This window comes from Heloderma suspectum, chromosome 2, assembly GCF_057233095.1.
Source record: "Heloderma suspectum isolate Gila_16-S chromosome 2, 16-S_ref, whole genome shotgun sequence".
In the NCBI taxonomy this organism is placed as follows: Eukaryota; Metazoa; Chordata; class Lepidosauria; order Squamata; family Helodermatidae; genus Heloderma; species Heloderma suspectum.
The window spans coordinates 273,737,326-273,881,504 of NC_139459.1; the positions used below are offsets into that span (position 1 = coordinate 273,737,326).

The 144,179-nt window shown below is 43.8% G+C and overlaps 1 long non-coding RNA gene across 1 annotated transcript; it reads left to right on the plus strand.

Annotated features, from left to right (window-relative positions):
* The first annotated feature begins 5,392 nt into the window (after positions 1 to 5,392).
* Positions 5,393 to 68,052, plus strand: LOC146354583 (uncharacterized). The gene is made up of 5 exons (XR_014788439.1): positions 5,393 to 5,489; positions 28,016 to 28,123; positions 54,938 to 55,371; positions 56,017 to 56,122; positions 67,729 to 68,052. It is a non-coding gene; the product is annotated as an uncharacterized LOC146354583 (long non-coding RNA).
* The last annotated feature ends 76,127 nt before the right edge of the window (positions 68,053 to 144,179 follow it).

Below are 144,179 nucleotides of genomic sequence, written 5' to 3' on the forward strand. Positions count from 1 at the left end.
ACGAAGAATCCCGTGTAGCTGTGCGTAATATGGGCAGGTCGCCGCATTGTTTCTGGACCGTGAGTTGTGGTTCACCACCTGCCTGTAGTCCTGGTGCATGTACTTTGTCTTGGACCTGCACTCTATGGCGCTACGCTGGTGGCCCCATGTGGTCATCTCTTTTGAGATTTCAAAGAAGTCCAAGTTCCTGTGACTGCTACGCAGTTGTTCTTGGATTTTCTGCTGCCCCCAAATGTCCAGCAAGTCCTCTATCTCGGGACACCTACATGACACCCCTCTTCCCTTGCTGGTGGATGCCATTTTGGTTTGGCATTGGTGAGAGAAGGCAACTGGACGGGTCTTCCCACCTGCTCTTCCCTGGGCCAAAACAGCTGCACTGACAGCCTGTCTTGATGGGGTCCACTGTAGAGGGTCCCTCAGCAGTCACTGTTTGAGGACCCTGATCCAGAAAATAGGACAACAGGGGAACTCTGAGAGGAGGGAGAGGGCTACATGGCTGCTCAATGCCAGAGCCTATCCTCCCCTCTCCATGCACCACCGCCTGAGGTGGCGCACTTGGCCGGGATGTGTGGGGGTCCTGAGCGGGGGGGGAGGACATTCCCAGGTGCCATGTGCCCTGATCTGGGCCATATCGTTTGAATCCCAAAGGGCGATTCCACGCAGGAGCATCTGAGTGCGCCCCCCCCAGCTCACCGCCATTCCTTACCCAACCATGGACACGCCTCAGCACGTGGCGCAACTGGAGACACACGCTGCGGAGAGAACAACATCCGTTGTGAAAGCAATTCGAGAGGGGGAGCATTCCCAGGGAAGTTATTCTAGGGCTCTTGGCCACCACGCTCAACACATGGGGAAAGTCTAAAAAAAAAAAGTTCCGCATTCTACCGCAGCGAAAGCAACTCCCAGCCCTGAAATCCTCAGGCAGGTGGGGGGAAGTACGCTCGAGGAAGAGAGTTTGCAGAGAAAGGGGGAGCCAGGGGTGCAAGCGGGTGTGTCATGAGGAAAGCAGCGGAGGGTTTGAGCGGGAATACACAGCGCCATTACAACGTTCACTCGGAAAGAGGCAGGGTGGGTGAATGCATGTACAGTTTGAGCGTGGGGCACAAGGGAGCAATGGCGACACTTTCAGAACCCCGATTCTTCGAAGAGTCAGAGTTATTCTCCAATGGAGAAAAAAAAAATGAGGGACAGCAGGGGGGAAGGCCGGCGGCATGTTCTGGAATGCAGACTGAGTAGGAGGAGGCCATGCTATTGGTAGGCGCGCACTCAGAAGGGGGACAGGTCGGTGAATGCACTTACAGTTCGAGTGTGGGAGAGGGAAGCTGCTGCGACACCTCCGGAACTCCGGTTCTTCGAAGATTCGAAGTTAATCTCCGATGGGGAAAAAAAAGAGGAACGGGGTGCAGGAAGGCAGTGGGTGGAATGTGGACTGGGGAGGAAGTGACACTCTCAGTACCCAGAAGATGAGAGGGTGCCGTTGAGAGCTGTGATTGGGCAGGGGGGAAATCCAAAATAAGCCATATATGGACAGGTGTGGGAAGGGCCCGAGACCACATTAGGTAACGAACGTGGGAGCAACAAAGCACATTGATGGGAGATAGTAGGATATTGGGGTGTTGGAAGTGGTACAGCGGAAGCAGAAAATCCCGATTCCGATACGAGGCGAGTGCTGCGTAGTGTGAAAGACGGGCACTGAAAGCTGTTTGGAGGTGTAAAAAAACGTGAGTGTAGATCGGCCCAGAATTATTAAGGATATGGGAGCCAGTCCCATAATGCATTCAGCCAGGCTCCTTAGTGCGTATGTTCCAGCCATTTCTTTCACAACAGTGGCTGCCAGTAATGCTCCAGAAGCTCAAGCATCCAAAGTGTAGATGAAAAGCAGTCTCAACGTTAGCTGTTACCTGAGCCTCTTCTGAAATTCTGGTAACTCCCTGTGTCCATGTCATCATAGCATGCACTTTTTCTAAAGGAAAACAAAAAGTTATTCCTTGCCCTTCAGGGCACCCAACTCTCTGAGGTGGTGGTGGGGGAACCCTAACAAAACGTTCTTTCTTTTCCTGTGGAGGTTTTTTTTTTTTTTTTGCTCCCTCCTTCCCTCTGACAGCACATTTCCTTCTGCTAAGAGAGTGATCAGTGGCTCCCTAGGGTTGCTGGAAGGAAGAAAAGGAGGGCAAGTTGGGGACATATTCACACCTGCTAATAGATGAATTGTCAAAGCAGGTCCTTGGGGAAATGGATTCCCTCATGGAAATGTAAAGAGTTAAATAATTCCGGGTGTTTCCTTGCATGAATTACAGGTTGCTGGAAAGTGGGTGGAGAAGCCTCTTGAAAAAACACATTCCACAGAGACTGTTCTGTAGCCTTAAGAAATATGTCTCTGCTAACTTCGCTCTCACCAGCCTCTGTGTGTGTGTGTGTGTGTGTGTGCACCATGCTGGCAGGTCTGTTTTTCCAAGCATCGCAGCAGCTGAATAAAGGATCTTTAGAGGGGGGAAATAACACTCCAGAAGCTGCAGTTGTAAAGCTGCTTCTCCATTGTATAGATACTCTTCCTCCTGGAAGGGAGGGTCCCCTGAGTGAAAAGTACAGCCAGGCCTTGAGTAAAAGGGCTAATACACATCAATACGTTCTCAGTGTCACTTGTGCTGTTTTCAAGTTGACAGCTAACGCTAGGACTCTGCCATGTGTCTCCTGTGTCTTGGAAGACTTGGGATGTCAGATGTACAGGACAGGCTTGGGCACCCAGGCATGAGCAGAAGGAAAGAGTGAAGGCAGAGATGACATGCTCCTGGTTGCTAGGCCAGAGTGTCATTCTCGACCTGACCTTTCAAATACAAAGCGTTGTGTCACATAGTCGGCGAAAAAGGCAATGAAAAAAACAACCAAGGAATTCAGAAAAGAAACAGAACTTTTCCCTCACTCTTTCTCTCACATACTTTTTCTCACCATGCAGTCCAACACTTCGCATTGATGTGCTTCCTGAGTAGCAATTTTTGTGCAGGTGAGAGAAGCACTTATATGCCTGCCAATTCCTGGTCTGAAGATTTAATTTGAAGTAAGTCCAGTTATGGGTTTATGGACATAATCCCAAAACATTTTTTTAAATGATAGCAGAGCTTTAGAAATTGAGAACAAGGAAGATGGTGGTTGTATACGTATGCAGAGTTCAGCTTCCTCACTAATAAATACAGGGCCGGCCCTCTCATGAAGCAGGGTGAGGTGCCCGCATCAGGTGGTAGAGCAAGAGAAGCATTGAATTGTGTTGCTCCCGCCCCCACCCCTTCCAGGAGGGCCCACTACCACCACCCCGTCTCCTCCAGCAGGTGCTCTGGAGAGCCCCACCAGCTGCTCTTCCACTGTGGCATTTGGCGCAGTGAGAGAACAACTGGCGGGGCTCTCTGAAGCAGCCACCCACCCTCAGTTTTCTGTCACCCCCCCTTCTCCTTAGGTTTGCCACTGATGCATTGGCTCTATGGAGAGCCATGTGGCTGGAAGAAATGATGTGGCAGGCAGGAAAGGGGATGATGCTGTGGTGACACATCTTTCCCATTTCAGGTGGCAAGAGAGCTTGTGCTGGGGCTGAATAAATAAATCTCAACTAGCCTACTTACATATTTGAGCTGAAGGTCCCTATATCTGAGTGCCTGAATTACCAGCATTTTTGAACCAAACCAGCGTCTCTTGCTCTGCAGGAAAGGAGTGCTTGTGCAATTAATAGCTGTTTGTCAAACAGACCTCCAATGAGTTTCATCTGGTTCAATCGTGTGATAAGGGAAGTTGTAACTGTCAAGTAACTAGTTTCTAAAAAGCAAATAATAAAGGTATAGACAGGGGTGAAAATATGGTGTAAGGCACATTGGGCAACTTCAGGGGGTCTAGGGTCCCCCTGCCCTCCCCCTGAAGGCCGCACTCCTGTCAGTGCTGTGCCACCAAAAATTGATGGCGTGATGCTGGCATAAAAAAAAAAAAAATCCGTTTGCTGCTAAATTTCAGTGTCAAACCACTATGGTGGCTTAAAGACAATACATTTAGCTTGAAAACAAACCGCTGGGTTTTTCTGCTGATGCCAAATTTCAGTAGCGGGGGCTGCACCAGACCACAGAGAGCGCACGTGGCCCACCCTTGGTGTAAAGTAACGGAGATAGATGCATGCCTGTCTAATGGTCTGGGAGGCGTGGATCCTCACGCTGTGTGTGTTATGCTGGCGATACACTGTGGGAGGATGTGGAAGGAAACTATGTGGCCACCCATAGTAGCTTTGGGACACATCAATCCTCTCTGCAGTCCTGGATATGTGGCACAACAGGCAACTGTAAATATGGTATTTGAGTCTGTATAGTCAGACTCTATATATTTGGAACACTGTGGGTCTGTTAGGCTGCCAGGTACTGGAGGAAGTGGTAGTCGTACCCTCATAGCCACACTGAACAGCTGAAAAAACTCTGCTGCCAACCTGTAAGAAGTGCCTAAAGAACAGCTAGTATTTGGACATTCCCCACAACAAATCTAAAAGCAGTCGCTCAGCTGTGTGTGTCTATGTATGCGTGGCGGGGTGGGGGGAGCATGGAAGGCTCATTGTAGATGTACTCTTCAATGTCCCATGTTAGGGTTTGGTGGAGGAATTCACCACTGTAGATGTCTGAGGCCCTTAAAAAATGGAGATTATATAATGACTAAGAGGTGCATTCTAGGGCATTTCCAGAGAGACATGCCCTTAGAATAAGACAAGATAATAAAATGGCTGCAAATGTATCTGAGGCCTAAATTATTAACGTTGATTGTGTGCCACGAGCAGGAATGTATTGACTGGAGTTCTTTGGTTTCCTAGCAGCCAGAGTGTACTGGAGAATTCAACGGACGCTGAACTCGGCGCTCCTTGGCAAAGTCAATCAGCCGAGCAAATCTCTTGTTCTAGGAACCTTGTCAAAAGAATACCACTGTCATTTCTCCAGTGACACACAGAAGGCACCTGAGTTACAAATTGGGTTTCAACATAGCCAATGTCAAGAGAGGGTAAAGGAGAACAGCAGTCCTGCATGTGTCAGTGGCCACAAGAAAGTGTTGAGCAAGTAAGGAGCCGTTATTCAAACTCAGGCTTCTTCTGTGCTCTGCCCTGACATCTAGTGGATAAAGCAAAATATGACATGAAATACCAAACAATGGATTGCTTCACTTAGTGGAGCTGCTACGAAGCTGTTTACTCCAGCAACCACCAATATAACTGTAACAGTTTCCATTGTGTTTAAAAGCTACATAAGAAATGACTGTGGAAAGCAGAATTCTGCTTGAACAAAGCCAGGTCTGTTAAGCTTCAGCTTCTCCTAGTTTGGCTGGCAGGAGAATAATCATTTAGCTCTGCATAGTTCAAAATGCATCAGAGCTTTTGAAGGTTACAGATATTGAACAATCACACAGTAAAGACTCATGGCACAATCCAGCAAAAGTTCAGCACTTTAAAGTCCTATTGATTTATGTGGCACAGCGATAAAGTGAGTATTTATTTCTCCAGTGAGATCAGTGGGTTTCAGAAGTGCTTTACATGTTCTGGATCATTCCCATAGTTTGTGCTACCATGGTAATAGACAAACCTATAGCACTCGCTTGTACTTCAATGGTGCTATTTTAGTTCTAGGAGGCAGTCTACAAATTATATTTGTATGGATAATTTGAAGATTGTTCAGTAATTTGACATTTCATTTAACACTTTTTGGGTTCAGAATAGAATATTTGCAGTCAAATGTACAGAATGTCAGTGTAAAGATAGCTGAAGTGCACACCGCATCATGTCCATGCATTTCTAAAGGATATAATTTTCAGCATTGATCTCCAAAACCATAAGGAGTAGAAAATCACTTTTTCTTTTAAATGAAAGCTTCTGAATTTAGAAATTTATTAAACATCTGTAAGCCACATAGAACTTATAGGGGTGAGTGAATTTCTTTTGGCTTGATTTAGAATCAGTGCAGTATTTACAATCTTTCTTGCTAAAAGAAAAAGCTCATCTTCCTCTCCTGGCACATCTGGGAACCGTTGGCAGGACTAGGGCCATCAGTCACTTAACTTGAACTTGAAGGGTTAATGCATACCTGAGTGAGATGGGAGGGGGTTCCTTGGAGGTGGTTCTGCCTTCTGTCTCCTCCCTCTTCTATCTTCTTCCTCCTGCAAGTGATGCTGACTATGAGGCTGACTTACCTTGAGATGTAAGTTTTTTATATCACCAGTAAAAGTCTGTTCTTAATCCACCACTCAAGTGTGTTTTGTCTACACCTGTGGCTACTCACTGGAACCTGATTCGGACTTGAGGAACAAGATAGACCTGGATGGAGGACAACAATCAGAACCAGATTGTTTCTTGCCAATGTAACAATCAAGTAATAATCTGATCCTGGTTTGCAATCCTGTTTTGCCTTTAAACCACAGTTTCCTAGTTCAGATGTCCCAGGAAACTGTAGTATAACAAACCAGAAAACATTTGTTGAAGCTGGGTGTGTGAGAGGAGGAAGTAAGTAAGGAGGGTGGAGGGGGTATTAAAGTTATTATTTGTTCCAGCTGAAGCACGCTATGGTTTATTGGAGCTGTAGTGTTATATCTGAACCACACCAATGTGGGTTTAATTGGGAGTAAGTGGTTAAGACCCCTTCATGGATCACTGCCTTGTTGTGGCGAAGGTGAAGCCATAAGCTATGCTGTGCAGGGCCACCCAAGACGGACAGGTCATGGCAGAGAGTTCTGACAAAATGTGGTCCACTGGAGAAGGAAATGGCAACCCACTCCAGGATTCTTGCCAAGAAAACCCCATAGAACGTATCACAAGGCTAAGAGAGATGACGCCGGAAGATGAGCCCCTCAGGTCAGAAGGTGTCCAATACACTACTGGGGAAGAGCAGAGGGTATTTCCAAGTAGCAGAAAGAGTGAAGTGGCTGGGCCAAAGCCGAAAGGACACTCAGCTGTGGATGTGTCTGGTGGTGAAAAGAGAGTCCGATGCTGTAAAGAACAATATTGTTTAGGAACCTGGAACGTAAGATCAATGAATCAAGGTAAGCTGGAGGTGGTCAAACATGAGAAGGCAAGATTGAACATCAACATCTTGGGAATCAGCAGACTAAAATGGACCAGCATGGGTGAATTTAATTCAGGTGACCATTATATCTACTACTGTGGGCAAGAATCCCTTAGAAGAAATGCAGTAGCACTCATAGTCAACAAAAGGGTGGGAGAAGCAGTACTGGGGTACAATCTCAAAAACGATAGAATGATCTCAGTATGAAAGGCAAACCATTCAACATCACAGTAATTCAAGTCTATGCCCCAACCACTGAGGCTGAAGAAGCCGAGGTTGATGGGTTCTATGAAGACCTACAACACCTTCTAGAACTAACACCAAAACAAGATGTCCTTTTCATCATAGGGGATTGGAATGCTAAAGTAGGAAGTCAAGAAATCACTGGGATAACAGGCAAGCATGGCCTTGGTGTACAAAATGAAGCAGGACAAAGGCTAATAGCGTTTTGCCAAGAGAACATGCTGATCATAGCAAACACTCTTTTCGCACAAGAGGCGACTCTACACATAGACATCACCAGATGGTCAATATCGAAATCAGATTGATTATGTCCTTTGCATCCAAAGATGGAGAAGCTCCATACAGTCAGTAAAAACAAGACCTGTGGCTCAGATCATGAGCTTCTTATTGCAAAATTTCGGCTTAAATTGAAGAACGTAGGGAAAACCACTAAACCATTCAGGTATGACCTAAATCATATCCCTTATGAATATACAGTGGAGGTGACGAATAGATTTCAGGGATTACACCTGATAGACAGAGTGCCTGAGGAACTATGGACGGAGGTCCGTAACATTGTTCAGGAGGCAGCAACTCAATCCATCCCAAAGAAAAAGAAATGCAAGAAAGCCAAGTGGCTGTCTGATGAGGCTTTACAAGTAGCTGAGGAAAGAAGGGAAGTGAAAAGCAAGGGAGAAAGGGGAAGATATATCCAACTGAATGCAGATTTCCAGAGAATATCAAGGAGAGACAAGAAGGCCTTCTTAAATGAAAATTGCAAAGAAATCGAAGAAAACAATAGAATGGGAAAGACTAGAGATCTTTTCAAGAAAATCGGAGATCTCAAGGGAACGTTTTGTGCAAAGACAGGCATGATAAAGGACAAAGAAGGCAGGGACCTAACAGAAGCAGATGAGATTAAGAAGAGGTGGAAAGAATACACAGAAGAACTCAACAGGAAAGATCTTAATGTCCCTGATAGCCATGATAGTGTGGTCACTGAACTTGAGCCGGATATCCTAGATTGTGAAGTCAAGTGGGCCTTAGCAAGCATTACTAACAACAAAGCTAGCGGAGATGACAGTCTTCCAGCTGAGCTATTTAAAATCCTAAAAGATGATGCTGTTCAAGTGCTGCACTCAATATGCCAACAAATTTGGAACACTCAACAGTGGCCACAAGACTGGAAAAGGTCAGTTTACATTCCAATTCCAAAGAAGGGCAATGCCAAAGAGTGTTCAAACTACCGTACAATTGCTCATTTCACATGCCAGCAAGGTGATGCTCAAAATCCTACAAGCTAGGCTTCAGCAGCATGTGAACCGAGAACTACCGGAAGTTCAAGCTGGGTTTTGAAGAGGCAGAGGAACTAGAGATCAAATGGCCAACATTCGCTGGTTCGTGGAGAAAGCAAGAGAATTCCAGAAAAACGTCTATTTCTGCTTCATTGACTACGCTAAAGCCTTTGATTGTGTGGATCACAACAAACTCTGGCAAATTCTTAAAGAGATGGGAGTACCAGACCACCGAAGTACTCACCGGAGTACCGAAGAATTGATGCCTTCGAACTGTGGTGCTGGAGCAGACTCTTACAAGTCCCTTGGACTGCAAGGAGGTCACATCAGTCAATCCTAAAGGAAATCAACCCTGAGTGCTCATTGGAAGGACAGATACTGAAGCTGAAGCTCAAATATTTTGGCCACCTAATGCGAAGAGAAAACTCCCTGGAAAAGACCCTGATGCTGGGAAATATTGAAGGCAAAAGGAGAAGGGGACGGCAGAGGATGAGATCATAGAATAGTATAGTAGAGTTGGAAGGGGCCTACAAGGCCATCGAGTCCAACCCCTGAGATGGATAGATAGCATCACCGATGCAATGAATATGAATTTGAGCACACTCCGGGAGAGAGCAGAGGACAGGAAGGCCTGGCGTGCTATGGTCCATGGGGTCACAAAGAGTCGGACACGACTTAACGACTGAACAACAAAGTGGTTAAGAACTTTTATACACATAGTCTACAAATCAGCTAACTTTGCAGTTCACATACGTTCACAGCAATCCATGAAATTTTCATCAAAAATAAGGGTTTTCACATTAAAAACACATATTAAAAAGAAAAATAACCCTTGTGCATACACCTACGCAGCAGTAGGATTTGAGTGTCTGGTTAGCCTGAATTCTGCCTGTTTATGTACAAAATCCATTTCACATTCTGGGTTGAGGAATTTCTCTGGGAAATGAAGCACCTCATTTCGTAATAACGTTGAGCATTAGAAACTAGACAAGTGCGGAATGCTTTCCTCCTCCTGGAGATCAGGCTGGCACCAACATTGGTTAGTTTTTGGCACCAGGAGAAAACAATTCTTTTCTGTGAGGCCTTTTGATTAACAGTTGGGCCTGTGTATCAGAGCAGGATATTTGAAGGGTGGTGTATATTGAATTAGACACTGACTGACTTTTGTGTATTTTATCATGATTATATATTGTATATTGTGACTACCCTGGGATCATTTTATGATGAAGGGTAGGATATTAAAAAAACACTTTATAGATAAATAAAAATGTGTTCTGGACTAGGTTCTTAGAAACGTTGGTAACATGTCATTACTGTACAGAAGTGCCTGGAAAGAGAGTACAGGAAGCCATATTGCTTCTCCCCCTTTAGTTTAAATTATAGAGACAAGTCAGACTTAATCCTATTCATATGAGACTTAATGGCAACCTTTAGAGCAGGGATAGGGAACCCTTTTTGACTTGAGGGCTGAATTGGCTCCAGGCAAGTACGTTGGGGGCTGTATGCCAGTAGTGGGTGGGGCCACAGCCCTGCTGGCCTGTGGCCCCAATGTGTTTGCCTGGACCCCATTCACACACATGCACACACTTTCTCTTACACCATTCATCTCCATTGTCTCCCCCCCACACACACATACACACCAGTCACTTCCATTGTCTCTCTTTCCTTCTCCTCCTCCGTCTCTCTCTCTCTCTCTCTCACGCACGCACGCACGCACGCACACACACACACACACACACACACAGTGGGTTTTGCCTGTGGCTCATCTCTCCCAACTGGGGAAAGGTGACGGGGGAGCAAAGTCCACTGAACTGCTTTCTCAAGGGGCAGTTCCTTCAGGTGCTGTTTCAGCCCAGAGCCAGCTTTGCTCTCCCCTCACCTGTTCTGATCAGCGCAAGGTAGGAGAAGCCCTCTGATTCACTACCTTAAGGAGTACTTCTTGAGTCTTGCATAAACATCTCAGTCAGGGACTCCTCTCCCACTCCTCTCTTTTCTCTGAGGGAGCGGTGGGCTTCAGGAAGGGATGGGGGACCATGAATTTAGCTCGCTGACTTGAAGTTCCCCATTCATGTTTTAGAGGAATTTATAGTACTTTTAAAAAGCCTAAATAATTGGTGCACTTACTATTCTTATTATAGTATACTATAGTACACCTATTATTGGTACTCTTACTACTGTTATTATAGTATAGAAGGCCACAAGTTGACCACCCCTGCTGGAGAGGGAGACATTTTGACTGTTAAAGAGCATGTAATTAACATATGTAAAGTTCATAAAATAATTACGTAATTGTGTGTGTGTGTGTGTGGGGGGGGTACTTTTGGAACATGTAGCCATACTGTCAGGTGGCAGATGAAAGGCTCATCTTGCTAAGAGGCTTATGGCACTTCAGGACATTGTAGGGCGTGTGTGTGTGAGTGTGTGTGTGTGTGTGTGTTAGTAGGGCTCTGAGTCAGAGCACCAGTAACCTGAAATCCAGACATCCAAGTCCCACACCCTGCGCTGATCATTGCCTTACATATAGTTCTTGTTTGCTCCTTATTTAGTCATTCTTCCCATCTCTGGCTGTGCCATCTCTTTTCTTTACTTGTAGTGCTCAAATCTTTGCAAGAAAAACAAATCTACATCGTCACCACAAATCTTGCAAACATTATACGAATCAAGTCAGTTTATGCAAGACTGTGCCATGCCCGATGTATTATCCTAACAAACTATGGGTTATTTCTCTGGCTTAACGGGGAGAGAGACATGCCAGAGGTACAGGTTCGCATGTCATGCTAAACAAACCATGGGCCAAAGGGCCATGGTTTGTTTAGCCACTCGGAGGAACCTTGGCTTATCATAACATGAGAACCCGGACTATAATATCCTAGGCCTGAGTTTTGCCAAATGCAGGCAGATAAAAGGATAATGGAGGCATTCTGTCTATTTTGACTGTTCAATTTGGCTCACAGGACACAGCTAAAATAGATCCTCTCTCAGCAGGGAAGCCAGGATCCCGCTGCTCACTTAACATGATCCTCTGTATGGTATGGTCTTGCCTGCAGCAGATGTGCAGCTTCCCTCTGGATGAGTCACGTAGGCTGCAAAGCTGGAAATCCTTATTCAGGGTTACTTTGATTCTTTTATTGCAGCTGTTCTCTAGTGGATACCTTCAGACTTGTGGCACACCAAATCCTGCCTCTGGTCATGGCAATTCCTGATGCCCCAGAAAAAGTTGGAGTGGGTGTGGGGAGAAGAACTCCAAGTATCTTCTGTCGCTGAGGAACTCTGTCCCTGTTCATATAACCATCACAATATTGCAGTGTCAAGGCTGTTAGGAATCTTGCACTGAAAGAGTCCCATTCATACCTAAGCAGCCATAATGTATCAGCTGTAAACTGACTATAAGCTTGAGATACAAGAGAGCAAGACATAAAATTATAACATTTAATTTTGCTATCGATGCTTGTGCAGAGGGGAGACAGGGGAATTAAGTTGTCTGTAATTTTTAAGCCAGGTACCTTTTGTTGTGGTTGTTTTTGAGTGAACCATTTTTTCCCTGCTATGTATGGGTTGCTAAAACTGGGCATTAAACAAAATATGTAAAATGGAAAACCCTGCATTTCAGAGAAGGATTTAAGAAATACTTCCAACATAAAGAATCACATTATATTTTCAGACATTAATGCAAATTAGAATCCAGACTTTAGCAGACTGTTATGTGAATGCACAGACACTATTTAGTTGGAGCCCCCTTGCACATTATGTTTTTGGTTTTATTGCTGATACTGTAAAGAATTTGCAGCAGAGGACAAGAAGAAAAGATGATGCTCTGTAGTCAGCTCTTTCACACAGGAAAAGGTGAGAAGGCATAAAGGGAGAACTGTGAAGACATGCCAGAGGTTGCTAGCACCATTGAAAAGGGGAATTTGCCCAACCCTCTGTTGAAGGATTGAGTTTTGACCTGGCCTTAGCAGGAGATCTCCTCATATTTGTCTCTCATGATGGACATTTTTGAAGAAAAAAAACATGAGGTAAGGTGAGATGAGCCTATTCAGATGGCACAGCAGGGTGCTAATGTATCAGATGCTCTAGGGGGCACTGTTGAGCTATATCAGAAGTAGGGGTTTGTTTGTCACATTCATTAAGTGAGTTTATATATATATGTGAGAAAGGAATGCCACAAACATGCTGACAAATGTTTGTGCTATATAGGTATGCTCACCAGAGAGCAGGAGCGTTCACTTGCATTTGCCAGTGCATAATGTCTGAAGTGGCCCGGAGATGTGAGATGCAGTAGTAAAAAAAAGAGAGGCTTATTTATCAGGAGGAATGTGACCAGTGCCAGAGTAAATTAATGATGGAAATGCATGTGTTAGAATGTAACAAGAACCCTGCTAGAAATCCCTAAGGTCCATCTAGTCCAGTCTTCTGTTTCTACGATGCTTCTGGGAATCCCACCAGAAGGCCATGGAAGCGACAGTCCTCTTTTGCAGTTTGCTTCCCAGCACCTGGTATTCAGAAGAGTAAAGCTTTTGAATCTAGAAGCTAATATGAACAAAAGAGGGGAGAGCCCATTTCAGCACTCTAACCACTACACCATACATAATCTGAAACATTTTGGAGGTGTGATGTAAATGTATCAGAGGCTATGTTCCACACTTTGCCATAATGCTATACCCTACTTGTGTGTAATTACCTCCACCTGCCTTTGTCTGGCACACAGTAGGTTCACATTACGAACACACAGCTGTCTCTTCTGCAGAAAAAAATTATTTAAAATGTGCACAATATTGGTCACACTACAGATATCTTAATTTAACTGAGATTTTTTTTTAATAAAACTGCCACTGAATGGTAATTAAGAACAGATTTGATTGTTTAAAAATGTATTGCAAAGTTTGTGTAATTGGCTGAATCGATACTGAATTAGCATATACTATCTGTTGCTGCTCTCCTAGGATATAATTGGGCTTTTACTGTGCTTAAATAAAATTGAGATTGATGACTTTAAAAAAGAAACCTTCTCTTTTCCATAAGCCACAGTAGTTATATTTAATAGGAGCAGGTGTATTTCCACCATGTACTGAACAAATAATGATCATGCTAGTCTTAATTAGACACTTTCTCCTGTGACGGAAGTCTACAATATTTGGTGTATTTTTGTTTTTTAGAAGGAGGGGAGATGTTAGAGGGAACATGATAGAGGTTTTTAAAATTAAGCATGATGTGGAGAAAGTTAATAGAGATAAGTTGTACTCCTGTCCTCATAATATTAGAACCCAAGGTCCTCCAATAAAGCTGAAGGACAAACAAAAGGAGGTACTTCTCCACAAAGCACATGGCCTGTGGTATAGTGGTGAATTTTGAAGTGCAGGCACTCATCGTAACAGTTCCCATAGGAACACCCTGAAGGAGAGTCCAAAAATGCAGGCCGCTCTGCTGATCCATATCAACAAACCAGTTCTAGCACTTTTATCTCCACCACTAGCAGGTCTTTCGTAAAGCTCCTGGGTTTTAATTGCCCATTCAAGAACAAGCCACCCCCGAATACTTTGTGTTATAACAGGAACACAAACTTTGTGTTATAACAGGAACAGGAACTTTGTGTTATAGCAGTCTAGAGGGGGGTGGCAGATGATATCAGCACCTCTGTTTAATATAAAAAAAATAAAGTGCCAGCGCTATGTCCCTGTGGGCCCTGGCTCCACTATCCCACCGCACATGACTAGACTATGAAACTTGCTACCAGAAGGTGTGGTAACAGCCACCAACCTAGATGGCTTTAAAAGGGGAATAGACACATTCATGAAGGTTAAGTCTATCTACAGCTACTAGTCATGATAGCTATATGCTGCTTCTAGGTTCAGGTATCCCTCTGAATACTAGTTGCTGGAAACGACAGCCATAAGCCAAGCAGGGAGGCCCTGAAACTCTAACTGGAGGGAGACAGGAAGTGGTAGCTTTGTCAGCAGCATGCAAGTACATGGCTGTGGATGGCCAAAAATGATCTGCTTGGAGTGCTGATGTCAATGGGCTGTGCTGAACACTGCTGGCCATTCAGCAGTTGTGCACCTGCATACGGTGCCGACAGACCCACCCCTGCTCTGGCTGCTGCTTGGCATTTCCTTCCTGCAAGGGTGTGAAGCTTCCTTCCACTTTTTCTGCTGCTTGGAAGTGGTGGCCACATTTTGGTGCTCCCACCCCATGGCTTTCTGTACAAGGAGACAGCTTGAAAGGGGAAATGGGCCTTTGGTTTGCCTGTTTTGTAACCCTGAGCAGGAAAATGGGGCTAGACCAGAGATTGCCATGCTGTTTAAGGTGTCTCTAAACCTTAAAATTATCAGGATTTGAGGGCGGGGGGGAATCTAGCACTTTGCAAGTCTGCTTTGTCATGTGTTGCAGAATTTTACCCTTCTGCCGGGCTTGGTCAGAGAACAGACACCAACAGATTTGAACAGATGTTTATTACCAGAACATGAAGGTGTGGTGCAGTCAAGAGTTGCCAAAGTGGCCCCTTGGGACTGGGCCCAGAATAATAGGCAACTTTGGAATTTATACAAACAAGTAAACAAGGCACATGAAGTAAGCTTTGGTCAGTGTTTGATGCAGCGCTGAGTCAAGGGTCTACAACCTTCCTTCAAAGGAAGTTTTCTGGTTTCCAGAGACAAGGGCCCTGCTAGGCATTGTGACTCATGCGCTGTCCTCTTGCCTACGTGACTCTTGGCACCTCAGCAGCACATTCCCATGCTAACAATGCAAGTGGTATTTTTCCAGTTCAGATGTTACACTCTTCCTCAAGAATCTGGATCTGGCTTCTATCAGATATCAGATATATGCTGTTATTCTGACTTAGTCCATTCTTATATTCTGTAATCACACAGAGACAGGGATGAACGTTTGCCTTGGCTGTACAAATTCGTTTTTTATGTAGTTCAGTGGCTGGCTTCTATTTCCCAGTGTTGAATGACAATGACTACAATCCCTCTATGTCAATGTGTGAACAGATATCTTTGTCACCACTGCTTGTCTAGACATGTTACTTTTGAGAGCACTAATTTGCAATGACGTTTCTAGAATGTTATTGCCTTTACTGATAGCTGTCAGAGAAGAACAGCATTTTTATAGGTTGAAGACCTCTCTGCTCAGTTAAATTTCATGATCTAAACGATGGCTGGAGTCCAAAGAAAAGCTTCAGCTCATGCAAGGGCCTTGAACCAGCCCAATGGAATGCTTGAGTTTTTTCTTTTCTTTGAACGATGCCATCTCAAATCACTTTGGAAACTTTCCTCAATTCCAAAAGCAGTTTGCAATGTAGCGTGTGTGCCCCTGTAGGCGGCTGCTGTTTGTGAAAATCCCCGGTGACAATCTCTGGTCTAAAATTTCCAGGGGCTCACAGGACCAGTTCCATGTTTCATTGGGGCCATACGTATACCTGTGAATGAGTGTTTGATTTCACACCACTTTATGTTTGTGTGTGTTTTGAGCAGCTTGGTTTCAGCTATGGGTCGTACTGGCATGAAAGCAGGTTTCTGCATGTGTATTCCTACCTGAATAAAGAACCATGTGCACAATCGGGTGCTGTGTGTATGGTTCCTAACCTAGCCCAGCTTTCAGGGTTGCGTGGACAGAGCCCTACTGAGAGAATTGGAAACAGAACACAGTTGTTGGGAGGAGAAGACTGGATTCAGATATACTTCGTCTGAGCCTGATCAGTGCCATCACCAATCTTGTGGGGGGATACATGCCTGCAGCCCCACCAGCTGTGAATGTGTCAAGACATAAATGTATAGTTATGAATAAAGATTATGGGCCAATCTACATTGCACCCGCCATCGCAATGAATTTGGTGTCCCGTCGGGTTAAACGCTCTCACATTAAAACGTGATTATCCACATTCACCCATTTTCCCCATTGCGATGCTTCATCGAATTCGTGAGCTCGGTTCACACTAAAGCGCTGTGCTGTTTTCCTGCTCTTAAAGATGGAGGCTCTCATTGGAGGATCAGAAACTCTTCCTGTTTCTGCTGATTCCATGCCCACCATGCTCACAGCCCTTGACGGCCCCATGTCGTCAATATCCTGATATCCCGGTATTTCCGCTTAATGTGCTCTGATTTTCGCTAGTCCCTTTCCCTGCCTGTCCATATACGGCAGTGTTTGTATTTCCCTCCTGTCCAATCACAACTCTCGATGGCTCGATGTCATCTTCCAGCTACTGATTGCATAGCTTCCTCAGCACTCAATGTTTCCTCAGCAACAAGCAAAGGGCTGGATGTGCACGCACTTGTCTGATCTCGGAAGCTACGCAGGGTCAGCCCTAGTCAGTAGTTGGATGAGCGACTGCCTGGGAATCAGGCTTCCTGCTAAGTTTTACCCCCTCCTATCCTCCTCTCCGGATTTTTTTTTAATTAAGGCGTTATCTTAATAATAAAGTGATGTTTTTTTTTCTAGCTCAGGCATGATCTTCGAAGAATCGAAGAATCGTGGCTTCTCCATGGTGTTTTTTTTTCTAATTCAGGCATGATTTAGAATTAGAAAAAAAAAACATTGCAGAGAAGCCAAGATTCTTTGAAGATAACGCCTTAATTTAAAAAAAAATCTGGAGGGGGGGATAGGAGGGGGTAAAACTTAGTCTCATTGGAAGGGATAGAACAACCCCCTGCTCAATGCAGGAAGCCTGATTCCCAGGTGGTCGCCCATCCAACTACTGACCAGGCCCAACCCTGCTTAGCTACCGAGATCAGACAAGCACATGCACATTCAGCCCTTTGCTTGTTGCTGAGGAAACACTGAGTGCTGAGGAAGCTATGCAATCAGTAGCTGGAAGATGACATCGAGCCATCGAGAGTTGTGATTGGACAGGAGGGAAATACAAACACTGCCGTATATGGACAGGCAGGGAAAGGGACTAGCGAAAATCAGAGCACATTAAGCGGAAATACCGGGATATCAGGATATTGAAAGCGGGAGCACGGGAGCAGGAAATTCCGGTTCCAATTCAAGGCGGGTACTGCGTAGTGTGAAAGACAGGTGGTGAAACCTCATTGGAAGCGAAAAAACCCGTAAGTGTACATCAGACCTATGTGTAGATCTATGCAAAAAAAAAAAAAAAAAAGTGGTGGAGGAGAAGAAAGGCAAAGGGCAAAGAGAGAGACTTCTTCTTCTTCTTCTTCTTCTTCTTCTTCTTCTTCTTCTTCTTCTTCTTCTTCTTCTTCTTGTATCCCTCTCCACCTCACCCGCACTTCCTAGCTCTCAGTAGCCAACTCTGGGGACAGCTGCCCCTTTGCTAAAGCCAGCAAGGAAGTTGCCCAGCCCAAGCAGAAGAACTGCAGATGTGCCTGACTAATCCCTGCAATGGCTGTGGGAGCTGAAGGCAGTGCGAGATTGCTCCTGCCTCTGACCTGGGAATTATTATGGGGGCTTGTCTTGGGCCCAGGGGATGGATGACCAGGTAAGACACCCCTGCCCCCAATGGTATCAGGGCTGAAGCAAGAAGCCTTTTCACTTTTGTGACCTGAATCTATCTAGTCAGGACAGGAGAAAATTGGGGTCAGGGAATAAATACCCTCTGGTTCCCATTTCTTCCCCCTTGGTGTCCTTTAAGCTGTGAAGGGTCAGCTCATCTTCATGGTGTTTTTTTGGGGAGGGGTCAACATTTATTTCCTTCCCCACTTGCCTCCCTCCCATTCTCCCCTTGCCCAACTCTCATTCATGGTCTTCCCTCTTTTCTCCAGTAATCCCCCCACCCTTTACCTTCTTCCCTCCTTTCCACCACTAACCCTCTCCCTGCTCACTTGAACATCTCCACCTTTTGGAACCACCCAGCTTTTGAATGACACTACTGGGTTTCCTGCCATGGGATATATCATGGCGCCTACTTAACAGTTTCCCATGCAAATCTTCTGTGTAACTTCCATTCCATTGAATGAAGACCAAAGACTTGGCAATTGCCATGGACTTAAAATATCTGGGGATGTGGCTGATTATATAGTTAGTGCAACTGAAGAGAATAATTTTCTATCTTTTCCCTCCCCCTCCCTGTTTTTAACTGTGTGGCATGTCTTTGCCTATCAGACTAGTTGGTTTGTTGGTTTTACCTTTGAGCCTTTCTTTTGTCCCTCATAAGCACAAATTGATTCTTTTAAATTAAAAGTATATGAAAGCACCACTGCAATTCTGTGATATGCATGGATCTTCTGACCTGGAAGCCACACTGCCAGTTCCAACACACCTGGATGATTCTTAGCCATCTCAGCATGAGGGATTTTATTCAGAGTCACTGCTGTGGATTGTGCTAAACCTAAGCTGTAACTGCCATGTAAAGCTTTGGGCCTCAGTCTCCTCTGCAGTCTGTTACAAACATTTCTTCATAGCATAGCATTCCTCTTTCTATCGCATTTGGATGTTTCTTAGGTCACAGGAACATCTCCCCAATGGAGCATTGAATTACAATAATAAACAACTGGTTTAATGGCTAAAAAAGGAACCTGTTCAGAAAACCATCTTCGTATAGCACACAAGTTTTTAACTGTGTGATTAGCCAAGACATACAAAGTTAAATATACAGAATTTGGCCAGGTAACATGGCTGATGTTCAGGGCCAATGTCATGCTCTAGCAGGGCCCACTGCTGATGTCTCCCCTAAGTATTTCTTCTGTCCTGATGTTCTAAGCAGCACCAGGTAGCTGGATTAACCATCCTTTTAATTTCCCACAATGCTTCCTGACCTAGAGTCGTTCTGGGGCATCTTTCCCCAGCCTGGTCCCCTCCAGCTGTTCTGGACTTCAACTCCCATCAGCCTCAGCCAGCATGACCAATGGTCAGGAATCCTTGGTGCTGTACTCTAAAACATCTGGACAGTGCCAGGTTGGGGAAGGCTGCTGTGGGGTATTTCTATTGAAATTAGAAGGACGGCTAGATCCACAGCCGGATGCGTTCATAAGACAAAGAAGTGGGCCACCTGAAGACACTGGGTAAAATACAACATAAGTGCTACTTAGAGTAGACTCAATGAAATGAAAAGGACTTAAGTTAGTCATGACATACTTAAGTCCCATTCATTTCAATGGGTCTACTCTAAGTAGGACTTATGTTGGCTGTTAGCCACTTTGCCCAGGGCCACCTCAAGCCTGGCCCTGGCCCTGCTGATATTTCTTGCCTTAGGGTTCACTGGACACCATTTTGAACTAGGAATGCAATCTTTAAATTGATTACTCCACAGTAGTGCCATTGTCTTCAGTGGAACTACTCTGGTGCAAATTACTGTGACTGAAGCTTAATGCTCTCTTCTGCTTGAGCTCACACATCTATTGTGAATAAGAAATACAATCAAGCTATTGGGATGGGGGGGTTAAGGTGTGTGTATTTTTTAATTCCAAAGACAAGCTGGATTTTCATCTTTAAAATAAAAGCAAGAAAAATGTGATTAGGTTATTTACTCTTGTAAGCACCATGCTCTCAAATCAGAGCTGACATGAAGAAGGTTACATGTAGGAAAGCTTTAACACATTTCCTTTAATAGAACTTTGATGTGATCTTCTGACCTGAACTTTTACCCAATTAATCTACTTTAAAGAACATATATGAACTTAATGTGGGTGTAAAATCCTCAAAGGAGCTTAACTATTAATATTCAAAACAAAAGCAGCAGCTAAACAGAGGGGAAAATCCTGAATGTGATGTTCCTGAAACACATTACCTAAATCAATAGAAATCAAGCAAGGTAGAGTTAAAAAAAAAACAGAAGAGAGAAAAGTATGGCTATTCAGAGTGTTAAAGAAGCAAACCTGGGTCTAAGCCTAATGCTTCTGAAAAGGGCTTTTCATGGTACATCCTCATGAAAAACGACAACCCTCCCATAATCCATCAGATATGGTACTGCAAAGGCATTTAAATGTGGGGTCCTGTCAAGTAAGGCAAAAGCCCAATGATGGATGATCCAAAGGAGTTTATCTTGCTCTGGGAAAAAAAAGACTTTGGAACTGACACTTTATGTATTTCCAAGCCAATAACAACATCTTAAAATAACGCCCTCTCCCTCCCTCAAAGAGGATCTGACAGCACAAGGCAGGAGGGGGCTGAGAGCATAGTGATCACAAACGATTCAGTTTCAGGGGCTGAGAACTTTGTTGTGGGCAGTGCAGCTCTGAAATGATTTATAATTAACTACAAGATGAAGACTCAAATGCCATGCTTTCATAACAGGGCTATAAAAATAACCACATTCACGGTGTTTGCAAAATTGGAAACAAATGTCCCAAGGAAAACAAGAGCTCTTTTGCTTTTTTACCCATGCTTTGGTGAAAGGAAAATACTGGGAGTCCAAACATTAGCACAAAAGATGAGCCAGTATCATCTGTCATGGGAAATTCTTCTGGGCCAAAGTAGCATTGCTCTGTTACTCCTCTCTGACTCTGACATATAACTGTATTGAAAAGCTGTACATTAACAGCAGTTATGTTCCTTCTTTCCTTTCCAAGTCTGCCCCATGGTCTTAAAAGGGAGCACAATGCCCTGTAGTAAAGACATATGAAGTACAACTTCAAATCTTCCAGAAGACATTAGAATGTTGGGATAATTGGAACAAAGTCACACAAGTTGGGATCAGTGCTAGAGGACAGTGTGTTGGCTTTGTGTAGTAGAAGACCCAAGTTCAAATTCATGTCCAGCCCCAGCCTATTTTGGCAGTCATCAGCCTTAAGTTTACCATCTATAAAATGGTAATATTCATAGATTCTCAGAATACCGATGTTGCTCTCTCTTTTTTTATGAAGCATTCTTAGCATGCAAAGCACTTCATTGTGTTGATGTATTTTATCATTATCACCACATTTTAGATGGAAAACTAACGCCTCTGTCTTCTTTGAGCTTCTTCACATGGAGCCTTTATCCTGCTATTGAGATTGGTTACTCACAGAAGTTTGCGGGTCCTTTAGATGATGTCATTAACCTCCAGGGCACTAATGACCTTTACTCCATTTTTTAAAAAGATTTGAGATAATGAGCTATCAAAATACAGCATTACGCTTGAGTTCCCTTGTGAAAAATGAAAAGCTGCAATAACAGGAGCTAGACCACAGCGCCATCTGGCAGCTGTATAATGAAACATATGGGAGACTCAGATAAGCGGGAAAAAGAAGGGGAAAAGTGGGGGTGGGGGAGGAAGCATGTGTAAAGGGAGTCCGTCGTGATCCTGCATTTAAAACTGAAGCAGAAAGCCCCATTTTAAATGCGGGATTTAGGCTGGTGTAGAAATGCTCTTTATCACACATGAAGCCAAAGGAACTAGGGCAATGGGGCATAGATCAAGGCCTCACAGATCCATGTCCAGCAATCCCCTTAATATACCCCGCTGTCCACCTTTCTTATGGGTAGCCAAACAGGACCAATATGGCACAGTTGAACAGACTTCAGTTTTGATGTGGGAAAGACCTACATTCAAATCCTGCTCCCCCAGCTACAGAGTTCATTGGGTAAATCACTGTGCCAGCCTGGGTTGTTGTGAGGAGTTAAGGATATGCTGTAAACCTTGCAATAGAGTGGAAAATGAATTGGAAAAAGTAAAAACAACAACAACACACCTTTCAATTTCCCTTTGGTAATGTCTGGCAAATAATTAATAGTCATGATTATAAATGGTGGTGTCAGTAATAGGGCTATAATAGCTATGCCAGCTTTCCCCAACCTTGTTGTTGTTGTTCAGTCGTTCAGTTGTGTCCGACTCTTCGTGACCCCATGGACCATAGCACGCCAGGCCTTCCTGTCCTGCGCTCTCTCCCGGAGTGTGCTCAAGTTCATATTCATTGCATCCGTGATGCTATCTAGCCATCTCATCCTCTGCCGTCCCCTTCTCCTTTTGCCTTCAGTCTTTCCCAGCATCTTGCAAATGTGTTGGATTGCAACTCCCATCATTCCCAGCATGACCAATGACCATACTGGCTGGAAATGATGGGATTGCAGTCCAACACCTCTGGAGAGTATCAGGTTGGGGAAGGTTGAGTTATGCCATGGTGGCAGGTGCAGCTTCTCAGGGGTGGAGGAAGATGAGAAGCTGCACCTCCTGAAATTCCCTCTACAACATAAGTGATAACACAGAGGTGGGGTGAAGGTAGATCTTCAGATGTTTGGGATTTCAACTCCCAGCATTATTGACCACTGTCCATACCAGCAGGGGCTTCTGGGACGTGAAGTCCAAAACACCTGGGGACCTTCCTTCTGCCCACCCTGCTCTAGCACATCTGCCCACCCAATCTTCAATCACCATACAATGGAAGGGATAGGAGCAGAGAATGGTTACTTACTAGCTTTTCCTGCATGTCCTACTGATATTAGGTAATGTAGTATGTTCCTTTGATGTCTCCCAGCTTCACTGAGGGAGACATTAGGAATTACTTAGGGTGCTTCCAGACTAGGCTTTTATGATGCGATTGCCCTGCCCCATTCACAGAATTTTTCAAGGGGTCCAGCCAGTATCATCTTCCACTCATAACCCTCCCATGTTTTCCCTCAGCTTCTCCCATCTTTTTTCTTAATGCAGAAAATCTAACAATGAGAAAAAGTCAGAATAGTGGCACAATGCTTTTTGAGTCCTCCATCTGGAAGCACTTGGAGGAAGGGAGGGAAAATTGATGAATTCTGTCATTCAATGGTGATGTCCACAGCTCCACTTTCTCTGACTCACAGCAGCACTCACATTTATTAATTTTTGAAGCCAAGGGACAGAGGTTAGTCATCGCTCAGGACCAGCTTTCTTCAAACTAGTGCCCTCCAGTTGGACTCCAACTCCAACACATCTGGAGTTGTATGCTGGGAGTTATACTCCAACACATATGAGGGCACAAGGTTGGGGAAGACTGCTCCAGAGAGAGGATGAAGCTGATGTTTAGCAGGTGGAATTGGCTGTCCAGGAGCAATGGACCCTATAAAACTTTGTAAGGTTAGACACCTTCATCAGTTGTTTGGCTGAATAAATACCTTGCAGAAATTATTGGGTTTTAACGAACCCACAAATCGTGACTGCAGAGCTTACTTCAACACAGTAAACTGCATACCTAAGACCTCCACCTTCAGTGGAGTTTGTGCTGCTTATGTCTGCAGCAGTCATTCCACATTCTGTCATTTCTCTATAAAACGATTCTCTTCTAATCTGGACCCCTACTATGCTCACACTGAGACAGTGAGGAGTTTGGCATGGATAGGACATTTCAAATATGTTAAGTCAAAGCAACATTTGTTTTCTGTGCCAAATACCTCAGTGGCATATAAAGACTCTACAATATTAAAGAAAAGAAAAAAACTCCTGGAAGTTAACACATTGCATCTTTTAATGATAAACAGAAGTAAAATTCCTATATGTATTTATTTAATTTTATATACTGTAGTATTCATAAACTTGGGGCCATGTACAGCTTATCTAAATAGTTTAAAAAATATGAAATGCTTGCCCAAATAAAGAATGGATTACCTTTCCTCTGAAATACATTACCATCCCATTTCAGCTGTATATGGTCCCCAAATACAGCCTGTGCTTCTATCATGCTGGGAGCATTCATTTGATGCCTCCATGTTAAGGGGGAAGATAAACTTGCTCTTTCATAATTGAACAAAGTATGTGATTGTGACTTACCCCAGATCAAGATGTGCATATACCGTATCATAAGAGGCTGTAAAACACCCTGAGTTTAGAATGCTACTTTATGATGGGGCTGTGTCGTTCAGGTAAGTAGAGATGTTTGCTATATTCATAAGCCATGCATGCATACAATTTGTGTGCATGAATGGTTTGTGCATGCGGCATGCTTTTCACACAATAGAGCTCTCTGGAATTGGGATCATGTCCTCATGGGAGCTGTGGAATTAACCTGAATGAATGTATCTTCTGGGGCAGAAGTAAACTGACCCACTGACCAAGTAAAAGCATTGGAGAGTTTAGATCCAAGTTTCTTAAAAAAGGAAACTTCTACTTGTCCTTAGTATCTTTTTTTTACTCTTTCAATCTTGGAGACAAACCCTTAGCTATGAGTAGGCACCCTGAGTTTCAGGCTATATAACAATCATTTGTTATAGATCCATCATTGTTTGAAAGCTGTAAGAAGCCTTCTGTGTATCCAAGAGGGACAAAAGAAAGATGAACAACAAGACATCTTCTTGTGATATCACAAACGTTTAGAGGAGACAATGTAATGCTGTTGTTTTATAAGTATATGTTTATTATATGCAAAATGATTGAGATTTCAAAAGCTGTATGCAAAATTCACCCCCCTTTTGTCACATTGAAGTCAACAGATTTTTAATATTTTTTGCCAGCTAGAACATTTTCAAGGGTAATTTTTGTTGTTCTCACATGAACATTCTTGTGATCCCAAGCTTGCTATTATCCATAAATTAATTTCTGGCACCACAATAAATCCTAGGAAACCCAATAAAACTACAAGCTTACAGTTAATTCTTTGTCATTTTTCTTTTCCTTAAAAAAGAAAAGAAAAGGAAAAGCACTCTGTGAGAAAGGAAGAATAAAAAGCAGCAAATGTTTGCTAGGGTGCCAGACTGGATCAACAGAATGAATTTATGTTTCCAATTGTCTTCCTTGCTTGTCAAAGCTCTTTAATTGCAGTCGACACTCTTTATTAGTCCTGTTGGATGGGGCCAGTTTTAGAATGTCCAGTGTCATGATTCTCAGGAGTCTACAAACATTTTTTTCCAGTCTTACTCAAACATGATCTGATCCTCTAACTTTGGTTCAAGCAGAACTTCATTTTCAGTTAAAGCCTTTGATATGAGTAAGGATAAAAGTTATAGCTATGCTGCCTGCTATCATAAGTGACCATCACTGAGCTCAGAGTTTCCAGGGGTCAAAAAAGAATGATGGCATTTGTCTTGTCTGGCTACTTCCATAAGACTGGTGCCAGCTAAACACATACAACAGTACCCAAGCACACAAATATCTAACCTCCAGTAAAGTTAAATAATTGGAACTTTCAAACTTTCAGATTATATCATGATGGGGTGAAGAAGAAGGTGCATGCATGCAACAAACAAACTACAGGGCTAGGGGACAAATTTGGTGTAATATACCCTGTTGACTTCAGCAGATCAGCTATAACCCATGCTGAAGAGTCATCAGCCAAACAGAGAAGGAAAAACTCGATTAGCACTGCAGTAAAATGAAAGCCACAGATGTAGGGAGGCCAAGGTAACTGGGTGGTGATGTAAATTACAAAGAAGAGAAATGGGTTCTCAGGATGCAAAAATAAATATAGGAAGCCCAACACATTTCAGCCTTTTTCCTATTTCTAGGCCTTCTTTAGGGGGTATTAATGGTAATAAAAATTATAAATAGGACAACACACATGATTAAAACACTGCTGAAATACAAATGGCCAAAAGGGCTTATGCATATATACCATTATTTAAAAACTGTGTAAAACCTGCCCTACTGCTAGGAATAAGATATAAATTCATACTTTCTAGAGAAAAAAGTCTGCAGAATTTTTTCACAGCAAAAGATTGTCTCCTGTGTCAATCTATTGGCAACTGGAAAAGATATTAGTCGAATCTTCTCTTAAACTTTTGTTCCATTTTTTTCTAGCTCTAACAGGTGTTTCTTGGTGATGTAGACTGACTGAAAAATGATTTGCTTGAATTGTGCAGCTTGTCATGGGTTGATCACTTATGTGGGCAAAGTGATCAGATTGTTGCTTCAGTCACAGGCACAGCTGTGATAATAGTGAACGCACATCTTATGACATGGCATGGGTCATGTGAAACTCCCCTTAGCCTACTCAGAAAGAAGTATTTTAATGTACAAGGCACACTTGCAGTCTTTTTCTTAGAATGAACATAGTGACCCGGTTTGGACACACCGGGGTTCATCATGGATTATTTAACCCATGACAAGCCACGGTGCTCACAGATGCCAGGTTACATATGCAACCCCTGCTTGAGGTTGTCATGTTGTGTGAACCCTGTGAATCTGATTTATGTGTGGGATCAGCAATAGACCATGAATTATGCGAGGGTTGTTTAGCCCTCGCATAACCCACGTTGGTAGGGTTTGTGCGACACGACAATCCCCGAGAGGGGGTTGTATATTCAAAATGGCGGCTGCACACCCCCCACACGTGCCGCAGCCTCATTGTGAGTTAAATAACCTATGGTGGGCTGTCCTGTTGTGCGAACAGCCCCAATGTACAAAGCACACTTGATTGTATCTCTGTAGGTGGAAAACTGTATTTTCCAGGCAGTCAACATAAATTGTAGGTGTATGAAAATGTCATTCTTCCACTTGCAATGGCTACTTGAGTTCTAGTAGTAAAAAGTGCATAACTTGGAGTGTGTGTGCAGGTGGACATGTGTGATGGGCACCTATTGGATAGTTCCCATGCCATCACTGCTGCCATGAAAAATGGTGACCTATCCCCCTAGGCCTTCTCTCTTTTGTAATTTGAATGAGGTGTTGTCAATTATTTCTTCTTTTCCGAAAAACATGCATACTTCCATTCTACATTACACAGGCCCTGCAAAAAGAAGAGACAGAAAGTCAAGGCTACACCACTGACCACTAATATCTGACCACTGATCACTTTCCCCCTCTTTTTAGTATGTATCCTAATCCAGTTCACAGTTCTTTTTTCAATTAAAAAGGGGGCAAACAGACTTTTCCCCAAGAGTAGGCTTCCATGGTGCTTTCACCTTGCACAGCAAGTCCCCTCCCTATTATATTTTTTCTTCTCCTGTCTTGCAACTGTTGGAGAACTATTGCAGAAATGGTGCTAGCAGAGGGCCAGTTCATGTGTAACAGTAGCAAATCATCAGTTAATTAACCCACAACACGCTATAGCATGTGCCCAGTGTGTGCCGCTACAGCGTTGCATAATCAACCTGTGATCATTCCAATTGGAGGTTGATTTGTGACATGTGAACCCAGATACTGTGGGTTAATCATGGGTTAAACAACCCACAGTTAACCTAAGAACTAATTTTAGGTGAACTGTAGGTTGTTTAAGCTACAATTAGCCCATAGTGTCCAGGTTCACATGTCATGAAACAACCTCTGATTGGGGCAATCAGAGGTTGATTATACAAAGCGGGTCAAATTGTGGGTTAATTAACCCAGGATTTGTCACTGTCACATGTGAAAGGTCAGAAAGTCTCTAACCTTGCTGCAAAGAAAACCCCATTTGTATAAGCCCTTATGCAGGCCAGACAGACCATAGCCTGTCAAAATTAGCCAATAGAATGCAACACCATTAACAACCAAGGCAAAGCCTGTCGCTTGCAGCTCATTCCTCAAGACAAAGGAAAATGTGTATCTAGTCCATTAGGTAACTGAAATGTGAAAATAGCTCCATTTTTCTTGGCGTGATAATACAGATTTAGAGCCTCATTTCCATTAAAATTACTGGGTTGAAATGTCCACTTGGAATTCTTATTATGATTGATATGTATTTACAGGCAAAATATACATACTGAAATCTCTGGTTAAATTGACCGTCTTGTTTGAAGGAAGCCTAGTTTGGAGCTATGCTTTAGGAGATACAAGTGGAACGCAGGGGAAGGCAGGTAAGAGAAACCACAGTACCACTATCCACTGCTGGACTCTCTCCAGATGACCTTCAAATCACAGAGTAATTGAGACTGAGATGCCATTCATTGGCTGATGACAATTTATGCTGAAATAATTTGATATATCATAATTTCATGATATATCATGCTAGTAATAGGGCATAATATCTGTAGTAGGTTGATCAAATCCATCAGGGGCTAGTTTAAGGCATAGGTCAAAACTTTCTTGGTGTGACTTTGAACTAGTCATGTATCTACTTTCTCCCAGCATGAAATTATTTTTGCTGTCATGGTGAGAAGTTGAAGGAACTTTAAAAATATAATGCACAAAATATATAAAACCTATGCCCATAACAATCAAGCTTCTTGATAAACAGGAAACACATCAAATCAATGAGAAAAGTGCACAGGGTCTAATGTAATCTTTAAATTTGTCACTCCAGAATAACATAAACATTGTCCATTTCTGTATGAATTTGTTTTTCACTGTGACTCTTTCATGAATTAATATATAATACATCAGCTGTGGAATTACAAGGAACTTTTAATAGAGTCCATCCAGAGTTATGCATGGCTGATCTTTTCACAAGTCCAGATTCCATGTGGAACCCATTATGGGGTTATTGCAGACCATGTGATCTGCAATAACTTTATTTTCCCATGTCTTGACATTTCTTAATCTGAAATCCAATGACATTTACTAAGGACTAAATTCTGCTGAACATAGTAGAACTTACTTCAGAGTAAACATGCATATGATTGCTCTATGATGGTTCAATCCTTACCTGGGAGAAAGCCCCATTGAATTCAAGCCCCAACATAATTGGGATGGTAAATCCTTTAAAGATAGTGGGATGCTGGAACACTGTTTTGACGTAGTTAAACCTAGCAAGGGGTATTAATAAGGAATATTGCTTCAAACCCCAATTTGACAGCCCAGAATGAGGGCTGGAATTAGTCAGATTCTGACTAATTCTGACCAGTGAAGGCTGGTGGCTCTCATTTCAGTGGGGCTGTGATTCTTTTCTGGGTTTTAGTCATAACCAGCCAGAACTCTAAAGGAGCTATCCAAGGTGATGGAGTTCATCACCTTGGTCCTGGACACTCCTTTGCTGAGACTGCTCTTGAACCCTGAACAAATCCATGCCTTGTGCCTTGGAGACCCTATTTTGGATTATACTACAGGATTATACAACCCGGTCTCTGGCTCCTGATTAGATTGTTGTTGTTTATTTGTTCAGTTGCTTCCGACTCTTCTTGACTTCATGGACCAGCCCATGCCAGAGCTTCCTGTCGGCCTTCGCCACCCCCAGCTCCCCCAGGGTCGAGTCCGTCACCTCCAAAAGATCATCCATCCATCCTGCCCTTGGTCGGCCCCTCTTCCTTTGGCCTTCTACTTTCCCTAGCATCAGCATCTTCTCCAGGGTATCCTGTCTTCTCATGATGTGGCGAAAGTACTTCGTTTTGCATTTAATCTCATTCCCTCAAGTGAGCAGTCTGGCTTTATTTCCTGGAGGATGGACTGGTTTGATCTTCTTGCAGTCCAAGGCACTCTCAGAATTTTCCTCCAACACCACAGTTCAAAAGCATCTATCTTCCTTCGCTCAGCCTTCCTTATGGTCCAGCTCTTGCAGCCATAGGTTACTACAGGGAATACCGTTGCTTTAACTATGCGGACCTTTGTTGTCAGTGTGATGTCTCTGCTCTTCACTATTTTATCAAGATTTGTCATTGCTGTCCTCCCAAGAAGTAAACGTCGTCTGATTTCCTGGCTGCAGTCAGCATCTGCAGTAAACTTTGCGCCTAGAAAGACAAAGTCTCTCACTGCCTCCACATTTTCTCCCTCTATTTGCCAGTTATCAATCAACATTGGATTCGTCGTTCACCACCAGCACCGGCGGCCGCTAGCCGACCTTTCGGCTTTGAGCTATCCTCTATTCCTCCCCAGTAGCATTTTGACCATCTTCCGACCTGGGAGTCCCATCTTTCGATGATATACCGACATATCTCTGGTTGTACTGATCCATTTAGTTTCCATGGCAAGAATACTGGGGTGGGTTGCTATTACCTTCCCCAGGGATCATATTTAGTCTGACCTCTCTGCCATGACCTTCCTGTCTTGGGTGTACCTTCACGGTTTAGCTCATGGCGTCATTGAGGTGCTCAAGCTCCAGCACCACGACAAGGTAACGATCTCCTCTGCTGGAGCCTGATTAGATTAACTAATATTAATTGAACCTGGGCTCAATAAGGACTCTGATACATGGATTCTGGTGAGCTGCCTGAGTTTTGTATCCTGTGGTAATAAGGGACTTTGCTGTTTCTTTAACACGTATTTGGTTGCTGATGTTGTGAGGGAGTTGGGCCTGATATGGGCATAAAGTGGACCGTAGATTAAAAAAGGGGGCACTATGGATACTGATCCCACGTGGGAAGGGCAGGCAGGATGTAGGACTATGGCACAGGCAAGGCTCCTCATGAAGTGAGGAAAAACCACTGCGGGTCAGGAGCAGGTCAGTCAAATGAACTGGATAACTATAGAATTACCCAGCAAGTACCTAACATATAGAATAGCACAACAAGATACATTTGTTGTTTGTTTCTGGCAGCAGTTCATTGGTCTTATTTGCCCCCTCACTGGCCTTTCTTCACATTATGTTGAGTTCAGACTAAGGCCATAGATTTCTTCCCACTTCTTTATGCCATAAACAATCAGCTGCTGACATAATGGACATCTATCTCACAGCCATTGACTTCTGCCCTGCACTTTTAGGAACCATTACTGTAGCAAAGCAAGGCTTTACAAATCAGGAGGTTTGGAGTACGGATGGTAGGATTTAATTGGTTGTCAGATTGCGTTCCTTTTCTTAGTTCTTTCCAGTTTGGGGCTTCTTTAGATTTGGCTGTATAAAAAGATTTGAGACTGATGTTATTTGTAGCAATTTATTTTTTTTTAACAAAAATCCCTTAATGTAGAAGTAGCCATGTAACCAATCATTTTTGATTCAGCCATCAGAGATTACTTGATCTCTCTCTCTTTCTCTCTCTCTCTCTCTCTCTGTTAAATATGGTAGCAATTTCCAATATATATCAGTCTGCCAAGCGAGGAAAGGCTAAAAGTTGTAAAGTCTACATTTTTGCTGATGTTCTTGATGCATACTCTCCTGATGGAGTTTTCATGAGACATGATGATGGATTCTTCACAAGAGGCCCCGGAGAACACTCAAAATACCGACATGCCATGTTGTGATGCTAATCTGGAGAAATAGCCTCTTATAACCTGTACTTTTCTTGGAATTGTTCCCATTTACAGTCAAAAGGAAATGGCCATGATGAAATCTAATCCACAATCCCAAAGCAAATAATTTGTATGGAGTTTAAATTTCGTCTATGACAATAATAATAATAATTTACAAAGTTGGAGGAAAAGTATGTAGGAACTGGCCTAATCCATTCTAACCATTGTTTGGTTTGTCAAAGTCTACTACAAGGATACTAACAGGGCAGGGAAACTGAAAGACAACTTAGCATGAAAATCAGAAACCTTCATTATAACGGGCCGGAGGTTTGACAAGTATCCTTGACCTTGACTGCTGCTTAGCTTTATGGATGTCTGTGAGTCTGTCATGCCTCGGATCGTGCATCCGTCTGTTGAAACATAGGGTAAGTTATCTGAAAAAAGGAAAGGAAAAGTTCCTCCTGTGCAAGCACCGGGTCATTACTGACCCCTAGAGGGACGCCGCTTGCGCTGGCGTTTTCATGGCAGTCTATAGCGGGGTGGTTTGCCATTGCCTTCCCCAGTCGTGACTACCTTTCCCCCAGCAAGCTGGGTACTCATTTTACCGACCTCAGAAGAATGGAAGGCTGAGTCGACCTGAGCCGGCTACCCAAGACCCGGCTTCCGCTGGGATCGAACTCAGGTTGTGGGGAGAGTTTTGGTTGCAAAGTTATCTGAAGTGGGGAGCAAACAAATAAACTAACAAGCAAATCAACTTTAAAAATTAAGTTTAAAATGATTGGGCAAAATGGAACATTTTGATTTTGTACTGAAAATAAGCAAGGTCGGTGTCAATTGTATTGAAGACATTCCAAAATTGGGGTGCCTCTACAGATTGTAAATGCATAATGTGTTTCTTCTACTGATGGTACTCAGAGAAAAGCCTCCTTTGAAGATCTTAATACATGGACAGGATGGTATGGGAGGAGGCACTTGGTCAGATTTTTGGGCCCTGGGCCATGTCGAAAAAAACTTCACAGCTTATTCTGAGCATTCACATCTTTATTCAAAGAAAAGACAGAAAAGAAAGCGTATGTATGCGGAGATTCCTACAAAATTCTTGTAAGGAAGTTCTCCTCATTTACATTTCAGACAAAGCTTTTATACCATGTATGACGAGGCACAACTTTGGCTAACACTGATTAGATACAGAACATTACAGAGGTGGGACAAGTTGTATATACTTCTGATTGGTTAGTAGCTGCCACATAGCAAAACAATGAACTTCAGTTGTCAGTGTAATAAGCAATTCTTACTGTTCTGGTTTTATCTAGCTTTTCAGGTGCATTGAAACTTGGGGCTTGGAATTTTCCCCTCTTATCCTGACACTACTTTTTACCCAGACTTTGTCTGCATTCTTTTGTTTACTGTACTTTGGTACATGCAAGGTTAGTGAAGCATGGGGTCAGAGCAAATGTGGGCCTGATTAATTTTATTTATTTTTTATTTACAATATTTATATGCCGCTCCTCATCAGAAGATTTTGGAGCAGTGAACAACATGATAAGAATAAAACAATGGTTAAAAGAGTTTAAAAAGTTAAAACATTTTTTAAAAAAGACAAATCCCAACAAAGTGGAGTTCAACAAACCACGGCTGGTCATGCAAGGAAGGCCTCTTGAAAGAACAACGTCTTCAGGAGGCGCCGGAAAGAACACAAGGTTGGCGCCTGCCTGACCTCTAAAGGCAGGGAATTCCACAGGAAGGGGGCCACCATACTGAAGGCTCTTCTCCTGGTGGACTTCAACCAGGTGATAGGTCCATGTGGAACCACCAGGAACATGCCCTCTGATGACCTCAGTGGCTGGGCAGGTTGGTAAGGAAGGAGGTGCTCTCTCAGGTAGCCTGGTCCCAAGTTGTTTAGGGCTTTGTATACTAGTACTAATACCTAGGGATGGCAGAGAATTCCGCCACAGGTTACAGTGAGGCCGGATTCTTTAGAATCCGGCCCCCCGGAATCCGTGGCGGAACGGCCTCCTGCCCCCTGCCCCCCCGCGGAATCCCCCCGGGATGGCACTTATCTGGGGCGGATGCAGCAGATTCAGCGGTGGCGGCAGCAGCTCCAGCGGCTGGCCTCCTGACTGGCTGCGGCAGGGCTACTATCGCTGCCATTGCTGTCCTTGCAGCCGTAATAGGCTACGTAAGAATTTATGTAGCCTATCACTGCTAACCCCCCCCAAACGCAGCGTACGCAAATGGCAGTCGCCATTTGCGTTCCCTATTTTTCGCCAATTTATTTTACGTAAATAGTTATGTAAGATAAAACGGCAAAAAAAAGGGGAATGCAAATAGCGTAGTGGACGCTATTTACGTTCCTTTATTTTTCACCGTTCTAGCCTACGTAAATATTTACGTAGGCTAGAACAGCAAAAAATACAGGAACGCAAATAGCATCCACTACACTATTTGCGTTCCCCCTTTTCTCGCCGTTTTATCTTACATAACTATTTATGTAAGATTGTTGTTGTTTATTCGGTCAGTCGCTTCCGACTCTTCGTGACCTCATGGACCAGCTCATGCCAGAGCTTCCTGTCGGCCATCGCCACCCCCAGCTCCCCCAAGGTCGAGTCCGTCACCTCCAGAATATCATCCATCCATCTTGCCCTTGGTCGGCCCCTCTTCCTTTTGCCTTCCACTTTCCCTAGCATCAGCATCTTCTCCAGGGTATCCTGTCTTCTCATTATGTGGCCAAAGTACTTCAGTTTTGCCTTTAATATCATTCCCTCAAGTGAGCAGTCTGGCTTTATTTCCTGGAGTATGGACTGGTTTGATCTTCTTGCAGTCCAAGGCACTCTCAGAATTTTCCTCCAGCACCACAGTTCAAAAGCATCTATCTTCCTTCGCTCAGCCTTCCTTATGGTCCAGCTCTCGCAGCCATAGGTTACTACAGGGAATACCGTTGCTTTAACTATGTGGACCTTTGTTGTCAGTGTGATGTCTCTGCTCTTCACTATTTTATCAAGATTTGTCATTGCTGTCCTCCCAACAAGTAAACGTCTTCTGTTTTCCTGGCTTCAGTCAGCGTCTGCAGTAATCTTTGCACCTAGAAAGACAAAGTCTGTCACTGCCTCCACGTTTTCTTCCTCTAGTTGCCAGTTATCAATCAAGCTGGTTGCCATAATCTTGCTTTTTTGGAGGTTTAACTGCAACCCAGCTTTTGCACTTTCTTCTTTCACTTTCGTCATGAGGTTCCTCAGCTCCTCCTCGCTTTCAGCCATCAAAGTGGTATCATCTGCATATCTGAGATTGTTAATGTTTCTTCCAGCGATTTTAATTCCAGCCTTGGCTTCATCAAGCCCAGCATGTTGCATGATGTGTTCTGCATACAGGTTGAATAGGTAGGGTGAGAGTATACAACCCTGCCATACTCCTTTCCCAATCTTAAACCAGTCCGTTGTTCCGTGGTCTGTTCTTACCGTTGCTACTTGGTCGTTATACAGATTCCTCAGGAGGCAGACAAGATGACTTGGTATCCCCATCCCACCAAGAACTTGCCACAATTTGTTATGATCCACACAGTCAAAGGCTTTAGAATAGTCAATAAAGCAGAAATAGATGTTTTTCTGAAACTCCCTGGCTTTCTCCATTATCCAGCGGATATTGGTAATTTGGTCTCTAGTTCCTCTGCCTTTTCGAAACCCAGCTTGTACATCTGGCAATTCTCGTTCCATGAATTGCTGGAGTCTACCTTGCAAGATCTTGAGCATTACCTTACTGGCATGTGAAATAAGTGCCACTGTTTGATAGTTTGAACATTCTTTGGTGCTTCCCTTTTTTGGTATGGGGATATAAGTTGATTTTTTCCAATCTGTTGGCCATTCTTGCGTTTTCCAAATTTGCTGGCATATGGCATCATCTTGCAATATTTTAAACAGTTCAGCTGGGATACTGTCATCTCCTGCTGCCTTGTTATTAGAAATGCTTCTTAAGAATGCAGCAGGTGGGCTGCCCAGCAGTCGTCCGCAATCTGCAGCATCTCTAATCTGTCTCTATGGCCCAACACCAGGTGCAACCCCTCGAGGCCCGCTCCAAGGTGGAGTTGTCTCCTGGTGATAGAGATGGAAGTTCTATGATTAATGGCTCATGGAATTTTCTTCCACAGCCATTTAGGGTTTTAAAGGTGGTAACCTGCATCTTGAATTGGGCTCGATAGCATATAGGGAGCCACTGTCCTTGAGACTTGGTCTGACATGGCTTCATCTAGGAAAACTGGTCAGAATTCTTACTCAGCAAGAGTAACAACTATCTTTAGTTGTAGGAATAGACTCAGATGTACCCAACTCACAGTTTGCTTTCTCATGCTCTTGGTCAATATCCACTCTCATTATGTCTTAGTCTAATAAAATCTGGAGCCCAGGAAGCTACTTTATACCAGGTCAGACTATTTGTGCATGTGTCCCAATATTTTCTATTCTGGCAGCGGCTGTCCAGAATGTCAACCTGATGCCTTCCACTTCACCTTTCAGTGCCACCACAGGCAAGAGGAGAAGAATTTCTAGGCAAGAACACAAGAATTGGGGAAAGACATGAAAAGATTTTGGTAGTTATGGGCATCCTCCCCTCCCCTAAAACACCCAGTGAAGAGGTGATAAGTCATTGGCTATTGGGAAGGGTTCCAGCAAGCCTCTAAGGTTGAGTGTGCTGAAGAGGTTACATGTTAAGAGTGGCCAGGTTCCAATGCAGAGATTCTGCCCATCAACTTAAGGGCTCAGAAGCAGTGAGAGAGCACAGCAGTGCTGACTCCCATCCCCTTGTTCTATTGGTCCATTTACTTAAAAATATAAGAAGACCCGTGCTGGATCAGACCAAAGGCCTATGTAGTCCAGCATTCTGTTTACACAGTGGCCAACCAGCTGCCTGTGGGAAGCCCACAAGTAGGACAACAGTGCAATAGTACCTTCCTGCTCATCTTCCCCAGCAACTGGTATACAAAGTCTTACTGCTTACAATTCTGGAAGGAATATATAGCCATCATAACTAGTAGCCATTGCTCATCTGTTCTGTCTATGTAGCAAGACAGACTGAAATTGTGGCCCACATTAGGCAAAGAGGCTATTGGAGCCCTGAGGCACACAGCACCACTCCTGCATATTCTGCATCAGCCTCTGAGAAGAGAAGCACAGTAGACTGAGATGTAACCACCCCACTCTTCAGCCATGTTGTTATCGTGGGAACACTCTTACTGCTGGTTTCCACCTCTATTTTCTTTCCCCCTTCAGAACATAAGCAACTGGTGGTGCAGCAAACCTGTTCTACTATGTTGTTTGGAAAAATTATAGCATTTAAAAAACAGTTTCTAGTTATTTGTTGATAAGAACGTCTCAAAAGGGTAATTTGAAAAGAGAGAAAGAATAATCAGTTCTTCTGTATGCGGTATCTTATAGGTGTAAGACATCAGGTGGGTGGAGCTTTGTAAAAAACCCCAGAAACCCTGCCCCCCACAACACACTACATTTTCCCATCCATTTGAACTCCCTCCATGTTTCTTGGTTTCCCAGTCTAAGTGGTCCAAGACTGTGTATGGTGGACAATCAGGTATGAAGCAGCAGGAAACAATTAATTTTTCCAACTCACTGCACCTGCTCTTTTTAAAAATATATTAGTGTTGTTATAAATCAATGAACATGGTTTATAATAGCAATGATGCCCTTGAAATCTGTTAATACTGCAGTCAGCGAATGGTTTGCCAGAGCATTTGCTGCCCTTGGCTTCACCTTGGGCTATTAGCTCACAAATCGGTCATTAGCTAGTGGTAATGACCAATTTTGTAGGGATGATTGCTTAAATATCGCCCACCTTGAAAAGAGAATCATTGCTCAACTGAAAAACGAACCTTTATTTTCAACTCAATGGACCTAATGATCTTATCTTATTTCCCATCCTATGGTGCGGTGATATCATAGACGTGAAGAGCTGCATTCGATGACTCATTTTCAGGAAGGCAAAAAAATTCCTCCAACTTTGAATTAATTCTTGAAGCACCAGAGGATGAAGACAGATGGTAATGAAACCAATGTAGCTGAAAGTGACTAAAATGATAATAGATTCCTTATGATGTCCAGAAATTTTGGACTTTCAGTCTCATCACAAATGCACCTAAGTGCCAAGTCTGTCGTCTTAAGCTTAGTATTCTTGCCATCACCTTTGGACTCACTGGAGCTGCAAAGGCTAACACAGGGAGGGAGGTTTGCCCAGATGGCTCTGCCTCTCTTGCTGCGTTAGGATGCTGCGGTAGCAACTGCTTCGTTGCCTCTCCTATCATGGATCAAGAAGATCAGACAGCCAGTGGCTTCCTCCTAGTTTTAAGATGGTTTAATGTGTGTGTATTTCTCATATTAGGATAGCTGCCTTGAAGGTGAATCTTAGTAGTAAAGTGAGCTTGAAATTTTTAAGAAGGTAACATATGAGCTGCAAAAAGGAAGAAGTCCCTGGTTTGAAACTTGACTCTGCCATTAAGTCACTGGGTGGCCTTAGAAAGATAGCGTCATGGTATTATAGCACTATAACTCTCTTTTATTTCACAAATCAGCTATAGTTGAGAAAGTGTTTTAGCAATAATTAAAACATTGATTTTAAAAACAAAACAAAAAAGAGGTCATAAAATGGTGCCCTCTGCAAAGATTATAATGAATGTGTGCTGAGCTTCAAATGGTTCCACCTATGGCAGCTATGAACACCCAGGATATGGTCAGAACATAGCAGGGGGTACACATAGATAAAGTGCAATACTCTTGATAGTGTGGAAAGTCAACTGCAATTCTGCATGTAGTTTATAACAGAAGAGAATATGATTGGGTAGTGCTAAGAGCAGACCTCCTAAATTAAGTGGATGCCTCATCAGATTATCTGTGAATGAGGTCTTCTAGAGAGCTGTTATGTTCTTCTATTTGCCTTTTTCTCAGCCTGAGCCATAGGGAAAGGTGTATAATAAACTCTAATTAGCTGCTAGTATTTGTTGCAGGCATTACAGCTGTTGTAAGTGAAAATAGCCTGGAAACTGCTTTTGAGCATTTCTACACCAGTCTAAAATCCCGCATTTAAAACGGGGCTTTCTACTTCCATTTTAAATGCAGGATCATGACAGACTCCCTTTACACGTGCTTCCCCCCCCCTGCTTTCCCCCTCCTTTCCCCCCTTATCTGAGTCTTCAATATGTTTCATTATACGGCTACTAGATGGCTCTGTGGTCTAGCTCCTCTTATTGCGAGTTTTCCTCCTTTCACGAAGGTACTCAAGGGAACTCAATTTGACAACTCATTATCTCCGATCTTTTAAAAAACGGAATAAAGGTAATTTAGTGCTGGAGATGCCCTGGAGGTTGATGACATCATCTAAAGGACCCGCAAACTTCCATGAGTAACCAATCTCAATAGCAGGATAAACGCTCCATGTGGACAAGCCCTTTGTATAGAGTTGAAGGCTATGTTAAGACTGCTTCAATGGTACTTTACCAGAGAGCAGACCATCTATTACTTCACATGTTCTTAGGATGAACTCCGCACTGTCCATTTTGATATATGAGATCTGGGCTCTCTGGCTGAGTTCTGTATATTATGTATACTTATTCACTGGTGTGTTATGATTGGCTGCAGAATTAGTTGGAATCCTATCTTCCATTGTGTCTGTGGGACAGGGAGGAGGTGAGGGGGTGGGGTCAGTCATTTGGGCCTCTCCAACAGGAATGCTTTAACTTATGCCACCTCTTTTGAAGGTGTATGTTTCAACATCTTTGGGACGGTACTAACTCTTGAGCAAGCTTAGGATTTCAGCTGACTAAGGCCTACTTCTCGCTCACCACACTCCAAATCCTTCTTTTCCTTCTTGAACTGGCAGGAGATTTCTGCAGGCCCAAGGGTAGGGATGTGGAGGAGATCCGCAGCATCCTATGGTGACCCAGACACTGTTTAAGGGCCAAAGGATTGCTCTCTCCATCCCTGAATACACTAAAACCAAATTAACTACATTGGAGGACCCTTCACATTACCCAAGGTTGGCCCAGGTATTTTGGCATCTGGGGCAGGGTATCCCACAAGGATGCTGGGGGCTGATGCTGGCCCAGCAATAGGTGGAAAAGAGCATTTAATAATGCGTAATTGGTGGAGGGGAGTATCCCAGGCTGTGATCCTTGGCAGAGATGGCCAGAGACATGCTTCTGAGGGGAAGCAAATGGCACTGTCCTCACCTAAGTCAAGATGGATAGTTCCCCAGGCCAGCCAAGTGCCCAAGTAAGAAAATCCCACAAGTGCCTCTCCCCCATCCCTGGCAATAATAATAATAATAATAAAAAAATACTAAATAGAAAATTAACAATAAAATAGAAAATTAATAATAACACGTAATTAATAAATAATAATAACTTAAACAACTAATAATTTGCTGCCCTTTCATAATACCCAAAATTGGTTGCATGGCCTATAAGGCCAGTCGTGCTCTGCAGCCAACTAGAAAGCTCTGTACTCGAGTATATGATCATAGACTGAATAACAACATAACAAGCTGCCCAGTGCTTTTCATGATTATATCGCCAGTGGTTTCCATCAGCTGTCACATCAAACACATGTAAACCACTCCACCAGAGCTGAAACAATTATGTTTGCAACATCATTCCACCAGATGGTTCAATTAAAAAAAAAAAAAAAGATTTTGAAAGCAAACGTTTTTTGGGGAAAAGATGGACAGTTCTTTGAGGCTCTCCTGGCTAATCAGCTAAGAGAAGTGTGGACTTGTTTTGTTTCTAGCATAAAAAAGTCCATCTGATTTTTTTCTAGTGGGAGTCATAAAGATAAATGGCTGTAAAGCTAAGCAGTCTCTGTGTGAAAATTAGAAATAGACTTGGATTTTGTTGTTGTTACAACGAAACAGCTTGTTAACCCATTTAAACAGAACATATTATGTACTGGTATAGTATAATATATCAATGCAGTCATGTCTGTTTTGATAGTGCCGTGTCTTGGTGCTACTTGGATAGTCTAACACGACTGATACATGGAATTAGTTCCACATTTCTTGTTTGCAATTAGCATATTAATGCACAAGGCTGATAACACTAAAAGCCTAGATGCTTGAGTACTCACAGTCTCTTCTTCACTGAGCTGTGACATTCAGCTTTATAAGGCTGCAGGGATGTATCAGGAAATTCGTGCTTTTATGCTTGGCCCTGAACTCCTATAGCCAAGATGCTATCTCTGTTCCCTTGTTGACACTGGAAATGGTCTAAAAATGGTTTAAATGTCAGGAGGCACAGCAGGTTAAGGTTTCAACTTCATTCTTACCTGAAGTACATTATTTGGGAGTATGTGTGATTTATTTCAATGAAATTTTCAGTGGGGGTTCCACTGGATCACAGCCTTGGCTACAAGTTATTGCTGTTCATGTGGGATGTTTAAGACCCCTGAAGGGATCCCTCCCACAAGTAGGAAGGTGATAGAAGATCAAAGTGTGGAGTTACCCCTTGCCTTCTGAAAGGAGAGGGCCCCAGGGTGTCAAACAGGTTGATATATTTCATTAATATATTATAAAGGAGTTCTGCAATGAACACTGTCAGCTGTGCAGGAACTGCCTGAAGTAGGAGCTGCCATCCCCTTTCTTGCCTAATGAAGGGCGAGCCTAACGCTACCCTGTGCAAGAAGCCACGTACAACATGGCTTCTCCTCATACGGACACACCTTTTCAGCATTGAGGGAGGCCATCCTGAATCATGATAGCTCCAAGATTCCCGGTGTGTCATTTAGGCAAGCCCCAAAGGGGTTCTTGCCCCTGTCCTGGGGTCCCAAAGCCCTGAATGGCAAGTCTTATGACTCCTTTTTCACTAGAACAGTGCCTTGGGGGTGACTCTGGTTGTAACTCCGGTTGTAATCTACTTTCCCACACTGCTGTGCCATTACAATCGGCTTACTTAACAGTTTGGCACCATCTGAGGTTGGATGCCAGTCTTCAAATCTCTACTTGGCCCCAGACGGATTGGCTGCCCCTACATTGCAAACCACAAGGGAAGTGTGTGTGTTGTGTGTGTTAGACACCAAGACAACCTAAAAATGATTGTTTAGGAGCTGGCACAAGTTTCTCTGGCCCTACCTAGGCCCGTAGCCAGCCTAAAAGTTCGGGGGGGGGGGTGGCGCACCAAAAAAGTAGGGGGCACTTCATCTGGTTTGCAGGCCTTTTAAAGACAAAATTGTAAACTGTTTTTGAATTATTTGTTTGTAAAAAAATTAGGGGGCAGAGAAAATTTTAGGGGGGGCTCCCCTAGCCCACTCCTGGCTATAGGCCCAGCCCTGCCCCCCACTGGCTAGCATGCAGACATAATGTGTCCCCACACATTCACTCCTCTTGTCCTACCTGTTCAGCAGTGGAGACACAACATTGTCCTACCGCACCCTACTCCGGGGAAAGGGGAAAAGATTAAGAATGCACTATATGCAGACTCTTTAGAAACTTCAAGAGGTCTAGAATATAGCTGCTAGACGGTTGACTTGGGGAGGAGGGGGAGACATATCTCAACAGTAATTAAAACTTCACTGACTATTAGTGAGTTCAAAGTGCTGTTCATGACCATTAAAGGCCTTAGTCAAGTTGTGGCCCAAAGGCCTGGGCAAGTTGTGGCCCTCCAGATGTTTTGGCCTACAACCCCCTTCAGCCCTCATAATTGGCTATGCTGGCTAAGGCTGATGGGAGCTGTAGGCCAATAGTGGACTTCCATGACCACTATTATCTTCATTGGAGGCAGGGCACTGGGCATCACAATCTTTGGAGGTGAATCATAGAATCATACAATAGTAGGGTTGGAAGGGGCCTACAAAGCCATCAAGTCCAACCCCCTGCTCAATGCAGGAATCCAAGTCAGAGCATCCCTGACAGATGGCTGTCCAGCCTCATCTTGAATGCCTCCAGTGTGGGAGAGCCCACCACCTCCCTAGGGAATTGGTTCCATTGTTGTATTGCTCTAACAGTCAGGAAGTTTTTCCTGATGTTCAGCCAGAATCTGGCTTCCTGTAACTTGAGCACATTATTCGATGTCCTGCACTCTGGGATGATGGAAAAGAGATCCTGGCCTTCGTCTCTGTGACAACCTTTCAAGTCCTTGAAGAGCGCTATCATATCTCCCCTCAGTCTTCTCTTCTCAAGGCTAAACATGCCCAGTTCTTTCAGTCTGTCTTCAAAGGGCTCCCACGCTCTATCCATCCATCCATCCATCCATCCATCCAGTAATCTTATTTTAAGGTATCCAGGTAAATCATAGAATCATAGAATAGTAGGGTTGGAAGGGGCCTACAAAGCCATCAAGTCCAACCCCCTGCTCAATGCAGGAATCCAAGTCAGAGCATCCCTGACAGATGGCTGTCCAGCCTCATCTTGAATGCCTCCAGGGTGGGAGAGCCCACCACCTCCCTAGGTCATTGGTTCCATTGTCGTGATGCTGTAACAGTCAGGAAGCTTTTCCTGATGTTCAGCTGGAATCTGGCTTCCTGTAACTTGAGCCCATTATTCCGTGTCCTGCATTCTGGGATGATCAAGAAGAGATGCTGGCCTTCCTCTCTGTGACAACCTTTCAAGTCCTTGAAGAGCGCTATCATATCTCCCCTCAGTCTTCTCTTCTCAAGGCTAAACATGCCCAGTTCTTCTAGTCTCTCTCTTCATAGGGCTTTTTTTCCAGTCCCCTGATCATCTTTGTTGCCCTCCTCTGAACCCTCTCCAGCTTGTCTGCATCCTTCTTAAAGTGTGGTGCCCAGAACTGGACACAGTACTCCAGATGAGGCTTAACCAGTGCTGAGTAGAGGGGAACTAGTACTTCCCGGGATTTGGAAGCTATGCTTCTATTAATGCAGCCCAAAATAGCATTTGCCTTTTTTGCAGCCACATAACATTGTTGGCTCATATTCATCTTGTGATCGACAACAATTCCAAGATCCTTCTTGCTTGTAGTGTTATTGAGCCACCTATCCCCCATCTTGTAACTGTGCATTTGGTTTCTTTTTCCTAGGTGCAGAATTTGGCATTTATCCCTATTCAATTTCATTCTATTGTTTTAGTATTAGCTATCCCACCCAATTTTGTGTCATCTTCAAATTTGATCAGCATTCCCTGCACCCCCTCCTCCAAGTCATTAATAAAAATGTTGAAGAGCGCTGGGCCCAGGACTGAGCCCTGTGGTACCCCTCTCGTTACCTCTCCCCAGTTTGAGAAGTTCTCATTGATAAGCACTCTTCGAGTCCGATTCTGTAGCCAACTGTGGATCCACCGGATCGTTGTTTCATCTAGCCAACTTTGAGCTAGTTTGCTCATCAGGATATCATGGGGCACTTTGCTGAAAGCTTTGCTGAAGTCGAGGTATATTATGTCTACAGCATTCCCACGGTCCACAAGGGAGGTGACTTGATCAAAAAATGAGATCAGATTCGTCTGGCAGGACTTGTTCTTGACAAATCCATGTTGGCTTCGAGTAATCACTGCATTGTTTTCAAGGTGCTTCCAGATGGATTGCTTTATCATCTGCTCCAGAATTTTCCCAGGGACTGATGTCAGACTGGCTGGTCTGTAGTTCCCAGGTTCCTCCTTTTTACCCTTTTTGAAGATAGGGACGACATTAGCCCTCCTCCAGTCATCTGGCACTTCCCCCGTCCTCCATGATTCCTCAAAGAGAATAGACAGTGGTTCTGAGAGTTCTATATAGTAATGTATACTATATACATTAGTATATAGACATCAAAGACCATGTCCATGCTTTATAGTCTGGCTTTCTTCCTATATGTTTGTGAAGACTACGATTGGGCGCTATTAGAGCTGTTCTCTCCGTTGTGGTGCATGAGCCTTCGTCCATTGTTACCCCCAACTTTACATCTCCCTCCCTGTAGGATTCAGTTTAAAGCCCTTCTGATAAAGTTCTTCATGCTGTGGCCAAACACATTCTTCCCAGCCTTTGTGAGGTGCAACCCGCCCCTTGCCAACGGTCCATCTTCCAGGAAGTATAACCCGTGCTCCCAGAATCCAAAACTCTCTCGTTGGCACCATCTTCATAACCAGTGATTCATCCGGAGTATTTTTCTTTCCCTTTCTATCCCTCTTCTGACTACTGGAAGGATGGATGAGAAAACTATCTGGGCCCCAAAGTTCTTGAGTTTCCTTCCCAAAGCTTCAAAGTCTGATGTGATTTCTTTGTAGCTCCGCTTGGCAGTATCATTTGTTCCCACATGGATGAGAAGAAAGGGATACCTGTCAGTGGGCTTCATGAGTGCAGGCAACCCTTCAGTCATGTCTCTAATCCATCCTCCTGGGAGACAGCATACCTGGCGAGTCCACGGGTCTTCGCGACATACTTGGGTTTCGATCCCATGCAGCAAAGAGTCTCACACTACTACTACTACTCTTCTTGTTGTTGTAGGCCTTGGTTTCATTGTCTCTGCTTGACTGACCTTCAGTCTCTTGCTTGCTGTCATGCAGGTTCCCCTGTAACTCTTTCTCTGCAGGCTGTCCTCCAGTCTCATCCTCAAGTACCTGGAAACGGTTCCCTAGTTCCACTGCCTCCATTGGTGCAAAGTGGCTTCTAGTTCTTCTGCCACTGTCACCCTTTTCCAAGGAGTATCCTCTACTTCATTTTTCCTCACCTCAGCATTTCCCTCTTCTGCCTCAGATTGCTATTGCTCTCCTAGCTCCTGTACTTCACTTTGTTGCTGTAGTTCCACCGTTCTGTCCAAGAACTCTTAGTGTTCTCTTATTCCCTGGAGGGTTGACAGTCGCTGCTCCAGCCCTCTTACTTTTTCTTCCAGCAGTGTGATCAACTTGCACTTGTTGCACATGTAGGCCATGTTGATTTCAGGCAAGAAAACAAACATGGCACAGACCTTGCAAGTCACCACCACTGGAGAGTCTTGTCCTTCCATAGTCTGTTTTCCTTTTTGTGTCTAGCTTTCTGATTGTTCTAGAGTAGCCTGTGCTTTGCCCTTACTCACTGGAGGTTAAGAACAGAGTCCCACTGGTATGGAAGTGTGTGTTACAAGACAAATTTTAAAAAAAGTTTTTTTTAAAAAAAAAATGTTAGGGGCCTCCTACTTGACCTCCCCTGCTGAACTCCCCTGGCCAACTCCTGTTTGCTCGCTGTGATCGCTCGCTCTCTGGGAGCTTGCTTGCTTCTGTAGTCCCTGGACCAGCTGGAGCAGCTTCTTCTGCTCTGCTCTGCTCAGCAGGGAGGCGGGAAATAGCAGTGAAGTGGGAACGTTGCACAGGTAGGGCATTGTCTGTGGTAGAAACTTGACCGTGGAACTCCCTCCTCCCATTCATTGGTTTGGTGCCTACTTTGAGATGATTTTCAGGTACCTTCTATTTTCCAGAGCTTTTAATGGTGCTTATGAAAATGAGTATTCAACTCTGCTGCTGTTTTTAACCTTATATTGTTTTATTTTTAATATTATATAAAATATTGTATGACAGCTGGATATCTACAGTTAGTAGGTGGGATGTAAATATTTTAAATAAATAAAACAAAGTGGTCTTAAATCCTTTTCATTAATAATACTAAAATATTAATTGGAAATAGTTGAATAAACTAAATAATATATCTATGTATGTATAATGGTGACATATTGACTGAACATGATGTAGGCCAGCCTTTATAACAATTATGCTTAAGGCTGCAATCCTATGTACATTTACTAGGGAATAAGGCTAAAATCCTATTCCCATTTACCTGGGAGTAAGCCACATTGAACTCAATGGAACTTCCTTTTGAGTAGACATGGATAGGATTGAGCTTTAAGTCCCACTGAAATTCATGAAACTTACTTTTGAGAATATGTGCACAGGATTGCACTGTAAATACGTAAAATATGCATCGATGTTAGCAAGGAAAGCACAGGCCACAGAGATTTTGTGAGCAGAAGATCTTTTTCCCCATGTAGTATTATGGGGTCTTACGTTTTCTCTGAGGTATCAGAATTATGAATTGATTATTGTTGTTCAGAGTACTAGCAAGGAAGATCTCTAAGAAAACTTTTCTTCATAAGAATCTCTGGGTTTGGGCTTCACCCCATGTTCAATTTCACTCCATATTTCCAATTATGATAACCAAGAATATGATAAACACCGCATAGTAAGGTTGACTGGCAGTCCTACCGTGCAATCCTATTCATGTTTACTGGGAACTTGGGAAGTGAGTTTCATTGTGTGCGAAGGGGCTTACTACCAGGTGAATGTGCATGGTATTGCAGCTTGAAATGATTTGACCTTCCTTGGAAATTAGTACATGCTGGGTCTTGATGTGAAGCATCTTGGTCCTGATAGTTCTTTGCATGTGCCATATTGTAATTTGAACAAACATCACAATATTCTCTTATGGAAAAATGTATTAAGAGTGTTTATATATGGAGATTCTGCTTGCCTGAAGAGGACTCTATACATGACCTTCAGATTCCTTCCAACATGACCTCTGATTGTATCTCTATGAACAGATGATCCCCATTCAGGCTAAATTCCCATTTTATAGGTGTTATCACTTACCAGCCTTCACACAAATTACTACAAAGCATCCAGTAGCTATAGCCTCTGAATAAACTGCACCTTCCCTGTACAGTACAATGGGAATTCTAAAAGACAACCTGGAAGTTTAGATCAGATTTAAACCAGATTTGATCATCACTTTTTTCATGCCTATGAGCATTTTATGGCATATATTAATACACATACATGCTTGTAATGCCACATATGCCAGCCTCCCCCAACCTGGCACCCTCCAGATGTTTTGGACTACAAATACCATTATCCCCAACCATTGGTCATGCTAGCTGGTGCTGATGGGAGTTGTAGTCCCAAACACCTGGAAGGCGCCATGTTGAGGAATGCTGATATGTACTATAATGGGTTCACGCTGTGTGACCAGTGAAAGTCCTAATCAGTCTATCCTGATGAAACATTAATGAACTTTGTATATGCAGGAAGCAGTGGAAAATAAATGAATTTCAGCTGGTGTTTGAAGAGCTGTCAGTTCGCCTTGCTGCAATGTTTCAGGAGAACGTCCTTTCCGATAAAGCCTCTGAGAAACCTGGAGGAGTTTGGAAGAGTTGGTTGGAAAAACAGGATGCCGAATGGCAGACTTTACTAATGTTTTGCATCTGTAAAGAATTCGACAGCAGCAGCAACACATGGTGCAAGTGAGGGGAGTGCTAGAGAACAAGGAAAGTTGTTCATCGGAGTGTGATGTGTGAAGGGGGAGAAGCTAACCATCCCCCTTTCACTCTTTTTTCCAGCTGGAGGCCTGCTAGCATTTTACAGTATTTCTATAGTTAACAGCCTTGATTACAGCAACAAGGAACAATGCTACTTTGTGCTCCTATAGATTCTTTCATCCAAAAAACACAAAGGACTTCACAAGCTCCACGTTACCCTCCCCCAACCTTAAGTAGGTAGGGATTCCTTCACAAGGGGATATTGATATTCTTATTAGCAAATATTATTTCACAAACACAAAAAAAGGATCAGGGTAGGTAAATCACAGATGTATTCAATAGCCTTGAGTTCGTTTGCTTTTATTGAGGCACTCATGTTGATAAGATTAAAAATGGGGCTTCTTGAAAATTTAGATAAGAACATAAGAAAAGTCATGCTGGATCAGACTGGTCTATCTAGTTCATACAGTGGCCAACCAGCTAACTGTGGAAACCTGCAAGTAGGCCATGAGTGCAATAGCACCCTCCTGCTCATGTTCCCCAGCAACTGGTGTACATAGGCAAACGGTAGCATATAGCTATCAGGACTAGTAGCCACTGACAGTCTTATCCTCCATGAATTTGTCTAACCCCCTTTTAAAGCCATCCAAATTGGTGGCCATCACTATATCCTGTGGTAGCGAATCCCATCATTTAACTATGCACTGTGTGAAGAAGTGGCAAAGCTTCCCTGTAGGCCACTTAGGGCTTTTCAAGCATGCATGTTCCTAACTCATTGTGTATTACTAAGTAATGGCTTGTATGATTTCCATGTCTCCCCTTATGAACTGATACATCTGCTGGGAAGTCATGCTCCCTGTTCCACCTATCCAAGAGAAGTGTTCATAAGACCCTTAGTTGGGCCTTCTTAGTTATTGGTCAACAATTTCCACAGTAAGGAATTCCTAAAGTAAGGAGCTCTGCCCGTACCCATCTCTCCTTGAGTTTCAGAGGCAAGTACCCATAAACATAAACCCATAAACCCTGAGTGCTCATTGGAAGGACAGATACTGAAGCTGAAGCTGCAATATTTTGGCCACCTAATGCGAAGAGAAAACTCCCTGGAAAAGACCCTGATGCTGGGAAAGACTGAAGGCAAAAGGAGAAGGGGACGGCAGAGGATGAGATGGCTAGATAGCATCACCGATGCAATGAATATGAACTTGAGCACGCTCCGGGAGAGAGCGCAGGACAGGAAGACCTGGCGTGCTATGGTCCATGGGGTCACGAAGAGTCGGACACGACTGAACGACTGAACAACAACAACAACCCATAAACAGTTTGGCAGTAGTTACTTGCCTGTGATGTTGCTAGTTAAATTGAATGTTATCTCTCCTGTGATGTTGCTAGTTAAATTGAAAATTTTAGCATGTGCACCTATTATATTGTGAAATATTTTTGTGGACTGACTTGAGTAAAAATATTTTGAGGAAACTAGGGTATAAATTTGAACATTCATAAATATCTGCTTGGATTCAGAGTTCCCATAAGTGGAATTCTACTCATGGGGGGTTGCTCCCACTGGAGGAAGGAGTGTGTGATTTTTGCCAATTCCTCCTCCCCCCTGGCAGTCCCCGAAAAGCTGCTCTGGGGGGCTGGAGGGACCCTCCAGAACAGTGTAGGAGATGCATCTGAGTGAATATGTAAAGGGGCTGCGCTGCACATCTTTTATTTTGAACAAGTAATTGATTTTGTACTTATGACCAAGTTAGAGAGATCTATTTGTCTACCAAGAGTTGCAGTAGTAATATAACTGGTCTTTATTTCATTGGTCCCCAAACATTTTATTTGTGTGTGTGTTGGAAGGGAGGAGAATGGGGCTAATTGAATGTGCTTTGTGAGTTAGCCTCACTATGAGATCCAGACATCACACCCCACTTTCATTTTGTATTCATTGTCTTCAGTGTTCCTTACTGACAGCCTGTTGAGCAATCTACAATTTTCCCCAAGGCCATTATAAGGTCCTGCAATGTAATTTGGAGCTCATAGCTCTAGGTTGTTTCTTCAGGCCAGATTTCTACTCTTCCCTGAAATGACTGGAATTGCTGGGATTCCAAAAAATTCTTCCTTAGGTAGTCTAAGCTATTCAGCAATGTACTGAGATCTTTATTTCCAGGGCATGAACATACTTCCAAGAAGATAAACATACTCTTAAAATCTTTGCCTAACTGGGACACAAAACAATGTTGTCTGGAACAGTAGATATGTGAGAGAAATTTTGGAGCCTCTGCATTTTATTTGTCTCTTTGTGGATCATTATGGCCAGGTTGTTGCAATGGAAAGGTATTCCAAACATCCTGATTTCTATCAGATGATATGACTGGAGCACATAAAAGCCAAGGACGACACAGCAATTACAATAACATAAATACATATGTATCTTTTTTTCTTTTACTTTTTACAAAGCTGAAAAAAAATGATGAATATCTGTACTGATGTAGTAGATCAGATGACTGGGCAGGAGGGAGCTCCCATCACTGGTGTATGTTTATTTATGCTTTGCCCTCAGGTGTGTCATGCAAAAGGACTACCTGCTCCATCCAATGGACCAAAGTCTCTGGATTCCTTGGGTGGGCACAACCCTATAACATTAGTTTAAGTTGCCTCAATGGCAGTTGGTACTGAAAGCCCAGTCTATGTCCCACTAACCTTTTCCAGGATGTTGTGTTAGCTATGACAGTGGAAAAGAAAACAGCCTCATTAGGCTGGGCTGTCTGTGACACCTTGAGTTTAAGTAGCAGAGTGTCCCATTGATTTCAACAGAATTTACTTTCAAGGAAATGTGCTTAGGATGACTGCCTAAAGCTACTTCTAATGACTTTTAAATTGGTCACCTTCAGTTAAATGCATTATAAGTTGATACTTGGTACTTCATTGATGATTGGAGAGGGAAGTGAATTCACACATCCCTGCTTCCTTAACTACAGAGGGAATTGCTAAAGGTCCAGGATGACTTTAGTGGCACTTTCCTTAGCATACGTGATTTAAAGATTGAAAGTAATGTTTTATTTGGAAGAGGACTGAAGGAAAGCTGCAGGTAGACAACTTGGGTCCCCTTCTTGCAAAGCACTGCCCCATGTCTCTTGAGTATTTTGTTTCTTTGTTATTTCCAAAGTTTTCAATGACCTGGTTTGCACATAATGGTGGCAATCGTGGGTTAATTAACCTATGATTTGCTGGGTCGTGTTCTGCTTATGAGCCACTGCCACTTTTCATAATGAGCCTCCAATTGGCTTGATCGTAGATTGCTGCATGATGTGTGAACCCAGGAAAAGGAAAGGTTCCTTCTGTGCAAGCACCGGGTCATTACTGACCCCTAGAGGGATGCCGCTTACGCTGGCGTTTTCATGGCAGACTATAGCGGGGTGGTTTGCCATTGTCTTCCCCAGTCATGACTACCTTTCCCCCAGCAAGCTGGGTACTCATTTTACCGACCTCGGAAGGATGGAAGGCTGAGTCGACCTGAGCTGGCTACCCGAGACCCGGCTTCCGCTGGGATCGAACTCAGGTCATAGGGAGAGTTTCAGTTGCAATACTGCCGCCTACCACTCTGCGCCACACGAGGCTCTATGTCTGTGAACCCAGACAGTACGATTATTCTTACGTTAACTTTGGGTTGTTTAATTAACCCACGATTTGCCACTGTGCAAACGGGGCCATGTTCTCATCTCTTCTTGTACTGAATAGCAGTCCAATCCTAAGAAAGTTTACTTGGAAATAAACCTTATTGAGTTTATTGAGATATACTTCCAAGTATGTTTATGATTGCAGCAGAAGACAGGGATGTGTGACATGATACCCCTTTCTCTGTCTTTTGTATTTCAAGGCAAGGTGCAAGTATGAATGTACAGAGAATCACAGCATGCAAAGGATCAGAAGGCAATAACCAGGATTTATAGCCTGACTCATTCAAAAGGCTAGGGATAGACAGCAAATGAAAAAAAAAAAAAGTGCATTAAGAAAAGATGAGTCTCCTCCTCTTCAAGGAAACACATAGTTTGACATGATGAATCTCAGGGCAAGACCTAACATTAGGCAGAGTGAGATGGTTGCCTCAGGTAGCAGATGATGGGTGGTGTGGAGGGGTCAGAGGTGGCAGCCCCATAGCCATTCTCCTCTGTTAGAGAACAGAGCTGTGTGTTCCACATGGCCTGTCGTGCCCCCATCCAACTCCAAACTAGTCTGCAGCCCTGGAGTGAGGTGAAGGATGTTGTCCTATTACCAGTGTTAAATAAGGTTCAACTGCAAGTCCAGTTGGCTTCTGTAGGTCGAAGGTGGGGAGGGGTGAGGACACAGCCAGATGATGACAGCTATCTTTCAGGCAACAAAATGTCTTAGGCTAGTCCTGACAAATCCGTTGATCATGGAAGCTTCTCCTTGTTTGCCTAGTTATTGTTTTAGGCTTTAATTCTGCTCACAGTTATGGAATTGATGTATATTTAACTGTACATAGAGTTCTAGCCTTAACAAATGCAGTTTTGCTTAAATTAAACTTTCAGCAAATCATTCAGAGTCTGTTTGGCTTTGCATATACATGGAACTCTGTATTCTTTCTCCCCCAAATGGTAGAGATTTATTTGTCTCTACATTTAGATGTAGTTTATGGGAAGATGCAGTAATTTAAGAACTGGGATGGTCTCCATCTCCATTTTGAGTTCTTCCATGACAGAAGCATTTCATTCTGGCATTTTAAAACAAAAACAAAACTCATCTATTTTCTGAAGTAATACACTGAGCCAGAATGTTTGGACACAGCACGGGAATAGAATAAATGTGTGTGCAAGTTATGAATACACTGTGTTAGTGAGGATTTGGTTGGGGGAAGTAATAGGAGCTAGTGACTTGAGACATCTCCAACTCTGTGAAGGGAAACAGCTTTCTTATAGATTCCCACATCATACGTCAGCTCATCAAATGAACACTGCTGTAAGACATACTTTCTTGTAATGAACTGAATAACCACATCTGTTTCTCTAGCATGAGAAAAGTTAGGAACTTATTCAAATTCCTCAAATTGCTGTCATTGGCACAAAGTGCTTCCCTTTTATCAGCCTCCATTGTAAGAAAGACGTTTGCATGTGAATGGACCCTATATCTGTAAATATGTAAGCAAACATCAGCTGGATTTGTTTAAACACATATATGTGGCGGTATACAAAGATAACTGGGACAACCCACGGTATACAAAGATAACTGGGACAACCCAAACCTCACCATGTTTTCTAGGAAGTAAATTCTATTGACTTCGTAAATTGGTTTAGAGTTGCACCCAAATTAATCTTGTATGTAACAGACTTGGGGAGACTGTAATATGCTCTATTTATTACACACACACACACACACACACACACACACGGTTGGATCTAGAGGGGGAAGCCTGCAAAAGGGGATGAGGTGATCTTTGTCATTTCCCCTCTCCCTCTGCAGAGAATTCTGGAATAATCCCTCTGGAATAATGAGCGGGGCACTGCTGAAGGCTGCAACAGGAGGGGAAATCAGCAAAGATCATCTTTCTCCTTTGTGCTGGGGTGGAACCATTCCAAATGGAACTCCACTCAAGGGCTGCTCCCTCTGACAGAACAAACTCATAGTCAGATCAGGTTCGCAGTATTGTTGCAGGCGCCAGGTTGCCTGTTCAAGCTTTGGCTGTGTCTTGTCATGTCATCCAAACCCAGGCAGCATTCATTTTTCATTCATTTATTATAGTTCTATGCTACCCCCTAGCTGGAGCTCCCTAGATGGTTAATAAAAATTAAAAACCATTAAAATACATTATACAAAATGCAAAACCATTTACCTAAAACATATAAACAGATAACACACACAGAGACATCATATATCTAAAAATAATTTTTAATCAACTTAAGACAATCCAGGACCTGAATAAAAACTCATTACATACTGCCAAATGTCGGAGACAAGAGGGCAGTTTTAACCTGGCACCGAAAAGATAACAGTTTTGGGGCCAGGGGGGCCTCATCAGGAAGATCATTCCATAATTGGGGGCCACCACCAAGAAGGCCCTCTCCCTTGTTGCCACCCTCCAAGCCCACCTGAAGGAGGGCCTTGGATGCTGAACGTAGTGTACAGGCCAGTTCATGCTGGGAGAGGTGCTCCATCAGGTGTGGCTTGTTGAGGGGGAAACAACCCTCCAATAACCCATGACCTGTTGTAGGATTATTGGAGGGTTATTTTCTCCTCCAACAAGCCATGCCGCTCAGGTTTGGACGACATGGCAAACAATGGCAACTCCTCGCCAGGGTTGAATATTCTAAATGGTCGCTGGCACGTGCCAAAACCCACCATGGCTTAAGTAAGTGGGCTGTGGTGATTGTGCAAACTTGCTGACCCCCCCCCCCCAGCCTTTTAGAGCTGGACCGCCGAAACATGAAAGATCCCAAATCACGAGTGACCTTTGAGTGAAATTCATTATCCTGCATCATGCTGTGCAAAGTCATACCTTAGATCCTTGGTCAACATGTACCACGATCTTCACCCTATAACTGAGAACTGGGGTGAGGGTGCTAAATTGCTTAGCTGTTTAAAGCTAAATTGTTTAGTTGCTGGTGGTACAACATGCTAGTGTTGGTGGCCCAATCTGGTATTGACCAGATTATGGGAAAGCGCACTAGCTGTGGAAGTGCTTATGCTACCCATTCATCCAGGTGATCATTTACACTGGTATTTCATCACATCTGTTTCCTTCTTTCCTTCCTTCCTTCCTTCCTTCCTTCCTTCCTTCCTTCCTCTTTTTCTTTCCATATGGTGATATATACATTAGGCACCAGAGGGCAGGCTTTCCCATGCCTGAATCCATATCCTGGATCCACTGCTATTGTTATGTTTATGCAAATAGCCTTTGACATAATAGCTTTGAAACAGTTGAAAATTGGATTGTGCCTTGAGGCCAAACATTCAGACCACCACCTTGGCTATATTCATCTGCCAGAGTAAATTGGGTTCAGCGTAGGCTCCACGTGCTGTATTTCAGAGCAAGATTACAGGGTGGCAATAACTTTTGTCCAGGAAAGACAAACGCAGGTTTCTGGCAGGAACACTGGAAACATTTAGCCTCTCACTATCTGATGAGATATAGATTGCACTGGGAATTTCTTTTGACTTCCAAGGACAAAGTTTCGAGCTGGAACCTCCATTTCTAGCTTTTGCCAGCATCTCAATCAAATTAAGACTGAAACTCCTGAAATAAATACCTAGTAACAAATTGAAGCTATTCAAAGAGTGAATTTACTACCTACCTGTTTGAAGAAATCTATATCTCTTTATGTGATAATGTCAGTAGGATTGACTTCTTTTTTTTAAGGATTAACTGTTTGTGTTTCTAAGGGCCTGCCTTCTTTACGGTTAAAGACCAGTCTGCCACAGGACAGATTGTGCAGAAAATGAATGGTGAGAGGAAGCCAGTCAAAACCTCACAGACCACCCTGCTTCATATCATGGCAAACTGAACAAAAAAATGGGAAACAGAATCATCCAGACCCAGAGTGGCCTGTATGGTGGCCAGGTATCCTATGGACAGTCCTCTGTTTCTGAGAGGTCGCAGAGGACAGTCCTCTATTTGAAGGGCTGTCCAGTCGAAGTCACGCTCCGGGAGAGAGCGGAGAACAGGAAGGCCTGGCGTGCTGTGGTCCATGGGGTCACGAAGAGTTGGACACGACTGAACAACAACCAGTCGAAGTCTGGTTTAAAGTCAAAGAACCATAAGAAAGGGAGAGCAACGGGGCGGCAAACTGGTCACCTAGTGAGTCTTCTCTGCTATGGTGAGACGTCTTGTATTTCTATTTAAATAATAGTTATGATTTCTAAATTTGTACCTACACATATACATTTGGATATACAAATGTATGCAAACTGGCGTGCTCTTTTCTCCTCATTTTGGGTGATGCTGTGGCAACATGTAAGTGACCACCCAAGTGGCCTGGTGTGACTTGGAGCCTTAAGAGAGATGTTTCATTCTGTTCTAATTCAGATCTGAGCTTTATCACTGTTGCTTTTGGGGTCAATTATTTAACTGACTGAAAGGTGAGCCGGAACAATATCCAGTTCAGGGCTGGATCAAGGCCATGATGGGCCCTAGGCTAGCAGGCTGTAGTGGGTCCCCTACTCTGCTTCTAACTCTGAACTCACACATGACATTTGTGCAAACGTGCACACACAGGCATGTAAATGATGTCCAAGGTTTTCCCCAGGAAAACTTAGAACTGCACAGCAGGACGTGCTTTTCATTCACATGCGTAGCATGTGCTGCTCCATCTCACCTGTGTGCGTTTGTGTGCATAGAGTCGTATTCCTTGACAATGTGGGGGGAAATCCAGAGACCTAGGACCTGACAGCATGAATGCAGTTTAAGCATGTGAAGATATTTGTTCCCTGCTGATCTAACCTGTCTTTTCCTGCTTCTGTAGGCCCACTGCTCTGCTGGCCCTAGGAACACTGCTGCTTGTTGTGACAATGAAGGGGCAGGGAAGACAAGGAACAAGAGGGAAGCATCTGCTGCAGGCCAGTATAAATGTAAGTTTCCTCCACCCTGAATATTTAAAGATTTTACCTGCCCACCGTCAAAAAATGCTGGAAGTGCCTCCCAGCTTTCACAGCCAGAGAATAGTGCTGCAAAAATCAGAAAGCACTTTTGGCCCAGCACTAGGTAGAGTGGCCAGACTTGGACCTGGTAAAGTCATGGGCTCGGTTTGTTCATAATGCTAAATGATGGTTTAGTGTTACATGCATGAGCCCTGAGACTCATGCACTCCACCCTTCTGTTTCCTTTTCTAGCACAGTCACAAGGCTTTTGGACTGATTTTGGCCATGTTGACTGGGGCTGATGGGAGTTCTAGTCCAAAACATCTGGAAAGACCCAAGTTGGGGAAGGCTGGTTAAAGAAAAAAAGTCAACTTCAAACCATGGTTTACAAACCTGGTTTGTTTCCCTAAACCATACTTAACACTAACTACAGTTCTTGGTTTGTAGTAACATCAGCTAGTGGAAAACAGAAGCAAATGCTTCGAATCTCCTTCTTGCAGTTGCGCTGGAAGAGAGGGGAGAAGATGAGTCTGGGGCTTATCCAGGATCATTACCATAGTGCTAATCTATGGTTTAGCATTATGTCTGAATGTAGCCAGTATCGTCCAGCCTTACTTATCTCACGTGGCTATTGTGAGAAAAAAAAAAGAGATCACCCTATGAGTTTTGTCCTGAGCAAATTGGAGGAAAGGATAGGATAAAATTGCAGTGAACAAACACACAAATCCTCAGTCTGTATTTGTGCTGGGTGAAGTAACTTAGGACCAGTCCATACATTACATTTTTAGATGTATCACATAATCATAGAGTTGGAAAGGACCTCAGAGGTTACCTAGCCCACCCCCTGCTCATAAAATTACAGGCATCCCTGAGCAAAGTCAACTTAATGTACACCTGAATACGTAAAGCATAGTTGGTTGAGATGAACGCATGTAACATACAGTTACCCTCATTGAGAAAACTATGTTCAGCGAAAGCTTCCTGTTGGTTTGATGATTAGCTGAAGCTTCCTCAGAAATATAGCGTATACTCGGTAGTGCACCTAGGTTTGCCTCTGTGTTATTCTGTCTACCTACCTATGGGATTTATAACCCGCTCATCAGGCCATAGCCTCCTAGAGCAGCTAACCTAAAACATTAAATATTAATATGACAAAATACAACAACATCACATCAAACAAAACAAAAAGAACAAAGAGCAACAGACAAGCCAACCAGATTTTTAAAAATACATATAAAACAGAAGGTCTGAATCGGGTGGGCAAGTTTTTTTCCCTGTCGAGGACTGCATTCTCTCATGTGTAATCTGTTTTTGGGCTGCTTGTCAGTGGTGGGAAAGACCAGAGCCCAAAGTGGATGGGTCACCCCCTTCTCTCTTTCTGCCATCCCATTTTCTCTTGCTCCCTCTTCCAGTGGGCTTCCAGGAACTGGATAGGTCACTCTGAACTGATAGCATGCAGAGGGCTTTTGAAATTAGGCTGAGGGCCGCAGGTTGCCCATCCCTGGTCTTAATGGTATGGGTAAATAAAAATGCTTCACCTGGTACCAGAAAGATATCAGAGTTAGGGCCAGGCAAGCCTCCCTAGGGAGGGCATTCCAAAGGCAGAGCACCACAACTGAGAAGGCCCTGAAAGTGGAGGGGGGGCACTGCTCTGAGTCAGGACCTCTGAAGCAGATCTTAATAGCCAGGTGCGTTCATGTGAGAGCAGGCAGCACTTAAATTAATGCATAAAATATATGTATTGTACGAAATGGTCCTCAGTTTTCCTGAGCCCTAACTCCAGTATTGAACCTTCTGGTCCACCCAACAAAGGCCTGTAATAAGAACTCTTATTTTGTCTCTCTCCCCACCCCCCTTCCCTTCTTCTCCCTTCTCTTTACAATTAATTAGCTAATAATTTTTCTTCTGATCTATTCCTCATTAAAAAGCCGAATCCCTGTGTTAGATCTGGTCAGAACAAAGGTGGGAGAATTTATGTCTTAATTTTAGTTCATTATGGCAGAGAGCATCCCCTCCCATCATCCCCCCCCGCTCCCTCCCCGCCATCCTTTAGAGGATCAGTTATCACCATGCCCTAAACTCCTCACACTCGGCAGCAGCACTGGAACAGCCATCACTGCCCTTTATCTTCCGTTGCCTCATTAAGAGAAATGAACCTGAGTCTGAGAGAAATGACACAAGGGAAATAAAAATGTAATCCCTTGGTGCCACCTATAATGAATTGTTATGAAAACCATGAAAATATCTGTCTGCGGATATTGTTCTTTGATTTGAAGTCGGTGTTGTAAGCAGTAATTTTTGTCATTAAAGCTGTTAATCTGCTCGGTGCTCCTCATAAGTTTTTATGAAGAAAAACAGCCTTGCTGCCTACATGCTCATCGCAGGAAGCTTCTGTGCAATGCACCATGAGGAGAGTGCATTTGAATAATTAGTTTTAATTATGGCTGGGGTTGCTGTCTGTTTCGGCTGTGAAGTTACATAGCTTGTGGCGGCTTGTCCACAACAGCCCCATGTTGGGCTGACCAACCCACTTAGCTTGTCAGAATGCTACCCCTTGAATATGCCATTTTTGTGTGCATAACATGGTGGCAGGTGCAACGTGGCACACAGAGGAGCCAACATAATTTTGGCAGTTCCAGAAAGAGCAGTCCTTGAGAGGCACTCATAAGCACTGGTGCCTTCCTGACAGCTGTGTAGTTAGGAGGAGACAAAAGGGACGACAGCAAGTCCAGGAGAGCAGGAACAATCTCAGATAAACCTGTGTTTTTCCTGGTCCCACTTGCCTTTAAACTTTAGGATGAGCAAAAAGAAGTATTTCCAATGTGTAATCAAGTTGAGAGACACATTATGACAGGATGCTGTGAAGGCGACTTTTAAAAAAAGTATACATGGCTTAAAAAATGATTTGACTCACACATGGAGGTTGAGGCCTATCAGTCACACCACCCATGCTAGGCCAAAAAGCAACCGCCATTTTCAAATAAAGTTATATGCCCGAGTCCTACTAAGAATTCACGATAAGGGCCGTATTAACACAATTGGCTTGAGAACATCCCTGAGGCATCTGTCTGGCTACTGTCAAAGAACAGGATGCTGAAATAGATCAACTGTTAGTCTACCTTGGAACATCAGCGGAATGGGGGAGGCTTGTAAACACCTTTGCTCCCCTTGTGCCTTTTGTCTTCAACTAGGACCCAGAACTATGAGAGACATCCACAGCAGGCAGCAACCCAGATAAATAAAGCACACCCTGTCAGGAGCTAACATGTGGCTGCTCTGACAGCCATTTCCAAGCTGGAGTCATTCTCCTCTGAGGCCTGCTGTGGCCCAAAGATTCAGAAGCAGAATGGCAGTTGAAACAGGAGGAGGCCCATAAACACCTTTGCTCTCCCAGTGCCTCTTGTATCTGCCACTGGGAGCCAAATCTATGAGAGACATCAGCAGTGGCAGCCCAGGTGAGGAGCTGTCAGGATTCCTTTAGCCCCCACTTTATTTCAGTGCTGAAAACAAACACAGACGAGAGGCTTCAGTCTACAGCTTTTAATCCATTACTTCACAGGGTTATACAGACGCAAAGTCTCAGTGACTCTCAGTCCACAAAGGAATGCCTTCAGGGGAATTAAAAAGGAAGTTACGAGAGTTGCCCGCTGTTTGAAGAGGAAGGTGATCTCACTAGCCTAACTTAAGTGGGGGAAGTCCCCCTCTCTCGTGAGGCTTCTGAGTGTAGCTTCTCACACAAGGCCAATTGGGTAGACCATCTAGGTTCCGCCCCTGCCTTCTCTCTCTTTGCTCTGCGCCTGCACCTGGTGTCTACTAGATCAGACTCCCCAAACCCCGCCTCCTTCTGTCTGCTGTCTCTCACAGGGGTGTGTGAAGGGGGACCCTCATCCTCAGCCAGCTGGGCATTTGTAACCTAAGAAGCCAGCCCAGTCATGTCTGGACTAGCCTGGGAAAACACCTCCCCCATGTCTGGCGGTTCTCCTTCAGAATCTGAACTGCTATCCCAGTCCCTGCACTCAGAAACACCCCTGACAGGAAACCTCATCCTGTGAGGGACTAACATTTCGCTGCTGCAGCAGCCCTTTTCTCTGGAAGTATAGTAGTAGCTGGAACATCTGAGCTGGAACTTGTATACACCTTCCGTAATAACTATTGTCTATTTTGTTATATTTTAAATGTACTGTAAGCCATCCCAAAAACTTCAGTTAGTAGGCAGGGTATAAATACTCCAATCAGTCAATCAATCAATCAATCAATTAATCAATGTTAATTGTAGTCCTCAGAGTTCTGTTCTGTAATCACTAGAGCTCAATCCAGGGTGTCCAGCAATGGCTCTTGAATCTGACCAACCTCTTAGGATGCAACATTCTCTACCTAGAAACTCTTTACAACTTCAGCTAAGAGCAGAGTTTAATTGCTTCTTCAATCATATTGAACTTCAGAGAAACAGAAAGGAAAAGATTAAAGAGTATACATTGACCATAATTAAGTCAGTCTTTGAACTCTTTGCCTGTCAGGTTGGCGTCTTTGCTATTGGCTGAAGACTATCTATCTGTGTGTCATGTTCCTTCGTCCTCTCTCTTCACAGTCAACACACTCCAGGAAACAAGGCTTCAGGCCAAGGCTTTATTAGTAGAGGACTAGCTCCTTTACAACTGCAGATTCTAAGAAACTCTCAGACTGCACAGAACCAGCTAATCCACACATCTACGAATATCAATAGAGGAGACAAAGTGGAAGTTAGAGAAGTTGCCAGCTGTCTGGGCATGAACTTCATGGCCAGACTTGTTTTGCAGGGAAGTCCCTCCCTTAGGGTGGCTCCCTCCTATGTTGGCTTCCACGAGTGGCCAACCTGGCAGAGTGTCTGAGCCCTACCCCTAATTTTTCCCACTTCGCTCTGTGATGGACCCTAACATCCCTCAAGTCATGCTCCTCACCCTCCTCCTCTCCCTCCGAAACATGAGCTCTCATGGTGGAGGAATGGGGGAGTCATTCGGGCTGCGCCATCTGTGTGTCAGGGTCTTGGGAAGGAAGTCTCACCGTATCTGGGCTCACTAGGGTGGGTGCGTCCCTTTGTCCTTGCTGTTCCCATTGTGATTCCGAATCTGAGCTGCCAGACATCTCCACATGCTCAGATTCATTCCTGACACTGTGTTTGTTTTAGGGTGGCCATGTGCCCTCTTTTACTGTCCTCTATTTGAAGGGCTGCCAGAGGACTGTACTCTATTTTGAAGGTGTTCTCTGTTTCAAGAGATGTCCAGGTCAAGTTTAGTTTAAAGATAAAGAACCATCAGGAGGAGGAGCTGGGCCTTGAAGGTGCCCATCCACAGTGGCTGGACAACAGACTGAGCAAGGCACACAGGTCACCTGGTCACACTATGAAGAGATGGACTCGGTTTCTATTTAAATTATAACAATTATTTCTGACTTTGCATCTATACTCATAAATTAGCATTTACAAATTTTACGCAAATTGGTGTCCTCTTTTGTCCTCTTTTTGGCAGCGTGTTTCCTCTTTTAGTGATGCATAAAGGGCCACCCTAATTTGTTTGGATACATAGGTTTGTGTAACATGGGACACAAGAGGTACTATTCTGAATCAGTATTGTGCCAGGTTTTCATGGGCTTGAATTTTGATTGCAAAACTTGCCATATTTGGCTAAACAAGATGTGGCGATGATAACACAATTCGCACTTGCATGGTTGCTTCTTTTTTTAAAGAAGTAAACAGGCGTTGCTGGAGTTGTGTGGAGGATTTAATCATTTGCCCCTCTCGCAGTCCCAGTTCAGAGTCCCTGCAATTAGCATTGGGAGGAGACCTCCCATTGGTGCTAATGGGAGCTTTCCTCCTAATGCAAATAGCAGTCCCAGTTCCAAATTGTGTAATTATCATCATGTCTAATTTGGCCTTCAAATAAAAATAGTGTGGCCAAAAATAAAAATAGCGTGGAGCTGAGAGTGTCCTTCCCTTTTATTCAACCTCACTCTTTTGCTGAGAAAGTAGGAAGACAATTTCTACCAGTTTTGGGGGTGCACTGGTGAAAATCGTATCAAATTTTGAGGTGGGGACATAGGAGGCTCTGAAGAGGCATCTTTTAAATGACATTTGCCACTGTGGCAGGCTGCAGAGGTGCTTGTACCCACTCTGGGGCCATTACCCCCCTCAGAATGCCTCTGTGGAAGGATGCCACATCATGACAAATCCAGGGGAATTGTTGGAGGAAAGTAGCTGCTCTACAGCTTCAATTTGATACAGTTTTTGCCTGCCAAGTAAAGGAGCCAGCTTTCTTTTCTCTCTCTCTTTCTCTCTCTCTCTCCCCCCCTCTCTCTCTCACACACACACTTTTTGTATTCCCCTGGTCCCCATCAACGGGATGTGCTTGTGGATGAATACACAAACATGCTCCTCCATCCTCATGTTCGAAGTAGTCAACTAAGCCTGCAATTTGATCATGTGAAATACCCCATAATGAATATGGGTTCACTCTCATAACGGCTTGCTGGTACAGGATGTTTACACCATGACTGCTAAGGCTCAAGGAATGTAGCTTTTCTATACAGCAAGATCCTACACTGCTTGGGTAATGTTTAAATAACAAAATCATGCAAAATGGGAATGCTGTCTAGGAAATTCCCATCACAGTGCTGCACCTTCCTGGGTGATACAGATGTGGGATATGCCCTTCCCATGTGATTCTAATCAAGCATTAGGGGAGCAGAGTGGATCCAATCACAGGGAAGCAGCAAACGCATTGTTCTAGGAATGTATGAATTAACCCTGAATAATTGGGGATGATTGGTATTTTACATGTACAGTGATGGGCTTCAGCATAAATCCTTGTACGAACGAGTGGTAGATACAAGATAAAAGATAGCAGGTGGATGCATCAGAGATAAGGGTACATTGACTTTTGCGTTATGAAAGAGGAATTCTATGTAGGGCAAATTTCTTTTCCTCATCCTGAGTCACCTGCATGCAAAGCAGCAAGCATGCACAGGTCGTCCGCCCCCTCCACCACCACTCCCCACATCCAGGAACATTGTTAAGTTATTTTATAGTGATTCTTCGGATGTGAGGACAAGATGATTGGTGAAAGAGAGGCTCTGAAGACACCATTAACATGGTAGGCTGAGACTGCTGACAATAAGTCAATGATTGTTTCTGACATGACTCTAGTAGCAAAAGGACATCTGTAGGATGACTCATATTAATGGAAGAGAAGTATGTATGACTTGAGATTTAGGACAGATGTCAAGTTCAGGGAAGTGTATTGTAAGGAAGATCATTTTTATCATCAGAGTAGCAGGGGACAACTTGTCAGATTGATGTTGACTCCCTTTTGTTTTGGCAATTCTGTTGGCAAAGGAAGAAAGAGCAAAGAAAAAGGAAAGATACCTTAAAGCCACCTCAGCCAAATATAAAAAAGCTCTGTAGGTGAGTGACCTCTGATGAAATCTGGCTAATCTATTACCAGACTGGCAGGAAAAGGAGGGATGTGGTTGGGAAGACAATACTTCACTATTAAAGGGAAATGCCACAACCATATTGGATTTCTAAGGTTTCAGTCTTATACACACACACATATGGGAATAAGCCCTGCTGAAGCCAATATACATGCATAGGATTGCACTTCAACACTCTCATCCTAAATATGCCATGTTTCCATAGAATATGTTTAGCATGAGAATGTTAGAGTGAAATTTGTCCAGTTGATTGCAATATGTCTTTCTTTTGCACAATTGCGTCAATCCAATGATGCTTTCAGCATTCAGGCTTTCTTGGTGTTTTTGCTACCAATGGGCTGGTCCAGACTTAGTCATACTTAGAGGAGACCATTGAAATTAATGAGACATTTGTCCTGACTAACTTGTTAATTTCCTTATTAGTTTAAATGGATCTTCTCTAAGCTTGACTTAGATCCAATTCAAAGGGATGTAGAGCTTTTATTCTGCCTGTGGGAGCATCTTTGAGTGGAACTCCACTCAGGACGCTCTCACTGGTAGAAAAGGGCAGGAGGAAGCAAGCTTGGCCAATGCCCCGTCCCTCTGCAGACCCCAGCACTACTTGCCACACTGTTGGGGAAACCTTTTGGAGCAGATTTTTTGGGGCGGGGGGATATATAAGGAACTGCGGGAGGGCGGGGGAGAGGGGGAATCACCGACGATCACTTTCTTCCCTGTTCAGCCAGTGGAAAAGTTCTGCTGGATTAACAGGCTCCCACTAATAGAAGGATCCTTTCTGTCCATGGGAGCATTTGCTGGGCCCAACTCAATCTGTTTCAAACATGGGATTTTACTCTACTGGGCTTCTTTATTCACTATACCAGGAATGTCTAACCTTTTCACCCTGGGAACCGAATTCCAATTTGGGAAGGGTCTCAGGAGCCTTATTCCAGCAGTGGGTGAGGCTGAAGGACACAGGGCAGGGCCGAGGACTGAGAAAGGAAAGTGGGCAGCGCCAGCTGTAATTCTTACTAGTTTGGACATTTTCTCATCAAGCATACAAAACAAAGTTAAATTCTAAGCAAGTCTACTCAGGAGTAAACTCTAGTGCAACAACTGTCATGCCTGCAAAGCACAGCTCAGTTCTTTGCAAGGCATTTCAAGATTAATTGCCTTTAAATACTCTCTTATCACTGGAGAAGAAGCTTATGGCCAGAGGGAGAATGCCAGGGGGCCACATCTGGCCCATGGGCCAGAGGTTCCTCATCCCTGCTGCGCACATTATCTATACTTATCTATACACTGGGTTGGGACCCAGATTTCACCACGCATAGAGTAGACCCATTGAACTAACAAGGACTTAAGTTAGTAATGACTAATTTGTCACATTGATTTCAATGGGTCTACTCTAAGCATGGCTAAGGGTGGATTCAGTCCACTATACTTATCTATATATGGAAAGCACATGGTATTCAAGAGTGATTTTGTTCATTCTATGTGGATGAGCTTTTGTCACATGTCCACTAGATATTTTCCTGTACGTTTATTACTGCAGTTGAAACTAATCTAAACTTAGTGTGTGCCAATACAAGGATGACAGAAGTGTTCAGGGTCGTCTTCCACAAGCACAAAATGAGGGAAGTCCCCATCACAGGGAGGAAAATGGCATCACATCCTACTGTGACATCACTTATAGCACAATTCTATTTTTTGCAGCCCCTAGTTCATTATTTTAGAACGTATAACATCAGAGCACAATGTAAGGGGCAAGGGTATTCTTTATGGGTGGGTGAAGTTTCCTGTCGAAGGGCTCTGTTGGTTGTTTAGATGTTAAACCTATGAGTCAGAAACTTGTTAATTTTTAAATGTGCAGCATTTTATACGTTTTAACCATTTTTAGAAATATTCAGTGACGACGATGCTACACCATTATTCATGTTGGGACAGTTTTCTACAATTGCTAGTGTAAGTCACATGCCTGTAAATCCATATCCTTGGGGATTTGGCCCTGGATTAGGGGAGGTGCCACAGCTCAGTGGTGGAGCACATGCTTTGCATGCAAAAGCTGCTAGGTTCAATATCCAACATCTCCAAGAAGGGCTGAGAAAGACTCCTGTCTCAAATCCAGGAAAGCTGCTGTTACACAGTGTAGACTAGTCTTCCCCAATCTGGTGTCTTCCAGATGTTTTGGACTACAGGTCCCAGCATTCATGATCATTGGCCCTGCTGTCTGGGACTCATGGGGATTGAAGTTCAAAATATCTGAAGGGCACCAGGTTGGGGAAGGCAGGCACTAGATGGACCAATAGATGGACTCGGGATGTATTTATCTATATTGGTGTATGGACAAGTGCAACACAGAAACCAGGGACAGATAGGATAACATACATATATCTTGTAAGGATAACATACATATACCTTGTAATCAACATTGCAATCAACTAGGAACCATTTGGTTCCAGAGGGAAAAAAAGCAGAACGAGATATCTATGACTGGGTTCGGACGACACAATAACCCATGATGGGTTAATTAACCCATGATGGTTTATTTGACCCATTGTACATTATCGTATCGTCTGTCGGGAGGGGTTATTTTTTTTACCCATACTGATAACCCACGCTCTGCAGTAGGGTTTATTTAACCCATCGTGGATTATTGTGTCATCTGGGGGCACCATGAGTTATTTTGGCCGGTGACAGAGCTGAGTAGCAAGAGCAGCCAAAACCGCTGCTGCTCTGCTCAAGCTATAGATCACTGAAGTGCTTTAGCGATCAAGTAAAAATGCTCCCCCCCCCCCCGCCCGCGGAATACAGGCTTGTCCTAATGAGAAGCCTGTATTCCAGCTGGAGTGGAGACGCATTTTCGCATTTTCCCTTGATCGCTAAAGTGCTTTATCTATAGCCCTCAGCCCTATTGCAACAATGACTCTGGAGCTGAGGACTATAGATTGCTAAAGCACTTTATCGCTTTAGTGAACAAGCAAAAATGTGCCCGCCTTAGCTGGAATACAGGCTTCTCATTAAGACAAGCCTGTATTCCAGCCAGGGCGGAGGGACATTTTTGCTTGATCACAAAATAGTGCAGGGCTTTGATGTTGGATCCGGTGCCTCCTGATTAGGAGAGGCTGCATGTGAAGCTTGATCCAGATCCTGCAAACCCCCAAGGGTTTAGAGCCACCACCCGTTTTTTGCTGAACTTGGGATTTTTGCTGCTTGGTGAGTGAACGTGCAGGGTTTTGTAGGTGCATCAGGGGCCCCCTCACTGGGAGAGGCTGTGTACAAAGCTGTGTCTGGATCCTGCAAACTTCCAGCACTTTAGAGGTGAAACAGCAGCACTGCTTGGGTGGGAGGACTACAGCAGGACCAGGGGCAGGCGGATGGGCGGGCGAGTCAAATTACACACAGTAGCTTAATAAGCTACACACAGTAGCTTATTAGCCCGGTCATGTGGCGGGGCATTGTGGACTATTTAAAAAATAAGCTACTGTGAGTAGCTTATTAAGCCATCATGGGTTAACATGATGTCTGAACACAGCCTATGTTGTGTTAGAACATTCTCTGTATAAGTGTGCATCCAAAGGCACTTTTCAGTTCCTTGTCTCCTAGCTCACATGTGTCATGCATTAGAACACAAGGGAGGCAAATGTCATACATCAGTCTTCCCCAACCTGGTGCCCTCCAGATGTTTTGGACCACAACTCCCATCATATCCCAACCAGCTGCCATGCTGGGTGGGCTGGTGAGAGTCATAGTCCCAGACATCTAGAGGATGCCAGGCTGGGGGACCCTGCCATGTACACATCCTCACAATTGCATTTTAGAGGAAACATCTAAAGGAAGCATTTTAGAGGAAACATTTAAAACATCACAAGTTTTGTCTCTCAAACACAGTGGAGCGCCTGCAGACCCCTTGGGAAGAAGAATGCCATGGATAATGCAGCAAGCCAGCCAAAGCTATCCACCTTTCTTCAGGGATGGAATTTGTTTTTGAATGGGTTGGGCCCCTAGCATGGAAAATCCGAGCACTCTATCTTTTTTTATCTTGATCCAAGAATAAATCAGTCCAAAAATGTTATGCCTTTTTCTTAGATGGGTTTTGGGAAGGGGAGGTGAAGAAAGAAGCCACTACTCTCAACCTCTCTTCTCATCTCCAGCTGTTCAAAGAGCAAAGGGCCATCCATACACTGGAAGAAGAGCCTGAAGATCAGACTGCTGTCACACTCAGGCCCAGAGAGACGTCACCCTCATTCTGGCCCAGAAGCCTGAGAAACTTTCCAGTGAGGGAAGAAATCTTATCTATCAAGTGCTGTTGTCCTGAGGCTGCTTGTCCCAATGCTGCTGCCACCTTTTGCTCTTTGTAACGTGCTTCTAGGACAACAGTGGGAAGAGTGGGATCTGTTGTTTCAGCTGTAAGGAAACAGAACGAGTGAATCAGCAGATCAGTTGGGGCCACAAATAAAGAAAAGGTAGATACAGTCTTCTGTATTCATGCTGTTTCCTTGCCAGAGATTAGAAGCCCTGAGCAGAATGTTTTAAGTGCTGCCTCTGTCCTATCCTCTCTACACAGCACCATACTTTGGCTATTACTGCAGCTTGTTCCTGCTTCCCAAGGGCTCTGCTGCCATAATACAGCGGTTTCCATTATGGGTGAATGCTGCTGGCCTCAGAGGTGCAGATGAGTCACCAGACTCCCATGGAAGTCCATAGGACCCAATGGTTGGACAACTGGTGGTGGGCAATGCTTTCTCCACGTTGGCTCTTACACTTTGGGACAACTGGTGGTGGGCAATGCTTTCTCCACGTTGGCTCTTACACTTTGGAATTACCTGCCAAGCAAAGCCTGCCTGACAATGTTTCTGTATAGCTCCTGCTGACAGGTGAAGGCATTTTTACATCAAACAACCTTTGCTCGGTATAGATGGATGGATGGACTGCCACATTTATTGAAGTCTGTTTTGTTGCTGTTGTTCTACTTCGATATTACAAGTGGGGCTCAGTGGTGCACTTAGATTATTTTAGACTCTGGATCCAATAAGCTTATGGGGATCCCCTCCTTTAGTAATTCTTCTTATTACTTCACTTCAAATAGTCTTGTGCGCAGGGATCCCTCTTTAGATGGAAATTTCTATTACTTCACTTTCTTCAAAACATGGTAAGCCATCCCTGCTACGTTTGGGAGCCCTTCTGCCCATTCTGCTGAGTGGATCCCTGGACTTCTGCCCCCAAGTCTTGCTCTAAGAGAGCCTCTGGTGGAGCTCCACAACAAAATGTTGTTTGTGTGTGGTGAGAGCTTTCAAAGCTCTTTCTTCTTAGGGTAGAAATCCATTACGCTCAACCTCTCTTCTGTTCAAATGGCAGAGGACCATAAACTGGACGAAGACCCTGCAGATCAGACTGCAGTCACAGTCATGCCCAGAGAGGCATGGTCCTCATTCTGGCCCAGAATAGGAAAGCCTCCCAGAATTCATTGATGTGGAAAGAACTATGGGGCCTGGGTTCAAATAGTCATGGGTGGATGATGGAGGAGAGGGAAGAATGCCAGGGCCCCAAAATAATATGCAGTGCCTCAAACCCAGCAGCCTACCCATTTCTTGAAAAGATGTAAGGGGAAAACCAGTGGGCAACATAATAGAATATAACGCACACACATACACACCCCAATAGTACAGTTGCACTCCTGTCCTGCTTGTGGGTTTCCCGTGGGCAACTGGTTGGCCACTGCGTGAACAAAATCCTGGACTAGATGGACTTTTAGTCTGATCCAGCATGGCTCTTCTTATGTTCTTAATAACTAGGATTCATGTAATGGAGGAGTAAAGAGGGAAGGAAGCAAGAGGAACAGCTCAAATTTTAAGGTAAGTCTCAAAGGTCACAATCATATGCATGTTTAGACAGAAAAAAGTTCTACAACTCCCAGCATTCCCCAACCAGTATGGCTGGCTGGGGAATACTGGGAGTTGTAGGACTTTTTCAGTCTTAAGATGCATAGGATTGTGCTTTAAATCAGCTTTCTCCAACCTGGTGCCCTCCAGTTGTTTTGGATTGCAACTCCCAGGATTCCTCACCATTGGCCATGATGGCTGGGGCTGATGGAACTTGAAGTCCAAAACATCCAGAGGGTACCAGGTTGGGGAAGTCTGTTCTAAACAACGGAATAGGGCAGGATTTTAAATCCTGTATGTGTCATCTCACAAAAAGTATCTAATAAATGACTGTCATGACCATTATTATCATGCTGCATTCAGCAGCAAATTAGACTAGATGGCCTTTGGGTCCTGTCTGCCTTTAATTGTGTGCAGGATTGCAAGCAATGAAAAGAGCTTCCCCGGTGCTATGCTTTTTCACTGAATCCCACAGGAAGAGCAAAGGTATCTGATGAGGTGGATATGATGCCTTTTCTATGCAGGAGGAGCTAGGAAGTGTATGGGAACTGAGCTCTAATACTGCTTTGAATCCAGAAGGATAGGACCTTTTCTCCTTCAGACCTCTCTTCTTTCCTGGGGAGATGCAGGAAGAGCTAAACAGTTTGTACTGTGGTTTGCTTCAGAACGTTCTGCATGGAGTTTAGTCTTGAACAGAAGTGATGGGATGAGACATATCTTCAAGACCCATTTGGCATGATGGTGCAACTTAAAGATCAGCCTGTGTCAGCAAACAAAGTTGCTTGATTCTTGAAGTTAGTTCTGTCGTGCCCTGTAGGAAGCCCTCTACTGTTACAGAGTCTTTTTATTTCATTTTTTTATTTTTAGGTTGTCTGCATTCAATGACACTATGTCTAGCTCTCATCAAAACAAATGAAAAAGCAAGCCTCACAGTCCATCGTCCAGTTCACACGTCCTTTAGGATTTGCTAATATCACAATGAGTCAAGCCATAACTCCAGTGCCTCGCTTGTAGTGTTTTATGGCTCTGCTGACCCAGTGATGTCACGCGGGCATCGGAGATGAGGTGTGGGGTTAGCAGCATGCCATCTCCTAGGAAACGGCAAAGTTACATGGGAGATGGGAGCGTATGGCCAAAAACCAGCAGCGGGAAGCTGGGAGGGGAAAGGAGCTGTGGAGGAATTCTCAAGGCTGAATTTCAGTGGCCCATAGAGGAAGTGTGGCTTATTAGTTTGCTTGCCAAACTTTTAACCTGACCTCCCCCTTTACCCCAGACCAAATATATCCACATTCTCCTTAGTAGACAGGATGTAGTTGCCAGTAAGCTCTGACATTGCACTGACCCACACTGGACGGAAATATCAACAAATCAGCACAAGAAAAGCTATATTCTGTCAATGGCAAGGCAGCAGAAAGTGCCTATGTAAATGCCTTTCAACTATGACCTCCACATTTCCATCTAAGGGCTTCCTTGAGTCCTGCAATATAATCAAAAGAATTCTTGATTATCACTGCTAAGCAGTTCTCTAGATTACTGATCTAGAGATTAGTCTGTTGTTATGTTGATACCAATGGAATTGAGCTAACCTCATGAAAGCAGGAGTATCTTTCAGACTGTGACAACTGATTCATATTCCTTTGGATATGTCTCTTTGCTTCTGTCTTTGCAAGCAGGCTTTGTGGAGGAAATAGAATCTAGTGGCTGATCAGAAACCAGGGTGGGGTTTAACAATCACACAATATATGTCCTGTCCCAACAAAATCTTTCTAAATTTCTTTCTAAATTTCTTTTGTATCACAATATTTTGGGCAAATTTCATATTTTGATAGTGGCCACTAAATGGTAATCCAAATTAGGGCTGCAGTCTGAAACACGCCTACTAGGAAGTGTTATTGATTTACTTTGGAATAAACATTCTTAGGATCATACTTTACTGGTTCTTGCATTGCTTCCAGAAGATAATCAGGTTCTCATTCGATCCATCCTTCAGAAGGTGTCTTACAGTTTGCTTGGGAGTGGAGTGGTACCATTTTACCATATAGAGCAGGGGTGGGCAACTTGTGGCCCTTCAGATGTTTTGGTCTACAAGTCCCATCAGCCCTAGCCAGTATAGTCAAAACATTTGACTATGGCCAAAACATTTTGGAGAGCCACAAGTTGCCCACTTCTGATATAAAGGTATCACCAAGAGGCTACATCTGGCTGACCAGAGATTAAAGGCACATGTGAAGAGCAAGGGTCTGAAACACCATAGTAGAGAGAAAGTAACGTATCCTAAAATATATAACTTAAGATAGAATCATAGAATAGTAGGGTTGGAAGGGGCCTATAAGACCATCGAGTCCAACCCCCTGCTCAATGCAGGAATCCAAGTCAAAGCATCCCTGACAGATGGCTGTCCAGCCTCATCTTGAATGCGTCCAGTGTAGGAGAGCCCACCACCTCCCTAGGTACTTGGTTCCATTGTTGTATTGCTCTAACAGTCAGGATGTTTTTCCTGATGTTCAGCTGGAATCTGGCTTCCTGTAACTTGAGCCCATTATTCTGTGTCCTACACTCTGGGATGATCAAGAACAGATGCTGGCCTTCCTCTCTGTGACAACCTTTCAAGTCCTTGAAGAGCACTATCATATCTCCCCTCAGTCTTCTCTTCTCAAGGCTAAACATGCCCAGTTCTTTTAGTCTCTCTTCATAGGGCTTTTTTTCCAGTCCCCTGATCATCTTTGTTGCCCTCCTCTGAACCCTCTCCAGTTTGTCTGCATCCTTCTTAAAGTGCGGTGCCCAGAACTGGACACAGTACTCCAGATGAGGCCTAACCAGTGCTGAGTAGAGGGAAACTAGTACTTCACGTGATATATAGAGACCAAGCTATTTAGGGCTTTATAGGTCACTCAAAACTAACCACTTGAGTTGTACATGAAAGGCTATAAGCAGGTTGTATAGATGCTAGAGCAGGAAGTAGGTTGCCTCATTCCGTGAGGTGTCACTGCTATTTATTTATTTATTTGCGATATTTATATACTGCTCCATATCTAGAACAGATTTCAGAGCAGTGACTACAAAAGATAAAACAGTAAAGGAATAAAAAGATTAAAACACCATATGAAAATTATACTTGTTTAAAAAACACAATGTCAATAAAAACCGTAATTGGTCAATTAAGGAATGCCTCCTGGAACAGTGCAATTTTCAGGGGGCACCGGAAACAAGGCAGTGTTGGCGCTTGCCTGACCTCCAGGGGCAGGGAATTCCAAAGGAAGGGGGTAGGTTTGTCACACTGAAGGCTCTTCTCCTGGTGGACTCCAATCAGGCCATAGGTCCATGTGGAACCACCAGGAGCGTGTCCCCCAATGACCTTAGTGACCAGGCAGGTTGGTAAGGGAGAAGGGGCTTGCTCGGGTATCCTGATCCCAAGTTGTTTAGGGCTTTGTACACTAGTACTAAAACCTTAAACTTGGCCTGGTAGTGAATAGGCAGCCAGTGCAGTTTCCTCAGCAAAGGAGTTACGTGATGGAAGGGGGCAGCTCCCAACAACAGCCAAGCTGTTGTGTTCTGCACTAGCTCCAGCTTCCAGAGCAGCCTTAAAGGCAGCCCCACATCGAGCACATTGTAGTAATCCAGTCTTGAGGTTACTAGTGCCTGTACCACTATGGTCAAGCTATCCCTATCCAGGAGAGACCATAGTTGGTGAACCAGCCGAAGATGGTAAAAGGCACTCTGAGCCACCATGGCCACTTGGGCTTCCAGCGACAATGACGGATCTAGGAATACTCCCAAACTATGGACCTGATCTTTCAGAGGGAGTGCAACCCCATTCAGAACTCCTAGACTTGGGAACCATTCCCCTACAGGGCTTCTGTCTTGCCAGGATTCAGTTTCACTTTATTTGCCCTCAACCAGCCCATTACTGATTTCAGGCACTGGTCCAGTACTTGCACAGCCTCTCCTGATTCAGATGTCACAAGGAGATAGAGCTGTGTGTCATCAGCATACTGATGGCACTTGGCTCCAAATCCTCTACTGACCGCTCCCAGCAGCTTCATATAGATGTTAAATAACATTGGGGACAAGATGGTTCCCTGCAGAACCCCATACCACAGTTGCCAAGGGCCAAGGAATGGTCACTCAATGTTACTCTCTGAAATCGGCCCTGCAGGTAGGACTGGAACCATTGTAACACAGTGCCTCCGATACCCATCCCACGAAGTTGATCCAGGAGGATACCATGGTCAATTGTATCAAATGCCGATGAGAGATCGAGCAGAATTAACAGGATTGCACTCTCCCGTCCCTCTCTCTCTCGATAAAGGTAATCCATCAGGGCGACCAAGGTTGATTCAGTCCCTTAACCAGGACGAAACCCGTATTGAAATGGGTCTAGATAATCACTATCCTCCAAGAGTGTCTGCAGTTGTTCCGCCACTACCTTCTCCAGAACCTACCCTAAAAAGGGGGCATTTGCAACTGGGTGATAGTTGTCTAATACCATTGGGTCCAGAGTGGGCTTCTTCAGGAGTGGTCACACTACTGCTTCCTTAAGAACAGCAGGGACCACCTCTTCCCAAAGGGAAGCATTCAGCACACACCCTGGGCCCACCCAGTCATACCCCTTGGCTAGCTTTTATTAGCCAGGTATGGCAAGGATTGAGAGGGCACGTGGTCAATCGCATTGCTGTGAGTACCTTGTCCATGTCATCAGGCTGCAACAGCTGAAACTGATCCCACAAATTCAGGCAGATGGTTGCGTCAGACACCTTGACTGGAACTGTGCTAACAACAGCATCAAGTTCCCTGCAGAGACAAATAGTTTTGTCCTCAAAGTGCGATGCAAAAAGGCCACAGTGGGTCCTTGAGGGGACCAGGGCCCCATTCGCCAGGGGGAGTGTTAACAGCCCCCAGACCACCCGAAAGAGCTCCACTGGATGGCTACTTGAGGATGCAATGGAGGTGGCAAAATAAGCCTTCTTTGCTGCCTGCGCTGCCACACACAAAGCACGATTATGTGCCCTAAAGCAGTGGTCCCCAAACGTTTTTGATCATGCACCCCTATCAGTGAAATTTTTTGGGGTACGCACCCTCAATATATGTATATTTATTTATAAATGACATACATGTACTATTAAGTACATTAAAACATACACACACAAAAAATGAGAAATGATAAGATAAGGATGAAATAAACATTTTTTTTTTAAAAAAATATGTTATTAATGGTAAAAAGGTAAAGGTAAAGGTGTCCCCAACCAGTCGTGTCCGACTCTAGGGTGCGGTGCTCATCCCCGTTTCTAAGCCGAAGAGCCAGCGCTGTCCGAAGATGCTTCCGTGGTCATGTGGCCGGCATGACTGAACACCGAGGTGCACTGAACGCTGTTACCTTTCCCGCCGAGGTGGTACCTATTTATCTACTTGCAATTTCTTGCTTTCGAACTGCTAGGGTGGCAGAAGCTGGGACTGAAGACGGGAGCTCACTCCGTCACGCAGCACTCGGGTCTCGAACTGCTGTCCTGCCGACCTTCCGGTCTGCAGTTCAGCGTCTTAACCACTAAGCCACCGCGGCCCCATTGTTATTAATGGTACAACCCCCTTTTTGCTCTCACTTAAAAATTATTATTATTATTATTATTATTATTATTATTATTATTTAGTGAGAGCAATGTGATTGAATATGCTTCATTATTTCTTGGTTTAGCACTTTGTGATACAGCCATTTGAAGGTCTGGTTCTAAGTTCAGCTTATTTCCATACTTGGTTTTAATGGCTGCCATAGCTGAAAAAGACGCCTCACAAAGTTACGTAGGTCCAAACGTAAGAAGGGCATTGTTGGCTGCTCTTACTAAATCCTGATACTCATTTCTCAGTCCCATCCACCAATTATGCAAAGGTTTTTGTTGAAATTCAGCTAGTAAATTTCCATCTTCCCTGAGGTCAATCAGTTGTTCTTGCAAACTAATCGGAAGGTGTTACATTTTTGTATCTTTAACAAATGAATTCAAAACCCACTGAAACTCTTCATTTGGAAGATTTTAAAACAGTTTAGAAAATTCAGTTTCCAAGGATTTTTTACCTCACAATTCAGCTGACGAAGAGCTCGTACTAGGAGAAGTGTCAGCTCCGCCATTTTCTTGTTGCTCACTTGTGCTGGCATTATTAGTATGATATTTTATCTGCAGTTTCTTTGCAGGGATCTTTTTAAGCCGCTTGTCCATTCTGAGAGGGTTAGATAAATTAAAACTAGATAATATAATCTGTAAATCCACTGAACCAGGCACACATCATTGCAACATGCTGACAATGGAGTGAGGGCACCACTGTCAACTTGCAAGGAGGGGAAAGGTCTCCTTGCAAGGAGGGGAAAGGCGTGCTTGGCCAGGCTCCGGCCTGTGACACAGCCAGGAGTCCTGGTTGCCAGCCCCGCACCACTGTGGGGTCCCCACTCCATGGCTGACTGGCGGCTTGGTCCGAGCTGTTAATCCCTCCTGTTCTTCTTTGGCAGGATGGAAGCTGACAGGAAAGTGCCTGCTTCCTTCTTGGCTTCATTCTATGAAAGGAGAGTGGGAAGGGTTAATCTTCCTGTTCTCTGCTCTCCTTCAGCAGGATGGCAGCTGAGAGGAAAGCACCACTTTCTTTTGGGCTTCAATCTGCCAAAGGAGAGTGGAAAGGGTTAACCTCCTCCTGGGCTGTTAACCCTTCTTGCTCTTCTTCGGCAGGATGGCAGCTGAGAGGAAACCACAGCTTCCTTCTCAGCTTCATTCTGCGAAAGGAGAATGGGAACTGTTAATCTTCTTCCCACTCTCCTTCAGCAAGAAGGCAGCCGCTCCGGTGCCACAGAGCAAGCAAGCAACTGTGCCTCCCTCTGCTGTGCCTGGCAGAGACTGGTGCAGTTGCTCTCGGTGGCTGTGGCAGAGGCATGATAGGACTGCAGCCAAGAGAGTAATGCCATGGAGCATTATCCCATCCCATCCTGCTGCCACCGCTGCCACCGTCATTGCACACGAGGGCAGCTCATAGGAGCAGCGGGAGGCTGCTCAGTTATCAGGCAGCTCGCGCACCCCAGTGGATCGTCTTGTGCACCTCACTTTGGAGACGACTGCTCTAGAGTGTGCTCGGTCATCTTCACTTCGAGACTTGCACCATTTGCGCTCTAGCTGATGTCCAGCTACTTCATTGCCCATAGCTCCCCGGTGTACCAGGAAGCAGAACGAATTCCACAGAGGGCACTCGGGTGCAATTGAGTCGATGGCCCTCCACATCTCACTGTTCCACAATGAGGCTAGGGCAATTTTCTTAACCCCTATTGGTTCCAGCTGCAGAATGAGTGAAAAACACAGTTTAGACTGGAAAAGAAAAAGATTGTCCTAGATGCTCTGTGACAAGAGATGATAAATGGCATGTTAAATATAGACCCATGTAATTTGTTGGAAATAAAAGCAAAGCAACACTGGCTTCTTGAAGACATGTGAGCAAAAATGATGCTCTATGTAGGAATTTTGGGGTCAGAGGAAATCTAGCACAATTCCCCCCCACCCACACACACATACACAAAATTTGATTGGAAAGTGTCTAGTGAAAGTGATAAAATCCTTTCCACAATTTGAGCATCTAGTGCAGTGGTAAAGAGTGTCAGTTATGAGCAAAGAAGTCTCTAGCTGAAATTTTGCAGCCCAGAGCTATGAACGCACTGTGGCCTGCCTGGTACTGACTTGCCTTACAGGATTGTTGTAAGATTACTGAGAAAACATATCAGAAACAGATTGAGCAATTCAGGCCACAATCCTAAACACACTTATTTGAGGGTAAGCCTCCTTGAATACAGTGGGACTTACTTCTGAGTAAACATATCTAGGATTGAACTCTTAAAGTGCTTTATAAATGCTAAGTGTTATAATTACATCAGTTATCATGCACTAGTTCAAATACAGATTAACTCCCATTGAGAAATGATTGTGGACAAAAAGAGTTTCTTGCCTGTGGGCAAACATTTTTCTCAATATTACTACTTCCTCTCTAATCTTCCAGCCTAAGTTCCAAAAGGAAACCTGGACAACTATTATACAAATCTGTACCTGGTCATTAATATCCATAAACGTCTTGCACACAAAGGTTACCCTGGCCTTATTTGAACATAGCCATTAAGCCATTATTTTGTGTATACGTGGGATTCCCTTATCTAAACCTGGCAATATTTTCAAAAACTCAATGAAAACATTCTAAATTTGTTTCTTAATTGGGGGGGGGGGGGCGTTCCTCCCCACCATGAATATCCTTGAAAAGGATGCAACTTCCAAGTAAAGAAGGTGGAGCTTGCTTTATAAAATAGGTCCTATCTCTGCCTTGTTGTGGCGAAGGGGCTTGCGTAACTCAGTGAAGCCATAAGCTATGCCGTGCAGGGCCACCCAAGACGGACAGGTCATGGCAGAGAGTTCTGACAAAATGTGGTCCACTGGAGAAGGAAATGGCAACCCACTCCAGTATTCTTGCCAAGAAAACCCCATGGAACGTATCACAAAGCTAAAAGATATGACGCCGGAAGATGAGCCCCTCAGGTCGGAAGGTGTCCAATATACTACTGGGGAAGAGCAGAGGGAATTTCCAAGTAGCACCAGAAAGAGTGAAGCGGCTGGGCCAAAACAGAAAGGACACTCAGCTGTGGATGTGTCTGGTGGTGAAAAGAAAATCCGATGCTGTAAAGAACAATATTGTTTAGGAACCTGGAATGTCAGATCAATGAATCAAGGTAAGCTGGAGGTGGTCAAACATGAGATGGCAAGATTGAACTTCGACATCTTGGGAATCAGTGAACTAAAATGGACAAGCATGGGCGAATTTAATTCAGGTGACCATTATATCTACTACTGTGGGCAAGAATCCCTTAGACGAAATCGAGTAGCACTCATAGTCCACAAAAGGGTGGGAAAAGCAGTACTGGGGTACAATCTCAAAAACGATAGAATGATCTCAGTATGAATCCAAGGCAAACCATTCAACATCACAGTAATTCAAGTCTATGCCCCAACCACTGAGGCCGAAGAAGCTGAGGTTGATCGGTTCTATGAAGACCTACAACACCTTCTAGAAGTAACACCAAAAAAAGATGTCCTCTTCATCATAGGGGATTGGAATGCTAAAGTAGGAAGTCAAGAAATCACGGGGATAACGGGCAAGCATGGCCTTGGTGTACAAAATGAAGCAGGACAAAGGCTAATAGAGTTTTGCCAAGAGAACACGCGGATCATAGCACACACTCTTTTCCAACAGCACAAGAGACGACTCTACACATGGACATCACCAGATGGTCAATATCGAAATCAGATTGATTATGTCCTTTGCAGCCAAAGATGGAGAAGCTCCATACAGTCAGTAAAAACAAGACCTGGAGCTGACTGTGGCTCAGATCATGAGCTGCTTCTTGCAAAATTTCGGCTTAAATTGAAGAACGTAGGGAAAACCACTAAACCATTCAGGTATGACCTAAATTATATCCCTTATGAATATACAGTGGAAGTGACGAATAGATTTCAGGGATTAGACCTGATAGACAGAGTGCCTGAGGAACTATGGACGGAGGTCCGTAACATTGTTCAGGAGGCAGCAACGAAATCCATCCCCAAGAAAAAGAAATGCAAGAAAGCAAAGTGACTGTCTGATGAGGCTTTACAAGTAGCTGAGGAAAGAAGTTTTCGAACTGTGCTTTCGAACTGTGGTGCTGGAGAAGACTCTTACGAGTGCCCTGGACTGCAAGGAGGTCAAATCAGTCCATCCTAAAGGAAATCAACCCTGAGTGCTCATTGGAAGGACAGATACTGAAGCTGAAGCTCCAATATTTTGGCCACCTAATGCGAAGAGAAAACTCCCTGGAAAAGACCCTGATGCTGGGAAAGACTGAAGGCAAAAGGAGAAGGGGACGGCAGAGGATGAGATGGCTAGATAGCATCACGGATGCAATGAATATGAACTTGAGCACGCTCCGGGAGAGAGCGCAGGACAGGAAGGCCTGGCGTGCTATGGTCCATGGGGTCACGAAGAGTCGGACACGACTGAACGACTGAACAACAACAACAACAGAGGAAAGAAGGGAAGTGAAAAGCAAGGGAGAAAGGGGAAGATATATCCAACTGAATGCAGAGTTTCACAGAATAGCAAGGAGAGACAAGAAGGCCTTCTTAAATGAACAATGCAAAGAAATAGAGGAAAACAACAGAATGGGAAAGACTAGAGATCTTTTCAAGAAAATCGGAGATATCTAGGGAACATTTTGTGCAAAGACGGGCATGATAAAGGACAAAGAAGGCAGGGACCTAACAGAAGCAGGTGAGATTAAGAAGAGGTGGCAAGAATACACAGAAGAATGATACAGGAAAGATCTTAATGTCCCTGATAGCCATGATAGTGCGGTCACTGAACTTGAGCCGGACATCCTAGAGGGTGAAGTCAAGTGGGCCTTAGCAAGCATTACTAACAACAAAGCTAGCAGAGATGACAGTCTTCCAGCTGAGCTATTTAAAATCCTAAAAGATGATGCTGTTCAAGTGCTGCACTCAATATGCCAACAAATTTGGAACACTCAACAGTGGCCACAAGACTGGAAAAGGTCAGTTTACATTCCAATTCCAAAGAAGGGCAATGCCAAAGAGTGTTCAAACTACCGTACAATTGCGCTCATTTCACATGCCAGCAAGGTGATGCTCAAAATCCTACGAGCTTGGCTTCAGCAGCATGTGAACCGAGAACTACTGGAAGTACAAGCTGGGTTCCGAAGAGGCAGAGGAACTAGAGATCAAATGGCCAACATTCGCTGGATCGTGGAGAAAGCAAGACAATTCCAGAAAAATGTCTATTTCTGCTTCATTGACTATGCTAAAGCCTTTGATTGTGTGGATCACAACAAAGTCTGGCAAATTCTTAAAGAGATGGGAGTACCAGACCACCTTACCTGTCTCCTGAGAAACCTGTACGAGGGTCAAGAAGCAACAGTAAGAACCAGAGATGGAACAACCGATTGGTTCAAAATTGGGAAAGGAGTACGACAAGGCTGCATATTGTCACCCCACTTATTTAACTTATATGCAGAGTACATCATGAGAAACGCCGGGTTGGATGAATCACAGGTCGGAATTAAGATTGCCAGGAGAATTATCAACAACCTCCGATACCCTGATGATACCCTAATGGCAGAAAGCGAAGAAGATCTAAAGAGCCTGTTGTTGAGGGTGAAAGTGGAGAGTGCAAAAGCTGGTTTGAAACTCAACATTCAAAAAACGAAGATCATGGCATCTGGCCCCATCACTTCCTGGCATATGGAAGGGGAAGAAATGGAAGCAGTGACAGATTTTATTTTCTTGGGCTCCAAGATCACCGCAGACGATGACTGTAGCCACGAAATTAAAAGACGCTTGCTCCTGGGGAGGAAAGCTATGGCAAACCTAGACAGTAAGAAGCAGAGACATCAGCCTGCAGACAAAGGTCTGCATAATCAAAGCTATGGTTTTCCCAGTAGCAACATATGGCTATGACAGCTGGACTATAAGGAAGGCTGAGCACTGAAGAATTGATGCCTTCAAACTGTGGTGCTGGAGAAGACTCTTATGAGTCCCCTGGACTGCAAGGAGGTCAAATCAGTCCATCCTAAAGGAAATCAACCCTGAGTGCTCATTGGAAGGACAGATACTGAAGCTGAAGCTCCAATATTTTGGCCACCTAATGCGAAGAGAAAACTCCCTGGAAAAGACCCTGATGCTGGGAAAGACTGAAGGCAAAAGGAGAAGGGGACGGCAGAGGATGAGATGGCTAGATAGCATCACCGATGCAATGAATATGAACTTGAGCACCCTCCGGGAGAGAGCGCAGGACAGGAAGGCCTGGCGTGCTATGGTCCATGGGTTCACAACGAGTCGGACACGACTTAACGACTGAACAACAACAACTAAGTATTGGTCTTTTCCACTGAGATCAGATTTTCCACCTTGGTTAGTTTTGGAATCTTCTTGTCTGGATCCTCTATCTAAATGGATGGCATTAGGTTCTCAGCACATTAAAATGGATAGGGTACCTTCCACAGTTATGGCTGTTAGAGATGTGTGGATTAATAATGTCACATTAATTACATTTTGATCCACTTTCTCATGCCATATTGAATCAATGGGGACCCCCAGCTTTAAAAATGGGTAAGAAAATGTTTTTGTGGCAGACCTGGACAGATAAGTAGATTTTTACCTTGGATCAACTAGTGGATGCTGATGATGAGTTTTTGTCATTCGCAGCTTTGTGTGCCAAATCGACTTGCCTGCTATGGCTGAATAACAATACTTGCAGTTGCAACATTCGTTAGAATCTAGGTTTGGCCCTGCTGCTTTTACAGCCTCAGAATCTCGTTTGCTATTAGAAGCATGTATTGAGGCTGATCAGTTATATCAACCCACGATCCATGTTTATAAATACTTATTATTAGTGAAATAATATGTTACTTAGGATCTTAAGCAGGAATGGAATAGGGAACTGGCTTGTCCTATTTTGCCTAATCAATGGATCACCACTTTAGCATCTGTATCTGAAGTGTCTGTGGAACTCAGGTTACACCTTATTCAGCAAAAACTCTTGTTTCATGTGTATTGGGTACCACAACATCTCTTTATAAGAGTTTGCCTAAGTTGGCTAATTACTGGAGCTGTAATACAGCTAATGCTTCTTTTAACCATATGTTTTGGCAATGCCAGTAGTTGCCTCTTTTTGGGAGGAGATTATTATATGGATAAACTTTTTATTGGAACAGTCTTTAATATTTACTGGCATACATGTCCTTTTAAATTATCTACCTGCTTCCTGGAAGTTAACGCACGGTCAGCGCAAATGGATTCATAGTGTCCTTTTGACAATTAAAAGACTGATATTACAACACTGGAAGGATAAATGCTCATCTACTATAATGCAATGGATTGAAGACCTTACAATGCTTGCAACATTTGAACAGGTGGCATATAGACACCACCTGCGAATTTGGATACTTGGACTGCTTTTGTTGAAGTTTATATATAATTCTTAGAAAGCCATTTTTTCATATATTTTATAGGTATGCATTGAAATCGATATATTCAGCTACATTTTTTCTTTTCTTCTGTTTTGTTTTGTTGAAATTTCACAATAAAAAAAATTATCAAGAAAAAAAGGCATCGTTTTGTGCTAGCTACAGGAATGAGTCTGGGTAAGCATTGGGCTCTCATACTCAGCCTCCCACTGTGTCTGTGAGGAGATAGGAAGCATTTATTTCTGTTTTAAATTAACCATGGTTTGTTGTTCTGTGTGAACTATGGTTAGTTTTAACTATGGTTTGTTTGAACAAGCCAATTTCAAACTGCAGCTTATGATTCTAGATTGTTTGAATAAACCATAGTTAAAACTAGCCACATTCCTTGGCTCGGACATAATGACAAACCACAAAGTTGAAAGTAGAAGCAAATTCATCTGTAAGAGAGGAAGAGAGGGGGGGGCAGCACTCATTTCCCTAGCGCTAAACTATGGTTTAGCATTGTGTCCGAACAAGGCAAGTGTTTGTGAAGGAACATAACTGTTTTCTATTTTTGTATTGAGTTTGATTTTAGGATATTATGGGGTTAAATCGTGTGTGTGTGTGTGTGTGTGTGTGTGTGAGAGAGAGTTTCAGCCAAAAAGGTCAAAAGTTTAGTTAGCATGTAGAAGTCAGGAAGTTTGCTCAGGAAGCCAGGGAGACCATAAAGTTCAGCAGAAGGTCAGAGGAAGAGAGGGGAAAGAAGATATTAACTCAGGAAATAGGAACTTAGTTTGCAGAAATGAACAAGAAATTACCTTCTGATTGGTTAGAGTTGGGAAGGCAGAGAAAATAATTTTAAGTGATAAAAGCCTATGGCAGAAAGGCAGAGGGTCAGAGAAGCACAGAAGAGAGAGGGAGAGAGAGAGAGAGAAGGAAAGAAAGAAAGAAAGAAAGAAAGCCAAAATCCTAGAGGAAAGAAAGAGTGAGTGCTTCTGGTACTTGAGAACTGATTGAGTGAGCTGCATTAATGGCAGTAAGATATTGCTTGGATAAGGGACCTGGATAAAATAGGGAAAGAATCTAGTTAAGTTAAGTAGATGCATTCATCCTTGGTTGTTTTATTACCTCATTGATCTGTTTTGAGTGTGTTTTGTGTGTGTGTATCTATTCAGATTTTAAAACTTTTTCTTATTAACATTTTTCTTCAGTAAAAATTAAAAGTTGTTATTTGAAATTGTGTGGTCTCTTTTTGGGGATACCCATCGCATGTCTAACAGCTGTCCCCCATGCTACCTAAAGTAGATACCTGAGACCTAAAGGGTTTTGAAGCTGGTTTGGAGGAGGCAGCCAGAGAGACAGAAAAAAAAAAAAATCCAGCCAGTGTCAGCAGAAAAGGCCACAGGAAGGGAACAGCAAAAAGGAGTGTAGGCACACTATTTTGTATGTTTTCCCTTCCACTCACAGAATAGGGCATTGCTGGTCTATGATAGGTTTGAATAATAGTCCTGGATTCTTTGGTCATTACTAAAGAGTTTAGATTATATCCCACTGTTTGTCAATATACATTATATAGAGAGTGTTAAACTTTCTTGTCTGACTTAGAGAATGCTAGGAATGCCTAAATCCTCAATGGGGCTTAAGCACATAATTAAGAGTTTAATTCCCTGCTGGATTGCACATTTTGTGATTAGTCTACAATCTGTCTGAAGTGCCTGAAAATATTTGCATTGATAACCAAATTCGCTTTCCTTATTGCTGCATAATAGGTACGTTTTTATATCCTGCCTGATTAAATACCAGCCCTTTAGCAAATTGAGTACTATGTCAACTGCTTATTTATCTGTCACTTTTTCTAATTAGCTGTAAGTCCTCAGTATATTTAACCTCTCTACAGCCCTGTGAGGTAGTCAGCTGTTATTTACAGAGGGGAAAAAAGACACCATAATGGATCTATATGGCCCGATTCACACTTGTGGTAGTCCTCACATGAGTGCCATGGGAATGCACAGAGATGGGTATTGGCCCTTTGGCTGGGCATCACTTGTACAGAGGCGTGGTTTGTGAGAACAGCTACCGCCATGTGAAAGGAGGGCTACCACTGTGGTTGACATAATCAAGGCAGATCTTGCAAATTGCAATGCAAATTGTCCTCATGAGAGAGGCCTAGTACTTATGAATAGGGCCTCAAATGCGACTGGAGCCTGACTGTGAACAGTCATTTCCATATGCCTCCACTGTTTGAGCCCATTCACCCTGTGCAATGTCAGAATCAGTGTGAGTTTATCTCTGTCAGTGTTCTCAGAGGAAAGCAGGTGGGAGTTAAGTTACTCCCATCCAGCTGCTAGCATTGGCCTTGGCAGGAAAGCCGGCTGGCTGCTTCTCCATGTAGAGAGGGGTGGAGTTTTCCAAGGCGTCACACAGGTCGAAGCATCAACTCAGGAGGGCAGAGATGCCTTGTTTGGGCAGGGGCCTCGTTGATGGGCTAAAACCCCTTGCCAGTTATTTGTTCAGGAGGAGGACTATCGCAACCACAGCTGTGCTTTTAAGCCGATGCCCAGGCTGGGAACCTTTGCTAGGAACATTCTCGTCTTCACTGCCCCAAATCCTCCCTGTTTGGACTTACTACCGTCTGAGCCTTTTCAGCCACTCTTCACTTGGGCTAGATCTACACTAGTGCTTTTTATTGGTATTGAAGTGCACTGATAACTGCTGGGGCACATTAGGCATTCCGTATACCGCTTTTCTAGCGTTATTTCCCACTTTTTATTTGGTGTAATCCAAAATACCACAACAGATGTCATTGTGTGTGCTATGAGGTATAAATGTGCAAGAGGGATATAGCGTCACGGTGATGGGATCGTATCGATATTACATGAGGTGTAGATCTGGCCTCTCCATCCAGTTTGGACTCTTGTCTCTTTGAACGTCGTATCATTAAGAACCTGCCATGCAAAATACTGCTACGCTTGCTATGTGATCATGTGTCTTCATCATGGATAGCCCAGAGTGGCCAGAGTATGTGTTTGAGGGATCAGGCCCACAACACTTGCCTGCCTTTGAGGGCATCTAAGTGGGTAAGAGGACCTTTTTCACAGTGGCCCCACACCCCTGATGTAACATTGGGAGTTCATCAGGCCTCATCAATGCAAGCTTTTAGGAAGGCTCTGAAGATGTGTTTGTTTTCTCTGGCTTTTTCCTGAGTGTGGACTGTTCTGAATTTTTAGCTGCAATTGTGTTTTAGGTTTTATTACCCTCTGGGCTACATGTTTTACTGCTGCTGTTTGTTGATCTTATTCATTTTGGCAGTTTTATCATTTTTATAGGATTGCATTGTATGGGATTTTAGTGTGTAAGTGATCTTGAGCGAGCTTTTGTCCCTAAGGGCGGCCTAGAAACACTTTAAACAAACAAACAAACCTAAAATAAATGAAAAGGCACAGGAATGCAAATAGCCTAGAACGAAACCCTTCTAAGCAAGGCAGCATTGGAATATCCTGAATTTGTAAAGGCTCAGTTCATTAGGTCTTGAACAGGTTGGTGGGCTTGGTTTAAAAGTCAAGTTGTAAGAAACCAAATGAAAGCTAAGCCTATGTCTTCATATACACAAGAGTATTGCTATCATTTGTCTATCATAGTTATCTGATGCTCAGGATATGTCTGCATTAGCAGCTTCCAGATATCCAGCACAGCAAGAAAGGGCATGAAAGGAACAGCATGGGACAAGAGGACTTCACGGTTCCTGCAGTCATAATGTGCCTTGTGAGGATGTCTTGCTGGAAGAGACCCAATTTCATCTAGTCCATCATTTTGTTTCCAACTTTGGCCAGCCAGATGCCTCCAGGAGGTTCACAGGCAGGATAGGAAGGCTCCTGCAGTTTTTCCTCTGCACCTAGAGCACTTGGCACATTTAGAGCAGGGGTGAGCAACGTGTGACCCAGAGGCAACATGCAGCTCCATTGTTGTTTTTGTGTCCCTGGCCATTTTTGCGACCCCACCATCCCACTACTGCCGCTGCTGAATTTGCCTGCCATGGCGGTGGTGGTCAAAAAGGGATGATTTTGCTTCAAAACAACGCATGCAGGGAGCATGTGCCTTGTCCGGAAGCAAAATTGCACCACCAGAAGTTTTCTGGGAGCACAACTTTGCTTCCAAAGAAGGTGGAAGCAACGTGCCTTGTTTTGAAGCAAAACTGCGGTTTTTGCTGCCACACCACTGAATTTAGGCAGCCAATTTGGCGGTGTGGCAAGGGAGAAAGGTGTGACCCTTGTTAGAATCTGGAGGAGGCAATGCAGCTCCCCGATCCCCATAAGTTGCCTACTTCTGATTTAGGGGTAGACTGCCTCCATATATAGAAGTTCCATTCATCTGCCATGGCTAATAGCCCTTATTTTTTAAGTAAGCAAAGTACAATGCGTTTCATTCGAAGTGCAACATGCAATGTGCTTCATTCAAAGAATGCACATCCACAAGAACCTGAGCTGGCTTTTCTTTCCATCTAGAGCAAGATTTTCTCTTCGTCCTCTACAGTTACTCAAGATTCAACCCGACATGAATGTATGTCATATATGTTCCAATCAAGCGAGGAAGGTTACACTGGTGACAAAAACATGGGACCAGAGGGATAAGTCACTTCTGTCATCGAGGGCTTGGGTTTCCCGATGTGCAACTTCCAGTTAAGTGCCTAGCTCAGGGGTAGGCAACTTGTGGCCCTCAAGATGTTTTAGCGTATGACTACCATGATCCCTCACTATTGGCTATGATGGCTAGGGCCAATGGGAGTTGTAGGCCAAAACATCTGGAGAACCAGAAGTTGCTCACCCATGACTTAGAGACTGTAACTTGGGTCCACCTATTGTAGGACAACTAAGGCTCTATTTGAATAGCTTATATATATGGTGCTTTAACTTCCTTAGATGGCAGCGCAACAGTTCCTCCGTAGTGGAATGAGCATAGTGGGTTGGCTCCAGATCCTTCGTTCTGCCAGTGGAAGAATTGTTCCTGTTTATGGAACAGGACTTCTGCATCCTCTCCCGCAGCATCTCATTGCCCTCTAAATCTGCTCCAGAGGGCCCCCCCCAACCCTCTGGAGCAGATTTAGAGGGCCTATGGAGGGCTTCATGGGGGATGAGAAGATGCGGAAGACTCATTCTGCAAGCAGTGTCCTTCCACTGGCAGAACAAAGGATCGGATCCATCTGGAGACAACTGAGTGGCAACTGAGATGGTCAGGTCTCTTGCTCACATACCAACAGTTGTTGCTGGGTTCTAAAAGGTGGAGACGCTCAGCTGGGAAGTGCAGATACTCTCATTTCACGGCTATACAAGTATGGGTTGATGAGGACACATTTCCCAGGCATGCTTGTCCTGTCTCTGCCACTGCTACAAGGCCGCGACTGCCAGTATCCGAACAAGCAGCCTGGTTCTCTCAGTTACTGCTTAGTGGTAGATGTGGGTTAAAAGCAAAAACATTAAGGTGCATCTTATTGCTATGCTTTAAGGCAGAACAGTAAATGTGAGTTTCTCTTATGTCTTTGCAAATTCTAATCTAGGCATCTCCTGCTTAGCTTGTTAATTAGGAGTTAATGAAGGTTTTTTCCCCCAGCCTGCCCCATCTTATGATCTCAGAGTAGGTAGTGATATTTAAATTGGAATTCAATGAAATCCATAAAAATACCAATTAAAACAGTAAAATGCAATATCAGGATTAAAGTTATTCCATACGTTTTTTGCCCTAGCCCAGGGGTAGGCAATCCGGTGCCTTCCAGGTGTTTCAGATTACAGTTCTCATAATACCACACCATTGTCCCTGCTGGCTGGAACTGGGTTATCTATCCCTGCCCCAGCCGTTAAAAACCAACCCAAATGAAAATGATCTCGTAGAGAGGGGTGTTCCAAAACTGTGGATTAGCCTCAATTTGATATTGAACATCAGCATCCAGTGATTTTTGGAGTAGCAGTCAACAATTGACAGTATTTGACAGGAAGAAGCTGACATCTGACACTATCTGACAGCTGGCAGACAGTATCAATAGGTATTGGAGTCTCTGACCTACACCAGCTGGTATCAGGCAATATCTGACAGCTGAGATACAACTATATTTGATCAACGTTATACTAATTCTCCACTCACTAATTTAAACTTCAGGAAACATCACCTTTAATAGATAACAGCAAACAGACTCCAGGGTGCAAAATTTGAAATGCTGAAAGTTCTAAATGTTTTTAACATTTCAGGTCTAATTTGGCTTGCACTTTATACATCAGGATTGTTGTTCCAATTTATGAATTACAGGTCCTTGAAGTAAGAAATGCAAATATTTAGTAAAACATAGGAGCTTGCCAAATTTTTTGGGAGCCATCTTGGAAGAAGGGAGAGATGGAACTCTAGGGCATCAGTGTGAGGAGAGATCTTCTCTTCTTTCCAGCAGGTTCTCTCCCCCTCCCATTTCTCCAGGCAGTGCTTAATTGAGAAGTGCCAGATGAGAGACCCTGGGCTAGTAGACGCCCATGGGCCCCCTTCTCCACCCCCAAACCTGAACTCTCACACATGACATTTGTGCCTGCATACACACATGTATAGATAAAGAAAACAATGTTGTGGGGAAACAGTGTAGGGAAAAGTGCTACATGTCTTAGTGGGACGTCATCCTCTATGCTTTCCTGGAAGCAAAAGACTAAAGCCCTGTTCACACATTACACATGTATAATGTTGAAGTAGGAATGTGGCCAGCTGGATAGGGCTTAATTCATGATCAAATGGTATGTTCTTCATCAATTCACTTTCTCTGGGCATTAACATCTATGCATTCAACCTATTCTCCAGCTGTGTTGATCTGAGGTGAGGTTTTTTTAATCGGCAACAATTTGGAAAATGCATGTTCAGCCTTGCAATTTGAAATCGGAAGAGGCAGGTACAACCTAAATATGAAAGATGTGTTAGGAAATACATAAATTCAAATAATTTCCCAACAGGTACTTCACAATGCCTACGCATGCTTTTCCCATTTCCACATTTCTGATGAAATTATAAAAACTGTGAGACTTCACTTTTCAATCCATCATCCAAGTCTTCAGAATAAAAGAGAACACAGCTGTTTACTGATACTTCATCAGGCTCCTGAACAAAACTGCATTTGGTGAGGAACTTGAAACAGTATGGAAAGTTGTAGGACTTTTGATGCTTACAGAGTTCAGTTGTGAGCCAATCAATAATAATATATAAGGTTTCAACTTCAAACTTTTTTCTGGGTGAAGGGTTAGGTACAGCATGCGCGTTTTCATCACAATGTTTCTTGCATTACACTGAGTTTCTAACTTCACTGTAGTCCTTTGCTCTTTTTTTGCTATCAAATGCCAAAAAATGGGAGTCCTAGAGAACAGACAAGTTGCAGCCCAGAGACAGGATTCCGGGGGTGGGGTGGGGTTTCAGCTCAAATCCCCCTGTCTTGAAAGAATGTATGAGGGGTCATGGAGTCATAAGCATGCAGCTCCCCTGCTTCCACAAGCCACACATTCTTTCAATGAAACCTCTGAATGAAACCCTCTAATCTGGGGGGCTGGAACTTGTTTTCTCTCTAGGACTCTCTATGGTACTATACATAAAGACAGGAAGTTCCATTCAAGTGCATATCACAGTGGCCCAACTGTTTTTATAAACCAAATAAAGGTTTCTATTTTAAAGGGACTATTTAATTAAAAGTCCCTGGAATGCCACCCAATCCAATTCTAGGCAGTGTGCTCCGAGTGGAAAGTACAGACTCTCTCTTTCTCTCACGCTTATTGTGCACATGAGCAGTAAATGCAGAGAAGAGAGAGCACATGATAAGTCATGATAGGAACAAAGTACTGTGCTGTAGTAACTGACACATGTGTGATATGATGGTGGCCCCTCTGAGTGTGCCCTAGGCTGTGGCCCAGTTGTTGTTTTGTTGTTGTTGTTATATTTACTTATACCCCGCCTTTTTCCCAGTACTGAGACACAAGGCGGCTTACAAAAATTAAAACATATGAAAATATACAAAAGTTAAAATATAAATTAACAATACAATTAAAATTATATTAAAACATTAAAGCAGCATTTTAAACAGCAGTTTAGCAGCTTACCCCCAGGTGCCAACTATGTCTCAAAGGCCTGCTGGAACAAGAATGCCTCCGGAAACACATCAAGGAGAGAGCCATCTTACCATTCACTGACCTGGCATTCACCAACAGTATTTTCATCCCAGGGGGACTGCTGCCAAGGCTATCCAGGTTATATGTATTGGGGGACCGCTTGGGGACAACCAGGACCCTGTTATGCTCCCCGCTCCCCTGAACGCGCAACTGTCTCCTCCACATCTCCCTCTACCCTGTATAGTTGTGATGGCTGCTCCCTGTGTCTCTTCATTTCCCCTTCTTTTTTTGAAGCACATCCCTCCCAACACCCCCCCTCCATTGACAAGGGGCAGGCCTTCACCCTTATGTTTCCCCAAAGTTACTCCCCCAAAAGGACAAACCTCTTTGGTGTCTCCCCGCTGGTGACCATCCCACCCCAGCAGGAGCCTAGCTTTTATGCCCCCAGCCCAGGAAGATGACACAATTGGGCTAGGAGAGGGTGGCAGTCTTGGGAGAAGCTGCTTAGTCAGGGCCTTAATCCTGCGAAGAGGCAGCACTCACAGTGCTGTGGTGGATCAGGAGTCCCAGAGGCAGAAGCAGAGATTGCAGCAAGCAGCAGGTTCTCTCTCCTTCCACCTTGCACTTGTTCTTGGTTGGGGTCCTCCTCTCTCTTCCAAGGAAAGGTGTGGCCCCATGTTAGCCCATGCTCTAATCCAGCCTTGGTGCCAGAACTGAAGCCTTTCTGGGAATTGTGGCATGTGAATGGGGAGTCCTTCCTCCAGTGAATAGTTGCTGGTTGTGACTAGGCAATGAGGATGTAAAAAGAGGAGGTGGTCAAGTCCTGCACATAGCAGAACACAGAGGCAGCAACCACTCAAGGCAGGAGGACAATTATTTTGGGTGAATAGGTTTTTTGCAACCTTGCTGAAGTTATAATTGGCTGTGAACGAAAATAGTTAAAGTTCTGTTTTGGGTGGAGGAGAGGGGAAGACACAAAAACCAGAAGGGGAGCACCCAAAAACTAGATTGACAGCCAAAAGAGAATTCATTCTCAAAGGTGCCAATGAAGAATTTTTTTTAATAAACACAGTGTGTTTTGGAATGAAGAGCTCCTTCTTCAGGAGTGATCATACATATCCAAATTCTAGGAACAGGCTAAGCCAGCTTATAAATTTAGTGGCTGTCTCTCTTTACAGCCTGTTCCTAGAATCTAGATATATAAGATTGCCCCTGAAGAAGGAGCTTGATCAAAATGTGTTGGGTTTATTAAAAAAAAAAAATCACTGACCCCTTTGAGAATGCATTCTCTTTTTGCGTTCAGTTTGGGAGGATGGGGAAAATTTACCCTCGAACTCTCCAGTTTGATTTTTGGCAGCACAAACCCTTTTATTACAATGAATGTTTGTGCTGAAAACAAGAAAAGGAACATTCATCATAAAACCTTCAAAATTAAACAAACATTATGCTTTCAACAAAACCTTCTTATGAAAGTAGCTAGCCATCCAAAGAGGGCCTTCTCTGTTACCATGCCTAAGGCTTTCTTCACACAGAGCTTTTATCCTGCAATTGAGATTGCTCCTTCATGGAGGTTTGTGGACTCTTTACATGACACCGTGACCCTCCAGGGCATCTCCTGCACTAAATGCCCTTTGTTCCATTTTTAAATAGATCGCAGATCATGAGCTATCAAATTAACCCATTGTGTTCCACTTGAGTTTCCTCCATGAAAAGAGGAAAAGCGCAAGAAGAGGAATGAGATCAATGAAAGATAATGGAAGACTCACATAAAGGAAGCATGTGAAAAAGGGAGTCGTTGTGATCCTGCATTTAAAATGGAAGCAGAAAGCCCCATTTTAAATGCAGAATTTTAGGCTGGTATAGAGATGCCCTAAGCTGTAAAACCCCCTGTGTAAGACAAAGTCTGCCTTGCCCCTCTGAGATGGACTTCTGACATGACATGCAGGCATTTTTATTTAGAAAGGCTTTGGGCCTTTTAAGTCGGTAGTTGTTGGATGCTCTCTGGTATTTTTAGTTGTTGTGTGTGTTTTAAAGTTTATTTGCCATCCTCTTTCTTTTTTCAGCTTTTATATTATATTGTGGGGCTGTTCACACAACACGCTAACTCACACTCAGTGGTTGAGTGGGGGTTGTTGTTGAAGCATGGGTTGTTTGTTCAACTGTGGGTTAGCGTGTTGTCTGAATCCAGGACATTTTCCACAGGATGGCTTGTTAACCATGCAGTGTGTCTTATTTTTCTCGAACAAGTCACCTTGAGAATCTATGGTTTGTTGTTGGCTTGTTTAGGGTGGGTAACAGGCCATACTGCATGGTTAACAAGCCACCCTGTGGAAAATGTCTTGGGTTCGGACAACAGGCTAACCCATGGTTCAACAAACAACCCACGGCTCAACAACAACCCACACTCAACCACTGAGTGTGGGTTAGCGTGTTGTGTGAACCCAGTCAATGTCTTTATGATTATTGTTTAATTCATTTTGTAAGGCACCTTGAGTGTTTTTTTTTTTAAGCCAGAATATGCATTTAATTAATAAAAAAATAAATGACATCTCCTTGGGAATTAACTCCTTGACTTGAATTTCACGTTCTCTGAGTTTCAAATGATACCTTATTTGCTAAATGATCCCAGTACAATTTTGGCCTTAACTGGTCTACCTCAAAAGGCATTGTGCTGGTTGGGAAGCTGCAGCCAGTTGATATCTAGGCCTTGGCATTCTTCATTATGAGGTCTAACAGTGGTGTGTAATGCAGGTTCTGGAACTGCTCCTTTCCCCCTACCACCACCACCACCACCTCAGCTGTGCTGTGGGGAGGTTAACAACCTATGATTATCAAGTGCAAGGCCACAGTCCCACCTGTTCCATCCTTTCCCTAATATGTGTGCAGCGTGCCCCTATGAGGATTCCAGGCAATTAAATTACGCTGCTAGGTACTAAATACAATATGCAGCACATGGTGGTGTAAAATTATGAAATTTGGGGATTGTTAATGAGCTCAGGTGTTATACAAAGGAACATTTTGGGATTGTTTCCCTTTCTCCCATAAAATTATATGACTTAGAATCAGGGCTTTTATATAGCTCCAACCACAGCCATTCCAGTTAAAGAAGGGAAGGGGGTGAGGGAGTGAGGAGGGGAGGGGGCGTAGCACAGCAATAACAATGCCCAAGTCCAGTAAAATTAATCACAGGTTTCTTCATAAATCCATGGCTTAAGCAGATGTGCAACACATGTTGGAAATCCAGAATATGTCACAGGAACTTGAAACATAGGCATGAACCTGTTCCTAAAGGCAAAAAATCTGTTCACAGCAAGGGGCTGACCCTGCTCTTTACACAAAGATCAGGCCTCGACAGCCGAATGCGCGCCTGCCATGTGTTTACACTCCAGGCTTGGGGACTCACATAACTTGCAGAAGGACTGAAAGGAAAGAACAAATTGCACAGATCACAAAAGGAGCAATGAGACACTGGGTGTAAGGAATAATACAGGCAAAAGGTGACTCAACCACTGCAACTACAAGAGCCCAATTAAACTGGGTCACTGGGAGTGTGCCAGATTTCTCGTCTGTATTTTTAGATACTCGCGATCACTTGCCCTCTAGCAAAACCCCCTTAAAAAACATAACTGCAGTGCACAATGGGGACAGGTTCTAAGAGGTGGAGATGGCTTTCATCACATAACGTTGCACCCTAGAGGTGCTTGCAGCCTATGTTCCGCTAACATGCTGAATGAAAACCATCCTGTAGATGCTACAGGGGTAGCCTGGTGGACCCAACCGAAAGCTGCCATGGTTGTTTTTCAACTGAAAAACCCTGCTCTGAAATAAGCACTCAGGTTTGTAGAAGGTGGCACAGGGGGAGTTTGGTATGCATATCTTCAGTGATGTAGGGCAGATGTATCAAAGCTCTTTTAGCCAAATGTAATTTTAAAGAAGATCTCGGGGGCTGCAATCCCGTGGTGGGCAGGACCGAAGGCAAAAGCGCTGGGGCCAAAAATGCCACCATATTTTAGCTTAAAGCTGTTACTGCCAGTAACAAAGCCTTAGAAGAGACATTTCAACCTTTTAGAATGTGAAAAACCCCACGCAAAAGCCAGGAAACCACCAAATGATCAGAGTTCAGGAAAAAGGGGTATGGCCAAGGAAGGGGCGGGAACAGGGGAAGGGGGTGAGACCATCTGGAGAATTCTGGATGGCTGATCTGGGACCCCAGGCAGGCTGGATTTGGCCTAATGTTGTGCTGAACATTTCTCCCACATATATATTTTTTTACCATTCTCGTGCAATTTGATAGAAAAAAAATGCTTTCCAAAAGAAATTGAATGGTGAAGAAAAATTTGGGGGAAATTCTCATGGGTTGGCTTTCTTGTGTTTACTTTACTGGTGGCTGAGGAGTATATGCAAGTGTCTTTTTTTTTTTCATTGTACAATAATCTCTCCAGCAGCCTGTAGCCTCCTTGGCTTCCCACACTTCAATTAAAGCACAGGGGAAGACAACATGAGGTAATTCCTCCCAAAGGGCTTTTTCAGGTCAGCCTGAGAGACTGCAGAGCAATGGAGAGATGTGTAATAGAAAGAAAACACACACACAGCACCCTTGGCTGCCTTGCAGTAATTAGGTAAGCTCAAAAACACCACAAAAATAAATTATCAAACACCCGGAGAACAAGGCAGAACAATGGAAGCCACTTTTATGGGGGAAGAGGACTTTCACAAAACTGGAGGCCAGATTTGGACATGGCACTAACTCCACCTCTTTCTGGTGCTGGACACAACACTGCCCCTTCACACCTGCATTGTGGTGGAGGCAAAATGGGGGCCAGCCTGCCAACACAGTTGATGCTGTTGCCACTTGCGTGGCAGCACCCCCCCAAACCTTATGAAAAAAGAAAGAAGTTGTGCTACAATCCCTGCCAGTGGTGAGCCCTACTTGTGAGAAACTGTTGAGAATTTCTCCTCCCCTTGGAAAAATGTGGTGAAATTGTCTCCCCCCCCCATTTCTCTGCCCACAAAAGGGTGCAGAATTTTGAGAGGCGAGGTGTACACAGCTCTAATTTGGCCCATGGACCTGAGGCTCAACACCCTTGATCTACAGTGTTTGAAAGTGCCTTGTCTTGATTCATTTCTTTTCCGAAAGGGGATGTCAAATATTTTGGAGAAGAATGCAAACTGCTTTCCTTCTGATCCTGGAAAAAGGTTAACTTGGCAGGTAAAGGCAAAGGTCATCTGCTTATGAACATATGGTGTTGGAATTGCTACTTGATCCTATCAAGGCAAATGTTGAGTTAATTTACCTCTACTGACAATGGCATGAGTGATTCATCCTCCTTCCTTCATCTTAAGATGATGCTTTGCTATGGGTAGAGCATTACACTCAAGCTGGGTGGCTCAGGGACAACTGACTGGCTCCCATGGTGTTTGTAGTGGTGGTTGGAAGGAGCAGACTGACATTGCCCTTCAGTAGATAACGGCCATCATCATAATCTGTATTGTCCCATCCTTTGGCCAAGAAACCAAAGTGGTGTATGTAGGGTTAATCCCAGTATCCCATGTTTTCCTCAGTCTTGATTTGGCTGAGGAACAGTGAATAGTCTGCTAGCTCAGACCAAAGTCCTATCAAGTCCAGCATCCCTGCTTCCCATAGTGGTCAATCAGATGTCTGGAAACCCACAAGTAGGATATGAAGGCAAACACCCTCTCCCACTGTTGTTCTCCAGCAATTGGTACTTGCAGAGGCTTGCAGTCACTGTGACCAGTAGCCACTGACAGCCTTATCTTCCATGAGTTTGTCTAATCCTCTTTCTGAGCTCCATGGCTGAGCAAAGATTTGAACCTAGGTCCAAGTCCTACATTATCCAATAAAACATAATATTTACAGGAGTACATTATCACTCAGCTTGCCTGGAAATTCTATGCACTTCTATGCGTGGCTGCTGAAGAGTTTAGTGGGGCTTACTCCCAGGTGGTGAGCACAGGATTGCGGTCTAAATTTCCCCCATTCTTCTCTCCAAATAGCCCTGCTACACTTCCATCCCATCGATTCCAGCGCTGGTATGATTTGGCTTTGCTGTGCTCAAGTGCAGTCACCTCTCCTGGCCATGAGAAATGCCATAGCGCCCTCTCTTTACTGCACAGTTCTACCTAAACATACTGGGTTGGATCCAGTTGTGTCATTCCAGTAGTGGAAGGGGACCCCCTGGAGGAATGGATTCCCGCCTGGAGCCCTCTTCTCCAGAGGGTTGGGAGACCCTCCAGAGCAGATTTGGGAGGCACATGGGAGGTGCAGGGGGAGACAGGACAGAAAGTCGCATTGCGTGAGTGGACATACAATCATGCAACGTTGGATCCAAGCCATCATAATGTTCTGATGCCACCTCTTCACTGCTAACCTTTGTTCTCATCCCAAAACTCCCACTATGAACTCCCTTAACTGCCATGTTGCATCCTCAGAGGCGGTGGTCTCTCCAGTCTCTCCCCCACTCCCCCTTCCTCCTGGCATCAACCTTTTCATCCCCAAGCACGACCACAGAGCTCTCCTTGCCTCCAAATCCCACATTGCACAACACTCCCTTTCTTGTTTCTCAGTGAGCATGCAAAACAGCATCACATGCCATGCCACGCCACTTAATTCTACTTACCTATCGAAATTGACCCTTGGCCTCAACATTCTACCGTTCTGTTTTTTTATTGATTTGATTTGCACCCCACCTTTCTACCAAAAATGGCACTCAAGGTGGCTTACAATCACTCCTACTATCACTACTAAAACTTGATAGGATCAATAATAAGCAAATACATTAACACAATAAAAAACAATTGAAAACACAATAATAAGAGTAAAAATGGCATCCAGCTCAACAGACCTGCTTACAAACCAAAAGCCCACTTGAATAAAGCGATCTTTGCCTGCCAGCAGAAGGGCAGTAGAGAGGGAATGAACCTAGCCTTCCGCAGCAGGGAGTTCCATGGTCAAGGAGCAGCCACTGAGAAGGCCCACTTTTGCATTGCCGCCAAATGTGCCTCTGAAGGTCTTGAAAGAAGGGCCTCTCCCTAAGATCTTGAGAACAGGCTCATATGGGGGAAGGTGGTCTTTCAGGTAGCCTGGTCGAATGCTGGATAGGGCTTCATAAGTCATAACTGGCACTTCGAATTCTGCCCAGAAATGAGTAGCCAGTGAAGCTGTGGAAACAAAGGAGTTGTGTGCTCCCGGTAACCAGCCCTGGCCAACAGTCTGGCACAGCATTCTGGAGTAGCTGAAGTTTCTGAACTGTATTCAAATGCAGCCCCATCTAGAGCACATTACAGTAATCCAAATGGGATGTAGCTAGTGCATGTGTGACCATAGCCTATTGTTCAGATATATTGAGTTTACTGGGGTTTATTGGGGTAAGCAGAATCTGGATGCCAATATGCTCCCTACTTGTGGATGGTACAGCCTTTTTGGCTTGCATTATTTGTGAGCCCAGCCCTTAATGATGAGTATCATCCTATAACTAACAAAGATAACTTTTGAATCTCCAATTTAGACAGAAAATGTTTGGTGTTATCTTTATTTGGGTTGAGATGCCCAGGTATGACTATGGTCAGAGTCCCATATCAGTATTTCTAGGAAGACATTTGTGGGCACATTTCCTTTTGAGGAACAGTACAAGAAATTATTACCATTAGCTAATAGAGTTTTAAAGAGTTTTTGTGGCTTTGAAACTCATCAATCACGATACTGACAATGACTGAGAAATTGACAAACTAAAGCTGGTTGTCAAGAGCTTAGACACAGTTTTCTTAAACTAGAAAAATTTAAATGTTCCCAGTGGCTCAACTATTTGTCCTCTCACATGACTAGTAGTTAATATGTTGCCAGGGATAGATAGATAGATAGATGATAGATAGATAGATAGATAGATAGATAGATACACACACACATACATACACACACAGAATATATACAGTATATACACACACATATATTAAAAAAGAGTGATGCATTATTATTAATTAATGAATGGAGCTATTTGTTATTTATTATTTAAGCCCTTGGTACCAGCAGGCCTGAGTGATACATGAAATATAGGCCAGTAATTTATTTATTAAGGAAAAATAATGATTTCTTTGGGTGCATAGCATAGCCCTCTGTGACCCTAAGCTGCAGGAGTCTTATCAAGTCCAAATATGATGGTGTGTACTTTTAGAGCTTTTCAGAGTGCTGTAACTGACAAGCTTTTTAACATAAGTATGCTAAGCAAATTATTTATAGAAGTATTCTGGGAATATTTTAGGGTGTTTTATTATCACTTCTGAAAGCTATGGTGTGTTATTGATTTTGGTGTTTTAATATCATCAAAAAGCGAGAGCACATACACAGCTTCTAATCCAAATCGGCTTTGGTAGCATCTAATATATCTCACTGGAGGCATCCTTGAATGAAATAGCAGAGGTTAACAATTACACGTCACAGCCCAAAGTTTAAGGTAATGAATTTCAGTTGTCGTAGTGCTTCTTAACTTAAAATGTCAGGAAACATCCCCCCCCCACGCCCCCGCTCCTATTTTATCCTAATCTCTCTGCTCACTGTTCCTCTGGATCTGAATCTTTATTTCTTGCATTTGTATAATGCAATTTACATTGTATTTATGAAGGCTTCATCCCAAGGAAGGTGTAATCATCATTATCCCTTCCTGCATGCTATTAAAGTAGCATATTTCTCTTAAAAATGGGATTGCTTTGCTTAGTTTAGTCTAAAAAAAAGTTCAGTGTGAATAGTTGTTGTTTGTGCCATTTCTGTATTTGTCTCCGAGGGCTGCTTCTGGGATTGCTTGTGGGAACGCACCCACAAGTAGGGCCAGCTCTACCATTAGGCAGAGTGAGGCAACCGTCTCAGGTGGCAGATGCTGGGGGGAGGGGGCAGAAGCAGCAACTACATCCCTCCGGTTACTCTTCCTGACCCCCCTGGCCATGCCCCACTGTTGGAGGACAGAGCTGTGTGTGCCTCAAGGCCTGCCCTGCACCCTGTAAACTAGCCCTCAGGTTTTGTGGAGGACAATGTCACTTCACCGGTGTTGAAGTAAAATTCAACTGCCAGTCAAGTTTGTGTCTGTACACAGAATGGGGATGGGTGGGCACCATCTTGCCCTTTGCCTCAGGCAGCAAAATGTTTTGGGCTGGCTCTGTGCGCAAGTCACATGATCTGGAAGGAAACTGTAGCATTGGGAGGTGCAGTCCTAATGGACTACCTAAGAGCAGGGGCTATGAGCTGGCTGTCCCTGGTTTGTTTATTAAATTAACACCTTGCCTTTCGACCAAAAATGGTGCTCAAGGCAAATCAGAGTTGCGGTTACTGGGCCAGTTCACACAATTGCAGGGTGGTTAATAAGCCACGGTGGCTTGTTACCACCCTGCGTGGTTTTAAATAATGATCTTTGCTGGCACAGCTTGTTGGGACATCCAAACCCAGTGATGGTGAGTAACTGGGGTGGTTATCAAACTACCCAGAACCCATAGCCTGTTTGAGGATTGCTGGATGGTTTGTTAACCACTCCATCCACCCACGCTCACCGGGTTTGGACGTCACCACAAGCTGTGCTGGCAAGGGCAATTATGTAAATCTGGCTGACACGCAACCATGCGCAGGGTGGTTAACAAGCCACCATGGCTTATTAATCACATTGCGGTTGTGCAAACCGCGTGGGTCAGTGGGCTTTGGTGAACCATTCTCTTTTTTAGTATTTCTCTCCACAGAAATGTTTTGTAAAAGGTGAAAGACTTACACAGCTTGAAGTGATACCAGAGTTTCAAGTATTTCACCTGCAGTATGGGTATAACAATGCTGGCCTACCTTAAAGGGCTGGTGTAAGGATTATTGAGTGTGAGGTGCTTTGAGCACTTAAAATAAGTGTTACATAAATATTACTGCTGCTGCTACAACTACTACTTTTACTTAAGAGACACGTAAAGATATGTCTACTGTGAGGCCAGATTTGGAACACTGTGCACAGTTCTATTCACCACATCTCAGAAAGGATATTGTAGAAAGGGGCATTCAAAATGATCTGGAGGCTGGAGCACCTCCCCTACAAGGAAAGGCTACAACATTTGGGGATTTTTTAGAGTAGAAAAAAGGCAAGCGGGGGGGGGGGCATGACTGAGGTTCATCAAATTATGCAAGATGTGGAGAAAGCGAAGAGAGAAAAGGTTTTCTCCCTTTCTCATAATACTAGGACATAGGGTCATCCAATGAAGCTGAATGGCGGGAGCTTCAAGACAGACAAAAGGAAGTACTTCTTCACACAGCGCATAGTTTAACTGTGGAACTCACTGCTGCAAGGTGTAGTGACGGCTTTAAAAGGAGAGGAGGCAAACTCATGTAAGATAAAGTATCAATGGCTACTACTTATGAAGGCCACACATTACCTCTAGTATCCAAGGCAGCATTTCTCTGCATGACTAGTTGCTGGAGGACAGCAGCAGGAGAGAGCTATTGCCCTCATGCCCTGTTCACAGCTGGCCATTGTGTGAAACAGGATGCTGGACTTGAACGGATTTGGTCTAATTTAGCAGGGCTGTTCTTACATTCTTATGTCGTAGAAATACTGGAGTGTGTAGCATAGACACACGTCTGATTTCCTGGAAGGAATAAGCAAATGTCTTTATCTAGAAACAACAAAGGACATAATCAATTAAAAAAACAACAACAATCTGCCAATACAACTATAACAAACAAAAAACAAAAAAGGGGGGAACCACAAAACAGAGGGGTAAAGAAGAAGAAAAGAAGTAAGATATCATAAACATACCCATACACAATAATAATTTACATAACCCTTAATATAAAGAAGAAGACTGATTTAACACTTCCACTTGAACTATATATGTTAATATACGCGGACCATATGTCTCAATAAGCATCCATATGCGACTGATGACTGTAGGAGACACATTCAAATGTAGCAAGAATAGTAAGATCTTCACTGAATGATAGGTGGTGGGTGTTTATCCTTCCAAGCTTGGAGTATAAGTCTCTTTGCATCTGTGAGGGCTCTCAGTATCCACTTTTGTTGTCCATCTGCAAATCCCCACATCACAGGGATGTAATTTAAAACCGCATGAACATCTGCTACTACCACAGATTTTTCAAGAACCAAACTTACACAAGCAATGATTTCCATCCAAAAGAAAACTGATCTTGATGTCCACAGGGGCCCACCTCTGCACACAAGGAAGGGTTTGCCATAGGGCTCAATGAAGCCCTCCTTCCTGTTGGGAATATTGCAGCCTCATCTGCAAGTTACAGGAAGGGGGCAGTGTTGCAGTTAGCCAGTTAATTGTGGCCTTAGGATCTCTATAGCAGGTGGCTTCCTGCTCCTCCCCTTCCTGTCTCTGCCTTCCTCCTTTGCTGTCAGGATATGTCTTGATCTCCCTCTCTTCCTCTTGCCCTCCCTCTCCCGCTTGCCTGTGTAAAGGAAGACAAAATGGACTGACAAACCTATGTTGCACCTGTGTTTGTGTATGCAAGACTATTTGTGTGTAAACTGTTTTTCTTTCTTCACTAAAGGAAGATGTGGTCTCCTTTTTAGCCTTTGTGTGCACGTGGGACTGGTAAATGCTCATTCTGTTCTGCCTTTTGTTTTTTCTCTGCTAGCTGCTTTTCTACTGGGAGGCAGCAATGCCAAATAATTCCCATCATTTCCCTCATTGGCTTTCCCTAAGTGCGGCCATACAGACATGTACCCTCCATCAGGGCAGCCATTATTTTCAAAACATCACCTCCAGCCCCCTAATTCTCCCAGAGTGTTGGCCTTTAAGTTACTCCTGCTGTGGGCACTTGTGGGAAGATACATCATAACCACAATATTTTCTGCAGACTTCAGCAAGTTTTCCTAAATGTGGAACACTCAGTAGGTATGCCTCTGGATCTGTGGAATAAGGAACTGGGCCAAAGTTTCCTTCATCCTTGCTAAAGGGTTCATCCAGGGCCAGCATCAAGGGTTAGCATGGTTGGGCACCTGCTGAGGGCCCACACCCCAGCAGGGGCCTACTGACAAGAGCGCCCTGGATTGCTGCTCCTCTTCACCATGGCAATGTGATTGTTCACCTGCTTCTTGCTGTGTCGCAGACAAGAAGGGTGGAAAGAAGGAGGAGCAGCAGAGGCCACCGCCTGGTCGCTCACTGGCTCTCTGGCTATCAGGCAATGAAGTGGTAGCAATGATGAGAAAAAGAATGAAGAGAAAAAGAACAGCAGCTGGTGGCAATGGCAGGAAGAAGGTAGACTCACTGAGGGAGGAACCCCATGGAGGGTGTCTTGCCCAAGGGCCCTCAAAACCTGGAGACAACACTGGGCTCATCTTTCCATTTCTGACCAGCTATGGCTCCTGAGAATGAAATTCTGAGAAATCCAGGTAGCCAAAATTTGTCTGCTTTCACCTTCAGGTGCCACGCACTGGTTGACACATAGTTTTTTTTACCTGTGCATCGAGGCATTCCTGCATTTGAGATCTCACACCAAAGAGGAAATTGTATCTGCTAGGATGTTTTTAATGTGGTTTTAATGTGGTTTTGTGGTTTTAATGTTTTTATTTTTATATAGTTTTACTGTGTACTTTTTGGTTTTATTTCTTGTGAACCTCCCAGAGAGCTTCAGCGACTGGGCGGTATGGAAATGAATGAATGAATGAATGTTACTTGCTCAATATCTTCCACCAGTCTGAAAACCTCTCATGCTCCTATGTACACAGGAGCCCCTTTCAAACAGTTGCCTTTGTGGTGACAAAAGAGATCAGTTCAAAATGCCTTGCCTTTAGGGTCCTAGATTGGGTGGAGAGTTCTACTTGCGCTCAAATGAACATGAGTAGAGGGGGTGGGACTGGCACACACTAGAACCGAGGGGGCATGATGCCCTGTGCCTCTACATTGGCATGCCCTGTTTGGGTTTAACACCTGAACAGGGCTAATGTCTTTGGGAAAAGAGAAAGTGTGGGTGGAGTAGATGGGGAAACACATGTTCTGTTTTAAGATAATATAAAAGTTATATTATAGTTATATTATAACTATAAGTTATATTATAGTTATATTATATTATAGTTATAACATATGGTATCCTTATCTGGCTTTGTGGGGAGAAGCATCCAGTGAAAATCATGTTGGAAGGAAAACCAAACAGGACATCTTAGGAGCAGGGGCTGGCATCTGCTTCCCAATCCTGCCCCTTTAAAACAGGACTTAATCCCATTTTCCTGCTTTTTCACCATGTGCTGGACTGTGATGAATTTAATTGTCATGAATTGTTGTCCCCCCCTTACCAGAGCAGTTGCATTGCTGGTTATTTGAATTGGTGACTTCCAATTAAATCTTATATCTGTCATAAGAGATTTTCCTACGTCTTTATTTCTCAGGATAACTCTTTTGCTCCTTCATGGGCTTGTGGTTTGGCTGGCTGATGCCTTTCCCCACACACCATGTTTCTAGCAGCCTTGACTAGTCTTTCCCCGCACCCCACCTCTGCTAGTCTTTCCTCTTCCCTCCTCCCTCCTTTTGCCTTTCCCCCTCATTGGAGATGTTAACATTTGTTTTATCCATTTAAAAAAAAAAGGAGGGGGAAGGAGGGAGGAAATGCAAATGACACAGGAGACCCAGTACAGTTAATATGGTTGTTCTCAGAGGAGAGAAGCACTTGTGTTAAAATATAAATTGTGTATTGCTTTTTCTATTATGCTTATTTCCCTCATAATGGACAATAGGTGCTTTAGAAAGGATAATCACATTGTGACAGACTAAATGAGGCTCTTTAGAGTGCTAGGAAGCAAATATGCAAATGTAAAATTGTTTTAGGGAATAATCTTTCCAGTGACTGAGGTTAGAGATTCTGCAAAATCACTGTTCTGATCCCCAGAGATGAGTTGCTGTGCTGGAGGTCTGTCATGCCATAGGGATTGACCTCTCCCCACTTCCCACATACGCACAAAGGTGATGTATACATACATGTGATCAATGTACATCCCATACAATTTCCCCAGTTCTTGCTTATGGATACATTCTAGGGGTGATGCAGATGTAAACTCATTGGGATTGCTAGATGACCAATATGGGGGGTATGACTAGAAATAGAAATAGTATTCCCTCTCCAACTTCCATGACGAAATAAAGGATGAAATTGGAGGGCAACCCCCAACAAGCAGAAAAGGAAAAGAAGAAGGAAGCTCAAGAGGTTCTAGGGAACAGCTGAACTCAATTCTTTTTTAACCATTATGAGGAATGTAGGAAACTTCCGTAGAGTGGGCAGCTAGCCATCTAACCCAGTATTGTCTGCACTGTCTGGCAGTGACTCCTCTTCAGACATGACCATTTCCTGTGCTCCTTGGAGATACCAGGGATTGAGCTGAGAGTCTTCTGTGCATAAAGCATGTGTTGAACTACTGTGCTACAGGCCTGACCTTTAAAAGGGAATTTAAAGAGCAGCTCCCCTAGATTTGTCCAACTTGGTATCCTCTGGAAGTTTTGGATTACACCTCTCATCAGCCCCAGCCAGCATGGCCAGTGGTGAGGGATAATGGGAGTCATAGTCCAAAACACCAGCTTGGGAAAGGCTGCCCTAGATTCTCCTAGAATGGTTCATGAGGCATCACTCTGTAGAAAACTGAGAACTAGAGCGTTCTCCTCAAGGTGGAATTTATACCCCAAATGCACTTACACCCAAACAAAACTTGGCTCCTTGGAGGAAAGGCAGGATATAAATGTAACAAATAAATACAGAAATAAAATTAAGTCTAGGGTCTAAAATTATCTAGCTGCACCGCTACCTGTAGCCTTTCCACATACCTCAAACCTGTTCCAGAGGGTTGGGAGACCCTCCAGAGCAGATCTGGGGACCTGCACGGGGGAGGAGAGGAGGGGGAAGTCCTGTTGTGTGAGCAGAATGTGAGTGCAACTAGTTTGATCCTGAGAGAAAAGTAGCACATGAAACAGGTCCAATTAGCATCTGATTAAAATTTCATACTTTAAATTTGTGAAGAATAAATTGATCCCACCAATTGGCTTTTGCATTGATGGATGTTAGGATTCAGTCAATCTGTGTATTTCTAGTCCATATGACTTTCACATGTTTTATCCATCATTCTATTTTGTTTCGTTTTAGCGTTAATCTGCACATGTTTTAAAAACAATCCCCTCAGAATACGTATTTAATTTTTCGTTTCAATGCGTATATTCTCTTGTGGTAGTATTTAAACTTGTATTTTTCCCCCCAATACATATTTAAATGCTTATTTTGATATGTTTAAATTGCCAAGACCTGTGTTGCAACATTCAGCGAAGTACAAAATCTTGTGGATAGTTCTGATTCAGACATTAGTCTGAGAGATACAGACGATCTGGTCATTCTGCATAGGAATTTGCAAGGATCGAATTTCTCAAGCATTCCTAAGAGATGCTTTTAGCCCAGCTGATTAATACATAGACACAAATGTGCAGAGTTGGGTCATCACAACTTCCAGGAGTTTGTGTATACTTCAACCGCAATCCACAGGTCTGTCAATGCTAGAGAACAACATGTGCAGCCTTGTTCTCTCTGGAATTTTTCCCCACAGCAACTCCCAGTGGTGGCTGATGCCCACTGAGGCTGGTGGGGCAGAGCTGAGGAGCCACCAGAGGCAGAGTCATGGGGCCACCAGAGGTGGAACAGTGTTTTGAATCCCCAACAGCCAGCAACCCATACCACAGAAAAAGAAAAACGAGGCACATGAGCTTTAAGATCATGAGTGAAAAGCAGGGGGGAATTCAGATGATGATGATGATAAAAAATATCCTCAGACTTACACAGAATAACAGTCTTTGGAACCTGGCAGCAAGTTCTGAGAACATCCAAAATCCACCCCTTTGCATATAATTGTAAAAGCAATGATATCCTCAGAGCCACAACACAGAAAAACAGTCTTTGGAACTTAGCAGCATCCCATTACAAAAGGGGACACTGAGAAATAATAATAATAGTATCTCAGAGCCACACAGAATGGCATGCTAAATGTACCTCTGTCCATGAGCATCCCCAAAAGCACCCCCCCTCCCAACTCCTAGCTGTTACTGAACTATCTCAAACCACTGCTTGGAATTTATTTATTTAAGTATTTTATGGTGCCCTTCAATGACATTCCCAGGGTGTTTTACAAAAAGAACAGAACAGTTCAAATGGAAGCATTTGCGTTTCTTGCACATAGGCAAAGGTGTCGAACCACTTTCAGCTAGAGGGCTGAATGCAATTTCAAGTTTTGGGGGCCACATTCTAGTGGTGGGTGGAGCCAATGGCAAAGGGAGTGGGGCCAAAATGCAAAAACACAAAAAACCAAAAACCAGCATATCTTAACTTAAACCTCTTTCTACTGGAAACTAAGCCTTAAGAGAAGTATTTCAAACTTTTAGAATGAGAGAAGGTCTGAACATATAAGACCAATTCTTGCCTGCTTGCACTGGCTGCCTATATGCTTCCGAGCCCAATTCAAAGTGCTGTTTTTGACCTATAAAGCCCTACACAGCTCAGGACCACAGTACCTGGCAGAACACCTCTTTTGGCATGAACTGACCCACACACTACACTGTACATCTAAGACCCTCCTCTGGGAGCCTCTTCTGAGGGAGGCTTGGAGGGTGGCAACAAGGGAGAGGGCCTTCTCAGTCGTGGCCCCCCGTTTATGGAATAATCTCCCTGATGAGGCCCCCCTGGCACCAACATGGTCATCTTTTTGGTGACAGGTTAGAACTGCCCTCTTAGGCATTTGGCAGCGTATAATGAGTCTCTTGATTGTCTTTGGCTGATTGTTTTTGTTTTAGATATACGTATATTGTTGCATGTGTTATTTCTTCTATATTATTACATTAATGGTTTTATATTTTATATAACGTATTTTAATGGTTTTTAATTTTTGTGAACTGTCCAGAGAGCTTTGGCTGTAGAGTGATATAGAAATATAATAAATGAAAATGAATGAAGGAATGAGAACAATGTGGGGAAAAAGATACAGAGGCGGGATTTTGAGTGGGAAAAGGCAAGTGGGGAAAGGGTTAAGCAGTCCGCCCTGCCATTTCCCTGCTCAACCTCCCCCCCCCCCAATTTTGGTTACAAAAAAGAAAATAAATAAAAGTCGGTGGAAAGGTACATGCAAGTTGGTGTATTGTCTAGTTTGGGCTTTTGAGTCCCAGTCACATCAAGTTTATGCTTCCTGTTTGGTTGGTGCCAGTGCATCTTTATTTAGGCTTGATAATGAATAGAAGAGTCAGGTGCACGATTTTAGGTTTCATTGCAGAGGACTTGTTCACACAACACATGCTGAGCAGCTGGAGTTCCTACAACTCTCGGTGACAGAACACATTACTCATTGCCGCGCAAGCTCATGGAGGTTGCCACAGAAATGTTTGCCACTCCCTGAAAGTCATATTATTAGAGTTTGCAACTGCATTAACTCAGTGAGGTGTAATCAAATCAGATACCAGCAGTGAGTGCCTACTAGGGCCAGACCAGATGTGATGGCAGCAGTTCTGTGTGCTTAAACATGGAACAGTACCATGCTCTCTAAAAACATAAGGGTGAGGGTCCAAATCTTAAAGCAAAAGGGTCACATGAGTGAGGAGTGTACAATCCTCCCCTGCTTTCAGCTTCTCTCCCTGCTTTTCTCCTCAGCCAGGCTCTGATCCCAGAAGTGACCCTGGGCCAAAAGGAAAGTGCTTGAATGTGGCTGAGAGGTGAGCCCCTCACTTGCATGCTCCTTTTGCTTTTTAATCAGAGTGCTCACCCCACTCTAGATTCACTTTTTCTGTCAGTGATATTTGGCCAGAGGTTCTTGGGAATGAATTTTCCAATTTCCACTGATTTTCCAGTGCTCTGGCCTGTGTGGGGACCCTTCATGGATTCAGGAGGCCCTCCTCTTCAGACTGTCATCCTCCATGAGTTAGAGGGCGACAAAGGAGGGGCTGCAATGAAGGAGAGGGGCAGGGCTGGAGCGCTCCCTCTCCTCATGCGTTTGCTTCATCCACAAACAACGCCTGAATAGGGCTATTGTGTCTTATGGTTGCCATGCAAGACATAACCAATCCATCTAAGAGCTGCATTTCCATGCTGAATCTAGCATATTGGATACTTGGTAATATATTTGGTGATATGTATTCCAGTGTCATGTGACTTTGATTATATCAGTCCTTTCCTGTTGGGTTATTTGTGGTAAAACTGAATGGCTTGTTTTATTTGGGCAATCCTGTTTCAAAAACTCCTGAAGGACAACTGGGCCTAGGAAATAAGGCTTGACTTCCTTGGTCTTACTGACTGCTCTACCTCTAGCAAGAATGAGAGAAGAGAGGACCTGGGAGGAACACAAAAAATACAGTATATTCAGCTCAACATGTTTTGAATACTTTTCATTAGGTCACTGATAAAAACAAAGCATTGGGATGGATCCAGATTTAAGCTGGATCAACTGAACTGGTGGAAGTGGACTTTTCTGCCCCTTCCTTCCCAGGGCAGCCCCCCCATCCCTCTCAAAATACTACAGAGAGAGTCAGGAGACCCCACTGAACAGGGTGAGCTGTGGTGTGTGGGTGGGAGGGGGGAGTCCCAAAGATCGAGTGGAGGGAACTTCTGTGAGTGGAGCCCTTCTTCTTGTGGATCCAAAACTCTATTTCCTATGTTCTCTGTTACAGCGTGGACCTGCTGTTAGAGTACATAGGAAACAGAGGGCTTCTTTGTTTCATCAGTGACTCTGACAAAGAATGTTCAAACGTGTTGTGATGAATAAATTGCATTTTTGTGCAACTTAGAGCTCCTCCCTTTTTCATTCCTGTATTGATGCCTGCCTGCCTGTGTGCCTTTCTTTCTTTCTTTCTTTCTTTCTTTCTTTCTTTCTTTCTCTCTCTCTCTCTCTCTCTCTCTCTCTTTCTTTCTTTCTTTCTTTCTTTCTATAGCACACAATGCTGTATCCAATGTGACCTGGCCACGTTCTTTCCTGTTTTAGTAGCCTCCACACTGGACTAGTGTCATTTGCTGGTTTTTAGCTTCTGTGATCTGTATACGATTCATTGTGTTGGTACTGTTGTTTTGGGCCCGAGTCTCAGGATTTTAATAGATTTGTACATTGGTCTTTTTGTATTATGGTAACGTTTTATAATTTTCACGACACCTAGAGATGTTTTATCTGGCATCTAATAAATATAGGCCAGTGATGGAAAATGCTTGGTCTACCAGCCTTCAAGGGCTTCAGGAAAGCTCCCCAGAAGCCCTTCCCCCTCTCCCCAGCCCTCCCTTTCCCTGATCCAGGAATGTGAGGAGGGGTGAAGCTGGCTCCCAGCTGAACCTGCATCTCAAGGTGCCAGTCCATGAGGCACTGGTTCAGGACTGAGCCCACCGCTTGCCATCCTCAATCCAAGAAGGCCAGGGACAACAGGCAAAACCAACTCAAGTCTTGGCTCCCCTCTAGCTTTTCCCAGTCGGGAAAGGTAAACGGGGAGCAAAGCACTCCTCAAGCTGACGGCTGAATCAGGAGCTGGATCAGGTCCTCTCCACGTCTCAGCTGACTGATTTTCATCCCCACCACAGCATGCTGGCTGGGGAGGTTTAAACCTTCCTGGCCAGCATGCTAAAGTGGGGTCGAAAATGCCCCTCCTCATCAGCTGATATGAACAGATCAGTTGAGGAAGAGCCTTGTAAGTGTGTGTGCATGTGCGGGTGTGTGCCAGCAGTGGCTCCGCCCACTTTGGGTGGTGACCTCACCCAATGAAGGCATGTAGCACCTGATATCCTGGCCTGGGGCCAATTCAACGCTTGGGCTGAAAATAGTTCCCCACCTCTGAGATAACCAAACAACAAATAAACAATGCACTCTTATGTAGGGCTGCTCTTGAAAAGTATTTGAAACTGCAACCTTGCCCTGTTGTGGACAATCTTCATTGGCTCCCTATTCATTTCTGGGCTCAGCTATTACCTTTAAAGTCCTACATAGTTTGGCACATAGGCATGTCAAAGACTGTGTTCTCCTGTGTATTCCTCGCCATACACTCTGTTCAATAGACTTAGGGCCAGCCCTCTCATTCGGCAGAGTGAGGCAGCTGCCTCAGGTGCCAGATCCTGAGGGGCCAGACTGGACAGAGCTGTGTGTGTCCTGTCTTTTGCCCCCTAGCTAGCTTGCTGCCCTCATTTGCAATGGAGGATGCTGCCCCATCACGTCTGTTGAAGTTATGATACAAGTGCTAGTCTGATCAGTTCTTGTCCATGGAATGGCGGGGAGGTGCCTGCTTGTCCCTCAGCCCTGGCAGCAAAATGTCTTGGGACCACCTTGCAGAGGTCCCTCTACTGACTGAAGTGTGGCAGGTGGTTACAAGGAGCAGGGCCTTTTCAGTTGTGGTGCCAACTCTGTGGAATGCCATCCCCAGGGAAGCTTGCCTGACACCATCATTAAGTGTTTTCCAGTGCCTGGTCGAGGCATGGGGGGGGGGTTTGTGATGGGGGGGCTTTGGGGAAGGATGAATGCTGGTTGTTACTGCTTCAACAGCTGCTGCGATAGGTTGTGCTCTGCTTTTCTTTCTGTTTGTTCTTTGTCTTTTCTTTTTCTGGTTTTGATAGTTTTAATTGTTTTTAATCCAAGCCACCTTGTTTTCCCTTCAGAAAAAGAGGATTTTTTTAAAATGAGAAAATAACAAACATCTTTTAAATTGTACTATGTGAATATTTGGTCATGAGCTTGCAGATTTCAAAAAAAAAACTGGATGGTTTCAGCAATTATGGCAGTATAGGCAGCTCCTTCCAGCTCCCACAGTGCACTGTCCAAGGTCCTGACTCTGGACGAACTCTGTGTGCGCCTCTGTATCAGATGCCAGCCTGTCTGTCAAGCCCTCCAGCCCATCCACAGCTGGGGTTCCAGGTATTCCAAGTCTCCCCACCACTGGGCATTGGCTTCTCTGTGGGCTTCTGTCAGGCACAACAGGTCTAGGACCTGGAGCAGCATTATAAATGGTTCACGTATCATCATCATCATCATCATCATCATCATCATCGGGTTTATTTGTATGCCTCTTTTCCAAGGTAAAACCATGCTCAAAGCAGCTTACAGCAGCATTAGGAAAACACACATACACATAATAACATAAGCAACGTTTTCAGAAGAGTCACTAACAATTACAAATCATGACAAAATTTAAATAGTCATACAAATTGGCTAAACATCTCTAATTAATAAATATACAGTAAGATTAAACAATCCATTAAGATTAAACAAGCATACTAAGGCCTAACAAAAGAGAAATACAAAAAATAATATAAATAGGCCAAAAATAATGCATCTTATAAAAGCTGAATGTAGCCTCAGCCACAAACACTAAGCAAAACCCTATCCTGCTGGTCTTTAGGCAGCTTCAGGCAGCCTTTGTAGCTGGAGTCAGTGAAGGCCCGCACCTTCCGAGGCCAGGTGGAATGAGCCAAAGAAGCAGGGACCAGGTCTTGCAGGACTCACTGCTAGATGTTCTCTAGGCACCTTCAGCAGGTGCAGCAACCTTTGTTGCTGAAGTCAGCCAGGACCCTGCCCTCCCAGGCCAAGTGGAAAGGAGCCAGGCAGAGGACCGGAGACCAGGTCTTGCAGGACTCATGGCTAGATGGTGCATCAGTGATGCTATTTAATGGGAATGAACTTTCCATAATGCATCTCATTTATACTAGGGATTGGACAAGGAAAATATCTGCATCTTTTGGCTATCCCTGTAGGTTCACCAATTTTGTACGGAAGGAGATTCATCTTTATTCCAAGAAACAAATTGTCATAATTCACAGATATTTTGGCCAGTTGTGTTGTAATCTCTCAGTGGTGAATGTGGATCTACTCATTGGATTGCAATAACATTGTGGGAGAATGCACCAGGAGGCTTTCTTATTGAGAACATGAAACCCAAAGGGAAAATAGGTAAAGTAACTTTCAGGCTAGGAGGTTAGATGGGTCTGGAATAGTCCCATATAGAGACACATCTTCAAGGGAAGGCTGCATTTTCTTGGTATATTTTTAAATCACCAAATTGGATGTAAACATATTAAAAATTGTGAACATAACAACATTGCTATTTTAATTAGGGAGAAGCAAACAGAAACAAGGAGCCATAAGCAATGCAAGTATGCCTGGTACTCTCCTGTTTTAATTATTTATTGGAGTCAATAAAATTAAATATTTTCATAGCAATTCTGAACAGGATCTGAAGTAATTACTCTGTCAAATTCATCAAAAATTCCCTCATCAAAATAAAAACCTTGATGTCACTGAATAATTTATAATACAAATACAGGGAAATTGTAAAGTATTATAAATAGAAATCTGCAGGGTAAGTGAACATGAATTAGTTAGGGGTTATATTTCTGAAAGAGGCTGTCATAAGCTGTATACATTTTTAATAAGTTGTTTTTGAGACCTAATTCCCCCCACTCCATGTATAGTACATACCATCAACTTAAGGAAAGAAATAATGGTGATTTAGGAGCACATCTGTTTTATGATGCCAGCTGAATTGAATGAAAATTGATGCTCTGAGATACAAGAAATACCTTGAATTAATGGTATTTGCTACTGAATGAATGTTTGTAGCTCCATACAAATTATTTACCTGAACACCAAATACTTTCAACAACCATACTTTTGCTATCAATGCCTAATGAAGGGGGGGGGGGAAGCCCAAACAGGATGGCCTTCTACTGCAACAGCACCACAAAGAAGAAGGAAAATGGAGAAAAGCAGAAGTATTTATTGTCCAACGTATGGATAAAAAACCCATTTCTGTTCCAAAGGGATGTGAAGAGCTATGGTTCAAGCAGCATGGCTTTGGAGGGCCCCCTTTTCATCCATGCTCCCTGCAGCATCTCAGAAGTCACTCCTGAAACTCTAGGATCACAGAAAGCAAGCTCTGAGACCGTGCAAGGAACTGTGATGAGAGCAAGACATGAAGGAAACCTCTATGACAGCACAGAAGTGGTTGGCCAGCGAAACCATCCCCCCCCCCCCCGGTCCGTGGAAAAATTGTCTTCCACGAGACCGGTCCCTGGTGCCAAAAAGGTTGGGGACCGCTGCTTTAAGGCACTAATGCATTAATTAAGGATACACCTTCTGTAAACCGCCCAGAGAGCTTCGGCTATGGAGTGACATAGAAATGTAAATCATCATCATCATCATCTGCACCTTGTAGATCCAAGCATCTTGTGCTTTGCTTGCCCCCTCTCTTATAATCTAATCAGGTTTTGCCTTCAGAATTTCTAGTTCAGGCTTAACTATTAGCAGGAATGCATCTTTTCATGATGGATATTAGCCTGCATTGACCAAAAATGATGGCAGAGCTCTTGTGGCATCCAGGGAACAGTTAAGAATCCGGGAAGGAAAGTGTTCAGAAATACAATAATGCCCAAGACAAACAGTATTTGGCACTGTAGACCAAGAATGGAAAATTGGTGGCCCACCAGCTGAACCTGGCCTCCCGATTTGGGCTGCCAGCCTCTCATCCCAGGGTCAGCCTCACCCACCTTGGTCCCATTCCCCCACTTCTCAGCTGTCTTCCATTGCTCAGCTGAGCATTGTGCAGGGGGCAGGATCATGGGGAGGGGTACTTTAAGCCTCCCCTTAAGCCTCCCCTCCACAATGCTGAACTGATACTCCAAGAGGGCTGGATTTGGCCCCCAAGCCTGAGGGTCTCCACCACTATCTCTCAACCTCATCCCCACCCCTCATTTTCATTATGGGAATAATTATGCTGGTTGGCTTGACTGTAAGGGAGCATTCTATTGGGATAATGCTGGTTGATATTTTGAACATTGACATACTCTATATAAATGCTAACCATAAGCGATCTCTTCTCTGCAGCTGGTCTTCAGAAAAATAGTTTCAATATGGTTGCTCTTTCTTTCTTTCTGTTAAGAAAACCGTAGGTAGAAGTCATGGTGGCCATTGTGGTGTTTTGCTTCCCTGCAGCTCCTTCTTTTCTGTCGATTGAGCATTTGACAGGCTTCCTTTCCCCTTCTCACTGGCACTCAATAGCAGATCATCCTTGGCCATCCTTAACATCACTGGGCTGTACAGATTTGGAATTCAATTCATATTTTGTAATTGATAGTTCAACCCTTTTGATGATGGAGAGTTTCTCATTTACATCTTAAATGCTGATCATCATCAATCTGATGTAAAAATGAAATGAAGTCTATATGATATTCCTAAACAATCTTTGATGCATTGATGATCCACTTGCTCCAGAGGGATTTTTAAAATTATTATTCACTTGATTTCATTTCTCTTTGGTTTGGGGGTCTTTAAAAGTTTCCTCTTTTGTTGCTTGTGGTTTCATTGAAATTTTATTCTTATCGTTTTGTCCCCTTCCATCTATTTCATTTTCTACTTGACAAGGACGTTATAGATTTCTTTTGGAAGGGATCTGGGAAACGAAAGGGAAAGAAAAAAAACCCCACAATTCTTTTTTAAAATTATGAATAGTCCCCTTCCCCCTGTCCTTTTGAAACAAAGTTCTGGTTCATCTGCTGCTGAATTTATTGGAATGTGTGGCCCGAAGTTTGGCAAGTGAGTGCAATTCTCAAAGATCAGAGGCCCTCTGCTGTTCCTACCTACTGTCTCCCCTATTTTAATCCCTCAATGGAGAGACATCTTTGGGAAGTTTCAAGGTCAGCTGTAGGTCTATTATTATACTGACTGGAAAGGAAATTATTTTGTAGTTGCATCCAAATTCGTGTCATCTTTGTCCTGAGTCTGATGGTTTCTTTGTAGTGCCTGGAAACCTAGGTTCAACTTCTGACCTTTTGTAAATGTTGTGACTGGTGTTTGGTTATCTTAACATTTTCCTGGTTTGAAAAAAGCATCCAGAAAATTCACCCTAATTTTCTGTCCTATCTCATTCTTTTTCCCTTCCCATCAAAGTTGTTGTTAGTGTGTGTGTGTGTGTGTGTGTGTGTGGCGGGGTGGGGTGGGGAGAGGGAAACATTTGTCACCGAGACATAATGTTATTTTTTATTAATCTCTGGTTAGAAGACATAAGAATACAGAGACAGGAAATAAAACTCAACAGCTGCCTTTCCTTTTTAAATATTTCCTTTGGGCTTGATTTGCTGCAGTGTGCATAGTTATTGCTCTGGGATACTGACATGGGCACCAGAGTAAATATCTTTCAACAGGATTAGATTAAGGCTGCAATCCAACATATACTGACTAACACATACTGACAACATATACTGAAGCAAATCCCACTCAATTTAGTGGGATGTAAGGCCAGAGGACATCACAGAATTGCCTTGGGGATGCTGCTGAAAATGGTCTCCCTGTGGTGAGGTGTCACTGCCTGTGAGGCAGCCTGAGAACTGAGCAGACATGAGCATCTTACTCTGCACTACCATGCAGCAAACCAGGTGTTAGACGACACAAGGGCTCAATAGGGTATTCACTGGTCTCATAAAGTTTCGGATTCTGTTCTGATCTGTCTCTTTGAACCAGGGGTAGGCAACCTTTTGGGCCCATGGCACATTTGGAAATTTGAGAAACTGTCCTGAGCACAACCATAAAATGGGTGGGCATAGCTAGTCACAAAGGACAAGTAACTTGCCTGGAGGCATTCATGGGAAATTAAGATGGCAGCAGCTAGATGCTCCCACTTTGCTTTGAAATAATTCCCGTTGCCCATAAAAATACATAACAATATTTTTAAAATAGAAATTGGGAGGCGTAGGGTGTCTCAGTGGGCATCATGGAAGGTGTCTGGGAGCACATTAGCACCCAGGGGCACCACGTTGCCCACCCCTAGTTCAGACTGAGCAACTCATTGGGTACAGAGTAAGCTGCTCTCTCAGGGCTAAACTACATGCTGTGTTAAATGCGTACTGTGTACTTAGCTTTTTAAAAGTTTAGATTAAATTTATGGGGCCCCAATCTGGATTGGGCCCACTGCACAGATGGGGGAGTTAGACTTTCCCACCCAGCCACTCTCCCTCACCCTAAATTCCCTCCCCATGCAGGGCCTAAAGGAAGGGGGGAAACGTCAACAGCACCAATGCCATTTTTTCTCTCTCTTTCTTTAGTCCTCATGGCGGGGAGGGGATTGTCAGCCCAGCCTTACCTATCTTGATCTATAAAGCTTAGGCTAACTTACATCATGAAACTTGGGCCATCATGCTTTTTCTGCTGTGGCACCCCGGCTCTGGAATGAGCTCCCTAGTGAGGTTCGCCTGGCGCCTACATTGTACTCCTTTCGGCGCCAGGTGAAGACCTTTTTATTTTCCTAGGCATTTTAGCATTTTAGCCTTCTAAATTTTTATCTTTGCTGTTTTAAATCTGTATTTTAAACGCCTGCACTGCTGCTAGGTTTTATTGTGGTTGTATTGTTATATTGTGGTTTTAATGTTCTGTATATTTTAAATTGTTTTATTGTGTGTTGTTTGGATTTAATTTTTGTGAACCGCCCAGAGAGCTTCGGCTATTGGGCGGTATAGAAATGAAATAAATAAATAAATAAATAAATAAATAAATAAATGCTGGAAGTCTCCACAGTGCGTCTCCAGATTCCTGAAGACTCGCAGCGTGATAACCAAGTTCTGTGCAGTTACGCGCTGTTGAACATTATGGGACTGGTGATGATCACTCGCCATGAGGGGAATATTTTGACGCCTGGCCCATGGTCACTGCAGCATGTCCTTCAGACTAGGGATGTCGGAGAAATCCTCAACGGAACCAAATGACTTTAGATTTTCATGAATCCGACCTGCGGATTCTGCAATGGCCCGGCTTTTCCTCTGTTGGGTGGTGGATTCCGTGGACTTGTGGACCATTTTTTCTGACTTTCCTGAGTTTTGCGCAAATTTTGTTGTAGAAAAATATGCAAAATAAAAAAACCTGGCCAAAAATGGCATTTCCCACGTAGGCTAACTTGTGAAAATGCACATTTTTTTGAGGGGGGGGGATTTGTACATTTTCACACATGCGCATTTGCATAACTGCGTATTTGAGCAAATTTGGAAACAAAAGAAATCTGATTCCGCCGATGGGCAGATGATGGAATGATAGACATCTGACAATCTCCGGAACACAGACGGAATGGATTTCATACAATCCATACATCCCTGCCTCAGACCTGAGTACAGCTGGTTTACCGTCTAGTAGTTGTGATAGCCTCCTCCAACCTAGTGCCCTCCAGATTTTTCAGACTACAACTACCATCATAAGTTTGGCTTGGGTTGATGGGTGTCATAATACAACACATCCAGAGGGCATCAGGGTGGGGAAAGCTGGCTAAGCCATATACTTTCTATGCTACCTATGACTGTCTATTGCTATGAACAAATAACAGTATCTGCCCTGAGGTGTGACATTACTCACTAGCCACTTTTACAGACACATGAGGCTTCTTCACACAGAGCTTTTATCCTGCTATTAAGATTGCTCACTCACGAAAGTTTGTGGGCCCTTTAAATGGCATCATGATGGCGTGAACCTCCGGGGCATCTCCTGCACTAAATGACCATTCCGTTTTTAAATAGATTGGAGATAATGAGCTATCAATTTGCCCCGCTTGTGTTCTGCTTGAGTTCCCTCTGTAAAAAAGGAAAAGCCATAAGAAGAGGAGCTAGACCAATGAAACATATAGAAGACTCAGATAAGGGAGAGAAGGAGTGGGAGGGGGGGGGTGAAAGGAAGACCATATAAAGGGCTGCAATTGTGATTCTGCATTTAAACAGGGAAGCAGAAAGCCCCATTTTAAATGTTGGATTTTAGGCTGGTGTAGAGATGCTCATGGCAGAGATAGTTGGAATACTTGTGCTACTTGAGGCTTTTTGCTCATTTTTATGTGCATCAAAAACCTTCCTTTTCCAGCAATTCTGGCAGTCATGAGTACATTTAAGTTTTTTTGATGCTCTTCTTTTGAATGCTGTTTTCCTCCTATTTCTTCCCATTCTGACATTGAATCCTATAGGTCAAGCAGGCAGAACCTCTTTCAGCCTCAGGGCCAAATTTCATTGCAGATAAGCTCTCAGAGGCTGTCAGTGGTGGGCAGGGCCAAAGGCAAAAGGGGCAGGGCCATGAAACCCAGAATACAAGCCTATTTTAGCTTAAAGCTGTTACTGCCAGTAGCTAAGTATTAGAAGAGGCATTTCCGCCTTTTAAAATGGGGAAAACCTGCACAAAATGGGGAAATTGCCAAATGATTGGTGGTTGGGAAAAAGGGGGTGAGGTCAGGGGAAGGGGGCGTGGCCTTCTGGGGAGCTCTGGAGGGCCAAACTGGGAACCCTGGAGAGTCACATTTAGCTCCCAGGCCTGAGGTTCTGCACCTATGCTATAGGCCGTAACAATGCACATGATTTTGTCGATGTCATGACAGTCTCGCTGATGTGATGAAGTCATATGGATGCTTGTAAACAAAGTGACATGGGTTCCTACATTCCTACATTCCGGGTTCTAGTCCCCACTCGGCCATGGAAGCTCACTGGGTGACTTTGGGCCAGTCACACACTCTCAGCTCAACCCACCTCACAGGGTTGTTGTTGTGAGGATAAAATGGAGAGGAGGAGGATAATGTAAACCGCCTTGGGTTCCTTGCAAGAGGAAAAAAGGCGGGGTATAAATGCAATAAATAAATAAATAAATAAATTAGATGAAATGGCAATTTAAGCAACTGAGCTGAGGACAGCAAGAATGAAGAAGGAGCAGCAGCGAGAATGAAAGGGCACTCCACAGCATCAAAAATGCAAAATGTTCTGCAAAACATTTTCTGTATTTTTGTGGCTGCATTGAATGAGCAACTTTTGGAGTGGCTACTGAAATGGGAGAATATTCAGCACAACCATATCTCTTTTCCAAGTCACTATGCTCTGGCTTAGTTAACCCTGGACAGGACCAGCCTATAGGAATAACCGGTGGCAACTAGTAGCAAGGTGGGTGACTATACCCAGGAGGAGATGGCCCTGTTCTTTTGACGTTTGCATGGCATTCCATTGCATACATTCCACTGCACTAGCATTCCTCTCCTTGACATGAACATAAGTTGCACCCCCTCAAGTTTTCTGCTCAAACCTCAAAACACTTAAAAGTGTGGGTGGGGCGTCGAGGTTCATACGGTCACTGGAGGGCCCCCATTTCCCAGCAGGCTAGTAGAGAAGGGATTTAGTGCTCTGTCCCTTGACAGCCTGCTGTATTTCTATGCTGGCCATGGAGGGAGCGGCTTCTCCTTATCCATGGGCAACATAGAAATGCCTTCCATTTTTCTGCGATTCTGCATGGAGGGCACATTTCCTGCATGCTGAGCGTGGGCAGGCAGGGTGGGAGGCCTGCTTGAGGTGAGCCATGTTTCCTGGCCCAATTTTCCCCATAGAAATTATGCAGGGCTGTTTGCCTATTCGAACCACCCTATTTGGTTTCTTGTGACACCTCTGGGCACGGCATGTGGTCCCCACATAAACTGCTTCAGTATACATTTAAACGCAATGCACACATCCTCAAAACAAACAAAATTAAAAAATCAATGAATTAATGGGGGAACGAGCATGGAAAGAAACTGGGTTTTGCCTTATAACATGGGTGGACCATTTGTGGCTCTCCAGCGCTTTTTTTGGCCTACAGTTCTCATCACCACTCACCATTGTCTATGCTGGCTAGGGCTGATGAGAATTGTAGGGCAAAACATCTGGAGGGAGACAGGTTGCCCACCCCTGCTCTAAAAGAACCACCACCCTCATCCTGAAGCTGACCTTAAAGTTCAAAAGCTGGACAGGTTAGTGAAAAGTGAGCTGCTTGGTCACCCTAGCTGGTTACTTAACTGAGTACCTGCTCCCTGATTGGCAGAACCTTCCCAAATTCTCAAGCATGTGCCTTTTCCAGCCCCGAGAAAAGATTTCCTCTTTAATTAGAGATGTCGGCGATTTGAACCTGGGCCCACTTGCATGCAAAACATGATCTCTACCACTGACATTTATTTGTATTTATTTATGAAGATGGCCCCTCCGTCTTAAGTCAACTGAAATCTTACTTCCTGTGACTCCTTCGGAAGGTTTTCCTAATGCTCTCAAACCAAATATCTACAGGATATCTAAAACAGACAAGCAGAGATTTGGAACAACAGGAGTGGGTTTTTTCCTCCCTATTTTTTATGTAGGCTAACATAAGTTAGGTTGCAAGGAGGCAGTAAGTGGGGTTCAGATAAGCAGGATCCTCAACAGTTCCATTTGCCATAATACCATCTCTGATTCCTGGTCCAAGCTTATTCCCACTTATGGTTGTCATCCTGTGTCATTACACTGGCTGTGTGACAGATTATTCCAGTCTTCTTCCTCACTCCATCATCATGCTTAAGAATCACTCTTGTAAGCCACGTTCCTCTGTAGTTAAAATAACATCTGCTAAATAACACACTGGTCATTAATCAAGAGTAGCAATGGATTTCACCAAGATTACAATTCTATAGGCCTTTTAAAAGAAGGTGGGGGGAGCGGGAACCCATGTACCATTTCTATTTGTACTCTAAGAGTGATGTTCTTTTACTATTACATTTTTTAAAAGGATTATACAGAACATCCATGGTGATATTATATAAAAACATTGCAGAGGAACACTTAAAGAGAACTGCTGCTTTACTTTTCTGTTTTACAGGATAAAGAATCTATTCTCTATGTCATCTTTCAATGGGTTCCTGAACAATGCTCCAAAATTAGCAATAAACACTAAGCTGTCATGTAATAGAAACCATATTTTACACTGCCTACAGGGAATCACTTTTAAAAGTCTATAACCTACAGTAGCCTTTTTATGTGAGTGGCTGAGTCATATAAAAATAAGAATTGATAAAAAAGAGAGTAATAAGCCTGGATTCATATCATGAAATGGGTGAACACTAAATTAAAGTATTGTATCAAAAACCTTCCACAATGTCGACAATTAAAACTAGCAAGCTCAAGTGATGTAGCGATAGTTTCTGACTTTAAATGAAGTCTGACATCCATATGCTTCTTTAAAAATGGACCAATCCTGTCAACTACTCTACTGACACAACATCATTTGCAAAATATGGACCATATGCTCATAGAGGATTATACACCAGTCCAGCAGTGCCAATGCTGGGATCCTGGGACTTCAAGACCCAGGCTCCATTGCCCGCTGGTATTGGGCCCAGATCTCCTAAGTCCGAGTTTAATATTTGGCTTGATCATAGACTTTGAACGTAACATCGTGATATGCCTGATACCTTTAAACCAGTTGTTACAGGGGAATGGATTGCTCGGAAGTAAATATCAATTAGGCTGCAATCCTGTACCCATTTACCTGGGAATAAGTCCCATTGAACTCAATGGGACATATGTCTGAGTAGACCTTTATAGGATTGCATTGTTGACTTACTATTGCAAGTTTTCAAAAGTGTGTAAACAAAATTAATGTTTTCGAAGAGAGGAAGACTTGGAAATAAATTAAATGAAGTTGGCATTCTTAGAGTGTGTGAATCACAGTATTCATTAAGAGCAAAAAATATGGTAATTTAGGGAGCAATCCTATGGCCGCTTGTCAGCGGCTAGATGGCCATAGGATATGTAGGTTTCTGGAACCATCCTTCCCTACCTTCTGTGCTGCCTTGCACTCCATGCTTGGAAGAGGAGCACAGAGCGGCCAAAAGGGAGCATTCCGGGGGGCATTCCAGGGTGGGGAAGGTGGAAATGCTGGTACGATATGTCACATCCTATGTGTTGTTCAGCAGCCGCCACCTCTATCCGCCTTCCCGTGGCCAGATGGTCGAATTTGGCTGTCTAGCCACAAATGCAGGGCAGGAGAAGCGCGGAAGGGACAATCCCCTCCGTGCTTCTCCTGCCCTGCATTGGATAGGCGGTCGCCTCTGAGTTCGGACGTGGCCACCTATCCCCATAGGATTGCTCCCTTAAGAATGTGGCTCAAAGCACAGGGCATAGGAAACAGACTTGAGAAATGTGGGCTTCAACCTCAGCTCAGCCTTGGATTCATTACAAGACACCTCCCCATCACCACTAAGTACTGTCAAGAATTTTGCCTGTATGTTTTGCACACTGGGATCCCAAACTATTGAGCTTTGTGCAGGCATATTTTTTCTACAATGCTGGTTCAGTGTGCTGTGATGGTGTATTCTCTAGTATAATCCATTATAAGTGTTTACTTTCTTGCCCCTGCAAGCCCTGCAAGTAGTGTTGTTAAGAATGCTACAAACCTATTTGTGACTCTTGTTGGACCTAGGACGACAGATTTGCAACAGCAAACCCCCATTAATATCCTCAGTGTGCAAATTTGCACCTTTGACCATAAGGTCAAGAACAGAAAAAAAAGTTTCTTCTTGCCTTCTGAGGTGAGTAAATGCTTCTCATCTATTTATCACACTTCACCCATTCTTTGGCTTAAGGATCTCAAGAGTGGCTTATACAATTTCCAGGAAGTCTCTTATCCAGATAACTTACAAGTGCAAAATTGCTCTTTGTGTGATGGTATACCCCCCTGCTGTGTACTGGAAAGCAGGTACTCCATGCAGAGGCCCATATACTCAAAAGCCTGATTTGCACAAAGATCCCCTCCCACCCCATTTTTTATTGAGTAAAACTTGAATGAATTGGGTATCCATGTTTATGGAGTACCTGTTTCATATTACTTTAGGTGCATGGTAAAAGAATGCACGTGCGCGCGCACAGAACATGCTAAGACCATTGTTTAGCAAGGCCATATTTTCCTACATGGGGACCATCCCAAATCTGGTTCACAAAGTCCTCTGCTGTGTAGGCTTTGTTTCTGGATTTTGTTGGTAGCTTCCTGCAGCCCCATTTTTTGGCAGAAAGGCGGGACAGAAATGAATGAATTGACTGATTAAATAAATAATAGTCTCAACACAGGAACAGTTGTTTTGTTCTCAAGTTTTTATGCATCCCCCAATTCTATGTAGAATGTCATATGTAACATACAACTGTATGCGTGTATGCATTGCTTGTATAATCCACCCACTCCTACGTCCTATGTTGCACAAGTACATGGACATTGCACAGTATTTCATGGGATGGATCCAGATTTAGGTACGTGCAACCGGGCTGGCAAAAGTGGACTTCCCTGCCCCCTCCTCCCCATGGCGTCTCCTCCATCCAGTTGAAAAAGTTACACAGAGGGTCAGGGGCCACTGCTGAGTGGGGTTAGCTATGGTGTGGGAAAGGGGGAATACCCAAAAATCGAGCGGAGGCACCTTCTATGAGCCGAGACCTTCCATCCATGGAAGACAAACCCTGGATCCAAACCTATGTGTGATGGTCTACGCACAATGGTAGTGGAGTTGAAAACTTAATTCTATGCTCCTACCCACTGGGGAGCATGTGAGCTCAAAGAGTGTTGACAGGTGCTCCACCAACTGGATCTGAAACCTCTGGAACAAGTGTAGTATTCTCTCTGACCTCAATTAAGCACATCTTTAGTGTGGAAAAGTGAAGTGGCCACTTATGGGCGGGTGGCCAGTCTTGAATTGCCAATAAAGAGGAACTGCATCAGCAAAAAAGAGGACACTGATTTGTTTATGCGTAATTTGCATATGCAAATTTATATGTGTAAATGCAAAATTAGAAAGCAGTGTTATAATGTAAATAGAAACCCAGTTCATCTCTCCACAGTGGGGAAGACTGTGAGCAGGTGAGCTGTGTGTCCTGCTCAGTCTGCTGTCCCGGGGGGAGGTCTCCACGGGCAATTTGCTGCAAGCTGGCTGCATTTGGAGGTTGTTTGGGGCACATGCGGGCTGCCATCCCGCAGCCACCCTGGAGCTTTTCGTGGAAGAACTGGGCCATTTCCTGAGACTGCTTAAAGTCCAGTTCTTTTCCTTAAGTCAGGTTCTCAGCACTATAGTTGTTGTGTGCCTCAACTCCCACATTTACTTTGAGTATGCTAGCTCTGCCCAGGGGTGTGCCTTTCACCGTGACCCAGGTCAAGGGGTGCTTCCTGTCCCTATGTTTCCTGTCCCTGTCTTTCCCAGCACAAACATATGTGTGTATACTCAGAAGTAACTCCCATTGTGTTCAACGAGGCTTGTTCCTGCAATGCGCACTCCTGAAGTTACTGAGATTCCCATGAATTGAAATAATGCATTTAGGAGCCTTAAAGCTATGTTGAAGCTGCGTGTCTTTGCTGTTTTGCTTCCTTGCTTTTTGAAAGTAATTATTTCCTAGCTTCTGTCCTTCACAGCATCGGGAGCTTCAAGGGAAAGGAGAAAGGGGATTAGTAAGGGAGCTGGTTGGAGCTACGGTGCTTCAACTGTTCAAAGGGTTCACTCTCCTAAAGGCTGTGAAGCACTATGTTGAAGCTGCATGTCTTTGATGTCTGCTTCCTTGCTTCTCAGAAGTAATTAATTCACAGCTTTGCACCTTCACAGCATTAGGAGCTTCAGGGGAGAGAGAAGGCTGCAGCTGTGTTTCTCTAATGTTTGCATAGCTGTAAGGAAGGACGCGGCGGGGGGAAGCCTCTCCCATTGGAGGGTAGTGGAAGCCTCTCACATTGGTTGATCACCCCCTGCAAGTCTGATAATGTTCACTCCAGCCTCCCCCCCCCCGAAGTATGTTATTGTGAAGCAACTTAGAATGGTACAGTGCACTCATTCATGGAGCCTGGTGTGGACCAAAGCCGATTCGCTGAAAAATCTGGTAATCCTCCATTCGTTTTTCCTCCCGTTGTTATGGAGATCCCCCTCCAGGTGCTGTTGATGGGCACCTTCAAGGCCCAGCTCTTCCTTCTGATGGTTCTTTATCTACAGAGTGGCACTAAAGTAGGTATATAGTATAGTTTATTTGCATTTTATTACACTGTTTATTACATTTACATTTGTTTAACACTGTTTAATCTCGTAAGTGCTCGAAATGTATTCCATCAATGTTGCAACATTCCTTGAACCTGTCCAGAACACTGTGACACACAGTACGACACAAATTCCGGTCCGCATCAATGTCTGTAAATGTTTCCGAGATGAACTCTTTTAATTTGTCCACTGTCTGGGGATCCCTCTCAAAAACCTTATTCTTTACTACGCCCTCCCCAAAGAAGTCCATTGGTGTTAAGTCGGGTGTGTGTGGTGGCCATTCAATGCTGCCACGTTGTCCGATCCAATGCTGTGGGAAGGTGTTGTCAAGATAGTCCCTTACTGCAAAAGCATAATGAGGAGGTGCCCCATCTTGTTGGAAGAGCAGTTCGGCGAAGTTAGCCCTGGTTCTGAGTTGTGGCACTACCACGTCGCGTAACATGTTTAGGTAATTGTTACTATCCACAGTTATATCGAAGAAAACCGGTCCTACAACACCTTCGCTGGACAGCGTACCCCACACTGTGATGCCTGGCTGGTTCAGCTGAGATGTGATAGTCAAATGAGGATTTTCATCTGCCCAATACACACAATTATGCCTGTTCACGTGGCCTGACAACTTGAAACCTCATCTGACCAGATGATCTTATCAAGAAGGTCTGGTTCGTTAGAGATTTGGTTACGCATCATCTCACAGAATTGCAACTGACGGTCTGGGTCGTCCTCCAGAAGACCATGTAACAGTCTTGGACGGTATGGCTTCAATTTCAATTTACGCATTAAGCGTTGCAGGGACGTTCTAGGTATGGATAGCTGCTTAGATGCACTTCGTGTGGACTTTTTCAGACTGTTCACAAATGTCAGAGCGACTCTCATCTCATTTTCCTCTGTCATAGACATCCTAGGATGTCCAGATTTTGGTGCATTAGCCACTGCACCTGGTGCTTCTAATTTATCTCTAAGATGATAAATTGTCAGACGTGTTGGTGGAGGAGTATCAGATGCTTCTTGCCACGCTGTGCGCACCCGCTTGGCATTTTCAGTCTTCCAGTACTGCTTTAGAATCCACGTTCTTTGTTCTTGACTCAGGTTCGCTGCCGTCATTCACAATATAGGTAAAAAAACACACAAAACAACTGTATACCTACTTAAGGGCCTCACTCCCCTCACTCTCTACACTTAACTGATTTAACTGTCACTCCCTGTTGCTCACTCTTCCCAACTGTCATTCTGACTCCACCCACACATCTTCTACTCACACATTCTCTTCCACTCCCATCAATATTCTAAACAACTGTATACCTACTTTTGGGCCACCTGGTATAAACCAGACTTGGGCTGGACAGCCCTTGAGCTAGAGGACACCTTCAAAATACAGGAGAGGACACATGGCCACCCTAAGTTTTAGCCCATTGGAGTCAGATGGACTTGGAAACCCAACATAAACTAACTAGAGAGCTTGAACCCACCAATACGGCACCCTCATGTCATGCTAGCCTTTGTTTCTACTGCTTGGCCTTCTCGGGTGTTTGGGGGTCAGTGGCACAAGCAACTTGTAAACAACACACCTTACAAATCAATTGAGCTTGACATTGTGCTGGGGCATTCATTACAAGCTGTAAAGGAACACAAGCAAGAGAGCCTTCAGTTCTTCGGCCCAATTTTCCATTGCAATAACCCAATTAACTGGTGTGTGTTTGTTTTACAAAACTCTAAGCTACAATAAACCACGCAGATACGCAGGCTGCAGAAAGCCTCGTAATTAGGACAAGGTGTACAAATTAAACCACTCTTTTAAAACTTCAAACCAGCTAACTTCTGACATACTGTACAGCTGGGGCTTCTGGGACCAAACCCAATTAACATCTTAGTATTTTATAAGCATCGTTTTAATTGCATTTGTATGCAATCTTCTCTCCAAATGCCTTTCAAGGTGCTAGCTCTTGCTCCGATTTTATTACTTCAGTGATTTAAATCCACTTTCTCTGCGCTTCCTGTTAATAATGACTGGTGCGCCTTCAAATGATAGGCCCACATAAACCAGTCTCTCTAAAGAATTATACTTTTAAACTATTACATTTAACTTTATTATTTCATTAAAAAAAATTCTTTCCCCATCTCTGTTGGAACATAATGCCTTGCAACATTCTTTTTTTTTATATCAAACTGTCAGACCTGAAAAGTGCTGCAAAGGAATGTTTTACTTTTTGTCACCCTGTTATGGTTCTTTCTGGCCCATATATGACATGTTATGGATTACATATTGTTACAGGCAAACCTTTCCCACTGAAAGCTTGTGTGTTCTGGAATCAAGGGGAACAGAAATGAGTGTGTGTGTGTGTGTGTGTGGGGGGGGCGATTTAACAATTCTTCTGATGGGAAAAGCTTCATCTGGATGGACAATACAGGAGTAGTCCCTTTACTCGACAATAATTGTATCTGTGGTGAGTATGTAGTGGGGGATATTTCTTGCTATATGTTTCAGTTCTCTGTTTACAAGGAAGGAAGATGTAAGTATCTATCTGGCCATGATAACTGGCCTGTGCTAATTGGTCTAACCAACAGAAAACCGAGCATCTACTTGCTAATAGAGACCAGGTATAACTGAAAAGGAAGCTCTCTTTGCTTTTGAAGTGGCAATGTTATTTTGAGGCACCTTTGGTAGGTTGTTATAAGGGTGCTTCTTTTTTCTTCTTTTTTCTTCTTTTTTTTACTGCTGATCTATGACTTCTCTCCATCATGACACATGAGAGATTGTTGTCTGAATGCATTCATTGTTCAGTTTTTGAAGTTTATTCATTTCATTTTATGTGCTATATTTCTATATTCCATAGATGGCCCCATACTGAAGCTCTCTGGGTGGTTCACAAAATTAAAACCATTAAAATACATTATATAAAGTACAAAAACCAGTCACATAAGGGCATAAAACAGGTAGCATACACAAAAGCATATATCTAAAACAATTTAAAACAATCAGCCAGAGATGATCTGGGGCCTGATCAAAAAGACTCGTTATATGCTGCCAAATGCCTGAGGGAAGAAGGTAGTTTTAACCTGGCACCAAAAAGATAATGTTGGCACCAGGCTGGCCTCATTGGGGAGATCATTCCAGAAATCGGGGGGCACCACCGTGAAGGGCAGCTTGATCTTCTGTGTTTTTGATCAGCTGTGGTATGACCTATGGCAGATTTCCCCAACCTGGTGCCCTCTAGTTGTTTTTGACTTCAACTCCCATCAGCCCAAGCCAGCATAGCTAATGGTCAGGAAGCTTGGGAGTTATAGTCCAAAATATCTGGAGGGCACCAGGTTGGGGAAGGGTGACCTATGGCCTAGACTCTTCTTTCCCAAACTATTTAATCTTCGGGGGGCACTTTTCAAACTGTCTTATCTGTCCAGTGTTGACCCCATGTTTTGGGGGACTTTGGGGACCAGATGCACTCAGGAGGCCCTGTCCCGAAAAAGCCCCACCTTCTCCCTGCCAGTGTTGCTTCTGCCCTGCTTCTCAGGGCACAGTCTGCACTTCTACCGGGAAGGGAGAGGCGGCAGCAGCTGCTCCTCCTGGTTCCTGTTGCTGCTCCCTTACCTGTTGATGGCAGCAGAGGAATAGGCTCTGCAGTAAAGGAGAAGCAATCGCTGGTTCAGGGGTGGGGGTGCTGGTGGTGTGGTGGTTGGCTCTGGGCCCCTTCTGGGGTGTGGGCCTCAGCAGATGTTCAACAATGCTGACCCCAGCCCTGTGTCTGTAGGCACTCCTGCCTATCACAGCGCATTCTCGGATATCTTTGAAGTCACACACTCACTTCACGGGAGGCACTGGCCGAATCTGTGCTTATGTGTTTGCGAACCCTTTGCTGTAGAACACATGATACGGTAAGAGCCATCTTTCCTTCCCAGGCTGAACTGATAACATTAATGGATTGATTAATAACAGATTAACAACAGGGGGGCTTGTGAGGGCAGATCTCCCTTTCTGCCCACAGAGAGGGAGGTTTACCCTCAGACGCCCCTTGCTTGAGGATGCAGAAACCTTAATTAATTAATTAATTAATTAATTACATTCCTATACCACCCAATAGCTGAAGCTCTTTAGGCAGTTCACAACAATTAAAACCACAAAATACAGCCTAAACTGCAATAGAAAATTTAAAAGTTTAAAACGACAGTATAAGAGTAAAACCAAAATAAAACCTAGCAGCAACGCTGAGATTTAAAACATTTGCTGCCCTTGTGGACGCGGAAGCCTTTGCTACCCTTGCCACTCCAATGGTAGTGCTCTGACAGCAATAATGGTGAAAGGGGGGCATTCCAGGATAGGAATGGGGGAGGCGGCTTCAGATACACTGGATCCAAAGCCTTCCCCAGTCCCCTGATGTGCCCTGTGGAATGGGGGAAATAGCATGCAAGCACCAGCGTACTTATGTTCCACCATAACCCCAATGTCTGCCCTGCTGGTGCAAGGATTTGGGGATTCCTTCACCATGAAATCTCCCTCCACCACTCTCATGGAATTGGTATCGAATTGTTTCCTAACAAATATGACAGTCAGCAAACTGTTAATTAAGTAAAAGGATTAGACAAATTCATGGCGGGGGGAAAAGGTTTGTGAACTTCAGGGTCCACAGTATTCTGCCTCTGAACCTAGAGGCTAACAGACCTATCCCTCCACAGTTGCCCTTCTTGTAAGCTTCTCAGAGGCAGCGGGCTGGCCCGTGTTGGAAACAGAATGCTAGACGGGTGGCCCTTAGATCTGGAGGAACTGCAGGGCTCCTCTTACGTTCTTAAAAAGGACACATCATTGGAATATTCCTCATCCATTTGGCAAAGGCACGATTAAGGTTTGCATGATGAGCCTACCCAGCCAATGTGTACACTTTCATACAGTGAAATGGGGAAAAAAAGAATGCAGGAATACTTTTGATGGTTTCAAGATGATGAAATGATGAACAAGTTTCTGTTAGCTGTAACATAAATGGTGGCAGTTGGGCGCACAATATTCCCCCCACCCCGCCTCGCAGAATGCAACTTATGGGGCATCTATACAATGTTCCTCATTTAGGTGTTCTGTTATCTGGATACAAATATTGGGTCTTAAAAATGCAAAAGGCTCCTCCTGGAATATTTTAAACCTTTTCTCTTGATTGAACGTCTTGTCAAACAAAACTGGCAGCAGCTCTTGTGGAGCTGTCTGAAGCTATGCAGATATGATTTCTATCATTTCTTTATTATGTGTAGTCCATAATCAGCATGAGCGCGTATAAATCATCTGCGACTGGCACTTCGGATGCAATGCTCAAAGGACAGAGAGAGAGATTTCTCTTTCCCAGTATCTAGCAATTTCAGATATTATACAGCCCATCTTCCAACTGTCTCATAACCCTCTGTTCCATGCAGTCCTTCCTGGGAAAGAATAAAGGCTTTCACATCTGCCTTGAAAGAGAGTCACCAGTAAGATAAGAACTATACATCTGCCATGTATCTACCTCGGTGAGTAGGGGAAGTTACCTTTGCAATGATTTCCATCATAAATTTGTACAAAGAAGTGGAGTTTTGGAACTGATAGAGGTATAATATTTTTTCTCTCTTTCCTTGACTCAGTCTTGTATTCGATTACAGTAATGTATATCCACAACTGTTTATCTATATCACTATTTTGTGCCTTGCACATCTCCCATAATGTGCCATTTTCCAAGCACATATAACATTGAGATGATATCACGATCCCAAGATTGGGGATGTGTGCAAAATCTGCTCCCTCAGAACTTTTTTGTTAAAGGATTTCTCCTGCCTGCACCACATGGAAATGGACATGGACCACACATAATTTTTTGTTCAGATAGCCATGCGTTTCTAGACTAGTGATGCATTCTGAGAAACAGGAAAAAGATGTCTGATAAAAGGTGCACATCTGAAAGGTGCGCAGATAAAAATGCCCTTGACACAGTGCATATAGGCATGCTTTCGTCAGTGGGTGGAGGAGTACAAAAATGAATTCAATTTGAAAAATGCATACAAAAATGTACACTTTAGAAAAAGAAAAATATCAAAAAATCTGTACAAACTCCTGCTCTCTCCCCCACCCCCGGGCACACAGAACTGGCACGGAATGGACTTGGAGGTGGAAAAAATGGGGAAGTTTGCAGAAATGGACTGGACAGATCCATCCATCCATGCCCAAGACACGTCCACTGTTACTCCATTTATGCACTGGAGGCTTGTGGACAGAAGAGTTGTGGTTTTCCTTCTCTGGAAGCAACTCCCCATTCAGAGCAACCATGTGACCTAATATGGTTAATCACTACTGCAGCTAAATGTGCCAGAAACCTGCGGTGCTTCCAGACAAGGCTTTCATTGTCTAATCACCCTGCATCATACATGGAAATTTTGGGATGGTGTGGGGGGTCCAGACAATATAAATTCCCATTTGTAACCTTCCCATGTATTCCTGCTGCTTCAGCTGACCTTTTTCTTCCCAGAGACCGTCCATTACGGAGGAAAAGATGGAAGAGCTACACAGTGTCCTCTGATTGGTAGTGCTAGCAGCCTCCACCTGGCCACACATCTACATGGGGCTTTTACTCCGGTTCACCCCCCACCCCAGTCAAGTGTGTCAGATTATGCATACCCCTCCCTGTTGCTAGCTTGGCATATCTTGCCCTAAATCCAGGGTTTTTTTCGAACTCATCTTGTGTTGGATTTTCTCGTCACAGTGGCTTTGGTGCAGTGCGGGAGTCCGTGTGATCTCACCTGGCTTTGGTGTGGGCTGGTGGAAGTGGCACTGATTGGCGGAAGGGAATGTTACATGGGGCGGGGGCATGGGGAGAGCAGAGGGGTAAGCATGTCTACCCAGAAGTAACTCATTGCCTGCAATTCCACTTTGCAGAGTCGGAGCAGCCCTACTGCTTTGAAACTGCGCTGTGGCGAATGTGGGCTCAGCCGCTGCATCTCACTTTAAATATTGATTGAGCGCGGGCGTGGGAAAGGGAGCCAGCCCTGCTGTTTTGAAAATGCGCAGCTACGAAGGAGCACGGCTAAGAAACGGTGGATGCCGGTTGATTCGAAGCCATACAGCTAAAAAAGGGTGGATGCCAGGGCAGATAATTTTCAAGGCGGTGTACTCAGAAGCACTTAATTGAGCCCGTGTGTGTGTGTGTGAGAGAGCCTGTTGATCGGGCAGTTAATATACGTCAAAGACAACATGCTAATTGCTCTTTCTCCTCGCTGGCTCCACACTCTTTGCTCTCGGCGCCTCTTGCGCTCCTGCTCATTTTGCTTAGTCTACGGGTAGCAGCTGCCTGCCTGCCTGCCCGCCTCTTAATGTGCATGTATGTGGGGTTTGTAATGAACGTCTACTCATAAGCAAGTCCTCCATTGCACTTCGTTGAACATGTGAGGGAGGAAGGGAGGGGGAGCAAAGCTGTGCTCATTGGCTGCCCCACACCTATGCATTGATGACGTTTATTTCTACTCACCCACCCCACTCCAACTAATGTGGCTACAGTTCCTGTTTGCTCCGCAAAAGCAGAGGAACACAGCACTGTTTGTACCATGGAAAGAGCCAACTCATTCCTGTGAAAATGTGGATTTTGACCACATCGCTTCACAAAGTGTTTCCGCTTAGATTGGCCCCTGGCCTTTGAGCAACTGTGCACAGGGGGTAGTTTGTTTCCAAGGTTAGTCCTACTTAGAGTAGACCCATTGAAATGACTGGGACTTAAGTTAGTCATGAATCCTCCTCATAGCAGATGTTGGATAAGTACACTGTTATGTTCAGCTGAATGGGATGACCACAGGTGATGGAATCTTACTTGTGTGTGAAAATGTTTTAACGTAGAAATGGAACATAATGCAAAATCCTGTGGAAGATTGTACATAGGAGATACATGGATAAACCTTCAGTGATTCAGTCACAGTCTTCCCCAGTAATGTGCATGCCAATGAAAGGGCAGCTGCAATGTCTGTATAACATCACATTTTATGGCACTGGACCTATTCTCTGGCACAACAATGTTGTAAGTCAGTATTTTTAATATAACACCTTTAATTTATAGGGGCTATTTTCTCTTGTAGTTTGCAGTGTTGCTGCTGAAAAAATGATTGAGAAATCATTGATGGCATGTTTTGCAGAAACACGTGGTGGGAGTGAACAAGTGTTTGAGTTTCTCAGACTTAGAGGCAAATGTGATCTATCCAACTAGGAACAGTTGGCTCTAGAGCAGGGAGAGGCAACCTGCTTTCCTCCAGATGATTTATACCACAATTCTCATCAGCCCCAGCCAGTGTGGTCAATAGTAAGAGGTTATGGGCATTGTAGTCCAAAATGTCTGGAGGGCACCAGGTTGCCTTCCCTTGCTCTAAGGTATATCCACATGCATTTCCAGAGTGTGTGGTGGGGGTAAGATGAGTTTGAAATTGCTGGTTCAGTAGTGTGCCTAATTCTTGCATGGTACCATATTGAAAACCCAGTGATCAGCATTTCATTTTCATTTCATTGATTACATTTCTATACCACTCAATAGCCAAAGCTGTCTGGGTGGTTTACAAAGAGTAAAAGCCTTAAAATACAGTCTTATGCATAATATAGAAACATTTAGCTACAAACATATGAACAGAACAGACACACATGCACATACCCAAACAATATCCCATGACCCGATTAAAAACCTATCGTATGCTGCCAAATGCATGTTCTGCCTGGGAGAACAAAGGAATCAGAGAGAAATAATGGAGTCTGCAAAGGTGGTACACTCCACACAGGGGCAGGACACACAGTACTCCCCCAAAATAGGACCTTTTTTTTTTGGAAGGGGTAATACCATTTGTCACATAGCTTTCCTCTCCTGACACAATTTTAGTTTTACCCTACTGCACTGAATGAAGAAGAGTGTAGGAAGCTCTCTTTGTTTTGCTGCTGTTGTGGCTGCAGCAAACTATGTCAAAGGGTACTCCTCTCTCTTGTGTGAGTAGATAGCAAGCATATCAGATGGGGAGACTTTATTCTTTTACTTATTTATTTGAAAGTATTTTTGCATTATCACATTTAGCAGACTCTCTAGCTTTGTTTTAATACACAGTTGGAAGCCACGTTGCTGAGGCTGAGAAGTCGCATATGTTTGCTGCACATTGATTGAAACCCTGTCTCCATTGTAGCGAATGGCAAACCTTTGCTTTGCTTCAGTTGGCCCAAGGTTGCGCTACGTATTTCTAGAGACAGTCAGTTTCCCAAGTGTGATGTAAACCCATACAGCCTACCTGAAGTCACTAAAGGTGTCACAGCTAAAGGACTTGCTCTGAGTATTCACCCAACTGTGGGCAAATCCAGACAGACAGTTAGATTACGGCTCTACTCCTTTGATTGCTGCCTGGCAGTGGTAGAAGGTACCTGTGCAAATCGCCCCTCCCTCCCCAGCTAATGCTCAGCTTAGCAATACAGCACACACAACCAGGCATGGTTCTCAGTTTTGTTAAGAACAGAAACAATAAACTACTGGATTACGATTAACACGATACAATTTTCTGAGGCACAGCGGTCTCTGTGTTACTTTTTGCAGCAAAAACAACAAAGAGCCCTGTGGCACCTTAAAGATGAAAAAATATATATTGTGGTATAAGCTTTTGTGGACTGCAGTCTACTTCATGGGACACAGTCCACAAAAGCGTATGTCACAATAATTTACACAGCTATCCTTTTTAAAAACAAGGTTATTTTTGTTTTAACTTAAAAGGTAGTTAAGGTTACAAAACCGTTATTACTAGTGATGGTGCTTCCGCTATAAAAGGCTCCCATATGAACCTGCCCATTCCAACAATAAAACAAATAAAAACAATAAACCAAAGACAACAGTAAATTCCCTGTTACTGCTCTGAAGATGATCCAAGACAGGTGTAGGCAATCTGGTGTCTTCCAGACATGTTGGACTATAGCTCCCATCTGCCCCAGCCAGCATGGGCAGTGGTAAGTGATTATGGTAAGTGATTATGTATTGGGGTTGGACTTGATGGCCTTGTAGGCCCCTTCCAACCCTACTATTCTATGATTCTATGGTGGTTGTAGTCCAAAACATTTGGAGGGCGTTGGGGTTGCCTACCCTGTCTGAGATAATCTTCAGAGCAGTGACATGGATTTTACTGTTGTCATTGGTTTATTGTTTGAATGTATTGTTTGATTTCTTATTTATGTAATATTGTTAGCTACCTTGAAAGCTTTTTAACTGAAAAGTAGGATATAGATAATTTAAATAAAATAATATATATATATTTTTTTTAAAAATGACCAGTGGTGGCTTTTGGATCACAATTCTTAGTTGTAGCAAAATTATAGTGGTATTATTAATGGTCATTTATGTTGCAGGTAATGAGAATCAATAGGCAAAGAGCCCGTGAAGTGATGACATTGGTTTTCAGAACAAATAAAGCACTTTTGTTCTGCTAGAAAATGCTGGCAGGAACTCTTGGCCACTGGAAACCAGACATGGAAGTCAAGGTCAGTGTTCTTTGGAAGATGGCTCGCCACACTAGATTGCTTTACCACTCTAATTTCACATCCTGTCTTTTCCCAGTGTTTGGTTTTATTTTAGAATGAGGAATGAAAACCACAACTTGCTGATGCAATCACACTGATGCTACTTTGGGTGACATCTTTGGCGTGGGAATGTGTATATCTAAAGGTTGATTGGATTTTCCAGTATTCTATTAGACTACATGGGCTCTGGTTATCTGGTTTTGAAAGCACAGTGTGCGACTAGTCTCAGAACTAGTCAACCATCAAATAGTGGGAGTGAGAATATCCTTCAAAATCTGTGCATTTATCAACCATCTATGTGTGGTCCTTACTCCTTTGTGTTAGCACTAGCACAAATCTGTGGGCTACTTGTACAACCAGCTTGCCGAGTCTGCAATGTATCATGGATAGGTTGTACCATTGGGTGTTCAGTCAACTTGCACTGTCCATGGGTATAGTTGCAGTGCTAATGTTTGTACTGTTAAATGAACTGTCAGAACCCTCTGTTGCACTGGGCTACATTATTCCTTTAAAAGAGGTGCATTCTGGTCATCCTGTAGACCTTGATACAGCTGCACATGTAACCTTAGGTCTTTGCAAAATATGTTTTCTGACAAACAGATTGATCTGTATTGGTGGAAGTATATAATTTTTAATGTATGAAGAATGACCTGAATATCTTTGTTACCATAGGTGCCCCCTCCCCGAGACTTCCTGCCCAAGGCTTCCTGCTCCATTGCCCTACTTCTTCCTGTCTGGAATGTGAGTCTCTCCACTTAGTTCGCTTACTCGGGATAGAATAGGTGCGTGTACCGGGTAGCTACCACAACTTCTCCATGTGTGTAACCTGGTGTTAAAAAAGGACAACCTTGCAAGTGTTCATACCCTGTCAGCCATATGCTTTTTTTATACAGTGGAGAGCTTTGGCCATTGGGCAGTAGAGACATGTAATAAATAAAATAAAAATAATAAAATAAATCAATATCTGTGTCAGGCAGCATTAACAGGATGGTTCTACTTGCCAAATACATGATCCCACTTTAACTACATTGGCATACCATCCACTGGCATGACTGTATGTATAGTGAAATGCTAAAGAATCAAATTAAAGTTCATTGCATTAGCTTTGCTTTAAATTTTGAAGGGCTTCACTATAATGAGAGAGACGAAATACAGTGGCTACTTAAATTCAGTTGGACTATGCTGCTGTATGTGATCACTGAATGGCTCCCTTGGGAAGAAACAGATTATGGAGTAAATGTGACTGTATTGAGCTATAATCACCAATTTTAAAGTGACTAAAGCTGCAATCCTATCCACGCTTTCCTGAGAGTAAGCCCCATTGAACACAATGACTCTTATTTCTGAGTAAACATGCATAGGATTGTTCTGCAACCTAGTCAAGATGGAAGCCCTACAAATTTGGGAGTTTAGCACAGCCAGTGAAACAGAGAATAGGGCAGCTTAGCTTGCAAAATATATGTGTGCCTTAAGAATCTCTAATAATTAGACAGGAACTGCTGTAGGCATACAGTGTGCGATAGGGCGAATCTGGTTTGCCAGGCTTCCCAAGAGTAAAATCTATAAACAAAATGATTTTGTTTAGAGAACTGTTTTATTAAATGCAACCATTAATTGCTGTGAAAACTGGGGAAGTGTGCAAATATTTATGACACAGCAAGCTGAAAATACAAATATAACCAAGAAAGGATGTTCATGGCTCATTGTGAAAACCCAGCGAAGCTGTACAGTTTAAGAAGTTCTGGGCTTTGTACAGTGACAAGGATAATTCACAATGAATTATTGATCCAATGAATGTTGCTTCTTCTTTTGTCCTGTTAGCAAATTGTCTACAATAAGAGTGTGAAATTTTCAAATGAATTAATTATGGACCTGATCCAGTGCCCATAAAAATCTGTTGTGAGTTTGTTTGGCAGTGAATAGCATTGAATTGATTTCAGTGTAATATGGATCAATCCTTGTTTAACATCATTTATCAGTTTTCCTAATTACTTTCTTATCCTTTAAGAAAGCACTGCTAAATGAGGAATGTACGAAGCTGCAGATTCTTCCACAGCTCACAAATTTTCTTCTCCTCCCCACCCCCTTTTAGACATCTCCCAGTGTGTTCATCATCAAAGACAGGATGATATTTTGAGGATAATCAGTGAAAATAATAATTCCAACAGTGTAAGTAGCACAGACATGTTACGTGTTCATGGAGGAGAAATTCCCTAAATGTAATATCTGACTCTAGACAGACATTGGCATGGCATTGTTGTAAGCAATCGATACCTTTATGGCAACTCTGATTAAAGTCTGTTTTAAAAATCCACATTTTAAACCTGCAGTTAATAAACAGATTAAATATACTGACAAATCAGTTCATGATTTCAGCCAGAAATTAAGTCATACAAGAAATACATTGCACTGGAGTTGTAGGATTAGGAGTTCCCATCAGCTGAAGATGCTACAACAGATATACAATTTCAATAGTTGGTTAGCACACATACGTTCGTAATCAAAGGTAGGGAAAGCAGCTTCACAGGAAATAAGTGCAAAGCATGCACAGTTATTTGTGCAAGTTCTAAATCCAGAATGTAACCATTTAGACAGAAAGGAGGAGGGGAAAAGTGCTCAGGTATATTAACAGTTCAAAAATCTGTTTTCAGACTGTTTCCAGAAAATGTGCTGAAATTCAGGGGCTTAACTTATTGTTGCTTAGTGAGCAAGCATTCGTAATTTTTCCTGCTAGATGGCGCTGCTTTCTAACAAAAGTTAGTTTTGAGGCTGCCTTGTGCAGGAAAAGCTCTGTGCACCAGTAAAAAGAAAACAGAGTTTAGATCAGCTTGAATAAGAATAAGAATAATTTATAAAAAGAACTTTTCATTTTTAAGTGCCCTCCTGCATGTGCTTGTAGAATATTTATAAAAAGTAAAATGTTGTGCCACTTACTTAAAGTTATTGGGGTTGAGGTGGAATTATTTAGTTCAGTTTCTGTCCTTGCCAAGGGCTCGGGGCAGGTAACAAAATAGTGAAAAACAAAAACAAAACACTTGCCATAAACACAGAGCACAATCCTGCCAGAGTTAAACATTTCTTAAGTCCCCTTGATATCAGTAGGAGTGTTGTGCCCAGAATAACCAATTAGAATAAAATTACCCCCATGCCTGCTTAACCCAGTGTGTTGAACCCAAAGCCAAAGAGTAAAGCTCTCCAGGAACAGGCTTTGACCTCTAGGGGAAGGGAGTCCCACTATTACCGGGCAGCCAGTGAGTACGGGGGGTTTTGGTACACTTTGAGGCACTTTTTTTTGGTACACTTCTGCCATGAAAACTCCAGCGAAAGCGGCATCCCTCTAGGAGTCAGCAATGACTCGGTGCTTGCACAGGAGGAACCTTTCCCTTTGAGGCACATGAATGGTACAGCCACAAAGGGACTCTTAGTTGTTCTTTACTGATGTGACAGATATGTGAGATAGGCCAGCCCAAGCTGTTAAGTTATACATGTACCTCATAGAAACAATGAACATAAAAGACATTATGACAAAACAATTCAAGCTTGGCAAAACTAAGAAATTAAAAACTCAGCTTGTTCCGGCTCCTTCCTAAATTCTCAAACTGGAAAGGAAGTAATCAACCCTGTCTTCATGTTTACCTATTTCTTCAGGGATGAAATCAGGCAGCGCCTTCTTCTTCTTCTTCCTCTTCCTCTTCTTCGATGGATTGCCAACATAGGACTGGTCTCTCACCTAACTGAATTGCTAACAATACTACTAATAATACTGAACATCTGTATAGCTCTTCCAAGAGTTCAAAGTGCTTAACCTGCATTATGGGACATCCTTTATCAGCTGAACAGTCATCTGTTGATCTTATTTCCACATATACGCTTAGGCCAAGTCTGACTTCCTTTAGCACCTTATACTGAGTTCCAAGCTTTCTGCTGTATCAGTCAGAATTCTAGTTCCTTTGCCAGATGTGTACAAGGTAGGTTCCTGACTTAACAATGAGCCACCCCTGAATTCTTGAAGCTTTTTAGCCCTTCTGGCCTTTCCCAACCTGGCACCTTCCAGGGGTTGGATCTAACTTCCTCACTGTGCCCACAGCACAAATACCATGGTGCCCACATGTTGGAGTCCTCAGCACTAGGCCAATAAAAGACTCAGATGGTTGCCGGAGTGTAATAAGCATTCTCCCAAAGTTCTCCCAATATGGGCTATATTCAACATCATGAGAGCAGGCATCTGCTCTCACAACAGGACTTCTCTTTGCTCTTCTACCTCGTACAACCCCCTCTGCACCTCCCAAATCTGTTCCTGAGGGTCCCCCAACCCTGTGGAGCAGACTGGGGGGATGCAAGGAGGAGGGGAAATCCATTCCACCAGTTCCAGACAGACAGACAGCACTGGATACAGCCCTATGTTGTTTTTTTACTTAAAGAGATAAGAGTATGATCACCTCAGCCATCAAAGGTGGTAACAGAACCACTATATTCACAAAATGTAATAAAATACAAATAATTGTTACCAAGCAGAGCTCAACAGTATCAATTGAACTTGCAGTCACACTCCATCCATGCCAAACTGGAGGGTGCATGTCCTTGAGATCCCACATATTTTGTACTTGGCAATAAATGTAGGAAGATGGATTGCCATGGTTTATAATGTTAAAAGCAGTCGCAGTATGTTGGTGGAAACAGGAATCCCATGATACGGGGGAGGGGGGGCAGGGGGATTTAGCTCTTTCTCCTGTGCCATATTCCTGATCTAAACTGGCACCAGCTTCTGTTTGCCCAGGAGAGAGAAATATACTAGGAATGGGTGAGCAGTCTCCTATCAAAAACTCTGGGGGGCCGCTGCTCATCAGCAATGACCAAACTGAACGGGATGGACCAGTGGTGTGATTTGCTATGAGGCAGTTCCCTACCCACTGACCAATCAGCTTACCTGTCTCACCACCAGCACCAGCCCAACTTGGTGCCTACAGAGGGAAAGTTATCACAGACCTTCTGTGTCACAGTTGTGTGACCACATGTGTAATACATAAACCATGTCTTCCCCCTTCCGATGAATCTCAGTCCTTTCTTCGTTCTTATTTATTTTGAGTAAAAACATCGAATTTGCCAATAAATGTGCAGTTCATGACTGATACTACATGCCATACACTGGTATGTGCTCTACACAAGTCTTTTATCATAGGGAATCCATTAACAAGAACCAAAGATCTCAAATGGTCTGTGGTCAATGGGACATATCTCTATTATTGCATAAACCATGTGATTCTATAAGATCTGGGTGGGTGACCAGCCAGATGGGTGACCAGCCAGATGGGTGATTAATAAATTTAATAATAATAAAATAATAATAATCTTCCTAAGGTGCCAATGCTATGCGGTGGGGTTCCCACTCTTTTAATCTGATGTGCTAGCTTCCAGGTTTATGGATCTCTGCATGAGATCTGTAAGAGCAGTAAAATGTGCATTGTTTTCTGGCCATTGCATTGCCCCCCAAGTATCATTAAAATATATATTTAGAGCCAGCTTTGGTAGTGTGTGTTCTTGTCCAGAGCTTTACTAGCATCCTCTGATTCTATGTTCATTTATGTCTCTCATTCTGGAATAATTAATGCAGAATGTTTGCACAACCACTAATGGGGGCTGGAACCACCTTCAAATGTTCTTTGGAAGGATGAAAAATGTGCCCTATTTCTCATCTCTGTAAACAAAAGAATGCAGTAAAAAGATCAGCAAAATCATATTGATCCAGTGAGAATTTCTGCAGAATAGATGGCCTACACAATTTTATTAAAATACGCTCATTTTGGAAATGTTGAGCTGTCAACTCAATATCAACTGAAGAATATTTTGTTTAGGATTTTTGGCTGCTTTTAATCACATCACAGAGCAGGTTTGTTTGTGGTGTTCTCTGGGCAATGAACAATTAAGGGTGCTACCCTGTTGGGTTGCCACCGTCTAGATGGAAGCTTCCGATCTTAGTGGCTTCTGAGAGTCCTGTGCCTTCCCAGGGTGCTGTTGGCAGGGCGAGAGGAGCGATGAAGGCGATTCATACAGCATATCCTGGCCTTTCCTCCTCCTTTCCCTCCTCACTCACCAGGGGGGTGTTTCCACCAGCGATTTGCTCCAAGCTGGGTGCGTGTTGATGTTGTTAGGGATAGATGACGTTGTGGCCATCCAGCAGCCACCCCAGAGCTTATCAGGGAAAAACCCAATTTCCTGAGACTGCTTAAAGTCCGGTTCTTTTCCTCAAGTGTGGTTCTCCCTGGTATAGTTGCTGGGTGGCCAACCCCCACATTGACCTCGGTTATGCTAGCCCTGCCCAGGGGTGTGCCTTTCTCCGTGACCCGGTCAAGGGGAGTTTCCTCCCACTGGGCTCAATGAGGCTTGCTCCTGAAATGCAGGTGCATCTGGACTTTCAGGGGAAAGGACAAAGAGGAGGAGAGGAGGGGAAGGCTCTCTTATTGGTTCAGCAGCCCCTGCCAGTCAGTTGACATTCACTCCAACCCCCACCCCCACCGGGAAGTATGTTCTGTGAAGCAATTTTTACTGCTGCAGAGAACCTGCTTGTGGAGCCCTGCATGAACCAAAGCGCAGCAAAGCTGATTCCTTTTAAAAAATCCAGTGCTCCTCCATTAGCTTCTCCTTCCGTTGTCATGGAAACACAACCCAGCACGTCCCCTTTTTCCTCTCCCTGTCCTCATTTGAGGTCATGCCGCAGACCTTGAAAGAAGGGCCATCACAGAGCTTTCTGCAGGGCTGGGATGAAGATCCAAGCAGGAATTTTCACCTCCAAGGTTGTGGCACTGTCTACAGCTTTGGAGGTGAAAATCTATGGGATTTTCCTGTGGATTTTCCCTTAAGCAATGTCTAGAGGCCATAGGATTGCATCTAAAAGGATTTAAAATCACAACAATCCAGTAAAACACCAATGAAATAACATCCTAATACAGTGGTCTTCACTATTTTTCAAGTGGGCGCCACTTTGGAAAAAAAATCAGTGTGAGAGCCACCCTTCCCCCCCTAACACACACACTGTGTCTGTCTCCCCCCTGCCCCACTCACCCACTGTGTCTGACACTCTCCTCTTGCCACCCTCTGAGTCTGGCTCCCTCCCCACCTACTGGATCTGTCTCCCTTCTCTCCTACCCACCCTCGGCCTGCTGGCCACATCTCCCTTCTCCTGCCCTCCCAATCTCCTTCCCTCCCTCTCCCACCACCTACCTACCACATTATTGTCACTTTTGCCACCTGCTCTGCCCTGAAGAGCTGCATCGGCCAGAAAAGCAGCCAGCATGACTCTTCAGAGAGGTGGCCATGCCAAAATGCTGGACTCTGAGGGGTCCTTCCTCAGAGCTAGGCGTTGTGGGAGGAGGGGTGTCCCTGGAGATTCCCTGAACTGCGGGTGATCTCTGGGGACACCCCTCCTCCTACAAAGGGAGGGAGTGCCGGGGTGGCAGGCCCTCCTAGCAGGGACAGGGCAATTTGCTACTCCTCCAGCTCCAGCACCTGAGCCAGTGGCCCGCCGGCCTTGCAGTGAAGACCAGGGTCCTACTGTGATGTTAGCCAGCCACTAGGTCCCGAATCATGCTAGACTCTGGCTTCTTAATGGATTAAACTCATGCCCCTTCCCAATAGGAAATAAAAGATTATGAAGACGAGGGACGACTTTCTTTGGTTTCTAATCCAGCACGCTGCTGTAATTCAGTGCCTTATTTCTTTTGGGGGTGAGTGGAAAGGGGAACAATGAAAAAGAAAGGGAACAAGCTCAACGGCTGAGCAGAAGAGCTACAGCCAAAACTGGTTTTCTTTTGCTTTGCTTTTCTGGCCAACACGATGAGTGTTGCTGGTGTGTTCATGGCTTCCTTGAAAGGGCAATGTGGGGGGAAAAGAAATTAAGGTCATCAAGATATTGCAAAGAAAAGTCAAACTGGAAGCAGAGTGCGGGGGTGGGGGTGATATAGAAGGGCTGTTTTTCCAATAGTAAGTAATCAGGCTACAGGAGGATGTAATTTGCAGATTAGAAAAATGAACAAAGAGGATAAAATTAACTTTATAAGGGGGCTGGAGAGAAAGTTCGTTTGAAGGAGACAAAAAAATGGAAGAAAAACCACCATAAAAGGGTTCTGGGTTGATACAATCTGGCTGCTGATTTAAACTAAGCTGGAAATATCGGCAAATAAGAAGCAGCATTTCTCTTTCTCTCTCTCTCTCTCTCTCTCTTCCCATGATATAAACTGGAGTGACTCCAGACAGAGTTTGATAGTCCAGGCAGCTTGTTCCCAGAGTGTGGGTGGAGATG